Consider the following 134,146-nt stretch of genomic DNA (forward strand, 5'->3'; position numbering starts at 1 on the left):
GAGCCCTGGTCTGGGAAGATCCCACATGCCGCAGAGCAACTGGACCCGTGAGCCACAACTGCTGAGCCTGCGCGTCTGGAGCCTGTGCTCCGCAACAAGAGAGGCCGCGATGGTGAGAGGCCCGCGCACCGCGATGAAGAGTGGCCCCCGCTCGCCGCAACTAGAGAAAGCCCTCGCACAGAAACGAAGACCCAACACAGCCAAAAATAAATAAATAAATTAATTAATTAAAACAAACAAACAAACAAAAAAAACCGTACCAATGACTGAGCCGCACCCCACAGCAATTAAATCTGAATGTCTACAGATAGGACCCAGTCCAGACACTATATTTAAAAAAAAAAAAAAAAGAATCCCTTGCTCTTTGGTGAGGTCTAATTTTATGAAAGTGAAACTCAGAGAGATGAATTAGGTTGTTCCAGCTTTCAAAAAACCCGCATTCTAGGGTCAAGAATTCTTACTGAGTCTTGTTGAAACTGTTTGCTACACTACCTCCTAATTTTGGAACTGCTAAACAGAGAGTTGGGAACTCTTCCTAGATTAAAAGTACTGCCTTGGACTTGTGCAATTATACTGTTTAGGTTGCTGGACAAAACCAAGGATAAAACTGGTCTGGACCTAGTGATGGGCAATTCCAAAAGCAAGCTGAACGTGAGAAGTTCACTCACAGAGAACCCTAGTGTCAAAGAGGCTCTCTACTTGGGAATGGCTCAACACTGGGAAAATAAACCCTGGTTCAGCTGTAAAGAGACCACATCCTTGGCCTTTTTTCCCCCTTAAGTCCGGAAACTGATGATCTGGTCAGCTTAGGAGAGGGAGGGAGGGAAGGAGGGAGGGAGGAAGATGAGAGAGAGAAACCTGTTAATAGCTGGTGCCAATTTAAAGAGAGAAGGAAAGGGCTTATTATATACGTATATGCTAATATTATTCCTAAAGCCAATTCTGATAAATCCTTCGGGAAAGAAAGAGATGCAGCCATCTGTTAATGTGGCTTCAGCTTCTTTGTTTCCAAATGTTACAGCTGTCACCAGACCAGCCATTCCACTTGGGGCGGGGCCAGGGGTTTAGAGGGGGAACATCTGTCCACTAAGGACACCACTAAACAGCAACAAAATCTTGGGGCGACCCCTCTCTCTTTCCTCGAGTGCTTTCGCTAGCCGGTCCTACTTCTCCACTCCTTTGGGAGTTTCCTGTTCCATTACGTAGGCAAGAGGGCGAGAGGTCCCAGCTTTCATAATTGTGAGTGGTTTGGCTGGGTGTGTACGTGCGAGTAACTGTGTGTGCGTGTGTGTGTGTGTGTGCGCGCGCGCGTGTTGGGGGAAAGTGGAGCTTGCTACAAGGGGCTTAGAAAAACTAGTCGCCAATTTAAAATATTTTCGGAGTGTTTGAATGGTATCTTAAAAGCTAATCCCACTCTCAAATTCAGCGAAATGAACAATACAGATAAGGAAGATGAAGAGGGTGGAAAACCCACACAGCGGAATGGAGCTGTCCATGCCGCGGGAGTGACAGGGGAGCGCTCAGAGGAAAGGCGCTCTGCGGAGAAAGTCACTCTGGCTCTTCTCTCTCGGTCCACCAGCCGGCGACGCTTCTTCTGTAAAAGCATTCCTAGAAAATAACCCTAACACCGGGAAGGGTGGCGATCGTTGAGCGCAGTTTCCAGGAGCCGGCCCCCGCAGCCGGGAGAGGTCCCTCTCCCCCCGCGGCTGGCGCGGAATGTGGCGATCCGGCCCGGGGCGGGGGATGACTTCATGCGGCCGGAGCTCGGCGGCGGGAGCAGCTGCTGCAGCTGGCAGGTGGGGTGGGGGCCGGCCGAGCTGACCACGCACAGACCCGGCGCGGCGGCACTGCGGCCCCGGGGCAGCCGGCGCCGGGGACATGCGCTGATTCGATCCCTCCGGAGAAGGTAAGCAGCCCGGCTATTATTAGCCTCGGCCACACGGCGCTGTGCTTTCTGCTTGGTTAGTAATGGGGTTTGTAATACAGAGGGAAGAAGGGGAATATCCCTGCCGCCTTCCGCAATGGGAAAAGGAGCAACAACTGGAATTGAAATGCTAATCAGCCAAGTGCTTGAGATTATTGGAGGAGCGGTGTTACCGGGCAAACAAAGAAGGCGGTCAGCCTCTGTAATCTTAAAATAATCAACCATTGCTATGCCACACTCGCTTAGATATTGAAGAGGATTCAAAATGTAAAATAATTTGAGTTGCACTTTTACGTTGCTACCTTCAACCTTCGCTTGGTTAATTTCTGGTTTGCGAGCAGCAGGTTCTTGTCAGCAGCCTGGAGAAGTAATAGGAAATCTTCCCTCTCCTTTTGCCTTCCTCTGTCTTCTCCCTCTCCAGTTATCAGAATGGGTCTGCACATTTCAACGTCAAACACCCACTTCAATACTGAACCTTTAGAAAGAATCTCAAATTAGAGGAGAAACTTACCTCCTGGAGTTCAGCTTGGGTTGAGCAGCACTTGTCCCCACTGCTCCCTTCATTTACCATCTTCTCTTGTCAATCATTTCATTGATTCCCCCCCCCCCCCGGGGATGCTGTGCCCATTCACAAGCCAGCTCTTGTCAGCTCCTGTTCACCACCTCTGTTCCATGACTGATTTTTCAAGGACCCAGAAAGGGCATTGCCTTATATCACGTTTGGACTATTATCTGTGTCCTTCCCCAAAATGCATGGCATGAAAAATCCTTTAAGCCCAGTACCAACATGGTTTCCGATAACTCCCTTCATTGTAGTCACTGCAGCTACCAGATGGGTTTCGAGGACAGCAGAATCTGTTGGGGTGTGAGAAAGAGGGCTATACCTACATATTTTGCTCCATGTGCATAAGAATAGGTGGAAGTAGAAATGCAAATGTCAGTCTGTCCCGTTTTTCTTGAAGCTTTTTTAGTCCGGCTAGGTTGTGAGACACCCAGCTGGGTAGGGTATGGGGCAAGTCCTCCTGCAAAAGCAAGCAGTGTGTTTGTCCTAGGATTCCCCCAATAACCTCAAAAGAGTTTCCAGAGAGGCTTTTCCCACAGGCAGTCAGAAAGCCAGGGGAGGTGTCCAAGGTAAACCTCAGGTTATTTGGGCATCCTCAAGTTAGTCTCCCCTTTTAGGGGTTCTGACCTAGGATTTCCCCACAAACGCCTTGCTGCTGAGCTCAAGTGCCCATTCTTGTTGCCCACCTAGGGATGTACATTTGAATGATATTCTGTGAAATGGTGAAGATGGCTATGGTGGGGATTGCAAATGTGCCACTTCACCAACAGAGAACAGTTGCAATAAGCCAGACTGTGTGGTGTCTGTGTGCCAATATTCCATTTAAAAAGAGATTTGTTATCTTTAAATCTGAAATTAAAGAGACAGTTTGACTCAAAAGGCCATGGATTTTATTTTAACAAATTAAAATAGGAGATCAATGAAAAAGAGAGCCAGGATTTATAGCTAAAATAATTTAACTCCACTTACCTTCTTTTTTAAATATTGCTTTTAGACCAAGATACTGGTTCTGAAAAATCATGTTACTTCTATTATATATCATTATTGTTTTTCTGATTACAAATTCTCTATTTATAAATACACTTTGGAAAGATTTGAGTTGGTTTCTTTGTCTCTATCTTCAGTATATGAGGCAGAAGGAGTGGAGGGGGGTGGGCAAATCCCACTCCAAATGGCCCACTCCAAGAACTGTTCCCCGGACCATGCAAACCTTTGGACCGAAATTTTTTTGGCTTCTTGTTATTATTATCTTTAAATGTGGTTTGGGTTTGAAATATTAAATTTTCAAGACTCTAAAATTTTGACTCAGGCACACCAACTAGAAGAGAGAACAAAGAACAAGAATAGCAAAACTATTTTACCACCTTTCTTACCTAATTGTAAAATATTTAATTATATGAATAATGATTCTGAATAATAAGTGAAAAACATATGAAAATAATAATTCATTTTTAAGAAAGTAGCCCAAGGTTTATGAAATACAGCTTAGTGCAATTGATCTTAAGTACAGTAAAAATTTCTGTAATTTTAAAAGGTGTTTTTATGTTGAGTATTAGTACATGAAAATATGCTAATGATGGTTAGAAATTGAAATGTCTATTACTTGGTTTCTGAAGAAACTGAATTCTTTGGCAAGAAATGGGTCAGGATTAGGGGACTGGAGCTGCCAAAGCTGGCATCATACCTGCCAGTGATTTTATAGGTGAGATGAATGCATTAAGTTATGGATTAGGGCTGGAGAAACCTTTTGGGGAAGAAAGAAAACAAGATAGAAAATATAATTTGTTATTTTAGTGCAACTAAGATAATTAAATTTAAGGTATTTTAGAATTTGGACTTTGTTATATTTAAACAATTTCTGAGGAAAGTTTCTAAATTCAAAGCCCTAGGTAGAAATAGTTGTATGATTTCCTAACGAAACTGATTTATGACTCTATTTCCTTTCTTAAAAACGTTTCCCAGAGAAAGGAAAAATTAATTGCCCAGTGTTAAGGAGGAGGAATACCAAATAGAAGGATGTACACTATTAGATGCTAAATGAACTGTAGGAACTCTTTCGTAGACTTGAGAAGATAGAATTGAAATCAATCTGTTGCTTTCCAATCACGTAAAAAAAACATTTAGTCTGGTGGGTGGTCAGTGTTATCAGTAATTTAAGACTTGAGTACAGATTTAGGATTCAAAGTTGCCCTCTCCTTACAAAAGGCATTTTCTGGTGCTGCATTACTGCCATTAGCTACAATTGAAATAGACTTATCCTGAGATTTTGAAAAACGGAAAAAGAAATAGTAGGATTAATAAGGCTTTGCCTCCACTGAGAATGGGTAGAAAAAGTGCTATTTTGAAAGTTATCAATGGCCTCTTAATTGCCAGATTTCTGCGCTGTTTCAACCTGTTCTTTATGTCTTTGTTTTTAAGTTCTCTTCTAAGTTCTTTTTTTTAAATTTTACTGCTTAGTGTTTTATTCACTAAAATAGCATTTTTAATTGAAGTATAGTTGATATATAATATTATATGTTACAGGTGTAAAATATAGTGACTCACAATTTTTAAAGGTTATACTCCATTTATAGTTATTATAAAATATTGGCTATATTTTCTGTGCTCTGCAATATATCCTTATAGCTCATTTTATAATAATAGTTTGTACCTCCTAATCTCCTATCCCTATATAGTTCTTTTTTTAAATTAAATACTTGTGTTTAAAAGTATTATTGGGCTTCCCTGGTGGCGCAGTGGTTGAGAATCTGCCTGCCAATGCAGGGGACACGGGTTCGAGCCCTGGTCTGGGAAGATCCCACATGCCGCGGAGCAACTGGGCCCGTGAGCCACAATTACTGAGCCTTCGCATCTGGAGCCTGTGCTCCGCAACGGGAGAGGCCGCGGTAGTGAGAGGCCCGCGCACCGCGATGAAGAGTGGCCCCCGCTTGCCGCAACTAGAGAAAGCCCTCGCACAGAAACGAAGACCCAACACAGCCATAAATAAATAAATAAATAAATAAAATAAAATAAAAAAACTTGATTCCTTTATAAAAGTATTATTAATAAGTAATATATAAAGAGATATCTCTTTATCTAGTTTCTCACTAATCCCCTTAAATTACCTCATGACCCACCTAGAACAAGTGATATTTATTTCTAGTTTGTGCTGCGTGATATCACGACTGTATGTCTTCATTTGTTCCTTTCACTCACACTGCTACACGTTGAAACCTTGCTCACACCATACACTGCCTCTTCCATGAACCCTTCCCCATACCCACCTTCCTTCTCATTTCAGATGTGTTTCTCCCTTGTCTAAATTCCTATGGCACTTTCTATTTTGGTCTGTCCTTTAGTTTGAACATGATTTGCTGTTCTAAAGTAACCCTAGAGAGCAGAGTCTTTGACTAACAACTTTTTATTACCTGCAACTCATAATACAGTGCCTAGCTATGTATATGCAAAGTAGATGTTCAGCAATTTGATTTTAGTGAAGAAATTAGTTATTATTTTCCAGGGGTATATATCCACCTACTCTAATATCCAAGTTAGGCTCTAAATAATGTGTGCAAGTACATTTTAGTTTAAAATCCCTATATAATAATATAGTGAAAGTACATTCAAAGAGTTATATTCAACAAAAGTTATTGTGAGCTTATATGCCCTTAAATGGATATTGGCTCATCCGTATCAAAAAGCATAGTAAGCATTACAAAACAAAACTTTAAAGAAGACATTGTACCAGCTTTCAGTATGCTTTCATTCTATTGAAAACAAGTAAGCAGGGGAAGGTGTCTTGCATAAATAAGTACTAGTTTTAAAGCACTCTGCTAGGTACTTTCATCTGTGGTATATAATTTCATCCTTCTACTATATGCTAATTTTACACTGAGACTCAGAGATGTTACCTAAACGGCAGAGATTCTTTCCACATTAACATGCTATTCGTTGAAGTGTTAATGAGTGAAGGAAAACTATAAAAACAATCAGAGTAGTTTAAAATTGTTTTGTGATCAGGCTTTCCAGTGCTTTTTAAACTTTTGGGTCTTAACATCCCCTTTAATAATTCAATAAAGGCTATGCATCCACTCCCCAAGTACATACACAACACACACACATAGAATTTTGCCTATAATTGCAGGTGTTTACGGACCTAATAAAGCCCTCCTTTGCAAATGCTTTAAGGACATCTACTCTGGGCTCACTTTTTTTTTTTGCTTGTTCTATGCTTAATATTTATTTTTGTACCTGTTAAAATTAAACAAATTGTTATCTGTTATAGATTGAGATATAAACCTAAGCAGCTTCGTACTTTACAACTTTTCTTTTTGCATTTTTATATTCTGTCCTCTCTCACACAAACATACAAATTTATATAAATGAGATCAAATAATACGTTTTTGTGATGAGAATGCTTAGAATTTATTCTTAGCGATTTTCCTATATATCACACATCAGTGTTAGTTATAGTCATCATGTGGTACATTATGTCCATAGTATGTATTTATCTTACAATTGGAAGCTTGTACCTTTGACCATCTTCCTCCAATTTCCCCTCCCCTGACCCTCTGTCTCCTGTAACCACAGGCCTGATCTCTTTTTCTATGATTTTTTTTTTTTTTTTTTTTTTTAGGTTCCACGTATAAGTGAGATCATATAGTGTTTGTCTTTCTTTCTCTGACTTATTTAACTTAGCATAAAGCCTTCAAGGTCCATTTCTGTTGTCTCAAATGGTGGTAGGATTTCTTTGTTTTCTTACAGATGAATAATATTTCAGTGTGTGTGTGTGTGTATATATACATATGATATGTATATATCTATATATATATAAAACAACCTCTTTACCCATTTGTCCATCAATGGGCACTTAGGTTGTTTCCATGTCTTGGCTATTATAAATAATGCTGCTATGAACATGGGGGTGCAGATATGTTTTTGAGTTAGTGTTTTCATTTTCTTTGGATATATTCCCAGAAGTGGAGTTGCTAGATATATGTAGTTCTAGTCTTAATTTTTGAGGATCCTCCATACTGTTTTCCATACTGGCTTTACCAATTTACAATCCCACCAACAGCACAAGGGTTCCCTTTTCTCCACATCCTCACCAGCATGTGTTACCTCTTGACTTTTTGAGGATGACTGTTCTAACAGGTGTGAGGTAATATCTCACTGTGGTTTTAATGTGCATTTTCCTAATGACTAGTGGTATTGAGCATCTTTTCATGTACCTGTTGGCTTTTTGTGTGTCTTCTTTGGAGAAATGTCTATTCAGGTCCTTTGCTCATTTTTTAATTGGGTAATTTTTTTTTTTTTTTTGCTATTGATTTGTATGAATTTTTAATTTATTTTGGATATTAACCCTTATCAGATATATGGTTTACAAATATTTTTTTCCCATTCTATAGGTTGTCTTTTCAATCACTTTGTTGATTTGTTTTTGTTTTTGTTTTTATTTTTCTTTGCTGTGCAGAAGCTTTTTAGTTTGATGTAGTTCCATTTGTTTATTTTTTATTTTGTCGTTTGTGTTTTCAGTGTCATATCCAAAAAGTCATTACCAAACCCATGTAATGAGCTTTATTCCTATGTTTTCTTCTGGCAGTTGCATAGTTTCAGGTCTTACATTTGAGTCTTTAATCCAATTCAAGTTAATTTTGTGAGTGGTATAAGATATTGGTCCAATTTCATTCTTTTACATGTGAATATCCAATTATCCCAGGGTTCCCTTGTATGTAACTTCTCTCTTTTCTCTTGCTGGTGTTAAAATTCTTTCTTTGTTTTTGACTTCTGACGATTTAATTGCAATGGGTCTCAGTGTAGCCCTATTTGAGTTCAACATATTTGGGGTCGTTTGGGCTTCATGGATCTGGATGTTCATTTCTCATCCCAGGTTTGGGAAGGTTTCATCCATTATTGCTTTAAATATACTTTTTTTCCCTTTCTCTCTCTCTTTTCTTCTTCTGGAATTCCCATAACATGAACATTGTTTACTTTATTGTGTCCCATAATTTCCATAGGCTTTCTTCACTCTTTTTTATTCTTTTCCTTTTTGTTCCTTTCACTGGGTAATTTCTAATGTCCTATCCTCCAGTTTGCTGATTCTTTCTTCTGCATGGTCGAATCTACCTTTGAAACTTTCTATTGAATTCTTCAGTTCAGTTATTGTATTTTTAAAATCTAGCGTTCCTGTTTTCTTGATGTCGCTATTTCCTTGTCAAACTTCTTGTCTTGTTCATGCATTGTTTTCCTAATTTCACTTAGTTGTCTGTGCTTTCTTGTAGTTCACTAAACTTCCTTAGGAGGATTATTCTGAATTCTTTGACAGTTCATAGATCTTCATTTTTTTAAGGTCAGTTATTGGAGTTTTATTACTTTCCTTTGGTGGTGTCATATTTGCCTAATTTTTGTCATCCTTGATTCCTTACATTGGTATCTGCATATTTGAGTAATTGGGCTCTTCCTCCAGACTTTACTGGGTATTATATTCAGTAGTAGTAGTAGATGGGGCTATGAATTAGTTTCCTGGCGGAGAATCAGGACAGGACCCAGAGCCTGTATAGTTCATTGTTTGGGAACCCAAATCAGGCCAGAGTGTGCACTTAATTCCCTGGTCAGGTGAGGACACTAGTTTTGCCCTGCAGATGGGGGAGGCCACAGGCTGTGCTCTCTGTTCAAGTGCCACTGTATCTAGGGCTGTTTAATGGGCTGTACAGCTTCCCACATTCTCTGGTTAGGTTCCCCAGTTGGACATGCTGAAGGCTGTATTCAGTGATGAGTAGGGCTATAAATTAGATTTCCTGCCTGGGTGCAGCAGGAGAAGCAGCTCTAAAGCCAGTAAAGCTCTTTGTTGTCTTAACTCAAGCTGGTCCACACCCCAAGTTCTGTGGCTGAACAAGGCCACTGGCTTTGCTTTGCAGACTGTCAGCTCTGCCTACCCTTCTCTAGGCTTGAGCACTGCTGGGCCGCACAGTTTCTAGGAGTTGTCACCAATCCTTCTAGTCAGATGGGCCAGGAAGACACTGTCCACAGCAGATGGGATGGGGCTAGTCCCAGTTCCTTTGCCTTGGTGGGATGAGGAGGGGCCACTCCAGGCTACTCTTAATTTCTCAAACAGGCTCCCCAGTTGGGAGGAGCTGGGAGCTACTCTCAGCCTTGGATATGAATTAATCTCCCTGCCTGTGCATAGTACAGGATCCCTCCACACCTGGTACTGGCTCTGCTTTGGGGGTGATGAGCTCTGGCTGCTTGCCTCTTGGCTGGAGCACAACTGGGCCAAATAGCTTCCAGGATTTATTGCCAGCCCTCTTGGTCAGATGGCCAGAAGACACTCTCCACAGTGGGTGGGCTGTGACTCTGCTCTTTCCCTGGGTATGGGCAAACCAGGCTCAAGGGCCAGATGCGTATCAGGTGGATCTGTACCCTGCTGAGTTCCCTGGTTGTAGTGCCCCGCCAACCTGGCTCTGTAGATAAGCAAAGATGCCAGTTGTGATCACTACTTGGGCACTGCAGGTATGAATTCCATCTGTCACAATCCATGTGCTGGCTGTTGCATGCCCCTTCCCCCTTCATCACAGTCCAACTTTCAGTGGTCAAACCCTGCAGATTCCCCTGCAATCCCAGTGGAGCAGATTAGAGCAGTGGCTCCCACAAAGCAACCCCAATGCTAGTGGTGGTGCTTGCTGTCCCCCAGTTCTCTTCTACTGGAGGAACCAGAGGTTCAGGGGAGACCTCACCCATGGTGCTCCACTGGCCTGGGGGAGGGGCAATGAGGTCAACGTTTAGCTGCTTCTCTCACCCTTCTAATGCAGTCTGTCTTGGTCTCTGTGGTGCACGGGGGTGCTTCAGCCTCACCTCCATGTTCTAGGATTCTCTCAAATAGTGTCCTGTTTCCAAATAATTGTTAGTTGTTCCTCCTGTGGGGGGGGGCGGAGCCAGGAATGACCTTGGTGATGTCACCCCACTCTGGGCTTACTTTGACAATATGTATGTCCTTTATAGCCCAGACATTTCTGGTACTTGAAATGAGGTTCTCCTTTTATTGTTCTCCCTGCTTTAAGACCTAAAATGGGAGCTTTTCATTAGCACTGGCACAAAGGCAGCTGAGATGACTAGGAAGCAAGTGCCAAGGAGAATAGTGAGTCAAAGAACCTTGATTAATGGAAAAGGAATCCCAGAAGGAGCTCTAAACGTTAAACATTCCAAATGATTTATTCAGGGTTTTCCAATCAAAACCATTTTTACAAAAAAGAAACAGTTCTCAGACTTAGAGTACTATACTGCCAAGTATGTAGAAGAACATTGCCAGCAGTTGAGTGGTGTGGTCTACTTTGAAATATATTCAGTTTTCTTAGGATGGACATATGTCTACTTCAAAGCTACTATTTCTTTCTAATAATGCTGTCTAGAGTAATATATTTGCTTTTGCCAAGTTAAGAAAACAATGACATCCCTCCCAGTTCTAAAACAATTACCAGCATAAAAATACATTAAAATTTTTAGCTGATACTTAAGGAAACCAGTACTAGCTAGCATGCCTACTGATGCTAGTATTCAAAGAGAGGCGTGACAAAACCACTAATCTAGAAAAAATCGGGTTGGAAAGATGGAGAGAAAGAACTCAAGAGGACTACTTAAGCTGTTGCTTTCTTTACATGTCCCCAAATATGATAATAACCATATAAGCTCCTAAAATAAGTGCAATTTTATGCAAACTTCATAATACGCCTAGTATGAGGTAAATTTTTACTTTATTTTATAGTATATTTTTATTTTTTATTTTGGTAAAATGTCCCATAACGTAAAATTTACCATTTTAACCATTTTTAAGTGTATCATTTATTGGTATTAAGTGCATTCACAATGTTGAGTAACCATTACCATTATCCATTTTAAGATCTTTCTTATTATCCCAAACAGAAACTGTACTCACTAAACAATAACCCCTTATTTCTCCCCTCCCCTCAGCCTCTGGTTAACTCTATTCTATTTTCTGGGTTTATAATTTGCCTATTCTAACTACCTCATATAAGTGGAATCATACAATATTTGTCCTTTTGTGTCTGGCTTCTTTCACTTAACATAATGTTTTCAAAGTGCATCCATGTTATAGCATGTATCAGCATTTCATTCCTTTTTAAAGCCATACAATGTATAGTGATTTTTAGTTGCAAAACACTTTTAGTACATTGTGTTTCTATTATATTAATGATATCTAGCATATATCACTACCATATTACCTTTAGTAGATGCCCAGTAATGTGTACTATGAGTGAGCCATAATTTCATTCAGTCAAAACCTATTGATAAACATTTATTAAGTTCCAAACAGTTTTATGATTTCAAGAAATGTGGTAATGGACATAGAGGTTCATGTCTTTATGTGCTGGAGCTTTTACTTTTGATGGAAGAATTCTTGGAGTGGCATGGAATGGTATTGTTGGGTCAGAGATTATGCAGAAACATTTATAATTTGAATACATACATTGACTATTAAAAACCATAAACTTCTTCAACAGATAGTATTCCTGTATTTTATGTAACCATTTATGACTATCTTAAAAATGAATGCAAGTAATATAAGGGAATCCATTTAATGTGATTTGAGCAAGGAAACCTTCTCACTTTTTTCATTTCTAGTTCATGGAAGAAAATTCCTATACACAAGTATTGAAATATTTCAAGTCTCTGGATCACACATTTCATCATTTCAAAAATATTACAGAGTACATCATGGATGTCAGTCAAGTCTTGTAACAACAGTGTAGAAAACTAGTAACATTTATAGCTAGTTTTTTTTTAAGCTTCAGCAATGGATCATTTCTATCCAGCCTAATCTGAAATTTTAATTAGATTAATTTTTAAAATAAAAAAGATTAATTTTTAATCTAAAACTATTTTTAGTTCATATTTATGTACCTGCATTATGGTCAATCTTTTATTTTGTTGGGTTTTTTTTTCTTAGTTTCTCTTTAGAGTATCTTTTAAAATTTATTTTGAAACAGAATAATTAAAGCCCAAAGATGAGAGTGTCTCATTTAAGCTAAACTAAAGAATGCTGGAATAGCTGAAGTATGAACACAATTGGCAAAACTTTTCACTACCCTCCTTAGAATAAGACTGTTTTGATTTGCATTGTCCAAGAAAGGAGAAACAGATAACTTGCTGGGGATTGCATCCTGCTTTACTTAAATTAGACATTAACAGGCTAAAAGGGCAAGGATGAAGCAACATGTTTATAACATATTTTTGAAAAGCTACTTAAAGGTGAAGGGTTGCAAGAACACAGACAGACACACCCTAGACATTTCACAACAATATTTTAAGGTATGCCTTTTCTTTGGTTGATAGGGATGGAGGGACCTATTAATAAACATTTCTCCTGTTTACTTTTGTCTTTATTGCTGTCTGATCAAACCCTCATTAAAAAACAGGCACAAAACAAATAAGCAGGGGCTTCCCTGGTGGCGCAGTGGTTGAGAATCTGCCTGCCAATGCAGGGGACACAGGTTCGAGCCCTGGTCTGGGAAGATCCCACATGCCGCGGAGCAACTAGGCCCGTGAGCCACAACTACTGAGCCTGCGCGTCTGGAGCCTGTGCTCCGCAACAAGAGAGGTCGCGATAGTGAGAGGCCCGCGCACCGCGATGAAGAGTGGCCCCCACTTGCCGCAACTAGAGAAAGCCCTCGCACAGAAATGAAGACCCAACACAGCCATAAATTAATTAATTAATTAATTAATTAATTAATTAAAAAAAACAAAAAACAAATAAGCATTCTGACTTTTGCCTGAATAAGCAACAACAAGCTCACATCTTAAACAATGGACTGCAATGGCTATGAGACTGAGGATCCTTGGTCATTGCAATAGTAGCAGCAACACAACCTGCTTTGTTCCTTCTGTTGTATACTGCAGAATCTGAGTAAATAGAGAGAAGTCAGTGATACCTTTAGTGCCATTTCTTACACTCCTCTCCATGATCTTTCACACTCAGGTTCTCTGGTAATCGCAATGTAGTGAAAAACAACCAGGATGCTAATACCCTCTATCCATTCACAAAACTTAATGCTTCTGAGACTTGCAGAAATAATGTTGAATCTGAATTGGTGGTACCCAATAGAGTCACTAAGAATAATCCGTCAGACTCACCAAATCCAAATTCAGATTTAAAGGCCATCAAATTTTAAAGATTAAGAAGATTTTCAGATTTCAATATTTGTTATATATGGTCATATGTAAAAATTTAGAAAAGTAAAATTATATGTATAGGTTTCTAATTATAAGCTATATTCACTGGAGAATTAATGCATTTTTAAAAGGATTCATTCTGAAAAGATTACATTAGCACTTTTTTTAAACCACTACCCTCAAAAATAAATTGTGACAAATCATTGTTCATCCAAGTTTATCTCTCCTCTCAAGGAAGTGAGTTGTTCTTGGGGAAACTGCTTTCATCTAATTTGTGCTTTCCTGCAGTGGATCAAGCTGAAATGAAATGGGGCTGGCATTCTTAACTATTATTACGCGCCCACATTTACCAGAATTACCTAATGATCAGTACCGAAGAGTTTTATAATAAATAAATATGTATGTACTGAGAGTCTCCACTGATAAAAGTTAGTTGAGACATGGCTGGTGATCCCGTAGAAGAGATATCTAGATTATATTTCTTACATCATCTCCATATTAGAAAGCAATCCAGGATTGCAAAGCAAGGCATGAGACAGTAGCATTTGGTGTATTTTATAAATGTTTAGATTTCTAGGGAGCTTATTGGTATCATATATTATGGTAAGCACTCAAATGTAAACTGTTACTTTAAAATAGTAAAATATCAAGAACGTAAAAATTTCTGCAACTTAAATGGTCAGTTTGGTATTTGGCTTTATTATAGGCATTTGCAAGATATTTATTAAACAACCAAATGAACCAATACCATTTAATTTTGAAAACTGCCTTCCTAATACAAAAGAATTGGTATTCTACACAAGTTCCTTGTGATTATCTTGTAGGTGTGGTGGGAATGAATTATGGATGGCACTACCCTTTCTCCTGTTTCTTGTCTGAGGTTTTGGTAAGGTGGAAATTAGAGGTGATGGACCTTAAAGTTTGAGCAGTTCAAGACATTCAACCAAGCACAGTCCATTTACCCAGGACAAGAAAACATATGACATTACTCTTCTTTTTTCAACCACAATGGATTTGAACTTTTAGAAAATTCAAAATGCAAGATACAGATTTTATTTATTTACTTTTTAAGTAATTTATTTATTTATTTATTTATGGTGGCATTGGGTCTTCGTTGCTGTGCGTGGGCTTTGTCTAGTTGCGGGGAGCGGGGGCTACTCTTCGTTGTGGCGCACGGGCTTCTCATTGCGATGGCTTCTCTTGTTGCAGAGCACGGGCTCTAGGGCACGCCGGCTTCAGTAGTTGCGGCGCACGGGCTCAGTAGTTGTGGCTTGCAGGCTCTAGAGCGCAGGCTCAGTAGTTGTGGCGCATGGGCTTAGTTGCTTTGCGGCATGTGGGATCTTCCCAGACAGGGTTCGAACCCGTGTCCCCTGCATTGGCAGGCGGATTCTTAACCACTGCGCCACCAGGGAAGCCCAAGATACAGATTTTAATAAGAAAATATTAGTCAACAGTTCTCTTATCTCCATGTCTTTTTCTATCTCATTGATTGTGAAGAATGCAATCATAGAGAAAGCAAACTCTACATCAGTTGAAAATTTTTTCCACCTGCATGCATGTTATAGTGGATGTGTAACATCTTCACAGGGTTTGTGAAATCACTATTTCACCACAAAAATTAAATATGACACTAAAATGATCTGACACTAATTAGTCCATTGAATAAGGGGAGGAGGATTGGCATCTTGGTCATCGTTTAGAAGAAAAAAAAAAAAAATCATTAACCTGTTGGGCAAAATACTTGTCTTTAAATTATCCCTTAATAAATATAATAGAGGGCTTCCCTGGTGGCACAGTGGTTAAGAATCAGCCTGCCAATGCAGGGGACACGGGTTCAAGCCCTGGTCCAGGAAGATCCCACATGCTGCGGAGCAACTAAGCCCGTGCGCCACAACGACCAAGCCTGCGCCCTAGAGCCTACGAGCCACAACTACTGAACCCCGCACGCCTAGAGCCTGTGCTCTGCAACAAAAGAAGCCACCGCAATGAGAAGCCCACGCACTACAACAAAGAGTAGCCCCCCTCGCCGCAACTAGAAAAAGCCTGCGCACAGCAATGAAGACCCAACGTAGCCAAAAATAAATAAATAAATAAATATATTTAAAATAAATAAATATAATAGAAAATGAAATAAAATGGCAGTACAGAGTTATGAAAGGAAAGCAATTGGGTTGATCTCAAAGTGAGTGAGTATAAAAATCAATGTTTTTTGTTTAGTTTGTTAATAATTTTATTCTTAGAGCTCTCAGGCAGCTAGCTTTTGGTCATTTTTAAGATCAATCAAAAAGTTCTAAACATTTTTAAGGTATGCTGATCACTAGGCCCTCCTCCTCTCCCTTCTCTCTTTCTTTTAATTTTTAAGTTTATTTTAGAGAGTTTTGGCTACCATTTATGTTCTAATCATGTTTTTCAGGAAGTGAATTTGAACTTTGAACCTCACCTAGTTTGAATCCTACCTCTATTGTTTTCTATCTCTATGACTTAGGGTAAGTTAGTTAACCACTGTGAATTGTTTCTGGATATTTAAAACAGGAAAATCACAGGGTTGTTGCAAAGATTAAAGAACATAACATAAAAGGGAACTTATTGCAGTGTTTGAAACATAGTAAGGGTTAGTAAATATTTCCAATTTTTATCTTTCTAATTCTCGTGAGCAGTTTACAGTGAGATCTCATTACCACAGATTTTCCCTAAAATTATGAACCCTTTCCTACCCCTCTCCATTTTAAACCAAACCTTGAAATGACTGAACCTCATAGGAAGATGTCTCAATGCAGGTAATCCCAGTAGCAGGAGAGGTTGAAGCTACCACAATGCAAAGTTGTCAGGCTCTGATCTGGCAGTAGCTGTGGGAATTAGACTTAGCTTCTATTTTTAACTTTGCAAGGAGGTGATTGGATGACCTGGGAAAACTCAGTTGGCATCTTATTTTCTTTCTGAATTTCTTTCTGCATCTTGTTTTCTTTCTGAATTGTACCATTTGCCTAATCACTCTTTTCACTGACTCATTATCAGAAATGATATCAAGGTTGTTGAATAAGGGTGTTGATTTCAGAAGTAATGTTATAGAAAATGGGAATTGTTCCCTTTCTTAGAAGCAATAGTTGACAATTTTATTTTTTTCTGATACAGTGTTGAAGTTCCTGGGAGAGGGCAACTTTAATTTATAAAGAGTTGTTAACATTCCTCTAACAAAAGCCTTTAAAGGTAATACTACTAATTATCTGCCTTGTACCCCAATCTTTTTTTTTTAATATGTAACTGTTGAAGTTTTTTAATGTTAATCAATATCATTAAGTTGTCCAAAAAGGAAAATTAATCTGTTACTCCATTGTACATCATATACAAAGGAATCTTCTTGGTATATGATATCTTTCTATTTTACTGAATCTCAATGAATTTAGAGAGTACATGTAAGAATTTTAATATTCAGAGTCTTATTCATAAATGTGCGCTACTGAGTAGATTCAATCACTAGCAACACCTTTAAACTGAAATCAAAAATAGAGCCTCAATTAACGTGAAAACTTTAGTACCAGAAACACCTGCCTATAAAAACTGCACTGTTAGTACACAGACAAGCTTTAGTATGCTAACAGTTTTGTTGGGCTTAAAAAGCACATTACTTTACATTTTTTTCTTATTTGACTTTTTATCATTATGTGGACCATTTAGGTTTAAGGAAACAAGTACAAAAACTGCCTAAAGCCTTCCATTTAATATGTAAGCCATAGTTGTCCACAAGAGAGAATTTTGTGGTGATCAACAACTCTAGCCAAATCGGCAATAATTTATTTCAGTTGGTAGAGTCTAATCATGTGTACCTAACTATGTTCTTTTAAGTAAAAAGTGTAAAACATTTTTAGTAGTAAGTTTGTCCTGAATTTCCAAATCAATATTTTTAATCCCTGTTTGAATACTGAATTCATTAGCTATTCACCAAAGGCTTGAGGCATAGATTTTGGGCATAGTCTGCTTCTAAGATGAGATGTAGCAAACAGTGTAAATTCCTGTTTTAAATATACATGTGCATACACGTATACACATGTATTGTACAAAAATTTATTTACCGACATTCCCCGAATTACAATGGTTCGACTTAACGATTTTTCAACTTTACCATGGTGCGAAAGTGATACTCGTTTAGTAGAAACTATACTTTGAATTTTTTCAAAGTATACTTTGAATTTATAGTAGAAACTATACTTTTCCCAGACTACTGATATGCAGCATGATGCGTTCTTGTGATGCTGGGCAGCAGCAGCAAGCCACTCCTCCCAGTCAGCCACTCGATCACAACTGACACACTTAAAACCGTTCTGTTTTTCACTTTCAGTACAGTATTCCATAAAACAAATGAGATATTCAACAGATTATTATAAAATAGGCTTTGTGTTAGATGATTTTGCCCAACTTTAGGCTAATGTGAGTGTTCTGAGCACATTTAAGGTAGGCTAGGCTAAACTATGACGGTTGGTAGATTGGGTGTAGTATAAGCATTTACAATTTATGATATTTTCAGTTGATGATAGGTTTATCAGGATGCAATGCCATAGTAAGTTAAGGAAGATCTGTATTTTATGTGTATTATATATATTAATTATATTTAACCAATTATGTGTGTAAATATATATATGCATATATATGCATGTATATATATCTGTTTTCATGAACATTTGCCTTCTATTTCAAATATTTGATTATATTTCTTTATTTTTTATTTTTATTTTTTTATTTGATTATATTTAAAATAAACAGACAAGTTCTTGGAGAAGCATTTGAAGAATCTTTTTTTCCAGAGTCAAGTTTTGCAAAGAAAACTTATTTTTTCACTAGTTGTTTATTTTTCAAGAGTTAAAAAAATATTTTTAAAATTTCAAAGTGATTCTTTAATATATGAATATGAATATGTATTTACTTCAGGCGCTATATATGTTATTTATACATATGTGTATTTATATATATTTAAATGTTTTTAAACCTGATCTTACTGGGTTATAACTACTATCCAATTATGTGAGAATAGTGATATTGTTGCCTTTCATCTTGGAACATGCTTCTGTTTCATTTGATTATATTTCATCCATTAAGTGCTCTGGCCTTCCATTAGCTCTTTTGCTTTGAGGAATACATTTTATAGTGCATTAGAAATATTCTTCTATATTTCATGCCATAATTTTCCAGTGTCTCACAAAACCCTAATTTGGAATGTTCTGACTTGAATAGTGTTTCAGAATAGAGACTTGTCCCTTTTGGAATCATCAGATCTGTTGGTTAGGTACAGTATTTCTTATTTTTTCTGTTGGGGAAAGGGAGGAAGGAAACTGCACTATGGAACTTTCCAGTTTTTTTCTTCTTACGCTTATACCTAAAAAATGCACTCTTCTAGTAAAACTAGAAACATGAGAGTGGCAGTTACATAGTTCCAAATTAGGACAACCTAATATACTGTAATTTTTTCAAGTAAGAGAATAACCCAGGTAGTATACTATTAACTAGATTTTTTAAAATAGCCATCTATTGATTAATAATTCTATTTTTCTTCCATTCTTAGTTTCATAACATTTTTACACAAAGGTTTATATTAACAAATGCCATCAGTTGTATTGTTGGTTTCCTCCTGCTTTCTATCTGATTAGTTCTATAATTTTAAAATGCTTAAAGCCCAGACTTCTCAACTAGAAAACATAAGCACAGTAAAAGCAGTGTTTTTAAAATTAATTCTGGAATATATTTCTCTTGATGGTAAAGACATATAAGATTACAGATGTGTATATGTTTGGATGCTTTATAAATAAAAGTAATACGATTAATCATGTATTAATTTATACTACCAGAAATTCCCTCTAAATCCTTTCTAGGACACAAATATTTATGACATTTCTATATTGTTCTCATTTTATTATTTTAATGAAGTATTATACAGGTAGTATTTCATAAAAACACTGTATCAATCATAATACTAGTTTAGGAATTTTAATTTGGTATGTAAATATACTAACTTCTGTTGAAATTGCTATAACTTAGGGTCAAAATTAATTTGAAGGTTATTAGTGTTATTATTCTGGTTTTTATTAGCTGCTGTCTCAAATTAATTATAAAGACAAAAATATCCCTGGCTTAGAGTTTCTGCACTGTTAATGACATACCGAGATGTCTCTTGGGTATCAGTAAATGATATATTTTAGAGCATAACTTATGAAATGACTTGCCGGTTGGCAGACCACCTTTGACAATAAAATATATTTGATAGTCTACCTTTGCAAATTCATTGTACCACACAAATGTGATCTTGGTAATTGACATATGACTATTAAGGTTCAATCATTCTCCATAATATTCCTATTGCCAATTATTAACAAAATAAAGGGGAGATAACAATTCTATAGTATTTATTCAGATTTTTATTTAAACTCAAGTATAATCTATATTTCTATAGTGCTTTTTTTATCTAACACCTCACTTAAGTAGAAGGAAGTGTTCTAGAGGTTTGATGTCAGCTTTTAAATGAAGTAATCTTTAACTATCTTTTATTTAAAAATACTAAAAAAAGTTTCATGGTCTTTAATTAAATATAAATATTGGAATTGTCTATGAAACTTTTGAAATGGTCAATCACATAAAAACAAAGGGATATCCTTTAAAGCAGGGGTCCCCAACCCCCTGGCTGTGTTAGGAACCGGGCCGCACAGCAGGAGGTGGGCAGCTGGCGAGCGAGCGAAGTTTCACCCGCTGCTCCCCATGGCTCCCCATCGCTCGCATTACAGCCTGAACCAACTATCCTCCCCGCCCACCCTGTTGGTGGAAAAATTGTCTTCCACGAAACCGGTCCCTAGTTCCAAAACAGTTGGGGACGACTGCTTTAAAGCATATGAATTTCTAATATATTTATTTAGGTTATATATGCTGAACTTTTTTTTACATAATAGCTCATAGGTAACCTTCACTATTAAGTATTTTATGATGCTTAGAATCGGAAACAATATAGAAACTAACAAATTAAAATTGTTTTTTGTAAAATGTCAAGTGAGAAGAGAAGAATGTTAAATAATAAATACAGCATATTCACAACTTGGTTTTGAATATCACACACATAGTGAAAAAAGACCCAAAGAAAATTTAAAAATTATTTATCAATGGTTAACTCAAGAAATAAGAGAGTCAGGGTGACCTTTACTTCCTCCTGTTCTCATTCTGTATTTCCAAATTCATTGCAATATGTATGTATTACTTTTAGAACTGTTTAAGAAGAAATGTGCCAGTTTGGATAATTTTTTTTTAACATCTAAACATTGCCGAGTGTTGTTAAAATGTTGTTTTTATGTAGCTTTCTGGAAGATCTAGCTGGCCATAAAAAACTGAATATATTAGAGGAGGGGGAGTTTTCCCTCATCTTGAAATAATAATGATAAATAATATTTTTAAAGCATTAAATAATTTTCAAAGCATTTTTATATACATTTTCTCCGCAGACCATCCTAACTCTCTAGAGTTGGTAGAAAAAGGATTATACTCATTTTGCCCAGGGTGGGGGGTTGGAGGGTGGGAATTGAAATTCATGAAGTTTAGCAAATTGCCCATTTAAGCCGTGCACAGTTATTAAGTGGCAGGGCCAGAATTCTAACCTGTTTCATGCCATGGCCAATCTAGTGCTTTCCTCTATGCTGTAGGAACTGGACATATTTAAGAGGTAAGCACAAAAATGGAAATAGGTCTGAATCTTGCTCTAGTTACAAATCTGCCTATAGACCTCACTGGAGCCTGAACCAGGAAAATCTATATGAATTTCTTTCTTCAACCCGAAGAAATGGCCATGTTAAATAATTCTTAGGTTTAATTTAAAAAAATCTATACTGTCTGTTTTTTCACCATATTCCAGTTTGTGTATCTTGTGTCTATCAACTTCTCCAAAGAACCATGCTTCCTACCTAAAGGATTGCATTGCTTAATAAACAAACATTGACAATTCTGATGCTAACCTGAATTAAATAATATACCAATCATTTATGAGATCCGCCTTAGTATTTTTACGCTCCTGAAATATCATCTCTATAACCTGCTTTTTAAAATAGTCTGACACCTACCGAGTACTCTTTCACTTCCTACAAGAAATCAAGAAAAAGAAAGCATTTGTGTTTTTAATTTTAGTGAAGGGTTCTTGATTTAAGATTTAGTCATTTACTGTCATTTGAATTTCAAGTGTACCTCAAGTACTTGAGGTCCTTTCTGTATGACTTCTCCAGAGTTTTCACATATATATCATCATTAATTTCATCTTTCACTTGGGATTAGTAAAAGAAAAGGTTTATTTACTACTATTTCTTAGTTTTCTTCATTTCAAATATTCAGTGCCTTGTCAAAAATAATATTATAGTCTTATACTGTTCATTGATAACAGATAATGCTAAGAAATTGTGATTCTGGTTTTCAGTTAAAAAAACAAAATGAGAAACTAAAGAAATAATTACTATAACAATTTTTTTCTCCATTTAGCTAATCAGATATTCACATCAGTGAGTGTTAGATTTTGAGACTATGAATCCCAATACTAAATTTTTATATATTCAGAGAAGTGAAAAATAATAATTATTATGCTTCCTCTGTGCTAAATACTGTTTTAAAACCAATTGGAATGCCCCCTCACAACAATCCTAAGAGGTAGGTACTCTTATCACCTATTTTACAGATGGACAAACTGAGGCACAGAATGATTAAATTATTCATGGTCACACAGCTAGTAAGGCACAGATACAGTATTTAAAATCAAGTCTGTTTTGTGACAGTCCACATTCCCAAGCCCTGTAATGAAAGGGTGTGATCCCTACTATTTGCTATATACCCATTTACTTGCTTTGTGGAAAGAAAGGGAGTGAGGGAAGAGGAGGGAAAGGGACGGAGGGAAAGAGGAAAAGAAGGCGGAATGGAGGGAGGCAGGAGAATTGCCAAAATTCTGCCACCTTGTTGATACTGTGTGTTATTTCTTATAATAAGGTTGAAATTAAGGACTTGTAGAGATTTACATAGAAAAAATAATTTTAAGTTTCCTTAAGGGAAGTCTCTGGTAATATTATCAGACGGAGACAGCAAGTGAATTTCTGTTTAATTCTATTCATAATTAAAATGCTATAGCAGGCTCATATTTGGAACAAACACAGTTCTGGTAATTCTCATAGTAATAATTCTACATTTTCTTAAATTTGTTATCATTTTTTTCACCCTCAACACTCTCAGCTTATTTAATTTTAGTACCTACTCTTTTTCAAAAGTCCATAAATTTTAGTTAGGCTTAAGTCATAGGAAAATTGAAGAAAGTTTAGAGCCTGTAACAGAAGGAAACCACCCCCTTCCCACCCCGAGCCCAGCTCTGTCCATTTCTATCAGAGCTACTCCACCAAGAAAGGAAGAATTATTCTGATTGGTCAGATTTATGACACATTCTATTACATAGGGTGACTGTGTTTGTTTAGAGGTACACAGCAACAGTTCCCACATTTCTTCTTGTCCGTTGCCTGGTCCTGTGAAAGCAGGTAAGTGGAGTGAAGATCCTCAAAACCTAGACCTCAGTCTCTTGTTTCTGTTCCATTCCATTCACCAGGGTGAGCTTAATCCAGCAGAAGAGTGAGCCCTTCTGTGTTTCGCTGGATGTTGCCATGCAGATGAGTCAAGTTCCATTTTGAGCCTGGAAAATCTTGCATGCTCTCTCATCAACTTCTTCCTTTTCTGAGTATGTACTCAGAAAATGGTAACATGCCCCCAGTAAGCCTTTACCACAGCTCTGACTCAGGGTTATTAGGAAGTAATTCCAAATCTCAGACATGTTTTGTATTTTAATCAACAGATAATTTGTACTTATAGTTAACATTTACTCTGGATTATTCACATGTTCTTATGCAGTTGGAACCTATTTCTGTCTTCATGTGCTTAAAGCTAGGATGAGTATGGATTTTAATCAAGATAATTTGGAAATTTTATTAAGTGTTTCTTATGTGGCAGGCACTGTTCTAGGTACTGGTGATAGAGTGTTAAACAAAGTGGTTACAATCCACACTCTAAGAAAGGGTACTTAACATTAAAATTCAAAAGGAAAGATGTACAGAAATCATATGCAAAAAACAAGAGTCAGTTTAATATGCATGGTTGGCATTTTGGGGATAGAAGAAATCTAACACAAGGAGTTTTACAAGACTGATGATATATAGTCACTTCAGTTGAACTTTGTTTTATTTAAAACAAGCAACTATTTTTCAAACCAAGTAAAAAAATTATTGACAGTAATTGTACAACTTTATAGCTCCTTATTTAGTAAAGAGGGTGCTTTGACTTATGATATGAGGCAATTTCAGTATTTTGATAAACTAACCTTCAGCATTTTAGAAATTAAGCTTTTTCATTGATGGAAATTCTAATATTTGCCCATCAGTTTTATTTCATGCCTCCAAAATTAGATTAAATTTTCCAATTTTAAATGAAAAACTGGCATATTATCTGTTGACACTACAGTTCCAAGTTTTATCATAAGAAAAGGTGGGTGAGAGGAATCCCCAGCTCAAAATCCTTTCCAAATTTGAATTCTGAAAGTCTTTTTTTGATTGATTAGTAGATGTTGGTATCACATTATTTGCAATGACAGAGGACATTGTCAAGTTGTTATTAGCATTCATTGCAGCACCGGCTTCTGAGAATGTAGTAGTTTTTTTTAAACCACGTTTTCTCCTCTTGATCCATGACTCCAACTCTAAAAATATCTTGACTCATTCATACATCATACATTCAAGAAATAATTACTGATCACATATACTATTCCAGATGCCAAGCTGGTCACTAGGGAGTCAAAATGACTAAGGCACAGGCTTGGCTGTCAAGGAGACCCCAATGTAGTGAACCTTTGCTTCTTACTCTTCAAGTGGCGTTGATCCTGTGTAATCAGAAGTAATAGAGAATTAAGTAGCATTCATATTGTAATTAAATGTAGATTGAGCCAGATGATTTTCAAAAATCAGGTTTAATCAGAGATAGGGCAAGAATGTTCTTTGGGATTTTTCCTTGATGAGCATTGTTAACTATCCTTGAGATGCAATAATAGAAGTCAGTGAATAATTTATCAATTTGGTTTCCTATCGGAACCAAGATGAAGGACGTTTTCTCCTTTAGTCATTGACTTTCTACAGAGATAGCGAAGGCGCTTCAACTTTCCCAGACAAGAAATCACCAGTAAACAGCAGTGATGGTAGATGTGGGTTATTTACTACCAGGGGGTTGAGAATATTAGTGAGCTGCATTTTGACCACTTGTCAAACATTTTGACATCTTGGAACAGAAAGTGTTACTTAAATATAAAAAGCATTTTCTGTTGAATTGCTGTTCGTCATCCCTATGAGGAAATGACCTATTAAGTAATAGATCGGGAATAAGATTGATTTCTGCTAAAGAGTCCTTAAAGTAGCTACATGTTTCAATTTGTGGGGTTTTTTTCAACCATTTGTAAGTTACCACAGTAAAAACACCATATAAAAAGCTATCTGGGGCTTCCCTGGTGGCGCAGTGGTTGAGAATCTGCCTGCCAATGCAGGGGACACGGATTCGGGCCCTGGTCTGGGAAGATCCCGCATGCCGCGGAGCAACTAGGCCCGTGAGCCACAACTACTGAGCCTGCGCGTCTGGAGCCTGTGCTCCGCCAACAGGAGAGGCCGCGATAGTGAGAGGCCCGTGCACCGCGATGAAGAGTGGCCCCCACTTGCCACAACTAGAGAAAGGCCTCACACAGAAACGAAGACCCAACACAGCCACAAATAAATAAATAAATAAATAAATAAATAAATAAATAAATAAATAAATAAATAAATAAATAAATAAATAAATAAATAAATAAATAAATAAATAAATAAATAAATAAATAAATAAATAAATAAATAAATAAATAAATAAATAAATAAATAAAATATTAAAAAAAAAAAAAAAGCTATCTGAATTTACTTTCCAGCATTCTTTCTTGGGCTTTCTCTATCTTTCCCCCTCTCCCTCTCTCAGATCAGAAGGAGAGCAATGGGTCTCAAGCTTTAGCGAGAATCAGAAGGCTTGTCAAAACAATGATTTCCGCAGCCTCAGCTGGGAATTTGCATTTCTAACAAGTTTCTAGGAGAAACTTCTGCTGCTGTTACATATTTGATGAACCACTGCTCAAGTAAAAGGAATGGGAATTTAGGAAGTAGAAAGATCGAGAGCTATGAAAAGCTGAAGTCACCCTCTGATCTTCTTCACCGACCTGCCCAAGCTATTGGGAAGATAATCACTACTGCCCCAGGGAAGCGTATTGAAAGTCACACCGATTAGAATGGGCATCATCAGAAAATCTACAAGCAACAAATGCTGGAGAGGGTGTGGAGAAAAGGGAACCCTCTTGCACTGTTGGTGGGAATGTAAATTGATACAGCCACTATGGAGAACAGTATGGAGGTTCCTTAAAAAACTAAAAATAGAATTACCATATGACCCAGCAATCCCACTACTGGCACATACCCAGAGAAAACCATAATTCAAAAAGACACGGGCACCCCAGTGTTCATTGCAGCACTATTTACAATAGCCAGGTCATGGAAGCAACCTAAATGCCCATTGACAGACGAATGGATAAAGAAGATGTGGTACATATATACAATGGAATATTACTCAGCCATAAAATGGAATGAAATTGGGTCATTTGTAGAGACGTGGATGGACCTAGAGTCTGTCATACAGAGTGAAGTAAGTCAGAAAGAGAAAACAAATATCGTATATTAATGCATATATGTGGAATCTAGAAAAATGGTACAGATAAACCGGTTTGCAAGGCAGAAATAGAGACATAGATGTAGAGAACAAACGTATGGACACCAAGGGGGGAAAGTGGGGCAAGGGTGGTGGTGGTGGGATGAATTGGGAGATTGGGATTGACATGTATACACTAATATGTATAAAATAGATAACTAATAAGAACCTGCTGTATAAATAAATTAATTAATTTAATTAAATTAAATTTAGAAAAAAAGTAATTGGCCCTCCTCTGAGTAAGTGATTGGCCAAGGGCATCATGTAGAACACTCTTGACTGTCCTACTCTTAAGCCCAGGTTTGCAGTGAATGAACCATTTAACCTCTTTGCTCCAGTCTTTCTCAGATTCAAAACAGTAACGGTAATTTCCCTTCCCTCTTGTTAAAAAACAAGACAAAACAAAAAATACGCAAATCCTGATGGTGCTTTCCCTTTGTGGAAGATTCTTTGGATTTATCCATCTATTACTCTGATGTAGTAAAGAAGAAATTTAGCAAAATTTCTCTCTGTCCATAAAGATTTTAGGCTTTTAAGCTTAACTCTTTAGCAAAAACTACCAAATGCCTATTCTCCACTGCCTGGGGCTAGACATTTCCTTGACTCTGTCTAAGAGGTGGGGAGCCACAAGGGAACAAGTACTTAAAGAGACTCTAAAAAGCCCTATCTATTCTGCACCCCCTTCACCACCACCAGCTCTCCAGTTTACCCACTGCTCTTCTCGCTCTTTCCACACCAGGAACACCAGCCTCTTAGCTTGTATTTTCAACACTCAACGTTCTCCCATCCCAAGGCCCTTGCATTTACGATTTCATCTTCTGGAAATGTTCTAGAAAAGTAATCCATACACATATAAATAGAATATGATACTAGAGGTTATGATAATAGATAGGATATGACTACCTTCAAGTCTCTGGTCAAATGTCACCACATCAGTGAGACCTTGATCATCCTATAAAAAACAACTGCTGTGCATCCCCATGCAGCTGCACACATTAACCTACACGTGCTCTATTCCATCTCTGATATATTTTTCTCCATATGTTTGTCCCCATCTGCCAAACAATATATCAATATTTTGGTATTGGTTTATTTTCTGTCTCTTCCCTAGGTAGAATGCAAATTCCGTGCAGGTAGAGTCATGGGTTTTTCACTGCACAACCTACAACAATCATTGGCACATAAGAGTCACTCAGTAAATATTTCTAGAGTGAAAAAAAGAAAGGTGATATATCCTTACCTTAGATTATCCACTGCAAATTTTGGTATCTTTTGCATTACTTGCTCAAATGATCTTATACTCCAGTCATACTTACCTACTGGCAGTTCTTCAGAACCACCATTGCTCTCTATGCCCTCTTGCCTTTTTTAAAATTTTATTTTATTTTTTTAACATCTTTATTGGAGTATAATTGCTTTACAATGGTGTGTTAGTTTCTGCTTTATAACAAAGTGAATCAGCTATACATATACATGTATCCCCATATCTCCTCCCTCTTGCGTCTCCCTCCCACCCTCCTATCCCACCCCCTAGGTGGTCACAGGACATATATACACTCACTACCAAATGTGAAATAGATAGCTAGTGGGAAGCAGCCACATAGCACATGGAGATCAGCTTGGTGCTTTGTGCCCTCTTGCTTTTTAAATCTTGCTGTAGCCTCTGCCTAGAATGTTCATTTCTGAAACTTTTTTGTTGTCTTTCACACTTCTACATTTCCTTCAAAACACAAATCAGGTGTCCTGTTCTTCAAAAGTATTTCATGATAATCTCGTTCTTTCTCTGTGTCCTCCTTCCCACCCTGGCACCCTGTCCTGGCACTTATCTACTCATTATGTTATACTATTCTGTCCAGTTGAAACTCCTCCCAGCTTTACCAGAGACCGCTTGAAAGCAGGGACTGCTTCTGACATCAAAAGCACAATGCCCCAATGCCTGGCATATGACAGCTACTCATAAATGATCAATAAATGAACAACAATCCACCTTATTCTTTTTTCTTATCATAAGAAGCTACTCTTCATTGCTTTAAACTTCTAAAATTGCCCTGAGGGATATAATAGTAATGAGTGTTCCTGAAAATCAAGAGAATGGGCACTTATGATAAGTAGCTTGAAGATCAGCCAAGTAAAAACTGGAATAGCTCTCAAACAAGGAAAGGGAGTGAGGCATTCAAGCTCCTTTAGGAGTAGCAAGTAGCAGTGATGCTGGTTTTCACACTGCCATGAAGAAAACCACTGCCATGTGAAGCTCCTAATATGAGTAAATATGTAGTATCTCTGAGGTATGTGATAGTATGTGATAGTAGATCATGATAAAACTCTTCAGCAACCTTGTTTCTGGATTTTACCTCATCCAGCATCACTTGGTGTATGTTGAGGTAATGCACAAATTTGACTAGGTAATTAGTCTAGGAATTATTCCTCTAGAGTAGAAAGATGCTATCTTACTCCAATCGTGTTGCTATAACAAAATACCACCAACTGGGTAGATTATAATAACAGCAATTATTGTTCACAGTTCTGGAGGCTGGGAAGTCCAAGACTGAGGTGCTAGCATGTTTGCCTTCTGGTGAGGACCTTCTTCCTGGTTCATAAGCTGGCACCAACTCCCTGTGTCCTCACATAGTAGAAAGGGCAGGGGATCTCTGTGGAGCCTCTTTTATAAGGCACTAATTTCATTCATGATGGTTCCACTGTTACGACTCAAGCACTTCCCAAAGGTCCACCTACTAATACTATCACATTGGGCATTAGGGTTTCACCATAGGAATTTCAACATAGGAATTCAACATATAAAACATTCAGACCATAGCAGATACTTGGGAGTTGAAGCTTGTTCTAAACTTTATAGCTGAGAAGACTGTGTGAAGGTAGTATGTGTGGCTGAGTCATGCATGTTTGAAGATGATAAAAGACCCATCCCAGCAGAAAAATCCTACACACAACTGAGAAACCACTGGGCATTGTGAATGAGTGTATGCCTTGGCAGAAAGATGTTACAGCTGTTCCTCCTCACATCTGTGAGTGAATTATGCATGATATTGCAAGAGGACTTTTTAAATATGAGCAATTTGGAGTAAAAATGACAGAAAAGAGAAGTGCAAAGAAACAAGGTGAGTGAGTATTGAAAGGCAGAAGTGGTATATTGGTAGGCCTGGAAATCAACTGTGAGTAATTTAAATTCATTAAATGTAGCATAGAAAATGTACAAGAAAAGGTTGACGGGATCAAATGAACAGGCAAAAGAAACAATTTTCTCAACAGTAACATTTTTGCTGTATCAAAGTAGAAAGCAGTCCATAAGAGATTGAGAAAATGAGTATATTTCCTCATTCCTTTGTCATGTGACAAAGGAATAAAAGAATTCCTTTGTCACATGACTAGATCTAAGGTGAAAATTAGAACTTTATCTCAATATAAGGAGGCAGTCATTCTTAGGAAGTAACATTTAAATTGAACAAGAAAAAGGAGATCAGAGGCATGAACCAAGAGATAAGAACTTGCCTCACTTATTAGTAAACTATGGGGCCCAACTGTCGAACAATAATCAGTATTGAGGTTGCAGAGAACAAAGTTTTATTTGGGGTCTTAATAATTGCAATCCTGGAGACACAGATTCAGGTAAAACCCAAAGATGTTCTGTGGAAGAGAAAGAGTCAGGGACTTATAAAGATAAAAGGTACAAGGTTGTTAAAGCTGTCTGGCAGGAATTATGATTGACTCTGACGCAGGAAAGGAAATATTTGTCCTTAAGGGATTCTCTGTCACAAGTTATTTTAGGGTAAGGGTCCGATAAGTATCTTGAGTTTCTGGAACGTGGGCAGATGCTCTGGATGCCTGTGTCAAAGCAATAGGTAGTCAAAGTTCAGATTCCATCTCAGCTGAGATGTGCCTAAGTCACACTTCCTCAGTGGCTTCCTCAGAGGCTCCATTTGAGAGAGCTCTCCCTACCAATACTGACTCCATTTCTATTTTCCTTTCACACAACTTACCTTCACTCCTCAGATTTGTTGGGAACTGATAAGCATATTCTCACCATAGTACTTGTTGTCGCTCACTTGCATTAAAGTGTACCATATCCAACATCAATAACTGATTATTGAGTTTTGTTGTTATTTTTCTCAAATTCAGAGTTATTTATTTTAAAGCATCAGTAAGCAAACTATGGCCTACAGGTCAAATCTATTCTTGGGCTAAGAATGGTTATTACATTTTGAAAAGGTTGTAAGAAAAGAAAAAGAAAAAAGGAAAAAAAGAAAGAATATGTGTTAGAGACCTATGTAGCTCATAAAGACAAAAATATTTATTACCTGGAGGGCTTAAATTTAAGGGGATAAAGTTGATATTCACATTCATTATATATATATGAATATAATAAATATATAATTAATAACAACTGAATATAATAAATATATATAATGAATGCGAAGGTTTATATATACACAGTTAATTATAAGAGAACAATTTTGTCTTACACATTGTAGGATTTCACACTCTAAAGGGTGGGTTTCTAGATAAGAGAAAGAGAAGATATATATTTACCAGTTCATAGTTCATTGAGGACAGGAAGGAAGAGGATTGAGGCAAGTTCACTTCATTTTTGCAATTACAACATTACAGAGGAAAATGAAGGAAAAAATGTGAAACAGAAGCCTGATTGTGGAAGATGCATGAAGGGAATGAATAAGGCAATGAAAGGGTATAAACTACTTTGAGAGCTCTGATACCAGGAGGAAAGTGGAAAGTAGTAATGTATGTCCCTGCAGGTATTTGTAGATTGTCTTATACTCTGAGATTTCTCTGCTGCTGCCCCTCCCCTAAACAAGTGTCAGAGAGGATTGGAGCTCTATCTTCACAGCTCTTGCTGACTTTTCAAGAGAAACATTGTACAGATAGACCCACAAACATACTTAAATATATATCCACAGCTCTGTTGGATGTGTAGTATTTAGCTTCTTCGGTCTGTGTGTGAAACACTTCTAACATGCTTCCCCTACTCCAATGCCCACAGGGCCACCAGTTTTCAACCTGTTTTCTCTGTCCTGTTAAACACACCTCTTTTTCTAGAAGCTGAATGGGAAGGAGGACCCCCCTTTCAGTCGTTATCTTCCTCGAAACTGTTCATTCTAAACGAATTCTCATATTTCCCTTCTGAATCTATCTACCATCTCCCTGTATGTCCAAACTCCTCCTGATTGACAAATTTATTGAGCGCTTAAATGTATACCAATTACTGTTTGTCAGTGGCATTTAACCCTCACAAATATTATCCACATTACACAGTTAAATATTGAGACTTAGAGAAAGTAAGAAACTTGCCAAAAGTTGCACACTTAACAAGTGACATATGTAGGATTCAGGCACAAAAGATTTGAGCCCAGAGGCCATGCTCTTAACCATGAAGTTAAACCCTCTAGGAAGAAGTTAACACCTGTTCAAGGGAAATGGAGGGTCCGATACCAGCTCCCTTATTTATACCAGCCACTAGAGGGGAAAGTTTAACAGAAAAGTGTTCCCATTTAATTTTTCTGTTTCTTTAACCATTGAATTAAACAATAACACATCCTTCTTAAATGTAAGCTCTCTTTGATTCAAGCTTTCTGATTATTTCAGAAACTTCAGTGAATAGTTTATATCTTCATAATTTTTTTCTTTAATTTCAGAACTTTGTGAGAAGGATAATGCTATTTTCTTTTAAGTGATTTGATAATTTTGTAATTTTCTATGCTAAAAAGTATACTTATAGATATCTATATCTATCTTTATACTATACTATATATAAAATTCTATGTATTTAATGTGTACTTTTGTTAAAGCATTGTAAAATAACAACTGAATTGTACTCAAATAAATACATCATTTTTCTCAACATTGACTTAATGTGCACTATAGTTCATATTTTTTTCTGATAAGTTCAGAATTATCAAATTAGAGAATTATCATTTTGAGACTGGTTTTTACTAACTCTCACTTCCATGTTCCTAATGAATAAACTAAGCTTTATTTATCCTTAATATTTTCTGACCTCTTCACTTCAATTGAAATCTGGATTGTTTCAAATGATTCCCCTACCATCTCCACCACAAATTTAGCCTTCTCTTTCTCTAGTATAAGAAGAGCCAGCCTGCTTCTTACATTTATGCCACTTTCTGATTATTATTCTATAATCTCTGTATTCCCCTAATTTTAACTTACTGTTAGGAAGTAAAGTTGGCCCTCTCTCTATTCAAACCACTCCTGTATCCTCCAGAACCAGTGCCCACTTATACTTTCCTGAATGAGGTCAACTACAGTTCACCAAGCTTACCATTTTTTAATTTTAATTAATTAATTAAAAAAACTAATTTTATTGAAGTATAGTTGATATACAGTGTGTTAGTTTTAGGTGTACAGCAAAGTGGTTCAGTTATACATATACATATATCTATTCTTTTTCAGATTCTTTGCTCATATAGGTTCTCATAGACCAAGCTTACCATTTTTATAGTTTCATTGCCTGTCTTCATCTATGCCATGACCTCATTTCTCATTCACATCTCAAAATTAAACTTTCAGAACTCTATTGCAACAACGATCAGTGGTCTAATGAACGTGTATAAGATGACCAGAAGTTGAAGTATTGTAAGCATTAGTAATATAAAAGTCCAACTACTGTCTGTTCTGCAAATAAATATATGTTTAATACTAAAATTTGTAGTTTCACCATGGTAGTGTGAGTCTTTCCAAAATGTATTACATTCTTATTATATGCCAAGCACTGACTTACTCTTTGATTTCATTTTTCCCCCAATTTTGTTTTCCAAACATAGAATGACAACTTGGTGAAAAAAATCCTGCGGTATATACCAAATACCAAGATGTGCATCCTCTGCCCATCCTCATTTCTGTATTCCCACTCATCCCATCGTAATTAGATTCTGCCACTTTTCTCCTCAGCCCTTATAATAGTCTCATGTCTACTCACTTCCCATCTCTTCCCCATCTTTTAATCTCAAATACAGTTCATACATACAGAACATCACCTGAATGATGTTCATAACTGATGGCTGCTTGCTTTCTTAAGAACGCTTAAAAGATGCAGTATTGGAAGAGAAAGCTGTCACCACCTGCTGACTTGTGCCCAAAGTCTCAGAGGCTGAAACTTCTGCTTTCATAAATGGGGAGGCCCAGCACAGAAGTGAAATGAAGAAGTGCCATGAAAGAGCTTATGAGCCTTTTAAAGACTTCCCAGGAAATATACACACACACATACATGTACACAAGATGTTCAGTGTGATTTCAGAGAAATTCTCAGAGACCTCATATGTCTTGAACACTGAGTAAGACCTCTGCTTCCAGACATTCTAAAATTTACTCTTGAATAATGCAACCCAGAGAGCTGTGTACTTGGACCAAATTACTTATATCTCTTATAGTATTATTTCTGGCAAATTACCCCATCCACTTTTGGCTTGCATAACAGACAATTACAAGAATTTTTTTTCTATCTATTGGTAGAGGTCCTCTTTCATCACATCCTTTATACAAAGTCTATATAAATGCACATAATGTCTTACATATTATTTCATAGGGTTAACAGACACTTGGTGTCCAATGTAGAATAACATGGACTATGGGCTAACAATGTTCTATAAAGAATAAAGTAGTTCTTTGTAAACTAGACTGTTTATATATTTCATACACACTCTGTTTCCCAGTTATTCTCTCTTATCATTTAATAAATTCTTTTGATGTCTTTTCTGTATCATTTGTACTAAAGTGAAACAAAGCAAGATGTTTTTGATTGCTCCATACCTGGACAAAAGTGTTAGAGTGGAAGCCTAGAGGCTGCTATGGTGGTAGCAGTCATAATGAAAATGAGAGAACCCCTAAATGGATGTGGTTTTCCTGCTTCAATTACCTAGAGATTGTTTTCCAGTGCTGACACCAGGATGTTCTGAATTTTGCTTTAGTGAAAGGAATTAGTGTTTCCTCTACAATTTTAATTATAATTTTGTTTCCTCTAAAATTGCTATGTAATTTCATTGACCATTGAATTAATACAAAGTTAACTCCTTGGCCTGGCCCTCCAGGCACTTCAACTGTTCTAACCTATCACTGCTGCTGCATCACCTCCCCTTCTCCTACACATGGGCCTGTGCTGCCATCAAACTGCACAAACCTCTCTTCTCTCAAGTGCTGGGGAGTTTTCTAATCTCTGTGTCACTTTTCATTCTGCTGATTATGTCAGGAATTGGATTTTCTTAGATGCGATGCATATTAAATCTACTTTACACGTATAACATGTTTATGTAGTTAATAAATTTGACAAAAAATTATTAAATGATACCTAATGATGACTACGTTATAAAATCCTATATATATATATGCTTTTTCATATATATTCATGTCTTTCAACACTATTGCAACAACAATCAGTGGTCTAATGAACTTGTATAAGATGACCAGAATATATGATATTTAATGGATACAATCTGTATTTAATTTAATCAGATCCTTATTACTAGCTATTTGTCTCCAACAAGCCACAGTCACACACCAGCTCTCCCAGCTCTCGTACTACTCCCTTTGATCTACTGGTTGGAATGAAGGCTAATTACAGTCACCAGATTAGGACCCATTCTACATCCTCATAATACTTAAAATATGCTTGCTTTATGTTTTCCAGGCCATTGCATATGGTACTCTCTTTGCCTGGAGTTCTCTCTTTCCTCCGTACTTCTACTTGCCACCACTTCCCCATGTAATGACCCGATTTGGAGAAGACTTGTTTCTGCCCCTCTTATGGGTTCCCTTAGTACCCTATTCTAAGTTCTATTAATTCACACTGCATTGTAACTCCCTGTTCATTGTCTTACTTCATCATTGTGTCCCCAATGCCTATACAGCACCTAATGTTTGGAAAGTACTCGAATGAATGAAAGTTGGTGACATTCAAATATATGTATAACTGGTTTAGAAGAGTTAAATGATAATTGTTATTGAAAGTCATAAAGATACTTACGCCTTTGACCCAGTAATCCAGGAGTCAAAAATTCAAATGCTTTCAGGGTCAAGCAAGTAATCTAAATGTGCAATGTTGGCCTGTGGGAAGACAATGGGGAATACAGGTTACTGTACTTGCCTCACCTAAACACATTCAGATTTACACTTTTATAAATACTGTCGATACAAGCCAAACAAACCATAACCCCTGTCTCATTCTAAAGAAACAATTCTGTAGAGGAAAAAAAAAATTCATAATAATGTTATTTGTTAATCTATCTGTAATAAGGAAAAAAATGAAGACAAATAGCTAGTAATAGGGATCTGATTAAATTAAATATAGGTTGTATCCATTAAATATCATGTATTCTTTAACATTAAAATAATCCCCCAATTGTAATATATGAAAAATGCTTTCGTTATTGGAAATAGTGAAGGAATAACACAAAACCCTGTGTTTGCTGTAATTGCAACCATGTAAAAATGTACATCCTTGTTTAAAAAAAAAAGATTATGCAAAATGAAGATAACTATGTTAGGGTGCTCAAAATAGAAATGATTTTTTTAAAGTTCAGCATTTAATAATGCCATCATTTTTCCAATCCCAGTCTCTGGAGAAAACTTTGGCAATATCTCTTGGAGTCTTAGAAGATGATACCTAGCAAGCAGAACCAGGTTACTTTGGGTAAAAGCTGAAGAATATGAATTGTGGGCTGAGCTACAAATAACATTGTCATAGCAACCTCCAAAGATTTCATAGAAAAGGCATGGCTTGGATTTCTCTTTTTTTTTTTTTTTTAAGGAAAATGACTAACAAGATCCTTTTTGAAACAGTTCCGATATAGTGAGGGATAAGATACAATAAGTTTGATAAAGAGTTTTGTTGAGAAATTGGGATAAACTGGCATAACCTTGAGATCAGAAGTGAGACTTCCTAGTGTAGCCTTAGCACATTTTTTTGTGTGTGTGTATTGATTAGTTTTCAGTGACGTAACACTTATGTGATGCCAATCTGCCTTCCCTGCAGATAATAATTATTTATTTAATAATAAAATATTAAGAATAATATAATAATTCTATAATGATAATAATGGTTATTGTAAGTAAAAAAGTTCAATTCTCCTTGTTAAGAGACATTTAATATATTTCTCTGATTCTTTATAAAGGCTTGATTATCTGTTCTCAGGGTTCTTCTGTGATACTATATATAACCTCCTGGAAACAGAGGACTGTGGAAATACTGATAGTATCAATGGAAATCATTGTAACTTCTTCCTTGGAAAGGGCATATTCCATCAGTCTCATTGCCTCATTTGTTAAGCTGAATCGCCATCCTAAGTGACAGATCTTTTCAGTGTCCAAACTTCCTGCAAGGATTTATGTATTAACCCCATTCTGTTTGAGTTTAGATCAGGAGTGTCCCTTAGGTTATTTTATGAACCCAGGTTTCCTGTAGTTTGCAAAAGCTGGCCCAGCCCACTGGCAGAAAATCTGCTTCTGATAGCATAGTCCTGTGGTAACAACTTTGGTATCTTGCACAAATAAGCAGCCTTGATATAGGTCCATGTGGTTACGGAGGAAGACATTGTCAGTAATTACTTTTATGGGGGAAATTCTACTTAGCAATTTTTTTCCAGTTCGAGGTAAACATGTAAATCTGGGCTTATCATAAATAGCAATATATCCAAAGTATCATTCTCATACTACACACAAATTTTTGACTCTAGCTTTCTGTGTAACATTAAAAAAACAAACAAACAAAAAAGCATAGTCAAATCACCTATTACCTCAAAATAAGGAGCTGTGTGGCAGCATCAGGAAGCATAATGAGTTAAGCCAGAATTAGCAAGTAGCAGGGCTGAGTGTGAAACCCCTGCAGTTCAGGCCTTATCATTGAAAGTGGCACCTGATTGCCCTTACAAGTAATACCTGTTCACTCAGTTCTTGAAACAATCAAATATATACCATAAATATCATGGTTCTGCTAACCTCTTTTGTATGTTTTCTGAAGCCACTGGTAGAACTAACCTTTTTAACCATCTGCTGAGGACAGAAGTCACGTTATAAGTCAAATGGAACTTTGACTTCTATTTCCATTTCTAAACCTTTGACCACAAAATTAAACCTCAGATTCTTAAAGAAGAATTCAGTCTTCTGTGTAAGTGGGATCTGTCCACTCGTTCATTCAACATTTACTGAGCTGCTGCTTCATGTAGACTGTACAAGTGGTTTAAAAAATGTTTGAGGAGATTACTGTCTCATTAGCCATCCAACTAATCATCACTCATGCTGAAGTTTTGAATCAGAAAAAAAAAAAAACAGTTGAACCAATATTTGTTAAATTTTGCACGCAAATAGCCCTAGGGAGCACAGAAGGGAAGACTTTTTCCATTGAAAAAATGTATGACTTTTCTGAATAAATTAATATATATCTTAATCATCTATGCTTCAAATGAGGAAAAAATTAATTTAACAGAATCATTCTGTAAAACCCCTACTGCTTTGAATCATATGAAAAGTTGCTAATTTAAGGCTTTCAAATTTAAAGTCATAAGATAAGTTGAGCAATTAATAACCTTGAAATTTAGGAAAGTGACTGACATGGACTAGCCAGAACGTTTTTTACAGTAATTTGATTTACAACTCTGCCCTAATCACTCTTAAAAATCAGCTAGACAGTAAAAAGTTCTCTACCTTCAAACCTCTTGATGAAGTTTTGCAGATTAATCTGAATGGGTTTAAAATGTGATGAAAGGATGGAGAGCATCTAAATTTAGTTTCTCTGTATAGCCACATGCAAAAGAATGAGACTAGACCACTATCTTATACCATACATAGATATCAACTCAAAATGTATTAGAGACTCCAATGTAAGACCTGAAACAATAAAACTCCTAGAAGAAAACATAGGCAGTATTCGCTTTGACTTTGGTTTTAGCAATATCTTTCTGCATATGTCTCCTCAGGCAAGGAGACAAAAGCGTAACTAAACAAATGGGACTATTATCAAACTAAAAAGCTTCTGTACAACAAAGAAAACATCAACAAAATGAAAACCTACCAAATGGGAGAAGATATTTGCAAATCATGTGTTTAACATCCAAAATATATAAAGAATTCATACAACTCAACAACAAAAAAGCTAACAATCCAATTAAAAAATGAGCAGAGAAACAACAGATATTTTTCCAAAGAAGGTATATAGATGGCCAACAAGCAGGTGAAAAATGTTCAACATCACTAATTATCAGGGAAATGTAAATCAAAACCACAGAGAGATATCACTTCACACCCATTAGAATGGCTATTATCAAAAAGACAAGAAATAACAAGTGTTGGAGAGGAAGTGAAGAAAAGGGAACTCTTGTGCACTTTTGGTGGGAACGTAAATTAGTGCAGCCACTATGGTAAATGACATGGAGATTCCTCAAAAAATTAAGAATAGAACTATCATATGATCTAGCTATTCCACTTGTGGGTATTTATCCAAAGAATACAAAAACACTAATCTGAAAAGATATATGCACCCCTGTGTTCATCACAGCGTTATTTAGAATAGACAAGATATGGAGACAACCTAAGTGTCCACTGATGGATGAATGGATATAGAAGATACACACACACTTACAATGGAATAATAGCCATAAAAAGATGAAATCTTGGCATTTGGGACAACATGGATGGACCTTGTGGGTATTATGTTAAGTGAAATAAATCAGATGGAGAAAGACCAATACCATATGATTTAACTCATATGTGGCATATAAAAACAAGCAAAACAAAACGAATGAACAAACCAAACTGAAAAAAACAAATAGATACAGAGAACAGAGTAGTGGTTACCAGAGGAGAAGGGGGTGGAGGGAGGGCAAGATGGGTAAAGGGGGTCAACAATATGATGACAAATGACAACTAACCTTTTGGTGGTGAGCACACTGTAGTGTATATAAATGTCAAAATATAATATTGTACACATGAAACTTATGTGTTATAAACCTATGAAAATATAAATAAATAAAAATTTAATAAATAAATTTACTTTCATTAACTTATGAAACAGCAACATACTTTGCCCAATTTACTTAGCTTCAGAATTTTCATTCGTACAATTTGAACCAGAAGAAGTATCTTTATTGGTCCATTTTTTTTTTCTAAAATTCTAAGACTAAATTGTTATTACAATGTCTTCATAAAATTATTAATAGAATGCTTTCATAATTATCTCACATAAATATTTAGATAAATAGCTATGTAATAGCTGAATTTTCTCAAACTGTTAAAGTATTATTTCTAAAGGTATATTTCAAGTTAAGAAGGATTAAGCTGCACAGATATAATGTTTAATGATATTTCTCAAGTGATAAGAACTTACTATCAGAAGCATGTAATATATTAGTACCCTCATTATGGAGTTCAGATTCTCTTTTCAGCAGAAAATGCTCAGGGCATATGTGAGTGATGATTTATTTTTTTTTCTTTGCCTATATTCCTATAGCATTTCTTATCATGATCTCATTGTGTAACTGCATTTAAAGTGTGCTCTTAAGCATTTGCCAATTAAAGAAACTCAACATAAAGACCCAAAGACCCCATCTGAGTTTGCTAAGTGGTGCAGTGTTAATAAAACTGTGGCTCATTGGAATCTAGTGTGTTACAGGATTTTTTGCACACTTAGCTCTTCAACTGATTTGGTTTGGATTCTAGTCAAATTACTTGGTACCTTGGTTAAGTGGGCTTGTGAAAAATACCTGATGTATACAACCACTTCATATGGAGCTAATAGCTATGTGTTTGCTAAGTATTTTGTGAGAAGAAAAGATCAGAGAGCAAAGAAAGCTGGATTTCCTTAAAAGCACTGAACTGTAACATGTATGTAAAGACTGGTAATTACTGGGCAGAAACAGGCCTGCCAGTAAAAGCCAAATATATGCAACTCCCTTATTTTGCTGAAAATCTGTCCTAGTTTCATGTTAAATTATATATTAAAAGAATACTGCATTTTTCTATAATGATGTTTTTATAATATAGAGGGTATGTTTCTGACCAAAGACTCTACATCCACAATATATGATAAAAGCAAAGGTATAATTATAAAATATCATACTCAGCTCATTTAAGTAGTAAAGTATATTCTAAACCTCATAATGGACAAATATAGGCACTGTGAGGTGGCTATATAAGTCTCTAATATATTTTAAAAAGGTATATATCATGTTCAAACCATATTTCTACTATATCTTAAATTATAACTATATAAAATGAACACATTAACTTTAATTACCACTTATTTACACTAATATAAGTCTGTTCCCCAACAAGAAAGATGTACATATGTATATGGGTGTTTGTATGAGTTAGATAACTGGCATCTTTTTAAAAACTGTCCAAGAAAGTTTGAAGTAATGAATTTTCTTGTAGCATGAGGAGGTAATCAAAATCATTCTCCCATATTTCCTTAATTCTAAGGTGCCATATGTTGTATATGTCCTTAAGTTAGTGAACTTTTTTTGGAAAGAGAAAGCAAGTACAGCAAATGTGCACATTAGAAGGAAAATTCTGGTTTTATAAATTTTATAATGAAAAAAATGAAAATGGAATACATATTTTTATTTACCTTAGAATTAACTTTGAATTTAAGCTTAATTTCTACAGTAACCTTTAGAAATTTTTATTATGCAGTCTTTCTTGATGATAATTTGTAATTTGCTATGATTGATTTAGAATTTCCAAATTTCCATCCATTTTTAGAATTCAAAATTTTGGCTAAAACCATCAATTATTTGAAATCCTCTCTCAGTCTAGACTGAGCATGAGGCCAGTACCTGAGCTGATCCTCTAGAGAGCTTCATGGAGAGTATAATAAGGGGAGCCCTTGTTGAGTAATTTATAGTTGATTAACATCATCATGAATTGCTCCCAACTTTATTCATGATTCTGAACCCTTGAGATCATTGAAATACCAAAAGAATGAGTATAAAGCTATTAGGACGAGTGGATACTTGAGCCTACTCACAGTCTCTTTGAGGCAGAGGCTCATTTTGTGCATAAGTGTAAAGAAATATATTTTTGGAAAAATAATTCTAGTTCCAGTTAGAAGATGGTGAACTCAGAGATTTCATTTATCACTGCTCAAAGTGTTTAGAGCCACTGAAAACATTTCCCCCTAGACATTGACATGATGGACTTATTTTTGTCAGCAATTACGAAAGTTGACCAAGTGCCAGGCATCAGTGAGTAGATTATTGGGCAAAAATCAGTTTTTTCCCCTTGTACAAAACCTGGATGCATCCTGTCAAAGGACAGACTTAAACAGGCAAGGGAAAGTTTATTCAAAACTATTGCAATTGGAGAGAGAGACTGGACTATACTCTGCTGAAACAAAAGGTGGGAGAGTTTATCAATTCTGGAATGAGCTAGTGGACTGGTACTGGAGGACATTAGGAGGAGACTGGTTAATGTGATTAGGCCATCTGTGTTTGCTAATCAGCACTTATTGAAGTTAGACTCTTGCCCTCCCACAGAGAATGCGGTGCTATCTTTCTTGATGATTACATTTCGAAAAATGGCTCCCATGTCCTTGAGAAAGACATTCCTGGGTTGTAAATCTGGCAAGATTACTAGAAGAAGATTTACGTGTCAAAGGGGTGAAAAAAGAATTTGCATGTTTTTTAGAGTAAATGTTCTAAATAAGGGGAGGTCAAGGGCCTATAATTCAGGAAGAAACCTGTCTAAAGTTTTATTAAGCTGAGAGGAATGTTAAGGCTGTCTTGGTCAATCTAAACCTTGAACACAGGTACAGATGTTTGCCAACTCTAGAGAAAAGCCTACAAGTACAGCAAGCTCCTTTACCTTTAATCTCCCATCCTCCCTAATCTGATTTAGATATTTCACTTGTGTTGTCACAGGCTTACCAGTATCACAGAATTTATCAGGTCAAATTGCAATTTTTTGTCTGTTTACTACTCTTGACACTAGACTATAAGGTAGCTGAGAACAGGGATCCTGTTTACATTTGTAACCACAGGACCTACTGTAATTCCCCTTACCTCAATTAATGCCTGCTAAAATAAACTGAATTCTAAAAAATTAACAGAAAAGTAGCTGAGATGGGAAATAAGAATGTGGGAATTACAAAAAAATAAGAGCCTTTAGTTTAGTAAAATGAAGATGGTAAGGGAATATGATCAGAAGCCATATATTCCTAGAAGGTATGAAATTTTCTAGTAAATCCTAGAAAACTAGAAGTCGGCCACACCCAGTGAAGATAGGAAAGAGGGCTCACATTTAATGTACACTATATGGTAGACACTATGTTAGCATATCAAATTTAATCCTTTATCTGTGAAGAAAGCACTGCAAACCCTATTTTATAAGTAAGAAAACTGATACCTGGAGGGGCCATATACCACCTACAAAACAGTGAACCAAGATTTAAACACTCACCTTTATGGCCCCAAGTCATAAAGCTATTAAACTTGGCTGCCTTAAACATAAATTATAAATTATAATAGTTTAAGTTTTAGAAGAGAAAAATGATCAATACTTTTAACTTTGCATATGAGATGATATCCCTAAGAAGGGATCACCCTCAAAATATAAATAGAATCAATAAGTATCAGATGTATCTTTAAATACTAGAGACAAGCAAGATTGTAAAGAAAACTGGTGATGTTTGGGGGTACCTTCCAAAACCTTTGAAGGTGGTGTCACCACAAGGAGACTCTGTCTCTTGGTAGCACCATCAGCTCTGCTTCTGGATTGGATGGATATTGAGATGACATTAGAAGTGCTCTTCTCTTAGAGTTAGGACATTCTCTGATTCTTTAGTAATGATATACCTTTGATTCTTTGCTTTATCACCAAAAAAGATTGTTTAAAGGAACAACATTTTTGTTTTTTCAGATACACACTGGGAATGCTATCTACTAACTCTCACTACATGCTAGAGATATGATGGTAGTCCCCTTATATATCCCAGTATACCGTACAGAAAATATTAAGGCTACTGGCATCAGTCCCATATGGTTAAATAAACTATTTAAAGGAGGATATTCCTGAACTGGAGAGGGATGTCTGGGACAAGAGCAAGCAGGATGGAGAGGATTTAATCAACAATCTAGTTTTATCTGGAAGCCTGATAAAATTCAAATACCCATGTCTCGCTTACATGGGACTTATTTTTCAACATAATGGCTTGACAATTTTTCTTAAGAATTTGGGATGAGAAGGAAAAAATAATAATTTAATCTAGTCAATAAAAGGAATACTGATGTTCCTCATATTTCTTTGAAATCCTTTGGTAAATTTCTTGACTTGTCATCTGACTGATTTTTACCCTTTCCTAGAAAACAAAGCATACTGGGCGGAAGTAAGACCTAGTGCTTTTCTAGTGTACTCTTGGCATTCTTCCAACTCTTCTGGAAAACATCATTCTATCACTTATATTCCTGTAGAACTGTAAGTTGAAATGAAGAACCCTCTTACACAGCCTCTTAGACAAAAGTATCACGATATTCTTAAAGAGACCCTATCCAAACAGACATATTTAAAATAATTATTAGTTCATCATCATGCCCCAACAAGACTGCAAGGTTGCTTAGCAACAGAATCAGGCACCCTTAACAGGAACATGCATGGGAACAATGGTGAAAAGACGTCATGGGGAAAGTGAGTTTTTTAACCTAAGAATTGCTTCCTGAGATTGATACATTATTTCATAGCTAAACATCAACCACTTTCCATAGAATAGATAGAACAATGGAACTTTTAGTCTTTACATAATTTAGGGCACTTACAAAACATTATTTATCAGTGTTAGCTTGAAAATGAATATTTCTTTGTCGTCCCATTATCTTTAAAACTGTATAGATATATAAAGAAAGGAAGTTACTTACAAAAATAAATACTACAAATATATTTGATTAACCACATGTTTTATTTTTATGTCATACATAATTAGACTATAAAAAACAAAATTGTATTCTTTTAAATTTGAACAAGATATAAGTATATATATATATGTATACATACATACACACAAACATGCATTATCTATCTAATTCCCATTTCCAGTGGGAAAAAAAAGAAAAGAAAAGAAAAAGCCTACAAAGCATTGTCTCTTTGGGACTCCTAGACTGACTAATTTTTGACTAGTTTGACTGAATGGGCTGATTTTATACTACAATACCTGTAAAAGCACTAACTTGCTTCTATTAGTAAGTGGAAGAAAATCCAGTACATATGGGCTCTCTTGATGCAATATGTAAACATCCAGCAAGTTCAAAGAGTAAGCTCAACATTCTGGCAGAAAACCTCAACTTTGACCCTAGTCCCATCTCTGGCTTGGACAATTCACTTAACCACCATAGACCTCATATTCCTCATCTATAAAAGGAGGCCTCCAAGATTATTTTCAGCTCTAAAATTCCTAAAGTTCATGTCCATCAACTCTAAGTAGCATCCTTCTTTTTTCTCATAGAAGAATTGTTTGTTTTACTGAATTGGTTATTTGACTACTGTCTTTATGTAAATATTAGAAGTAGCTGGCTTGTTCGCCAATACATTCACGTATCAGGCAGAAAATTTTCAATACTGGCTTTTTGTTTGTTTGTTTTTTTCTTCATGTCTGATTGCATGTTGCAGAGCTGATTTTTAGTTTCTGGAAGTTAAAAACATGCAGGTGCAGATATAATATGCTGCAGCCATTTATATCACCAGCCATAATGTTTTAAAACAACTGGCTTTTTTGCATAGTCTTTAGAAGAGGGTTAGATGAGCACTTCTGTTTTCCTTTTCTTGAGAAGTTTTATAACAACACCAAAAGGTCATCTTTAAAATGTCAGACAACATTAACAACAAAATCTTGGAAGACAGCCAGTCCACCAAGGAAACAAACCCAAAGGACTATTTACAGATGCAAACCTTAAATAAGCAACAGAAGGGTGAGAGTTGGGTGAGGGCAGGGGAGAGAAATTCTTTGTAGCAAAGAAATACTTTCAAGAGATGCCTCATGGCATTGAACTGTTGGAAACCAGTAGCAGTAAACAAACCTGGCCCCCATCAATTGCTAAAGGACACATTCATCAGGAAGTTGGAAGCAAGAAGTCTAAGATCATGAGTCAGAGAAGCAGAATCACGAGCCACACCCACACTGGGTTCTATATGCTATTGTTAAAACAAAGAGAAGTTGATGTAAATATTTGAATTGCAAGGAACTGAAAAAGTGGTTTTTAATCCCACTAGTTGATGCCAGGCCAGGTTTTTGATTATACAACTGAGGATGTAGCTCTATAGTCCTGACAGCTGAGTAGTACAGAAGATGCTGTTTTCTTCCCACGAAAATACCACTTCTCCTACTAACAATTCTAAAGGGAGAGAAAGCCTTTAACAGAGAACACATTAAAGGAGAGTCACAGTTATTTAAAACCAGAAACTTAATATTGATGTAAGAAGCAAGTAGGTTTAGGAAGAGAGCAAGCTACAGAAATTGATAAAAGCTTTGCACTTTTAGTTGAAATTTTTAAAATTAAGAACAGAAATGGAGGATTCTCTGCAATTTGTATTTTATCCAGTATTCAACTAAGTGGCCTATTAGTTTAGTAGGATGAAAAGTATCTTGCTGGCAAATGTGGAAACTAATACTGAAACAAAATTATAAGGCAGAGACATATTTTTGTAGCAAAGGATTTCACCAGCTTTGTCAAGGTTGACACCAGAATCATATTATAGTTATACTTAATATAAATGTTAGATTATGAAATACATAAATGTATATTCAGGAGAAATAGTCAATAAATTGTACATAATGTACTACAGTAGTAAATGTTAGGTTCTTTTCAATGAATATCTTGTAGTGTTTTTGCGATCTTTTTAAAGAGCCTAGTTTTTAAATAAATACTATTTCAAATTTGGGGAACGAGAAGTTTAAAATAAGATGAACCAGGTTTCTACAATCCATTTTCTGATGCTCAAAGTGGGCAGACTACAAAATGGAGCATGGCTGAGGCCATGTGGTAATCTGTGTGTTCCTTGCACTGTTTGAATTATATTATACATCCATAATATGCAGGGGCACAAATCACTCATAGGTTATGCTTTTTAGGCAAACTTTTACACATGAACAACAACTAATTAGAATAGACCTTAAGCTAAACCGTGATGTTTGCTTGTTTCATCAAGCTCCACTTTCTGAGTTTCCCCTGTGAGTCTATTTATTGCTCTGTCTTCTCTATTCCCTAATACCCTCTGCAGAACCCTCATGCCCTCAAGTTCTCTTCCCTCTTACACATCATCAAAACTTGCTTTTGGATCATTCAAGCTGAGGTAAAAATGACTAAGATCTTAAAGCACAACCAGTATTTGAATTTTAATGGGAAAAAAAGATTTAAAGTAAAGGGATGAGATTCAGAGATAAAGGGAAGAGAGTTGAGTGCCAACCATCAGTTAGTAGATGAGAAGACATTTTTAGGCATCAAAACTTTTCTGCATCTCTAATCATAATACTAATTCTGCAAGCTATATGGTTGGAGAGATGCAATCATATGAAAGGCTCAAGATACCAGAAAATAGAAACAAAAACTATTTCTTCTTAGTTCATAAATAGGGTGTAGGTTTATTAAAGAGGGCATTAAAATTGCTCCCTGTTTCCTGAACCCAATCCAGCCAGCAAGGGAAAGGAGTTGAATAATGTGGCATTTGAGTTGGTTAATGGCAGGGAGAATTCAGAGTGGAATTACAGATGTAAAATGGATATCAGGATGTTATTTGTGTGTATGTGTCCATTGTGTATGTGTATAGAAGCCACCTCTGTCATCTAGGAAAAGACATTTAAATCTTCCAGAGTTATTAATTCACTGAGAAGAAACGATAAACTTCAGCATCATTTTGTTGCTAAATTGGGTCATATTTGAGGGATGAATCAATAACAATGATTTCCTTGAAAGGTCTCTCAAGGCTATTGATTTTTTTATGGCACTGATATGCAAGGGCGTTGTTCTGAAAGGACACAAACAGGTAATACTATCTTTCAAGAATTTTGGTAGTAGTAGTTGAGCAAAAACTACAATATGATAGAAAGCACTTAGTTTTCTTTGTCTCATATACAGAGTTAAAATTAAAAAGTGAAAAGACCCTACATTTTATCATTTTATATTTAACACTTATCTACGTAAGTGTTAAAACAAATTGATCTTACTACCCATTATGATTATTAAGGTACCAAAAAAAATTCACTTTGAAAACGATTCCTGAATATGGATACATTTTGTATTCAGAATCACATGGAAAAAGAAGCCTCTTAACTTACATGGGCCAGTGTCCCATAGTTATTGATAATTATTCATGGAAAATAAATTAATTTTCTAACATTCCATCATTTGCTATTTTTTTAACAAAAGAGGGATTTTATTGTTCAGCACAGGGAAATATAGCCATCTTTTTATAATAATTAAATGTAGTATAATCTATAAAAATATTGAATCACTATGTTGTACACCTGAAACTAATATAATATTGTAAATCATCTATACATCAACAAAAAAGAGGGATTTTAGTTTTCTTATCAGCTGTTCTGTTCTTTGTTAAGAAGTGAGGAAAAAACCACTTACTGATTCTAAGGAAGTCAGATTCTTGATTTGCCTGATGATTATGAATATGAAAAAAGTGTTCTCTACAGAACAGTTGCTCTTAATCAAAAAAAGGCCGGCTCTAACATATTCTACAAAGAAGAGTGTGCCAAGATATAGCAATCCTTTTTGATTTTTTTGAAGTTTAAACAAATAGTGTACTCTGCATGAATTTTATCTTTCAACTAAACCATTCTACTGTGGAATTTATGATGCTATAGTACTAGTTTACGAAGAAAGTGTAGTAGGCTTCACATATCTCCATATCTTATATTGATGGCATTTAAATTCTAATACCAAACTGTTATTGTTTCATAAACTAGGAGAAAATTGCACTGCTAACAAGCAGGAGAAGCTGGCAGAAACAATAGATTTTCCACTCTTTGCTTTCTATTGTTTGTAAGCCTAATTACCCTAGTTGACCAATTAATGACAACACATGACAAAATTTTCCTGACTGCTAATTAATTAGCTCTAATTTCACTAGTTTTGTTACTGCTAAGGCTTCCACTAATTCTATGTGTGAATGTCTTCCTACCCTACTCATCCTATTTTCCTCTTTGAACTTCCCCATATGTAGAGAACCCATTTGATTGACTTAAGAGTCAGAAGATACTTATAATCAGAGAAAAAGCAAAAAAGAATGACTATAATGCCAATTAGTATAACTATTAATTAGAAATTATGTTTTGAGGATTTTCAGACAGAAGAGTGGTAGAAATGATAATAGTTTAGTTTTAGGAAAGCTGTAGTACAAAAATAGAACCCCAAATCACACCACAGATAATTTTCCAGGAATTTAATATATCTGATATACACTCAATTTGTGCCCATGAATGGTGAGCAACTAGAAGTAAAGGAGAATCACATAGTTACATTTCCGGACAAATCAGGTTATCAGAATGATGTAATAATGGCAGTTTACCTCAGTCACTTCTTAGGCTTTCTTATTTACTATGCTAAATGTTAAATGAGATTTCTGAGTAAAAGCATTACAATGACTTCAGCATTGTGGGACATGAAACACAGTGAGAACTCAGCGCAGGGAAGGAAATAAGTATGGTAAGAAGGAAAAAGAAATGAAAGAGCTGAAAGATGTATTACTTGGCTGTCAGGTGTTAGGAGAGTTTATTTGTGCTTTTTCTTAATCTTCATAATGCTCTTGTCAGAATGGTAGTAACATACCCATTTTTTTAGATGAGCGACCTTTAACTATAGGTTGCACTTGATTGTCTGCCAGGTTTTCAAGTCTGTGATGGGGACAGTAATGTCAGAAATTTCAATCCCAGTCAAATCAAGACCTGGTAGAAACACCATTATGGAAGTGCATAGTTTTGACCCAAATTTGACCACATTAAAATGTTGTTCTTTTTTCTCCAGGATGATAGTCTATATTTCAAGAAGAATTATAATTCTTGCCCCATAACAATTTCTCTGAGTTCTTTGTGCCAACTAAAGCCTTTGATTGATTTTCATATTAGCAAAGCCCTGGAATTATATGCAAAATGCTATGAATAGTTATCTACCTATCTAATTATTTTTAGCAAAAGCATGCAGAGCCGTTATCAGATTCTCAAAACTCAATCAGATTATCTAACAGTTTACATTAAATGAGGTAATGAATGCCCTTTCTGGATCCAAACATTATAATATTTTTAATCCTTACCGTGGTCCCTGAAATGTCTATTATCTCTAATTATCAGTAAGGGAACTGAGGCATAGTAAAGTCTAAGTAAGTGAGAGGTCTGGAATTCAAATCCAGGTCAGTTTCAGTCTTGAACACCACTAATTCTATAGCACACTGCATTCTATACTCTCACTGTAGATAATCAATAAATGTTCATTTATTTCCTTTACCCCAGTTGGGGACAAAGAACATGGGTGTGTGAAAGAAAGTACAGATTAGTTTTAATGTAAATGATATAATAATAATGCTAGTCAGCAGTTACGGAATATTCATATTGTGCTAGGAGTTGAGCATTAAGTACTTTACAGGCATTCTTTTATTTAAAATCTCATATATATAATACCTACCTTAGGAAGTAGGTAATATAAATGTGCCAAGGTGATTGAAATAACGTGGTCATGTACAGGCAATGAAACTGGGAAAGAGTTTTCTGGGCTGATGGTTGAATTTTGGCCAAGACATTAAGGAGAGAAGGGATGAGCACTGGTGGGGAGACTGAAAACTTATTCATCGTAGGGAGAAGGCACTGGTGTAAGCATTGTACTGCTTGCTTAAGAACTGTTACCCTCATAACCCGAAAACTGAGGTTTTGCTGAAAACTGAAGGCAGATTTCTTGCAGTGTGAAAAAAAATTTACTGATATCTATTCATCTCTTCATGTTTGAACATGACTGTTTTGCAGATTTGTTGAAATGACTCAAGTTCTCTTTCAGATCTGGACTAAATGTCTGTATCACAGCATTAGGGCCCATGGAGCAGCATTTGCAAGCCCACACTCACCTCCCCCCTTTTTAGTGTTTTGCACTCTGGAAAAGCAAACAACAGCAACAACAAAATCTTATTTCCTTTTATCTATAGTTATTATTAATCTTGTCAAGAAACCCAATTTGATATATTTATGCTAAAATATAAATGAAACTTTTCCAGTTTTATTGAGATTTAATTGATATATAATATTGTATTTGTCCAAGGTGTACAATGTGATGATTGATATATATTTATAGTGTGAAATGATTACCACAATAAGTTCAGTTAACCTTAATTCACATAATTACAAATTTTATTTTTGTGATGAGAACTTTTAAGATCTATTCTCTTAGCAACTTTCAGACATAAAATACGGTATTGTTAACTGTAGTGACCAAGCTGTATATTACATCACCATTACTCACTTATCTTATAACTGGAAGTTTTTATCTTTTGATCATCTTCACTCATTTTTCTCACCACCAACCCCCAGCTCTGGCAACCATCATTCCATTCTTTCTATCATGAGTTCAGTATTTTAGATTTCACATATGAGATCATAAAGTATTTATCTTCCTCTGTCTGACATTTCATTGAGCATAATGCGCCCCAAATCCACCCATGTGGTCACAAATAGCCAGATTTCCTTCTTTATCATGGCTGAATAATAGTAGGTTGTATGCACCCCATTTTCTTCATTCATCCACAAAAAAAACACTGAGGTTGTTTCCATGTCTTGGCTACTGTATTGGGTTGGCCAGAAAGTTCATACAGTTAATGAATACACTGTTCAATAAAACTTGGTGAAAATGAAAAATGTGTCTTTTATTTTTACTTAAAATAAATCTTTGACAAAGCCAGCTAGGCATCCCTTTGAGTAATGACTTATATCACATTGAAATATTTTAAACATATGAACAGTAATAGCTTAAATGACAAATGTTACTAATATTGACACAATTTATCAAGGAGAATATGTTAGAATATGTTAAAATGCAGATGGACAGTGAAAGAACAAATATAACTTTTAACTAAATATTGTCTTGATATTTAGACCATTGGTTAAGAACATGATAACAGGTTTCATCCATTTCAAGAAAGCAGAATATTTGCAGATCACTTAACATTTACTAGGTATGTTCTCAGTCTGGAAGGATATATTTCATTTACATGTGTCATTTAATTTAACCACATCCCTCTGTAATAGATAGTGTTATCCCTATTTGCAGATAGGAAACAGGCTCAGAAAGATTAATAATGTTACCTAATTCTAGTAAGTAGCCAAACCTAAACTGATCTAATTCAAGGGCAAAGCTCTTTCTGACACATCAGTGTGGGTCTTTATCTCTTTGAGAATTGTTGAACATTAAAAGCCTCTTCCAGGTAAATGCATAAAGAAACAACATGAGCAATGATATAACAATACAAGTCTCACTAAATAATTGGTGTGTTTGGCCTTGCTTTTGCTGATAGATCTTTTTGCAAAATTGCTTTTCTCTGAGATAGTGGACTTTAAATATTTTCTTTGAAGACTTTCCTAAATTATACCTATCAGAAAATTACTTTGCTTTAAGGCTAAAGAAAAATGAAAGCTTACTTAACTACACTTAGGTGCCAGGGTCATACTATGAACTCTACACCTGCCAGGATTCACGCTAAGATAGGGTGGCTCCGCAAACTGTCCATAGTACTGTGATTTCTTTCTGATATTTTGAAGTAGAAATAATTTAGTAACTATTCACAAAAGAGAGAAACACTGTTTCTTGGTCCTCAATATCATACTGCTGTAGGCTAATTCTTTCTCTCTTTTGTTGCCCCTTAGTACAGAGAGTGTGTTTTGGGGACCCTCCTTCACAATCTTCTCCATTCCAAGAGCATCTTACATAAATCCAGGACTTCTCAACAGCCAGTTTTGCCAGATGGTCTTAGGGTTGGTTGTACCCATATATGTATAATCCTGAACTTCTCAAGTAAGGTCCTTATAGAGCATAATGGCTAAGAGAATTGGTGCTGATACCAGACCTGAGTCCAAATACTGCCTATGCCCCTAACTAGCCGTGTAACCTTGGAGAAGTAACTTAAGCCCCTTAAAGGGATCAGATTTCTCATCTGGAAAATGGTATAATAAATGCATCTACCCCATATGGTTAGTGTGTAAATTAATGTAACTTGAGATGGTGCATGTTAAGCATTAGCACAGTGCCTGTCTCTTGTTAGTAATACCTGCTTTTATTATTAATTATTCTCTTTATATTCCCAGTTTCAGCTAGGTGCCTAACATATAATAGTTGTTCAGCAAATATTTACTGGATTGAACTAGTTCTGAAATTTAAGCATTGGGTCAACAGCAAAGTAGTCACCCCACCATCATTTCTCTCACAGAAAGGGAGAATAGATGGAAGCCAGCCATCATACTTTCTTTTCTTATTCTAAACTTCCCATCCAGCCCCAGCAATAAAATAATCTTCCTGAACCCCAACAATTTCCAGAATTTTTCAAATCACACTATTTGAAAATAGTTGGGTTTCCCTAATCTAATATGTCCCGGGACCCCAAGGTCACCAAGCTTATATTAATGAAGTCTAGTTAAGATAAATGATTACAGTTATTAAACCAACTGCTTATGAGCTCATTGGGCTTTTTAAAATTTACTATCTGCACTTCATAGAGACACAAGTATTTTGCTTTTGTAGGACACTCAACAGTCAAAGTAGTCTTTTAAAAAGCACAAATCAGATGCTATTATTGCACTGCTTCTAACCTCTGAAGGCTATCTATTGTAAAGAGATTAAATTTTCAACTACTTAGCCAGGCTCACAGAGACCATGTGCTCTGGTCACTTACTAAATCTTTCCCTGACCTTCATGGGGTTCGAGGCACAGTTGTCTTTTTCAGTCCCTCAGATGCAACAAGCTCTACTTCTTGCTCTCCCAGCTTTAGATTGGCTAATCCTTCTACCCAGACCAATTTCCCTCTGATCATTAAGGTCTCGGTTCAAACGCCACCACTACTATCTTGACCAAAGAGACCTGCCTCCTCAGTGCATCTCCATCCCATTGTCCAGTCGTATTTCTGTCACTGTACAAAATTTATTTACATGTTTACTCTGCCTTCCTCCACCACTGGACATTTGCTTAAGAGCAAGGACTTTGTGATTTGTTGCTCACCACTGAATCTTCCAAGGCTTGCATAGAAGGTGTGTAGGAAATGTGTGTTTAATAAATGAATAAATATGTGAATGAAAAAAAACTGTGAAACACTAACACAAGAATATTTTTCTTTCAAAAGAATAATGAAAAATAGTTTCATTCAATAAGAGTCATTCTTAGTTACTGATACATGACTTAGTAGTTCCCATTCAATTTAAAATGTTCCATTTTTTTCTGATACTTCACAAGTCATTAATTAAATGTTGCTCACTTTTAAGGCCAATCTGTGAGACATTATTTAACTTGTCTACTCTAAAGTTCCAGCATTAACTCAGGCGGGGTTTCACCAAGTACTGATCATGTGACCTTGGCCTCTCATTGCCTCAGTTTTCTCATTTGTAACATGGGTATAATCATAGGCTTATTTCATAGGCCTATGAGGAGGAAAACCTCACATATATGTGTGTGTCTATATATATGTATTTAAACAGTGTCAGAATAGTGTCTGGCACATGATAAGCATTATAGGAGTATTGACTGCTGCTACTAGTACTGTTATTATGAGAACTAACTGTTGAGAATAATCCTTCATATAGTGGTTTATTCCACTGAAGATAAAGGAAACTAATAGAATATTCAGAAATCAGATTAAACACAGAAAGCCAGTACAATATACCAAGACAGAAGATGATGAGAGTGTAAAAGCATAGAAGAAAAAAAAACGGTTTTTGTTTCTGTTTTTCTTTTTCTTTTTTAAAGAAGGAAAGAGCCTAGAAATAGGACAAAAACTATTCATTGGCTATACTGACATGGAGATCGCTGGTGACCTTCATAAGTAAAATTTCAGGACAGTGGGCAAAGAGATTACAGTGAGAGAAGTCAGATGGATGTAAATTATAGAGTAAATGGGACGTGAGGAAATGGAAACAATATATGAAGATAACAATTTTGAAAAGTTCAGACATGAATTGGCTAAAGAAGATATGCAGGGATTAGGGGAGGAGGGAGGCTTTCATGTTACACGTATAGTTTTTAACATTTTAAGTAGGAGTTACTAGTCTAGAATGAGGTTGAATTTTGGCAAGAATCATTCATAAGGAGTAGATGGGTTGTAGAAAACGCAGTGCTGTGAAGTACTTGAGAAGATGAGAGAAAATGAAATGCTATCTGTAGTGCAGATGGCCTTTTAACTTTAACTCCTGTAGTAAAAGGGAATACAAAGATCAATGCAAATGCTAATGAATTAATGGATTTGGCAGTGGACTATTTACTGACTTCTATGTTCTTAATGAGTTATGAAGCACCTCACCAGCTCAGAGTGAAGGAAGTAGAGAGGATGGAGGAAAATTTGAGGAGGGTAGGTAAAGCTTCTAAGAAAATAGTCCTTAAGGAGAATTAGAAAGAACTTGCTGTAAGTCAGAGCACTATTTCCAGTCTTGAAAATCCATTTGAAGTTGGTGATTATTAATTTATTGGAATACCAATTTGCCCTGCCACATGATTTTTCGCCAGCTACCTGGATATAAGTTACACAGAGGCAGAGAAGAGTGAGAGAGAACAACTGAGGGAAAATACAATTGGTATTTTTTTTACCTTTTTCCACTTCCCCGGTCCAACTCTGGGCAGCCTTCATGGACATGGCTTCCCTCCCAGCCTCCAGGAGCACTCTGTTATCAAGAATTCAAAGAAATGGAACATAGGTTTCCAACTTATTAATTTAGCAAGATCGAAAATTATATATAATGTCTTCTGTTGGCAAAGAGTTTTGCAATATAATTTGGTTCCATCTTTTGACAAGTAATTTGGCAATGTCTAGCAAGATTAAAATGTTAATAGCTTTTTACACATTAATTCTAATTCTGGAAGTTTATGCCAATAAATAATTTATAATCCAGAAAATTATTACATAAAGATGCTCATTGTCATGTCATTTGTAATAACAAAAAATTGGAAACACCTTTAATTGTTAACAATAGGAAAACAGTTTAGGAAATTATATCCACTTAGTAGAAAATTACACAGTTACTATATTATAATTACAAGATGATGGAGCAAAATAGAATAATGCTTAATAAAGAAAGAATGAAGAAAGCTGACCTAAAATTGTGTCTTCCTTATGACAGTAATTATGTAAACATATGAATATTTATTAAAACTTAAAACCAAAATAAAGTTTTAAAAGCTCTGTACCAGTAATGGGGATTTTATGTTTGTTTCAAAATATTTTTTAACATGACTCTTATAATTTTGTTTTTTCTACTCCTTTTCTTAAGAATTTCTGATTATTACCTCATTTTTCATTTCATAGTTTCAAATAAAGTCAGCAATTTTATCATCAGAGAAGATTAGACTTATTTGACAGTTCATAATTCCAAGTTATTTGGTATAAAAAGACCATATGCACTTGTAGGTGCTTTCAAAATAAAATTTCGAGAATTTTTTTTGCTTAGTCTTTCCTAGTATGGAGATTAAGCAAACTACCTAAAATTGCTAGCCATTCTTTTTTTATTTTTCTCATTTTATTCATTTATCTTGCCCTTCACAGAAATGATAACATATGAGTCTGCAGTTGCATCTGCCAATTTCTTAAATCCTCTATTATCCACATTATGAAATCATACTAATATGAATGCTTCCAGTATTTTCAGAGCTCTTTAGTTATTATACTTTAGCATTCTGTATGAAGTATCTTATGTAAGTGTAAAATTTAGACTCAACTTCTGGAAGCTTTTGATTTCTTAGTTCAAAAGTGAGAGATCCTTAGTTCAGCCATATGATTAACAATTACTTGTATAGTAAGAAGCTCCTAAATTATTGTTTTATGGATACCTGGCAGTTTTCTTGCTATTTCTCAGAAGTTCTCTATTAAACACATTCTCTCTCTTCCCCCACCCCCCCTCTCTCTCTCTCCCTCTCTCTCGCTGTCTCACACACACACACACACACACACACACACACACACACACACATTGTGATTACAAGCACAGACTTTGGCATTATGAAGTCTAAGGTTCTATTTCCAGTTCTGTAGTTTCTGGGCCACTTCACTTTAGGCAAGTAACCTAATGTCTCTGAACCTTGTTATTTTCATCTGTAAAATGGAGATTACAATTATATCAGACAATCCTCAAAACATCCGTAATGATTTTAGAGTTTCAGAGTCAGGTACAAGCAGGCACTCAGTAAATGGCTAGTGCTTTTATTACTTTATTATTATTTAGGTCTTGGTTTTCCTTGAGTCTGTGAGTCCCCATAATGAAATGTAATTTCCAGTAGATTGAGTAACACCTGTTTTCACCAAAAATTTTAACTGAGTTCATTGCTTTCTGTGCAACCCAGATTAGTTTTCTGCCTTTTTTTCTGTGCCGTATGTAGGTGTTCAATAGATTTATTTAATAAATGTATGAATGCATGAATGTGTAGATGAATTCTTAAATGCTTCTTTTTGAGAAGGTAGAACAAATGTGACACAGTAGAACAGATAAGAAAATAGTCCATGGAAAATATGGCAAAGTCACGTATGTGCCCAGGGCCAGCCTAAGAAGAATTGCTTTTTTTTTAAGGAAAAATGTGTTGAATAGCTTATTTGAATTATTTTTAAAAGTTAAGTACAGGGATTTCCCTGGCGGTCCAGTGGTTAAGACTTCGCCTTCCAATGCAGGGGTTGTGGGTTCAATCCCTAATTGGGGAGCTATGGTCCCACATGCCTCGCAGCCAAAAAACCAAAACATAAAACAGAAGCAATATTGTAACAAATTCAATAAAGACTTTAAAAAGTGGTCCACATCAAAAAAAAAAAGTTAAGTACAAAAATTCGCTGATGATTTCCATATTTAGCGCCAATAAAAATAATGTGAGATTAGCTGTACTAAAACAGAATGTTGAGCTACATTCACATTAAGTGACATTATATAGTCTAAATTTATGGAAAACTTCTGAGATGGCTGATAAAAAGATGGTGAGTGAGCTTTGAGCAGAAAAAGACAGAAAGAGAAATGGCCTTTTCTACATTCTATTGTGCCTCTAAGTAAAATGCTTGGTAATCTAGCTACAAAGCTATATGTCATTTGGCTTTAGGCACCTACTGTGATTTACCTTGTGAAGATCAGATTTTGCCATGGAGAGGATTTGTAAAAGTATCACATATTCCAGTACCATTGGCAACCACAGCTACCAAAAACTCCAATTTAAATTGATGAACCTAATATCAGATGATAGTATCATTTCCTTGTGGGTGTTTTGGGAAAAGGTGGGTAGGAAATGTATAAAAGTGAATCCTTTATTGACTGAAATAACAATTCATCATTTTGAAAACATAAAATACATTAAAGTTGTTATAGCATCATGCATTAATATTTCACTGTACTTTAGACATTGCCTGCAATCAATGTTTTCTGCCCTTTGAAACAGAATCATGCTTGTGGTATGCATTAATCATATAAAAGATTAAACACTGAAAAGAAATTCAGCCTTTAAAGACAATTTGCTTTGATTTATTCAGTGGGTTCTTCCAAAAAGTTAATACCAAGAATTATTGCTTGTTGAATTGGAGTTACAAATTCTTTCAGAGTTACTTAGTATTTTCTTTAATATCAGTATCAAGGAAGGTAAAGCAAATTTACATATTTATTAGGAAATACAGGCACATAATCATAAAACAAGAAAACACAACTTTTTTATAGACTTTATTTTTTAGAACTGTTTTAATTTAACAGAAAAATTGAGAAGATAGTATAAAGTGTTTCCATATACACTATACCCATTTCCCTCTATGATGATCAACTTATATTAGTATGTTACATTGTTACAATCAATTAACAAATATTGATACATTATCTTTTACTATAGTCTATACATTAGTCCAATTCCTTAGTTTTTACCTAATGTCCTTTTTCTATTCCAGGATTTCATCCAGAATATCACATTACATTTAGTTGCCATGTTTCCTTAGGCTCCTCTTGGGTTTGATAGCTTCTCAGATTTTCCTTGGATGACCTTGACAATTTTGAGTAGTTAGGTTTTTGTAGGATGCCCACTACTGGAATTTCTTTGATGCATTTTTCATGATAATATTGGGATTATGTGTTTTGGGGAGGAAGACCACAGAGTAGAAGGGTTATTTTGTCAGATCACATCAAGTGTACAAAGTATCAATATGCATTATGAATGCTGAGGTCGACCTTGATCACCAGGCTGAGGTAGTGTTTTTCAGGTTTCTCCATTGTAAAATTACTGTTTTCCATTTTTCATACTGTACTTTTTGGAAGGAAGTCAATATGCTCAGCCCACAGCTAAGGAATAGGGAGTTATGCTTAAGATGGAGTACTACATAAACTATTTGGAATTCTTTTGCACTGGAGATTTATCAATTCTCCCTCATTTATTTACATATCCAATTATTTATTTATATCAGAAGAACTCACGGATTTTTATTTTATACTTTGGGTTATAATCTAATTCTACTTTATGTACTTTTTTCCTCAAGTTGCTCTAGTCCTGACCCTTGTGAACTCTTTTCAGTTGGCTCTTGTGCCACTCTGATGTATCCCCATCCATATATATTTTTTTGGAACTTCCTTACTTTCTGACACTATAAGATGGTCTAGGCTCATCTTGTATATTTACTGCCCCAGTCCTAGAATCAGCTATTTCTTCAAGGATAACTAGGTCTTTTTAGTGGAGAACGGTATCAGACAGCAGGATCTGGGTGTGGGGTGTGCTAATTGCTGCTCGGATGTCATTGCTTCTAGATCTCAGCTGACAGAGCAAAGAGATAATATGTGTGTACGTTACCCATGTATATGCACATATCTATAAGTATCTCTCTACATAACCATGTGTATTAAGGTAATATGAAGCAATATTAAGCTAAACATGAATGTATATTGATGTTTCCAACTTTAATCTGTTACCACATAGATCATTTTAGCCTCATCTCTTGCTTATCTTTAAATTTCAACTCCAGCAAAACACTTGACTTTTAGAAGTATGAAAATCAAATTGTAGCAACTTTGGGAAGCCACATCATCTAGCAGAATAATTCTTAAAGGGCAAGGTGTATATCATCAAATTTTAATTTACAGTCAGCAGTACTTTTTAACATCAATAGGCCTCCAGACCTCTGCTTCCAAGAAGATGAAGTAGCCCACTTCTCCCAGGTTCTCCCACTTAAAACTAAAACCCTGAACATAACAACAAACAAACATAGGAAGACACTGAAAGGTGGAAATGAGAAGGCAGACTTAACTAGGGACTTTGGGACTTGAGGAATAACATGGTGATGAGCCCCCTGTGTTTCCTGTTGCTTCCCATACATCCTGGAGAGGGTATTACAGGAACCCCCAATCAATAACCACCAACAGAACAACAGACAAAAAACCTTAAAAAAAAAAAAAAAACCCTGTTCCCCCTAGCCAAAGTATGAGGAAAGGGGTTGCTAAAGACAGAAAACCATTTGGGCAATAATATACACACTACTCGAGCCAAGTGCCAGTGGAATATTGCACCCATCCCCTATGTCCTGTGGTTTCAGTTGGGCCAAGCTAGGATTTGATCTTCCACACCACCCCACTCCTGCCCTCCAGAAGAGGCAGCACTCTGATTCCCCACCAGGGTTGTTTCAGTGTGGTCCAGTGGTGAGCTGAGCCTCCACCCCTTTCCATTAGCAAAGAGACTTTAAAAGGTGGTGCCTGACAGGCTAGTTAACACTGGGCTGCCCTCACACAGTCGTGGGGTCCAATGGTGGGACTTAGCCTCCGAATCTCCCTGACATCAATAAGAATAGGATGTTACAGGTTGGAGGGAGTAGGCACCCCACTAACCCCCAACACATGCTGTCAGTGAGACCCAATGGGGTGCTGAGTCCCCATAACCATCCTGAGGCAGTAAGACAGAATGAGATGGCACAAGCAGGGCTAGTTGGCAGTTCTCTTCCTCTTACCCTGGTGTCAATGGGGCCAGCAGGTAGCTGACCCTCTACCCACACCTGGCATCAACAAGATGGAATGAAGTGGGAGGAAGGACAGCGAACACTTCACTTCTCCCCTCCCCTGGTGTCAAGAAATCTACTGGGGAGATGAACTTCCACTCCTACTAAAAGGCAACACAATGATATTAATGTTCCTACTTTTGGGGGGAAGGTGTCAGAAGGGCCAGTAGGATAGCTGAACTTCTACTTGATCTGTCTGCAGTGAGACAATGTAAGTGCCCACTTTTGCTGGGGTATTGTCAGTAGGGCCCAAAGGAAAGCTGTACGTAACCCCCCAGTCCTCATACTACACCTCAAATAGGATGACTTCCTGCTAAAAAGTAATAATAAAATTAAATGGGATACAGAGTCATATAATAACTCACAATGTTTAGAATACAATTGAAAAATACTCATGACACCAAGAACCAGGAAATCACAGAATAAATGAGAAAAGACAATGAACATACACCAACACTGAGATAAAACATCTATTGAAATTATCAGACAAGGATTTTAAATAAGCTGTCACATAAATGCTTCAATTAGCAATTATGTGTTCCTTGACAGAAATGGGAAAAGTAGAAAATGTAAACAAAGAACTGAAAAATACAACAATCAAAAAATTTTGCTCAAGAGTAGAGTGGAGATTACAAAGCATAGAATCATGAACTTAGAAGAGATCAATACAATGTACCAAATGTACAGAGAAAAATAGACTGAGGGGTAGAGATGGGAGAAAGAACAGGATCTCAAGAACCTGTAAACAGTAACAAAAGTGCTAACATTCATATCATCGAAGTTCCAGAATGAAAAAAGAGAGCAAGTAGGACTGACAAAGTATTCAAAGAAGTAATGACTAAAAAGTTTCCAATTTTTTAGAAGACATAAACACAAATTCAAGAATCTGAGCAAACCCAAAGAGGAAAAACACAAAGATATCCTTGCCAAGACGCGTCATAATTAAACTTCTGAAAAGTAGAGGCAAAACACAATCTCGAAAGTGGATAGGCAGAGACAATGCATCACTTATTGAGAAACACCAATTCCAATGACAGCATATATCTTGTCTAAAGCTATGGAGTCAGAAGCACTGACATAACATTTTTCAAGTACTAAAAGAAAAGAACTCTCAGCCACAAATTCACACATTTTATATCCACTTTCTTGTTTGACTTATATTAATGGACTACTAACTCATCTTTCTATATCCAGGACTGCCATCACCCTTCTCCAAAAATGTAGTCACAGTATTTCCAGAGTGATCTTTCTGAAAATAAAACAAATTTTTCTTATAAAAATACCTGATTGTGTTATGAAACTTTTCTCTCTTCTAAGTTACCAGTTAAAATCCTTCAATGGATTCCCATCTTTCTTGGAGTAAAATCTCACATCCAAATTCTCTTTGTCCTTTTAGGCTGCTGTAAGATTATACTGCAGGTTGGGTGGCTCATAAACAACAGGAATTTTTTTCTCACAGTTCTGGAGGCTGCAAGTTCAAGAACAGGGTGCCAGTATGGTCAGATGAGGGCCCTCTTCTGAGTCACAGACTTCTCATTGTATCCTCACATGGCAGAAGAGCTTAGGGAGCTCTGTGGGGTCTCTTTTATAAGAGCACTAATACCATAATCATTTCCCAAAGGCCCCACCTACTAATACTATCACCTACGGAAATTAAGATTTCAACGTGTGAATTTGGAGGGGAACACAAAGACTAGACCATAGCACTTACTATACATACATGGACCATTCATGATCTGGCTTCTACCACCCTCTCCATTGTCTTCTTTTCTTACACTCCAGTGAGCATTTCTTATACTGATTATGAATGGAACTCCTTTCTGGACTGATCCTTAACCATTCATTTTCTGGCAACCATGAATTTATCTTCTCTTTTCCTCAAAAATTCACCCTTCCTTCATGTTACATATCCATTTCAATTGCCTTCTACAGGAAGTCCTACTGATATCCCCCATATACTACTGTCCACAGCATGAATTAAGGTCTTATCATGTCTTCCTATAGCACTCTGTAATAATTTTTATGGTAACTATGGATTTTCTTATTTGAGTGTCACAATACATTGAATTCTAGGTGGCACGATAATGATTTTAGTAACAGTAACACTGGTGCCTAGTTTAACCCATGGCATACTTTAGGTGTTCAATAAATGTTTGTTGAATGAGTGAATGAATGAATGAATGAATGGTCAATTTGAAATCTTAATCATGTTACTTTTCAAAAATCTGTTAAAAGATACCCACAGTTTTCCAGAAGATTAGGGACTTAGGATCTTAAACTTGATTTAATAGAGGAAATTTTTACTCATACATCATGCTTAAATACCTCAAAGTAAAACCATTAACCCAGGAATTTAAGGTTATCCATTTGGACTTGCAAGCCAGTAATTAATATCTCCTGCCCCGACTGTATTAGATGGTTTCAATGCTCCACTCATATCTCCCCAGCACTCATCATTCCAGTATATGCTGATAGAATCATGCTATCACCTGCAATTATCCACCTTAGGGCAGGCCAGAAGTATACAGGAGTTAATGTATCTGGGTGTAGCTTTCAACCAAAGACAGAGGGGACTGGAAGATAAGTACTTCAAGTTTCTCACCGATTCTTGGGATAACTCTGAGACATGTTCTATAGAGTTTCACAGAACTCCCCTGAAGTACTGACAGCAGTTCCCTGCAGGAGTAATTTATTCAGTAATGCACCTCTGTTGGCTTCCTTCCATGTCTCCAATTCTCAATTCCCACTCCACTTCTGAGTTTTCTGGAAGCACCTCCCAGATGAACAGTTTGCATTCAAATTATTGCCTCAGGTTCTGCTTCTAGGGGAATTCAATTTATAGCCTCCTAACAATCCAGTGCTCCTTACAGAGCCATCACTGGTACAAGTACCAAGGCATGGCACATTATGTATCACTCCTCCTAAATCCTAATATTTTTAAACAGATAGGAAAGAGCATGACCTTGAAGAGAAAAATAGTTTATATGAGAATGGCCAATGGATAAAGGGAAGGAGAGACAGTGCCATTTGTTTTCCATTAATGATAGTGTGAAATTTATGGGCAGATGGTCTAACAGGTGTGACTATAATTTGAGAAGCCTGCTCCCTTGGTTACTCAGAAGACTGCTATTGTTATTATTATGGAACCACAACCTCATGACTTTATTGCTTCACTTGATGTAGCTTTTTCCTTTACCCTTAAATCTTTCTAAATCACTGAATCGCAGCCAATAGATTTATTTTCTCCCTATGGCTCCATCACAAAAAAAGACACACATGTGCACACACACACACACACACACACACACAGTTTTGTGTATGCCAGTGCTAGAAAAGACAAGCTCATGGTGCATATATGCAATGGATATTGTACATTACAGGTCTCTGTGAAATAGTCTTCTGCAGGTTCCTATGTTTATTTTATGAATAATTAACTTTAGTAAAGTTAATTTCCTGAAGATCTTGATGAAGACTGAAGAAAGGAAGTAAATTTTAAAGAAAAAGACTTAGAAACTTGCCCTTTTTGCCCTCTCTTTATGTCTTAATGAACAAAGGATAACTGGGCCTTTTTTGAAGTCTTTGCTTGAGTTGAAGACAAAAAATGCAACCTGTACTCTTATCATAATATATTCAGTTTATGAGTACACAAACTTATAAACCGTGAATTTCCCTAAAGTTATTATACCATTTAGAAGACGTTTGCTTGGACGTTTACTTAAAACCAAACAATTGAGGTCTATATGTCCAAATAATTTCCTTCTCTCTTGCTGTCTCCATTTCAGTTTCCTGAGTTTCTGGGAAGGCCTGGTTTCCCCAAAGGAACGATTTCTGGTAGAAGTCTGAAGGTCTGACCCAAGAAAAAAAATCCAGTATAGCCAATGAATTGAGAACAAGAAGGTTTCCAATCAGGTAGGAACATTTAACCTCATACATTACAATCACCTTAAGTAAGGTGTGCTGATAGCTGGATATGATTTAACTGCTTGGAAAAAGATGCATATATAACCTACCCCACAAGGAAGCTGTTCTCAATTCCCTTAGAGGTTGTGGTGTCTATCAGAGAGTGCCTTGGGGGAAAATGAATACAATAACAGTATGATGTGTTTTTTTTCATTTTTAGCTCATTGTTGCCAAGTACACTTGGTGATCTTGGTGCCTGTGGTTTAATCCCAGGAGGTTAGGCATGTGGAACAGCACATTAACCCTTTTTAGTATTTTCTCCCAAGACAAATCATTTTTATAGGTTGTCTCCATGATCTTCTAGTTGCTTATCAAAATTAAGCATCAAGTCTTCTAAGTGAGCAATAGCCCCAGTCAGTGTGAGGAAATCAGCTTGGTTCTTATTGGGGCACATCTTCTTGGTCTTGGCACAAAGTGAGTTCACATAGGGAGTTAGAAGGAGGAGAATGGGGCATGCGAAAGAGGAGTTCTGTGCTCTCATTTACCTATGCATGTTGAAACTCCACTAACAGTTTTATTTTCATTAGCAATTTGTGATAAAAACTTAGGGTAAAGGGAATAATGAAGCTGTCCCATTATATGGCAGGACAAAAGATAGTAGTGACATCAAAATCAGGGCCTGTCCCTCTCATTTGCAGTTATATACTCAGTGTTTAGCATAGCATTTGACCCCTCATCAGTATTCAATAAGAAGACGTGTGTTGAATGACTTAGGGATGAATGAATGAATGAAAAAAGTTAATATGGTAGAAAATGTGTTTTATCCTTGTATTTTCTTGTGTGTTGACTTCTGTATTTCAAGACCCAGCACTGTAACTGACACATAGAATATAAGCAATAAAATTTGTTGAAAGAATGAATGAGTCCCCACAATTCTAAGAATAATTTTAAGACCAACACAGACCCCATATCTGCCAAGGTCTATGACAGAAGTATCCAGAGATGAAAGCCTGGATCTCAGCTAGTGGTAGAGCTGACAGAATTTATCTAGTTTTAATAATTTACAGCTCATCCCATTACATTTAGGCATAGTACCTACATGAGCCATACAATTAAATGTTGACTGAAAAAAAATGCACAACCTAAAAGTTGAGAATTATGTTTTATTTGGAGGACATACTGAGGACTTAAGTCAGGAGACAGCCTCTCAGATAGCTCTGAGGGACTGTTCTGAAGAGGTAAGGGAGGGCACAGGATATTTAGGGGTTCTTGCAAAAAAAAAACCAGGTAGTTGGAACATCAAAAGATTACTGTTAATTAAAGAAACTAGACATCTTAAGTAAATAAATTTAGCACTTTTCTATATATGGTGATGCAAGAATCTGGTCTCATGGAAATCATTCCCTTGATATGCACTTTAATTATCTAGGGCCAGTCTCCTGTTTTCTCCATCCTGAATCCCCTCAGGGTGCAGCTTTGGGGGTGGCTTCAGTGGCTGATGGCTTGATGGCTGTAAGGTCCTTTGTTACTGATACGGCAGGCTACATTCTTTGTCCACATAAATGACTTGAATATGGATAGTAAATCTGTGGATTTGCAAAACGTAATTCTTGGAGCATTTTTATAAGGACAAAGTTAAGGGCAATTTCAGAATCACTAGCAGCTAAAATTGCTATTTATACTTTTCCACAGGTAGGTAGTAATCTGCTGTTGCTATATTCAGTATTCCCAAGGGATAACACAATCCATTTAATTCAAGAAAGAAATGTAAAATTTAGCACAATGCAGCTTCCACAAAACCAAACACACAAACACACACCCAACTCTCGCAGATATGAAGTAATAATCTAAAATAGAATCCTGGAACTAATTGCAAAAAAAGAGCAAATGTACTCATATTGGATAATTTTATTCTTTTATTAATGTTCGACATATATATGTATTTATTAATAAAATTCAGAGTTGCTATATGGAGAAATAGCTTTGTACCAATATTGTCTTTGTATGTGTTTATCAATAATGTATGAGATTGCCTTCTCTGCTCCTTTTCCTTTATTCTCTTGCAGGCAGTAGATGTAGTTATCAGTTGTTTTTAAAATTTCTAGGCAGCCAAAGGTCTAGTATCACTTAAATAAAGAAGGCAAATTGTCCCAAAGTAGGAACCATTTTCCTTCATTACGGAACATAAAGTCCTCATATGAAGGGAGAAGAATTTCATAGCTAAACGGTTTCAACTACAGAAGATTTATTAGTAACTGTGTATGTTGTTTCAAAGTGGACTCTCTATAATTAATGTCTAGGGGTTATCTTTGGTATATAATGGATTTTGATTTTTTAAATATTATTAGATAATATACAAAAGAATATATTTAATTGTATGTAAGTTATGAGAAATAATAAACTCCTGCAAACACACCACCAAAACTAAGAACTAGAATCAAAACTGCTGAGTCTTCTCTCTGTTCTCTACCCTGATCCCACCTTCATGCTTTCACCAAAGAAATCACTCTGATCTTGGCTTTATGTTCAACATCCATATAATTTTTATCTCATTTTGCTTATTATTGAGATTTATAAAATTGATATCATACTTTATTCTTCTGTGCTTGCTTTTTTTACTCAACATTACGTTTCTAAGGTTCATCCACTTTGCTTTAACTAGTGTTCATTCATTTGTACTACTGTATAATATTTTATTGTATAAATACAAGAAAATGTGTTTATTATTCTATTAATTATATTTGGGTTGTTTTGGACCTATTACGGACAGTACTTCCATGAACATTTATTTTAATGTTTCCTGGTACACATGTGCAAGATTTAACATAAGTAAAAGAGCAGTCATACTAAGAGTAGAATTGCTGAGTTGTAGGGAATTCAAATATTCAACTTTAAAAAATAATGTCAAAATGTTTTCCAAAGTTATGGAATCAATTTTCAGTCCTTTTGCTCTATAGCTTCACCAGTTAGAATGGCCAGTCTAGTCTTTTGTTCCTTGTATTAGTCTGCTCAGGTTGCCCTAGAAAAATACCTCAGATTCAGTGGCTTAAAAAACAAGAGATTTATCTTCTCACAGTTCTGGAGGCTGGAAGTCCAGGATCAAGATGTTGGCAGTTTTCAGTCCTCCTGAGGCCTCTTTCCTTGACTTGCAGATGACCACTGCTTTCTTGCTATGTCCTCACATGGCCTTTTCTCTGTGTGTATGCATCCCTCGTATCTCTTTCTCTTCTAACAAGGACACCAGTCATATCAGTTAGGGCCCCACCATTATGACCTCATTTAACCATAATTATGTTTTTAAAGGCCCTGTCTCCAAACAGCCACATTGGGAGATGGGGCATCAACATATGAATTTTAGGGAACACAATTCGGTCCATAACAATTTTAATTTGTATTTCCCTAATTACCGATAGGTTGAGAATCCTTTCATTTGTTTAATAGTTGCCTATGTTTCCTATTCTGTGAAAGTCCAGAGAATATCTTTTGTCCATTTTTCTACTGTTTATCTTTTTCTTACTTATTTCTATTGTTCTTTAAATACAAGCAAATAATCCTTGGTCAGCTATATATGACACAAATAAGTTATATCATGCCTTCTCACTTTTTTAATGTTGTCTTGTGATAAATAGCAGCTCTCAATTTTAATGAAATCAAATTTATCTTTTAGCTTAGTGCCTTTTTGTTCTACTTAAAATGTCCTTCCCTAGTTTAATGCTACCCAGATATAGTAGATTTTCTTCTGAAAGTTCTAGTGTATCTTTGTTTTATATTCAAGCCATTAATGCACTTACAATCAACTTGTCTGTATTATCCAATTTCTTTGTTTTCTTATGAATAATTAAGTTTTCCAGGACCATTTTGGAATGAATGGATTTTTTAGCTGTGTCTGAGCTGTTCTTGACCATTCACATAAATTTCAGAATTGGCAATCCTGTAAAACCTCTATTAAGTATTTTTATTGTAATTGTATTGAATGTATAAATTAAGTTGGGGAAAATTTACATCATTATGAATCTTTTCTATCCATAAACAAGATGTATCTCTCCATTTGTTTAAGACTTCTTTAATATCTTTCAATAAGGTTTTATTTTCTCCATAAATGTCTTGCACATCTTTATTTAGATTTATTCCTAGGTAGTTTTTTTTTTTCCATTTTAAATAATTTTTAATCTCTCTCTTTGTTCCTGGATTATAGAAATCCAATAGATTTTTGCATCTTGAGCTTATATCTAGCCATCTTGCTAATATTGTTTATTAGTAAGAGAGAGGATTTTCTTAGCAAAGAGGAATAAATGTAAAATTAAATAAAAATGTTATGGGTCAACTCTGGTCAATAGAACTTTCCATGATAATGGAAATGTTCTTAGTGCTGTCAAAAACTATAGCCATTAGTCACATGTGTTTTTAAATTTTTAAATGTAAATTCAATAAAATTCAATAAAATTAAAATTTCAGTTCCCAAGTCAAACTTGCCCACATCTCAAGTATGTAATAGCCACTTGTGACTAATGGACACTATACTGGACATTGTAGCTCTAGACTATTAGACTGTGAAGCCATGCCATCCCGGGATTTTATCTTTGTCAGTGGCATAGTGAGATCTTTCATGTGACAGTTATTCTGTTATTAAAAAGAGAAGTTACTTAACCTAGTCATCCCTAACTTTTCGAAATAATCCAACATAGCTTTCACCATCCATGAATTTCTTGAATCATATTTATGTTTCTAAACTATTTCTTGCGTCAAGTGTTCACTTTGTAGCAAGTTCATTGTCCTAAAATGGCACATACCAAAGTATCAAGAGGTTCCCTTATTCCTGATAAGCTGTGATTGGATGAAGAAGACCTTGTTACCCTGCCTATCTGATTTTTATTATAATCAGATGTTAATCTGTATCAGTCTCCATATTCAAAATTCACCTTCAAAATTATGTTATTTACATGATGGTTGTCTTTATTTAATTTAGCTAGTATCATGACTAATAAATGCAGTTTTGGTCATTTTCTCCTAAAATCTCATATTTACTCGTGTGGAAATACATCTCCTACTTCTTTGCCCTTTTATAAACTCTTCCTGTAATTTCATCCTCATGAGCTTTATTTCCCCTAATTTTAATTACTTAGTATTTTGTAAAACATTTAAGAGATCACTGGTACGCTCTTTTTTTCAATCATCTATACATTTAAACAGTGTGTTGCAATAAGAAATAGTACTGGTAATCAGAAGACCAGAGTCCTAGTTCTACCCATAAAAATGAACTATATGTGCATTTAAATAAGGTTTATATAAGGTTATATAAGGTTTATTCTGATTCTAAAATTGTTATGATTATTTAGAAAATTGTTTGAAATATGACATTATTCAAAACCAATAAAGGTTTGAAATCTATTAAAAATCTACAAAGAATTCAAGTATTTCACCTTTTTCCCTTATTTGATATTAAACTGTAATCCTTCATCTTTCACTTACAGCATGCTGTAGCTGCTGTTGACACAAAGAGAAAATATAATGTCTAAATATTGTGTACTTGTTTTTTAAATGAATACTTTTGTTTAAAATTGTCTTTTACATAAATTCTTGATTCCCTTTTCACAACTTTTCCATTCCCCATGCTACTGCAGTCAATCACTCATGATAGAAAATTATTCTCTTTTCTGTTTGCTAAAGCTCTTTTTAAAATACCAAGTTTCAAATTATCATCAATTCAAGAAACTTTGGAAAATGAACTTCATAATGTCCAGAATGAATATTTTGTTTCACTGGCTACCAGGACACCATCCTCTCCTAGATTTCTCCCCTCCTCACTCACCATTCCTTGGCAGTCTCCCTTGGTGATGCCTCCCATCCCTCAACATCTGTTAGAATGCCCTAATGCTCATTCCTGGCCCCCTTCACTCTCCATCTACCCTCACTACTCATGAGTTTTAATCTAGTCCCATTACTTTAATGGGAAGATGACTTATGACTCCCCAATTCATACTTCTAGCCCTAACCACTCACCTAACCTCCAGACTCCTAATTCCAATTTCCCACTAAATATCTCCAATCTATGCATAATAGACATTTCAAACTTAGCAAATAAAACTAAATATTTTGCTTTGATCCATCCATTGCACTCCAGTTTTTCCTGGCTCCATAACTCATCCAGTTGCTCAGGACAAAAATGTTAGATTCATCCTTAAACTCTCACTTCCCCACAATTCCTATGTCCAATCCATCAGAAATTCTTGCCCGCTCTAACTTGAAAATACATTCTGAATCCACCTACCTCTCACCTTACTCTTGCCATCTTTACTTACTCCAAGACATCATTGCTTGCCTCATCTAATGCAATAGGCAGCCTCTTCCACAACCTCCTTGCTTCTTCCCCTCTTGCCCCAATCCTTATAGTCTCTAACCAATACAATAGCCAGAATAATCTTAAAAAAAACCCATAAATCATATCACATTATTCCACAAAACCCATTCCCATCACTCTTAGAATGAAAATTAAACTTTTTACCTGTCCTACATGCTTTATTCAATATTTCTTCTGCCCTACTCTCCAGACTCGTTTACTACTACTATTCTCTCACACACACATCCAGATTTTCTTTCTGCAGGGGCTTTCCCAACATCAGGGCCTTCGCACTTGCTACTCCCTAAAACCTGGAAGATTTTAAAAATCTGTAAGATTCCTCCAAGCAAGATCTTAGAAGGTATTTACATTTCATTTTGTAGAGACATTTGGTAGAAGACATTTTTGCAAAAGATAGATACATTTTACTTTGGCGGCTATTCACACATCTAGCAATTTCCAAGTTGGTTAAATAACAAATGTGAATTAATGAAGCTAAAATAAAAGAACTGTAGTTGGTGAGACCTATGTGTTTTAAACCGTGAACTTTGAGGAATTGTAGACATGAAAACTACACCATGGTTTCAGTGTTAATGTGTGAGAATTAGCTAAGGTATTTTCCAAATACTTATTACTCTCTAAAGAGCTTCTGAGCAGGAAATCAGAACAGGGCCTGTGGACCTGAACTTTATCAAGTACCTCAGTTGATTCTGTTGCAAATGGTTTTCAGTCAGCCCTTTGAGAGACACCAAGCTGGGGTATTTGCCCAGATATGATTACCAATGGTCATTCAAGTCACCAATGAGATACAATCGAGAATCAACAAATGACTGAAAAGAGTGACAAAAGAAGAAAAGGATCCAGTAAGGACCAGTAGAGACGCTATCCCAAGTACTCTTGGCTAGGAGTTTTACAAATCCATTCATATAAATGGACTGATAGTTAACAGCCAAATGGCACTGCATATTTTTTTAAGTTGCTGAGTATTAAAGTGTATGGCTAAGCATCATAAGTTTTGTTAAATTATAGTTTGGTTGCTATAAAAGTAGGTGTACATTGTGTGTCATAGGTGTAGGGATATAGATGTGTAAATATATGTTGTCATTTCAGTTCTTCAGCTGCTACTTCATAATGTCTTTGTAACTTCTAAATGAAGGACCTCTTCAAATATTGTTTAGAAAAAAAAGATACCTGTTCATCCCTGTCCACCTCCCTTTCTTCATCCCCTTCCTTGTCCCTTCCCTTCTTTTTTTTTTTTTTTTATATCTTTATTGGAGTATAATTGCTTTACAGTGTTGTGAACCCTTCCCTTCTTGAACAAATTAGTCCATTAAGTGAGGTAAAATAACCCTTTGTCAGCATGGGGGAGGTGGGCATTCAAGGAACCACATGACTTGGCATTGGGTCTCAGAGTCTGAGAAAGGGGAGAGGATGTCTGCATAAGGGAGCCTGGAGTTGACTGCTGAAGTCTGATTCGTGTGAAAGGGCATCCACATGAGGAAGTGGCCTTGGCAACCACTCTGTACAGATAGTCATAACCCGTGCCAGGTGGAGAAAATGTGTGGGATGGGAAAGCGGCAGCTACAAGAATTTACTTAAATACAGGAAGATTGATCAAATAAGTAAGGATATTAAGGATATGGTAATCAGTGTTTTTTTAATATCTGTGGAGGGAGTTAAAATATGAAAAGGGCAATGAAATGAATGAAAGGGTGTTGAAAGGGAATGGAGGATGTTAATGTGAACACATGATTTTCAATATAGAGACATTATAGAACTAAACATAGACAATATGTATGCATATGTTTATGAATATGTGTTTATGAATATGTGTAAATGGTTATGAATATGTGCTTTCATATGTATGTATGTATATATGTACATAAATCCCCTAGCTCTGCTTATTGAGAGTACCTGGGACCACTACTTCCCAAGAGCAATGAATACATCTAGTGTCCAGATCTTGGTTTCTAAATACAGCTCTCCAACTGAAGGAACTAAAGCTCTTTGGAGAAATGGCTGATTCTAGAGCTACTACAGGGAAAATATAAGATGATCCTAGAACATATTATTGTTTCAAGAAGCAAGGGATCAGCCATAAAAAGAAACGAAATTGAGTTATTTGTAGTGAGGTGGATGGACCTAGAGTCTGTCATACAGAGTGAAGTAAGTCAGAAAGAGAAAAACAAATACCGTATGCTAACACATACATATGGAATCTAAAGAAAAAAAAAATGGTTCTGAAGAACCTAGGGGCAAGACAGGAATAAAGACGCAGATGTAGAGAATGGACTTGAGGACACGGGGAGGGGGAAGGGTAAGATGGGACGGTGTGAGAGAGTGGCATGGACATATATACACTACCAAATATAAAACCGATAGCTAGTGGGAAGCAGCCGCATAGCACAGGGAGATCAGCTCGGTGCTTTGTGACCACCTAGAGGGGTGGGGCAGGGAGGGTGGGAGGGAGGGAGATGCAAGAGGGAGGAGATATGGGGGTGTATGTATATGTATAACTGATTCACTTTGTTATAAAGCAGAAACTAACACACCACTGTAAAGCAATTATACTCCAATAAAGATGTTAAAAAAAAAAAAAAGAAGGGAGATATCAAAGAATAATTGGGAAACATCAAAGGATATAGAAGCCAAACTGAAGGGGTTTCCACTGGACAAATCTTGAACAATCTAAGCCTCAAAATAAATAATGGTAGAAACATATTATAGTCAATTGAATAAAATAGGAGTCTATGAGTTCATACTGATTTAAATAATTAAATTGAATAAATTATGTTTGATGAGGAACAGGATATTTACATAATTACAAAGTGCCTTACCACAGAAATTATTAATAATGAAGGAGAAAAACATAACTTTACAATGGAGAAGACTGGGTGATAAACCTTAATCAAATGAGTAAAATAATATTCCAGTAAGGTTACAAGTTAAAAGTTTGCCGAAATTGTTTGATAGGAAGCAGTGAGAAGAACAGAGCTTCACCACTGTGTTAATCCTGCCAACTACACATATCCTGAATAATCATGAGACAAATACAAACAGCTAAATCCTACAAAATAACTGATCCATATTCTTTAAAATTTTCTAGTTCATGAAATTCAAGGGAAGCCTGAGAAAATTTTCCAGATTAAAAAACTAAAGAGACAGGACAACTAAATGCAACATGTGACGCTGGGCTGATCCTTTTATTATGAAGGACATGATTGGGATAATTGACAAAACTTGAAAAGGGTCTGAGGATTAGTAGCACTGTAGTAATGTGTCAGTGTTAATTTCCTGATTTTCATGATTATATTTGGATATATGTTTGTAGGAAATACTAGAGGATTTGGGGGAGACATTGCATTGTGTTGGCAACTACTCTCAAATGGTTTGGGAAATAAATTATTTTTATTGTCATTTCAACCTTTCTTTAATTTTTGAGATCGTTCAAAAAAGGCAAAGAAAGAGGAGAAGACCCATGAGTCAGGTAATCCTCCTTTTCCTGGCGACTCACATAGTTAAAAGCTCAGTTTACAATGGTGGTCAGCTTTTCAGTCTATTTGTGCTAATTTCTGTTACTAACAACAAAGCATCTTATTTTCTATTTGAGGTTTTTGGATTTTTCCTAATTATGCTTTTGCTTTTTACTCTATCAAATGTCTATGAATTTGATAAAGTCCTCAGTATTAAAACAAAATCAGTAAGATTCATAAAAATAAAAATAAGTTCTTGGAGAAATTTATAAATTTCTACCTGCATTCAAATTGGAGTAAGTTGGCAAGAAATTTATAAGGGGAAAATACTATAAGGAGCACTCCTATTCAGAAACTCAAAATGGTTGCACGTGTTTATCCTGTAAGAGGTCTGTGATGAAACAGCAGGATGAAGGCTATATGTCCAAACTCAAATGCAATCTTTTAAATCACCTTTCATGTCAGGCCATGTAAGAACTGGGCAATTCAATAAGTAAATTAGAACAATTCTTATTTTCAATAATTTCTTAGGTCAACACTTAGAATAATGAAAAACTTAGCTTTAACTCCAAGAAATCTGGACAGTTATTAGTTAAAGCAAATGTGTTGTCCTACTGGCCTACACCTGGTTATAAACAGCAGTACGACTTCAGAAAACCCTGGACACTGAGTGGACTTTCTAAATGTAGCTTTTTCTTTCTATAAAGATGTTTTACAAGAATGCTATCTTTTGTGAAAATGTGGCCTTTATAAAGGGTACACAGACACTAAGGTCTGTGACTTTTAGACCTAGAAAAGATTTGAAATATTTTCTTAGCCTGGGAATCCACATTTTAGAGGCATAGAAAGAGAAACCCAATGAAATTAAATATTTTGCCCACCATCAAACGGCAAACAAGTAATAACGACAGCACTCAAGACTCTGTCTTCTAAATCCATTGAATGCAGCATAAATAGATTGCAATAACTGCTTATTTTCATTGTCCTCAACACCACATTCCTTCTGTGCCTTATCCCTCTTCTTTTAAGAGGGATGACAACATTATCTGCAAACTTTATCTATAACTAATCTTTTTTTAATTTTGCTGTTTTGTAACTCATTTTTGAAAAATTCTGTTTCTGTGTTGAAAATGTGTAAGGACATTTACCTTCTTTCTTGAAACACCTCTGCCTGCATTTATCACATTTTATTGTTGAACTATTGTGTAGCAATAAGTACAAAAGCACATCTAGTAGAGGAGATAATGTCAGAGGCAACAAGGTGTGTGTATGGGGGGGGCGGGGTTAGAGTTGACATACCTTAAAGGGAGATGAGGAGAGAGGGAAGAGAATAGAAATTTTATTTATTTGAAAAAATATGATGGCAAGTTAGACAATGTTTGGCTAAATTTAATACAATATAGCTTTCCTTAACTTAAATTCCGGGTTAACTTCCACTCTTTACATTGCCACAGACTAGGGAATAAACAAAGCAAAAAGATTTTTGTGTACCACCATTTTGTGTTAATTTCATAAAGATTTCTACAAGACTTTTTAAAAATAAATTGAAAAACGAAAGTCTTGTCCTTAGCTTATTTTCCCTGCATGCTTGCACTTTAATAAGTTGATAAATGACATTTAAACTCAATAGTTATGATTAATTCTGTCCCACAATTTTTAAAAGCACTGGGGATTGTGTGCGCGTGCATGCGCGCACCTTTACAACCAGTAAAATAAAGTTCTTGATCAAAAAATTATTATCATTTAGACTATTGAATAAAATCAGATATGATAGAGGGGCCAGCTGTTGGTAGGTTTAAAAGTCACCCTAGGTGATTAATTCATGCAGCAGTGTTGCAGGTCTCTCTTTAGATGAAGCACTTAGAAGTATAACCAAGCATGGCTCTAATTTCATATCTGAGACCTGTTTTATTTAGAGTTCTTTGGCAAGTGCTTGCTCTTTATGTTTTTATAGTCTTTGGCTGTGCTATAAAAATATCAAAATTATGAATTAACAGATATGCAAAAGTGAAATCCTAGAAGATAGGATAAACATGCAGTCCTCTAATTATCACTCAAATAAGTTTCGCTGACACAGAACTGGGAATCAGATAAAGACATTAATAATTCATAGTGCTGAAATTAAAATCTTCTAGTTACAGTACAAAAGAAATCCTAATTTGTACCACAAGGTAATGAATTCAGTGCTTTTCATTTGCTAAATATTTGCTTATTACCCTGCACCGTGCATATAACACTGTTCCAAAATTTGGAGGACAAACAGGAAAAACAGAAACTCTCTACCCTCAAGTTGTTTATACTGCAGTCAGTGAAATTTCTCTACTTTGAGATCTTTTAATTCCTCAGTTCATTGTAACATCTTCTTCAGATGAATTATTTTTTATTTGTTAAAACCAATGTTTAGTACTTTAAATAGTTTCTTCAATGTTCCTGATAGTGAAATAGAGTCATAATGCTAATTTCCAATACTAATTATAGAGTTGATAGGAGAAATGCTCAAGATTGATAGTAAAGTGATTTCGATAATCTACAAAATGTCGTGAGGTTTCCCAGATAACAACTTGTCTCCCAGACAAAAATGCACTTATTATTTATATTCCAAGCTTATAAAAATTTTTGTATTTTAATCATATAGAGATTTTACAACATCTTTTAATTCACATTTTAAGATATTTTGTTCAGTAGATTATCTCATTTTGAAACTATTGATTTATATATACATACTACGTAAATATTAGTATATATTTCTCAATGGCTAGATTAGTGCTTTCTTAACTACTTAAATTTGTTTAATTCATATTGTTGTTCTTCAGCATTTCTTTTACTCACTGGAGCCTATCCTACTGACTTCAAAAAGCCTGAAAAATCTGAAAATCCCATTTAAAGTAACTATGGAAAATCTTTAAAATAACATATAATAATGGTAGAGAAGAAGAGTATTTCACATTGTGCTGAAGATCATTCCATTAATAAAGAGATTAATCAATAATTCTAACATTCAGACATATAATAAAAATGAAAAACATTAATCATAATACTGAGCAATGACATTTTCAATAAAGGGAGATATTAAATATTGTATAGGAAACTAGTATCTGCAAAGCAGATAAGTTGGCAATGATTATACATATATTTAAAATATGTTGAAACAGTCATAGACACAGTTTTTCTTTTTGGCTGAAAAGAGGCATATTGAAGTGTTTAAGCACTACTTCAACTGGAATAGATATTTAGACACTCTACAGAAAACACGTGATTGCAGAAGAGCAGATATTAGCAGGTGTGTGAATGTGTATGTCTTTAATTAAGGCATTTTCATTCATTCAAAAAGGAGAAGAATGCCAAATTTACTTTAAAGGTGGCATTGTGTTATGTTAAAGTTCCATTCTTAGACTTTTGCTGCTGTTGCTGTTCCTTTAGTATTCACCAAAGAGTACCGTCCTGTCACTTATCCAAGTTAGAAATCTAGAAGCAATCCTAGGATTCTCATTATAGGGTCCCCTACCTTCATGCTCCCCACTCAATAAGTAACGAATTCTTGGCTCTCCTATATAGGAAAGCTCTCTCCAATGTACGCCTGCTCTGTCACTCTCCAGGTCCAGCATCTCTGCCTCAGCCTCCCATTGAAGTCACTTCTAGTTCATTCTGTGCAGGGCCATTTTTAAACCTTCCTCAGTCCTAGGCAATTGCCCTTTTAGAAGCTTTACCCTAAATGTTATCAAATGCATTAAAATGTGCCCAAGTCACATATCCAATATAATTTATAGATAACTATATGAAAGCTGAGTAACATTGCTGTTGTAGTAATATTAGTTGAAAATATTAATTACACACGTTTTTATCTCAATTTTGCAGATTTTTTTTCATATTCTGGAGCCATTTTTTTCAGGTGTCAAACAATTTTCTAAGTCCTTCTCAAACTCCTATTCCCTAGTGAGTGTGCTTTTACTGTCACAGGGTTGAACAGCCCAGAGAGCAAGATGTCTGAAGATGAAGACCATCACATGGATGAGTAAATCAGATACGTGGAAGTTGGAATGCAAAGTGTTTGTAGAAAAAAATATACAAATCAAGGAAGAAATTGCAGTGTCAATTAATATGATGTATATCAGATGATAGTATTAAAAAGCCAGGTTCTGTAGGGATGTCAATAAAATATCACCCTACACAGTAATGTCTCAACACAACAGTATGTGAACTGCTTACATATTAAAGAAAAAAAAAAATAGGGATGGCAAACCATCAACAAAAAATTAAGTACAGTATGTTCCAAAATGAATGTTGGAAAATGGCAACTGGTTTTGTAAGTGGTTAAATCACCTATCACTTTCATAACAATATTTCTAAACCTTTAATATTCCATCTTTAAAACTGAGATAATGAACATTCCTCTTCGATAAATTTGTTGATGAATTTAAACTATATCATTCACATAAACCTCTTAGTGTTGTATCTGGCAAATACTTGATATTTTTGTTATTATTGATAAATAATTAGTAAACAATAGCTGTTTTGTTATTATGGTCATTATTACAACTTAGAACAGACCAGAAAATATTACTGAGATTGATTTGATATTTCATTGTGCTTTTAAAAATGGAAAAGTTAATAATGAGTTATTTTGAGAAGAAATGTGTCGATGTTCTAACATCCTTGCAAAAACTAAATATTTATTGGATGTAGAAAAAATAGTCTTAGTTTAATGAGAAGGTATAGATTTTAAAAGTATCTTTCCTCCTTGGACTCATAGAGAGCCAGAAAAGGAGATTAAACAAAGGATTTAGAAAGTATAATATAATAAAGAACAGCACCAGCTCTGGACTCTTAATGCTTTTGTGGTTTTGATGTGAATAACCCCGGGTCCCCATTCTGACATCAGTACTACCACTCACTGTGTAAGACATGGTCAAGTCGATTAACCTCTCTGCTTTAGTTTCTTCATCTGTAATGTGCAAGTAATATTACTCGTCAGTTGCCAACCAGCAGTACTTCTTCAGCTAACTGACTGTCTCAGCAGGGATGCTGCAAAGATTAGCTAATAAATGATTTATAAACCTTTTGAAATATTAAATAAATGATGTAAAAAGCCTTAACAAAAGAAGGACAGAACAAATCATTTCATGCATTAATTCGCTACTTTAGTCATATATATTTTATAAAAAACTTAAAAAGAGGTAACCTTCCGTAAAGTGAAAATAGGATAGATTACTTGGAATTCTAGAGTGCTTTTTGTTGCTGTTATTTTTAAAAAATCTTCTGTCATAATTAAGAATACACAGAAGAAAAAGTGTATTAGAGGAAATGATTACAGTTCATCTCTTTATATTGATGATAAGTATTATGAGACAGGAAAATGAAATGAATAAGAATAAAGAAACATGCTTTCTGAGCTATCAATACTTTTACTACTGACAATGGGATAACCTTGACAAATTTACTTTACCAATAAGGATCTTGAGTATGATGATTAAAAATAAATCTACAATATACTTTTTGCAGATATAAGAACAACATACAAAATCCTGTGCCAAGCATTCTGAGGGGACTCAAAAATCAAAGACCCAGATCTCAAGGAACATATAATATAGGAAGAAGAGCAACATGAAAATAATTAATTCTTGCATAGTGCCAAATTAAATAAATATTATAATAAAGTTATTCATTTTACCTGGAGATGGGGAGGTGTTGTAGCTTATAAACTGGGCTTGAAAGATGAGGAGGATTTTGTTGTCATTGGGAGAGAAGGTCACTCCAGGTTGAGAAAAACAGCATGAGAAGACCAATAAGAGAACACCAGAGATATAGCAAGTGTTTGCTATGATCTAACTTAGTATACATGGGAGAGATAGTATAGGGAAAAAAGCTAGTAAATTAGGTTGGGTTCACATTCTTGAGGGCCATGCAAATAAAGTTACAACTATGTTTTGAGGGTTCCCAGGAGCCACTGAAGATTTTTGAGTATTTTATGTTTAATAAAGTTAATTCTGGTGAAAGTGTAAAGGGTAACTTGGAAAAGAATAAGTTTAGATAAGTAAGTAGTTAGCCTATAATTGCAATAGTCAAGAAAGAGATGATGGAGTGACCAGACAAAGAACGGAAATGAAGAATATTTAAGAAGCATTGAATGGATAGAATTAAAACGATGAGGTTTGAGAATTGATTAGATGGGAAGAATTAGTGAGATGGAAGTAACTGAACACAATTGTAAGATTTCTATTAATATCATGGATACCTAAGAAAATAGTAGTAATATACACTAAAATGATAAGGATAATAAATAGTTTGGGGGGTGGAGGTAGAGATGCAGCAAAGAGACTCCATTTGAACTTACTGAATTTGAGTTTTTAAGGACAAACATGGGGGAATATCCCATAGGCAGTAAAAATTCCCAAGCTACGCTTCAGAAAAATATCAGGCCCCCAAATTATAGATTTGATAGCCATCTATACACAGTTGGAAATTAAGACAATTGGGGTAAATGGGATTACCAAACAGAACATAAAGAACAAAAGAGAGAAAAAATATTATTTAATAGTTAAGTGAGGGAAAGAGCAAGAAGAAATATAAGAAGATTATGAGGGAATCAAGAGTACAGTAACTATCAGAGCCAAGGGAGAAAGATGTTTCAAGAAGAGAGGAATAACAATGTAAAATGTTGTATACTATTTGATATAGATGATTACTGTGAAAAGCCTATTGAATTTTGTGATTAATCTGTAATGGTTTTTCTCTGAGAAAACAATTCTGGTAAATTGATAGATATGTAAGTTAAATTGCAAAGGAATTAAAAATAAAGCGTTGTAAAGGATGCAGGAAAATTAGTATCTACCTCTTTTTCTGTAAGTTTGAGAGTAAATGAAAGTAAAAGGTGAGTGACAAAAAGAACAGAGCTAAAAGATGAAATATATTTTATAACAGGGAAAATGTAAATAATTTTATAGGCATTGGAGAAGCAGGGAAAAGAAAGACTCCAGAAGCACAAGGCAGGATTGAAGGAAAAATAATAGGAGAGAAGATAGAATCAAGAGCACCAGTCAGGTATTAATGTTGGCAAAAGGACTCAAATAAAAAGATGGCAATTTTGATGTGATGATAAAGAAACAGCAATTGAAGGAATTTATGTAGGATGACCTTGACATTCTCCATAAAGTCATTAGGCAAGATTTTCTATAGAGCGTAAGCAGATGAAATACAAGTGAGACTTAAGAAACACAAAACAATGAAGAAATTGCTGTTTTTAAGGATGGTGAATGGGTCAGCCAGAAATCAAGAAAGGAATTTATGAATAGCTTTGAGGTCACTTGTTGCCTAATTAGACAGTGAAAATATTTTCTTAAGATGGCCTGTGCTTCTGGCTTTATAACATTTTTAGGCTTAGATTTCTCATTACAAAGTTTTGATTTGTTAAGCACTGTGGAAAGAAAAAAAAAAAAGGATTTGAATCTGGGCTAAAGGAAGTTTCAGAGAAGAAGTTAAGTAATAACACAATTGACTAGGTCATGAATTTACAAAAACAATATGAAAATGTGCCCATGTCAAAACAAGGAAAAAAATATATATAATCTTGAATGAAGGCATAAGGATCGCAATTATCACATAACTGGGGATCAGAGATGAATTGATGAATAGAGAGAAGATTGAGAAGAATAACCATTAGTATCAAATGTTGGAAATTTTTGAACTTGAGAATTTTTATTATACACTGAAAATCAGGGAAGAAGTGAAGAACTCCCCCCAACAAATGTAGATGGGTTGTTATTTCTAGTAGTATTAGTCAAAAACTTACTGTGAAAACCATCAAAGACTGCCTATTTTTTCTCATATTAGGCAAAATTTATTCTAGCAATATTTTGTGATTAAAAAAGTCAGTGCCTTGGATTTAGAACAAAAGAGGGTTTGACTTCGCAGAGTTAATATGTGTTGGCATCATTCTGTGATACAACTCAGTATATGAGATTACTTTTTTTTAAGTGTGCTTTTGATAGGACACTATTCAAACTCTTCTAAAGGACAATATGTGTCCCATTATACCAAATGGTATTCTAGAGCATGCAATGTCATGATCTGGCGCAGGATTTATAATTATGCCTTAACAGAGGAGACTTCTGTGGAAATTTTCAAATTGTTGCTATTAACAGGGTATGGTTCTTGATTTCTTCTTTGTTGTCACTTACTCCAAAATGTGACTAGAATATAGCCCAATTCAAGGAAAAGGGGAACTAAGGTAGCATCAAGTTCTGGCACCCTGTCCTGAGCTCATGAGACTTAATTTGAAGCCCTCTGATTTGTGAGACTGTGGGGGTTGTTCTTAGAAATAAGCTATTAGATTGTTTGTAAGCCTGAATTAGATAAATAAGTAATATTCTTATATAGGAAAAGAAAAGAGAAAAAGATAGATAGTATTGTACTTAGCATGGAAATAGCTGATTATTTCCAGAATATTTTAGGAATCAAAAACTTGCTTAGTTAAGTTCTTTACAAAAGGGTTCCCTTCTGTAATCTGTAGTGTTTGTCGGATAGCTTCCTGTTACTGTGTAGATCAACAGTTCTCAAAATTTGGTCCCCCCAACTCCTGCATGTCCCCAAAACCCTTTCAGTCATTCCCTGAGATACTTTCAGTGGATTCAGAAGTTTAAAATAATTTTCATAATAATACTGATGCTATTTACCTTTTTCACTTGGCTGCCATTTGCACTAATGGTGCAAAATCATGGTGGGGAAAACTGCTGACACCTTAGCACGAATCAAGTCAGTAGCAGCAAACTCTACTAGTAAGCCTGGTATTCTTCACTGCCACACACTCAGAGTTAATATTTTTAAAATGCAAGATGTACCTAAGAATGTACTTGATTAAGGAGTAAAAATATACTAATTTCGTCAAATCTTGACCCTTGAGTAGAGGTCTTTTTAATATTCTGTGTGATGAAATGGTAAGTCAGTGAAGATGTACCAAATTGCATGGTTGTCTCAAGTAAGTACTTGTGTGACTGCTTGGGTTGAGAGCTAAATTAGCCACTTTTCTCATGAATCACCATTTTTACTTGAAAGAACAACTGACAAGCAAACTGTGGTTTTTTCAAACTTGGATATTTGGCAGAGATTTTCTTGAAAATGAACAAAGTGAGCTTGTCACTTCAAGAGAAGCAAAATCCAACTGTATCTGTTGCCAATGATAAAATCTGAGTTTTCAAATAAAAATTACAATTTTGGAAAACTTATTATCGGCCCCTGTGAACTTGTCAGTTTCTCAATTCTTAAAGAATTTTCTGTTGAGATAGGTGGCATTACGAACAAATGTGATATTGTATAATGAAATAAGCTACCATTTGGAAATTTTGCATAACCTAGTGAACCAATATTTTTCCAAGTGACCAATACCTGATATTTTTAAAAATACACATGGGCAAAAGATCCATTTAAGGTGCAAAGTAGACAATAGATTTTAATTAAACAGTAAGGGAAGCATATTGATATGGTTTTAGATTACACATTGCAAAATTTAAAAATCCATAATTATCTGAAAAAGCTATTAAAATTCTCCTCACTTTTCCGACTAAGAAATCTGTGTGAGGCCAGATTTTCTTCATATACTTCAACTAAAACAACATATTGAGACATTGAATGCAGAAGCAGTTATGAGAAACCAGATGTCTTTTATTAAGCCAGACATTTGCAAAACTAAGCCAGAGAATTTCAAAATGTAAAACAATGCTATTCTTGTCACTATTTTATTTTGGCTTTGGAATATATATTTCATTTCACTAAAAATATATTATTTATTGAAACGTAATGGGCTTGTTATTTATATTTTAAGTGAATTAATAAATATTTAAAATTTGCAGTCTTAATTTCACATATGGTAAATATTGGCAGATATAACTATATAAACAAAATCTCATTCGGGTTCTCAGTAATTTTTGATAATGTAATGGATATCTGAGACCAAAACGTTTCAGAAACACTAATGTAGACCAAGTCTTAAGCACATAGGAAACTACTCAAGGACGTTTAGCAAACTTCATATGATTTCATAAAGTAACAATGGAGAAGTCATGTAACTGCATTTGTAATAATGGTAGAGGAAGAATTTTCCTTCTCTTTTAAAAAAAAATCATACCATTTATATTAGAGAGAAGACTTCAGTGCCTGCTGATGACATTCTCTCCATTCTTTCTTCCAAGTCTGTGAGTCTCATTTCATGTGTCCCCATTTACAGGAGTAAAATTAGCATGTTATCCAGTCACCATTTGGCTCATGACTCAATGTCACTATAAAAATCATTTAAGCAGCTTCCTAGACCCAACTTCTTTTAGAATACATCTATGCGGATGCTTCAATTTGTTTAATACAGGAGACGTAAGTACATACTTTTTCTAGCCTCTTGCAGTCTATCTAAGTCTATAAATTATGCTAGGGTGAAATCTGGTTTATTCTCTCAATTTGTGTAAATGATATTTAAAAAGATAAAGGGCATAAATAAGGGAAAGACCAACACAAATTATGAATCTCAGTTTAGAAATCCATTACACAAATGAAACAATTTTAGAATACCAATATACTGTTTCCTTTGTTAAAGAGGGAGAAAGTGAGACTTTTTTAAGAAAGGGGAAAAGAAAGCAAGGTTATTTCTTAGTCATGAATTTTGATTGGATTTTTAGATATCAATATTTAGAAAATTATGCTTTAAAATTTAATCTAATTTTAAATAGTACAGTACTTAAATAATAAAATGTCTTTTCCTCCCTCTAATCAGACTTTGAATATTAGTATAATTAGCTCTTGTATATAACTAGATACAAAAAATAGCACCATATTATCTTGTTTATATCCAATACTACCATTTTGTCATGTCTAGAAAATTCTAATTATAGCAACATAAATAGGAAGCTTTAGTGAAGAGTCAAAGCCCACTTTTGGTAAACTTTTCCAAGTTTTATTCTGATTAGTATATTTTGCATAAGGCCAGAATGTGTGCTAAGTGCTACTCTATTAAATCTCTACCAGCTGCTGACACTTATTAGACTTTTTTTTTGACATTTGTCATTTTGGGGTGAACATCTGTCAGCCATAGTCATTTGGCAACAGTTTCCCCAGAATTTCTAAGCTAACTACAAGTCATTATACAGTGATTATATTGGTGTAAAAGTTATTTCCAATCTCTGGTAGTCATATCAATAAATTGAAAAGCTGTGTCAAGATGTTTAGCTGAAAGGAAAAAAACATAGCTGCCATGCATGTAAAAATTACTGTTTTTGAGCACCTAATGGGAATTCATTAAGGAAGTATAATCATGGAGAGAGAGAAAAAGATACAGAGTTTATAACATGTATATGTTTTGTTTCAAAATGTAATTATATTCTTCATGCATGTATTTAAATATGTGCATTTGTCAGCTATCTTTCTTTTTACTGAAAATTAAGTTTATTGTCTGGAGAAAACAAATCTAATAAAAGTGAAATACTACTTTATAATAATAACTATTATAATAATAATTATAATGGCTACCATAATTGAGTGCCCAGTACTTTCTATGTTACTTTAGAGGTTTACAATAAGATGCACATCAATCTAGCAAGTATATTTCATAAATGCTTAAGAAGAAAAGGAGTTTACAGAATAACCTATTCTCACAATTCTCATTATTGTCTTTCACTCAATCCAACTGAAATCTAGATACACACATTTCAAAGGTGAACACAGTATACACATACATCTCTCATAACCCTGTTTCTTCTTCCATGTGCTCATTACTTAGGGGTACCCTAAATGAAAATTCAAATTACGTTTTTGGCTCCCCTCTTATAAATAGAATTACCACCATCACAGAAATTAACATTCCCAGATATACAAATCATAACACAGTACTCCTTTTAATTCATATCTTCTCACGGAAAATGTCACCACTTTTTTCTCTCTCACTCTGATATTTCAAATCTTCTTAAAACTATTATCAGCAAAGTGAATTAGATGTAAACTCCCACATACACGAGTATTATTATGACAGTCTACATTTTAAAAAATGATAATGGCAAAAAACAAGGAACTTTATTGCAAAATACAGTGTTCTTTATGCAAAACCCACAGACCTGGGTTCAAGTCATAGTTCCGTGTGTTATTTAGCAGTCACTTAACATCTCTGACTTATTTTCTTCAAATGAAAATGAGGATATTTTTGCCTACTTCATAACATTGTTATCAGATGAGAAATAATAGCAGTTGTGCTATTTTTAAAGCCTATGTTTTAAAAAGCCATAAAGAGACTAAGAATGAAAGACAATAACAATGACTTTGAGATGAGCTTATTCCTGTAACCTACTTCGCCTTTTTATCAGATATATTTGATAGATATAAGAAGGTCAATGACTGATTCTAAATTTCCACAAAATGTGCCCTTATTTCAAAATGTGACCATAGAAAGAAATCGGTAAAGATATCCAATTCTAAATCTTTAAAGTAACATAGAAACTAAGTACTGCGTTGGTTAATGGTAGTGGAGTAGGTAATGAAAATATCATTATAATAGCACCGAATTACTTCAAGGTCAAAAACTTTATGCAAATTCATAGCTTACTCACAGACAGGCAACCTGGTAAACCAGAAAGAGTGGACTGGGATTTGAAGACCTTCATTCCAACCACTTAATTAATTAACTATGTGAAGATGGGCAGATCACTTGAACTATCTGGTCCTCAGATTTTTCACCTATAAAACCTTCCAGAGTTTTAGGATTTGGTGATTTAGTATAACCCAGGGATAGGGAAATTCTCTGTGGCTACTGATGAAAGGTGATTAATGTATTTCTTCCTCATTGTTCAGTTCTATTCAACATACTTTTATTCAGCACTGATTATGTGCAAAAGGCTCTACTAGGAATTCTATGTAGTTAAAATATTAAAGAAATGCATTTCCTGTCTTGTCAGAACTTGTGATCTGTCTAGAAGGAGAGGCAACCATGATGCCAGTTAGAATTTTAACGCCCTGTACCGGCACAAATCAAGGCCTGTGGGAGTGCTAGGTGAAGAGATAGGGGAAAGAAGACAAAGAGAAGATGGCATTGGCTGAATTTTGAGGGCTAAATCCATTTCAACAAGCAAGTTTGTCAGGAGTAGGCATTCCAGGTTGAATAACAGACTTGAGCAAATGCACCATCAGAGAAGCTCTGGGAAAACACTGTGCATTTTCCTGTAGCATACCAAGTATGAGAGTGAGTGGTTAAAGTTAAAACAGCAAAAGTGGGTTCTTTTCAGATTGTGGGAAAACTCAGCAATAATCCTGGTAAGAGTTTTTTCTATGTTTTACAGAGAATAAATATGAGTGACATCAAATAGAAACCAACATGACCTGGCAGATGATTAGACATGGATATCAAGTGAGAGAAATAAGTCAAAATATGCCCCAACACAGCGTATTAATGAAGCCAGTTTTCTCTATTTGTGTTTTGTTGTTGTCTTACTTTGTTTTATTGAATTTGAAATGTTTTTATGCAAAACCAAGTGGAAGCCCCTATTCAGCAGGCAGTTGCTCTTGTGTGTGAGGAGCTTGGGAGAACATTCTAAATAGCAGATGCAGACTTTTGTATTATCCATAGTGAGGAATTAGAAGCATTGGGATTAGATGAGTTATTCAAGTAAGTAAGTAAAGAAGGTCAATGACTGATTCTAAATTCCTACAAAATGTGCTCTTATTTCTAAAGGTGACCCTAGAAAGGGAAGTCTGTAAAAAATACAAAGGTCAAATGGGATGGAACCAGGATAGTAAGGTATCATGAAAGCTAAGAAAGTGACAGTTGTTTTTTTTTTTTTAATCAGTACTTACCCACCATGTGCCAAACACTGTGTTAGTCTCTTGAGATACATAATCCAAGTAAATTCTCATAATCTTGAGAACTAAGTATATTTATCACAATTTATAGATGAAGAACTGAGTACAGAGGGATTAGACATAGCATAACAAGTAAATGGAAAGTCTAGATTCAAATACAGATAAGTCTGATTCCTATAATTATTTTGCCTCTATAACTTTTAATATATGCTAGGGGAGAGTTTCAAGGAGAACGTAACTGGCAGTGTCATGTGAGCTCAAACAGGATAGACACTCACGAGAACATTTCACACTAAGCGGTTACTTAATGTTAATACAGATCATTTCAGTGATCTATATGAAAGTAGTCTCTGTAAAACATACTATATAAAGGCCAATAGAATAGAAAAATTCTAAAGGTTGGTTCAAGGAAAGTGAGAAAAAAAAAGTAGTTGAACCCTTCTGAGAAGTTTAATGAAGGAAAGAGAAGGTAGTGCAAAGATTTATGAAGGTTGAGGAATGGGTATTTGGTTGAATGGTTGGTTCATTTTTTTTTTTTAGTAAGGAAAGACTTGAACATGCTTATAAACTTAAGGGAGAAATCCAGAGGAGAAAGAAGACTCAAATTATTGAGAAAAAAATGGATGGAGAAAGGTCCTACAGGAGGTAATAGGAAACAGAATCAATAGCATGCCTTAAAAAGAAAGCAGCTAGTTTATCTAGAAAAGAAACAATAGTGATTTACAGAGAAATGTATTTGAGAAAGGAAGAAATGTAAGAGAACTTGCAGCAGATGTCCTATATCTTCTCCAAGAAGGAAGATGCAAAGTCACCTCTTGAGGCAGGTAGTGTCTGGTTGTGTGGACCACAAAGGGTTTGGAATCCTTCCCACAGAGAGAAGCCATACGGAAGATTCAACTAGAGGTGAACAAAAGAATTTCCATTCAACTCAGAGTGTATACTAATAATAGAGTAAAAATGTTTAGTTGAGCCAATTGGCACAATTTTGTGACTTTTTCGGTAACACTTATCCACCCAGTAATGAGATCAGAGAAAGTGTACCGTGCTGTTTTCCAGGTGAGGCTTAGGAAAGTCAAGGTGACGGTAGAAAAAAGGGACTTCTTGATGCTAATGAGAAGCTACACGAAACGGTGGGCAACTGATCCAGACTGGGCCTAGAGGAAACTAAAACAAAAAGGGTTAAAGGAATTGAAGATATGACCAGTGTGAAGAACAGATTCATTGTGAGTAAGAGGAAAAGAAAAAAAATTGGTGGTTATGGTCACAGAAGGGAATTTCCAAATTCAAGATTCTAGAAATGATATAGTTTTGAGTGATCATTGTTTTTACACTTTCACTTAAAGTGCCATTAATGATTATGTCATCCAGCTGTCCTGCTTTACTTATTAGAAAATGGAAGGCCAGGAGGTCAAGTGATTTTCTGTCACTCCATGACCCAATGTCAGGGGCAGGATTAAATCCAGGATCTTCTGAGGAGCATTTGGAAATTTTAAGTAACATGGTAACAACCATTAAATCATATTCCCATAAAAAAGAATGGTGGATATAGTCAAGTGATTGGAACCATAATACAGTCACAGTAAAGCGTGAAGTATTCATATATTTCCTATTTCAAAACTTGTATTGTGCTATTCCTCCCTCTTTCCTCTTTTAGCTTCCGAAGAGAGAGTATAAAAGTTTTCCCCAGATTAAATTAATAGCTCCCTCATTATGCACTGGGAGAAGAACTAAGCTTTAAGGAAAGTGCTACTGACTGCCATCCTGGATTTCACTGTAAATGGCATCAATTTATTTCAGAGTGACAGTGTGCATGTCCATGATAGTGTATGGGTTCTACCATTTTAGCTTCTTCCACATTTCGTATATTTTGAAAAGACTCCTTTCTCTTGATTATTGGCATGAGTTTTTAAACTTAACCTATAGTAAAATTTAATTGGAATGTTTAGCAATAGGAGGGAAATTGTGCTACTTTAAAGTTCTGTTTAAACAAAATTAATCCAACAGAAATTCATTATTCGTATCTTAGCATTCATCCCTCTTTTGACCTTCAGGAAAGAATATTAGTTTTTAACATAGAAAAAGAAATTAAAGATTTACATTTGATGATCTTTTGTTATTACATGTATCTCATATTCTACCTTGAAAATATTTTCTTCATTAAGTCTTTAATTAAGTATGTGCATTACCAGGTTTGTTTGGGGAAACTCACTTTCATTGAGTCCTTTGTAATTTTGAAGATTTTATTTCAAAGTTTCAGTCAAGAAAGATTATTATTCCTCTCAAGGAATGACTCACCAAGGAGGCAACAAGGGAGCTGTCCTCCTGGAATGGGAGCAGTATTTGATCACTGGCATTGTTTAGAATCGCTGGTGCATGATGATAATAAAAAGCAAACTGGATTTTGGTCAATTTCATTATGGTTCTTAGGTTCTCTGCAAACAATGCCCTTGCTTACTGCTTATCTCTAGGATGGAGCACTTCCACTCCACCTCCCACCACTTTGGTATGCTGCTGAGCTCAAGTTCTTCTTTCTGGAGTTGAAGACTGACTAAAATGGTATTAGAGAAGGAGAATTTTATGATCTAAACCAGGTGTCCACAAACTATGGCATGCAGGCCAAATCTGGCCTTATGCCTATTTTTATAAGTATAGTTTATTACTTTTATTTAATGTATTCTCTTTGAGTACTTTTGTCCTACAACCATAGAGTTGAGTAGTTGGATAAAGACTATATACCCTCAAAGCCTAAAATATTTACTATCAGGCCCTTTACAAAAAATGTTCCCTGACCCTTGATCAAGAATCAAAGCATTACTTGCTTTGTGGACATGTAAGCAAGACAGTTATTTCACATCCATATTATAGGCCAGTAATTTAACAAGTGTCTTTGTTAAATGTTTACCATTGACCAACATTATATTTACCTATTAATTTTTCTCTGTTTTGTAGCTCCTGCTATGTGGATATTTGTTAGCAATGACTGATGTGGAAACTACATATGCAGATTTTATTGCTTCAGGAAGAACGGGTAGAAGAAATGCAATACATGATATCCTGGTTTCCTCTGCAAGTGGTAACAGCAATGAATTAGCCTTGAAATTAGCAGGTCTTGATATCAACAAGACAGGTGAGTCGTTTGACATCCATCTCTATGAACATGGAATGATTTGCAGCACTTCGCTAAGTAGGATTAAGTCATGAAAAAACACCTTTGAAAGTAACCTAATAGAAAGAGTTACAAACAGTCTAAGGCAAGATAAAAGGCAGGTACTAATCTCTTAATCACTCCCACTCTGTTTTCAATGACTGCACCTTACAGGGTTTCCCACTCAAATGCAGAATCCTTAATCTGATTTTACTAATGCAATCAATAAAACACATGAGGTTTTTTTTTTTTAATCCTAATCTCTATAAAAGCTCTGAAATATTTTATGTAGAACATTTAACAAAGTTGGAGCTCCTACCTTTGACAGTTTGGCCACCTGTAACATTTAATAGCATTAGATATTTAACAAGATTCACAGATGAGTCTGACGGATCTCGATTCCAAGAACCATTTCAAAATAAAAGGGTCTCCAGGACCATTTTTATTGAGAATGGAAGTAAAATAGTCTATTACATAAATAAGTCTTAGGTAAGAAGTTCTTTTAGTTTTCCTTTCATGATAGACTGAGTTTGAAAAATTTGTCTTACTATTGGGCCTCGAACTCCTACCCACCAAATCTAACTTTACCAGTGAAAAAGTAAAATAAGTTTGACATGTCAAAGTACTTCTGAATCCCCTGATGGTTCTTCCATCCATAGCTTTTGCAAACATCAAAGCTGAATGTATTTCCCTGAAAAACACTTGTGCTAAAAATAATCTTTAAAAGTAAAAAGGAGTTCACAATTAAGGAGCCACAATGTTATATATGTGAAAAACACTGATCAGTTTCTGACTCATGGTAACAGCTTGATAATTCTTTGCTATTAGAATTTTCATGGCAAAGCCTTCCAGTTATTGGAAAACTGAGTCAGAGTATATATATATATATATATCAATGAAATAGCTCAGCAACATTACCTTAAAATACCTACTGACAGAACTTTATTCAATGACTACAGATCAGCAGGTCATAGATTGGTCTTTTAAAACTCAGGTCGAAAATAAAACTTTAATAATCACTTCCATGGAGTATATAGACTGATGTATATTTTAGGTTTCATTGTTTCTCTGTTACTACCAGGAGTTAATTTTCAAAATAGCTCTGAGAAAAGCTATAGGGAATTATTCCAATTTGGTGGCATGAAGTAAGTAAATATATTTTTTCTGCAATCTTTGAGAATTTACTAATCTTTTTCATAAAATTTGTATTTTATATGAATACTCTATTTTAAATAATCTGCATTAGTTTTAGCCACCCTTACTATGAGGACATTTTTATTCATAGTGTAGTTTAATTTTTTCTTTTTTTGTTTTCACTGAAATTAAGACCCATTAACCTCAAGACCTTTCTTATACAAGAGACTATAGTCTCTTAACATAGTCTATTAGACTATGTTAAAATTTAAATAGGTTGACATTTTATATTAATAAATAATTTTATATTTGATATTAATATGTTATAATTAAATAATTTAAAATAATTCAAATATCTTTATGCTTCCAGATGTATTCTTTTTCAAATATTTCTACATGTTAATTGCAATTCTGTAGGCCCTGAAAGAATTTTGTTTCTCCTCAAATCACAAAATCCAGAATAAGGCAAAGTATAAACAGCACTGACTTTATTTGTTATTCTAAGTACAAAGAACTAAAAGTAATAACTGTACAATCAAAAGTCTAAAACATTAAAAAAAAGACAACTGTACAATGGCAAATTAAATATCACTAGCTGAGAATAGTGCGGGACTTCCTTTGTAATTCCTGAGTATTTCAGCTTCTATTTAAGTTTATGCTCAACAATATTGTTGTCCCATGTTTATCTTGACTTGTTAACAAGCATCTATTTAGCCACAGCTCTGTGTTTGCAGCATTATTCTGAGCCCTGAGAAGTATCCCTGGATACCTAGAAAGTCCCAAGCCCCATGGGAGTCAAGATACTCATCTTGTATTTATGCAGTCACTTTCATCCTTAATATTCTTCTGTCTTGCATCTGCCCTAATACGACTTCATTCCTTTGGTTGACAAGAGCTTCTCCTATTTATCAAGTTCTCATTTCATGCTAATCTATACATCTCAGATTCAGGCCATCTGCATACCTTGGGGGCTTGTTCATTTCTCTAATAGTGAAGATAGTACATGAAAATTCTATATAATGCATCATGATATTCTTGGAACCCCTTTAGAACAGAATATGATTTTTATGTGGAAAAACTGCTTTTAATTTCCCTAAAGTATGGTGCATGGCGAGGTGTCTTGTGTGTACTTGTTAAGCGTAAAGGAGAAATTACCTTCAACATTTCCATCTAAATAATGGACAGCCTACTTATCTCAATTAATTTGAATTATGGTAATAAACTCTTAGCAAAATTTAATATAACACACATTATTGCAACACCCCCAAATATTTTGTCCACTAAGCCATATTGGTCGCTTAGTAACAAGCTAACACATGCAAATATTTGAATCTTTGAATCAAGAATTGCCTGCAGCTTGCACCCAGGTAAAGTGACCTAACATGGAGAGAAAGCATTGTTTAATTTTAGTGTTGCTATGGCTGAGATTGTTGCTAAGGGTGCAGTTATGAAAGTGGTTTTATTGGATTTGTACATATGTTCTGTAAGGGCAGGTCAGAGGCCATCATGACTATTTGACAAGGGACTAACCAGCTGACATAATGTCCTTCCACTGTTGCTTTTAATTTAAATTAATTAAACCTATGAGAAGTCAGCTAGGTTATCATCAAGTGTTCAGAATAATGTAAAATGTAATTTTAAAATATTTCTTAATATAAGATAGTCAGGCATCAAAAGGGAAACTTGTTCCCTACTTCTGATTTCTTCCTAAAGACACATATGATTTCTGCAACCTATGAAAGTACAAGTGCCATGCCATGACCTGGCCATGAGATTTCCTAGCTATTTATCAGAAGCATAGAGCATCACTAACCATTCTAAAAATTCAGTTATTATTTTGTTTTTGAGCCATGCTGTTCCAGAACCAGAATTAGTCAGCCCTTGAAACACTTAAGCTGTTTTCTTGATGGGGAATTGATTACCAAGAAAATATACTTGTCTCGATGAGAATTTCAGACTTGAGTATTTCTGAAATTCCCAATATGATATATATACTGAGAGTCAGTAAATATAAGCAGTCATTTTTATTTTGCCTTTATCCTTTTTTATGTCCCTAACAGAAGGTGAAGAAGATGCGCAGCGAAATTCGACAGAACAAAGTGGGGAAGCCCAGGGAGAAGCAGCAAAATCTGAAAGTTAACACTCCACTTTGATCGATCTTCATCAACACCTGACAATGTCTCAAATCTCCAGGCCTGGCTGGAATGCATTTATTTCCAAGAGTGAAAAGGGGGAAAAGAAAATGGCTGTGCTGCATTGCAGGAACCTGCTTGTTATGTTAAAAATGGGGGCAGAGGCTGTGGCTGCAGACAGACTTTTCTCTACCTCTGGCATCAGCAATGGTTGAAATCATGTGGCTTGTGTTTGGATGTCATTTTTGTACGGATCCTTTCACTTGACCATATGATTAAATGCTTGTAGAGAGTAGCACCGACCTAGATGATGATTCTTCCTGTAGCATCTGGCCCCTCACAATGTCAGAGGATTTAATTATGTCTAATCGCAAAGGGTTGGTTGAACCCCAGAGTTTAAATAACTCTGGCCCAAGTATTCACCCAGTAAAAGAACCATCCAGAAAGCACTGTTTTTAGCATTATGTATCTGTGTGTTCCTGCTGTGTTATTTACACTGTTTTGTATTATACAATATAGATGCTCAGCACTGCCCCCTTCTTTGATTGCTTATGAAAAACAAAAATGATGTACGTTACTGTGAATTTTTATACTACTCATTTTTAAAAGGGCTGCCTAAAAATTCTGCTCCAGAGTGTGGTGGTGTGCACAGGACAGAACACACATTTTTTAAAACTTAATCTTTCCCCTTAATTCACAGCTGATGAATTAAGTCTAACAGATTCATCAAGACTCCTTTGCTTATTATACAGGCATTTGAAAATATCCATTAATGTGAATATTACCTGAATTCAGTCTGCTTGGTGTCTACACAGACCAGAATTCAAACTGCAAATTTTGTCTTATTCCCAAGTGGAGAACTTTTTCCAACGAATATTTTTATTTCCAATTATGAGGATTTTTGAGAATTGGGGAGGTGGGAAAGAGAATACAAGATAATACTAAGCATGGGAAATATTTTCTTCTATGGAATCAAATTTATCACAGTGCTGTATGATACTATTAAAATTTGGAGGACAACTTATCTCCAGGGAGCAGCAAAAGATGTAGAAAATGATCTTGCAATCATGTGGACACCAATCACAAAAGTAAAGCCCTTGTGTTGTGTTTTTCATGTCTTTTTTCAGCCCTATCAGATCCAAATGTTATTATGCACTTTCTAATGTTTGTAAACTTTTACTAATAATTAGTGTGAATTACATTCTGATACAATAATAATCATCATTAGAAGCTGACAAAATCCTCATTAATACTGTTAGTGGCCTCTGCTGTGTTTTGACATCATGGTTCTTATATGGAAAGTTTCTATGAGCTGTGTAATCCCACTGGTCAGTATTATGAAATCATTTCTCAGTGGTAATATATAAGGCACCAGTAATATGCCAATGGCTCATGAATTACTGGACAAATGGCAGGCAACAGGAAGACCCTTTGCAATAAAGACCCCACTTAACTGTCTTTGAGGTCTTAGATACAATCCCATGTGAAGTAGGTTAAGCAGCGTTTCAACAGATAATCTATATGGACTTACCAGGAACTCAACCCTCCTTTGTAGTTACATAAAGGATGAAAGGTAAGTCTGCCCTCATCTCCCTTTACAGTACTTTTTGAATGAGTGGAATAAGGGCATGGGTATCACATGGTCCTCAATCACATATTACTAGAAAAAATGTTAACAGTGTGAGTCTTTGAGACAATAGGAAAGATTAAATTTTAGAGTACTTCCTTCTGCTTAACCCAGTAGGATCCAAAATGTCCAGTTAACATTCAAACAAATCCACCTATTAATAGACTCGCAAGTGGGAAAAGAGGTTCCTGGGGCTATTTTAGACAATTTCTGCTAGACTATTTAGCACATCCAACCCATACAATCACTTTTTAATATCCTTATTTATTATCCTCATAGCTTTCTTGTGATTCTAGGTAAAGTTCTCTTCATCCTTAAAATTGTGGAATTCCAAACTGATTTCATGTGATTCTGTAAAGTTTAGGACTAGTGCTGAGTATATGTGGAGGATTTATATTCCTGTGTGATATACTATTATTAATGCATGTGGTATCATGCCTGTCTTTGAATATATAATAGTTGCTAAATTGTGAAGTCATATGGAGCTTTTGAATTATTTTTGACCTCTTACTGCTACTTTGTCTGCTATATTCAAATCCAGAGGTATTCCCAAGCCAGAAAATAAAAATCAGCTTTCCAAAACATTCACATCCTACAAATGTTGCTCAGCAAAAGTTCATAGTATCTTCCAAATTTTATCATAATATCTTTTACTTGCAAGTCAGTAACATACAAGGAATTGAATTTTTAAGGAGAGAAAGAAAGAGTAGAAAACTAAGACACTGATTTGATAATACACATTGAATTCCTGTTAACCAACTGACTTTATGCCATTCACTTCACAGCACATATTATCCCATTTAATTCTCAAACAATTCAATTAAAGAGGTAGCGTTATTCCATTTCACAAATAAGGAAATTAAGGCTCAATAAGGTATAACTTTTACAAGCTTGAAAAGCTAATAAATGATGAATAAAATTTGAAACTGTGTTTATCTGTCTCCGGGGAGGTTTCTACTGCAGACGCCCTAAAGTTGAAGCCAGTTACAGAGCATGTTTATCTGGAAGGGAACTTTTAGAGATGGACTGGATCAGCCTCCATATTTTAGGAGGAAACTGAGTCCCAGAAAGGGCAATTGTTTTTCTCAAGGTTACCTAGATGAGCAATGACACAGATGCGAGTAGCACTTTTATCTAAAAAATAATAATAATAAATTTAATTTCAACTTATTTTTTTGTGGTATACTTCCCAGAAGACATTTTTCTGACATGGAGCCTGTAAACTTAGCATGGTTCAAACTTTTTATGTTCCATGCTACTCATTTTGTTTAATTAACTAGAAATTGAAATTTTCCGTTTTTCAACTTACTTGCAACAAGTGTAAACTTTTCAAATTTACCTTTTATCAATTGTAAGTATCCTATGCTGACATATTGATATCATAAATTCATAGAAATGTTTTTCCAACAGATAATAGACAGGAAGCCTCCAATTTTTAGGCAATATCCCCAAAGCTGTGTACTGTAAATGCCCAACACTTGAGTCTTACTCAGGCACAGTGGAAATACACCGTTTTAGAAGATGACTGATAATGGCTATTTCTCTTCAGAGAAGCATTAAGGGGTAAAGAAATGTAACTGCGGGCAATAGAGTTTCTGAGCGAAGCCAGTAGTAATAGGGTGAAAATGTATAGCCATAGGTGAAAACAGGAACGGATCTATGTTTATGATGTCTTAATAGGGCCTAAATTGTTCTTTAATTACAAGTGGCAGTCTCTGAAGTCATTTGTGAGCTTGTATGACTTTTGTATTTAGCAATGTTGCATGCTCACATAATTGATATTAAAAGTAATACATTTTTCTGAAATGTACACAGTCTATTAAGAGTATTTATTGAACACACACTATGTACTTGATGCTCGGGAAAGTGTTGCAGGTAATAAAGGAGAAAGCCAAAGCTCAGCCACCCTGTGGTGGACATACCCAGCATTCCAGCCTCATTTTTCCCGGCCTCTACTCCAAAACTTTTCACTTCCGTTCCACCCTGGTAGCCCACTTCCTGGACTCTATCACCTACCAGAGCCATCCCACCTCTCAAATATTAAACTCCAATGTCACTCCTGTCTTCTTACCTGCTCACCTGTAGGACAGTGATTTTCAGTCAGAAGAAAGACAGGTGTTTATCAGTACCCCCTGAAAGTTTTTACAATGCTCCCTCCTCCTCCTGCACACACAGAGATATGAGCACTCTCTTCCCCTTGGAAACATTCCCTGGGATACATTCATATCTTTTTTTTTCCCTCCTACTCTCACCTCCACAACTTGAGAACCACTTATCTAGAAGAAGTACAAGGCTTCCTGATGCACCCAACCTGTTCACTGAAAAACTTTAAAATGAATCAACAAAAAGGAGTGCTCACAGACACACAGGGTTTTACTATATTAAGGATAACATCTTGGAATAGAGGAGCAAAGAGTTTAACTTTTTTTTATCTTAGTGTTGCTCTCTTTTCAAAATATTACTGTTACCACATACAGGCAGTAAAGACCAAGCAGAGACCAAGGCAGGGCTCAGGAGAAAACAAGCATCAAATAGCACTCAGCCTGGATCCAGGGAAGGACTTAAGCCAAAGAGGCAAAAAAGGATGTAGATCTTTAAGTTCTTCTTACTCAGGTCATGAGGATAAAACACTACATAGGGATTTGGGACAAAATACTAGCAAACAGTGCCACCAGTTTGCATTAGCCTCTCGTGTCTCTTCTTGTAAATGTTTTGCACCTGTCTAGTCCAGGATATAGGAATTTGGGGTCCCGGCCATCTCTCATTGTGAAGTCAAAATTAAAAAAACACCTGACTATCACCCATTACCTTTCTAATTTGCACCACATTTACTTCCTGACCATAACAAGATGGATATTTTCTCAGCAGCTCTCTTCTCAGTCTGGAATCCCTGTTAATCTTTCTCTTCAGTGCTTTCAATTTCCTTGCTTTCTCGTCTTTCTCACACTCTTGTCCGATCAAAATCAACCAAACCGTCTCTCTTTGCTTGTCCTCTGGATGACTGTAAAAAGTTTATAACAATGTTTATTCATTGTTTACAACCTCAGTTTAGACATAAGTGCTGCACAGCTACTTTTTTCATGTCCCTGGGGACAGAGGAAGTTTTCCTCTTCCTGTCTAAGATTATTCCTTCATCTGAGGTTTTTAAACCATTTTCTTTCTGACCTTAACAGGAGATCTGTTAATTATCCTTTCCTCTTCACTGACCTTACCCTTTTCCGCAAATGTGCTCAAGTTCTCAAGTTCCCCTCTTTCCTTCACTACTTGTTTCCCAAAATAACAATCTACGCTCCCTGTTTTCATGCTTCTCCTTATTTCTCATCCTTTTGCAATTTGACTTCCAGCTAAATTTTTTTCATTACCAATGACATCTTTAGTAGCTCCTGGATTCTCAGTAATTGTCACTGAAGCCCTGGCCAATGTGGAAATTAAAAAGTGATGATGTTACAGAGATCTCAAGCTTCACCTAAAATCAAAGTGAATGATTTTATAATTTTGATTGATATTAGTATGGAACAGTATAGTTGCATAATAAAAGCCTTCTTAAGGATGGAATCTACATATCCCAAGAAAAAGTCTGTTTTCTCCTCCAGGTTCATATCTTCCATTACGTATGTATGTGTCCTTTCTCTCTGACCACATTCTCCCCATAATGTTTCTTTGCTACATTCCCAGATCCTACAGTGTCCACGTCTTCATAGGAGTGGTTGTTACATGTATAGGCACTAACCTAGGGCCCATACATCCAGAGATGGGCAAGATTATCTTGTGATGTTTTAGAGTTCTCTGTTTCATTATACCCTGGGATGACTGTCAGTGGTATTACCAGTTCCTCTAAACAGCAGCCACATACAAGCAAAAACACTTAACATCTTTGTACCCAGTCCCACTCTAATTCTCTGAATTAGACCTAGATAAATATATCAATCCAAGTGATGAAATATAATGGATAGTTTATATATATTTTATTAGCCTACCCTATGTATGGCATTTAATCTTACCGTGGAATTTTTTTTTTTTTGAGATGTTTCATTTGCCTTCATTATTTTTTCCAGCTGTTTTAAATTTAGTTATCTTTTGTCCTTTTCTCTCTGGCAACTCCTCACTCTCCTTGACTAGTTCTTCCTTCTCTACGTCCCCACTACCTCCCTGGAATTCCATCCTTTTTCCTCTTCTCCAATCCCACTCTTCACTCCTCTTCCACTCCAACACCATCAATCACCATATTTACCATGATGAATCCCATATCCCAGGCCCAGGGATTTTCCTAATCACCTGACCTATTGGATAACTCAACATGGATTTCCCAAAAGAGTCTTAAAATTCAACATTCAGACGCTAAATCCAGTATATGAGACCATTCCCACACCTGCTTTCCTTCATATGCTACAGATCTCATATAATGGTAATACTGGTTCCTCAGCAACCTTAAATCAAAATTCTCAGACTTCTCTTAACTCTTCTTCCTCCAATTTTTTTCAGTCCATCAATTCTAATTTTAACTACTTCTTGAAACTTCCCACTTCTTTTTGTCTACACTTCAACCCTTTAAATCATCTCTTATCTAATATAATGTCTGAGCAATGGCCTACCTTGTCTGACACCCTTTCTATCCATCTTGCAACCAGAAGTATCTTTCTAACACATAAGTCTGATGGTTTCACTCCTCTAATTTAAAAAATCCTTAAATTTAGCCAGACAACACTTTTTGGTATAAGTGCCATATTTTATTTTTATATAACTCCTTGCTCTGTGTAGCTGTTTTCCTTTTCCTAAGATGTCCTTCTTCATGCTTGTTGGCAAATTGTCATTGATCCTTTCACACTATGCCTCACTTCACCCTTTTTTATAGAGCCTTTTGGACTTGCATCCCCATTCCCAAACCCCATCCTGGGAAATTAACTGTTCTATATACTTTGCTCCCCTAACACTTGGTCTGCAAACATATCTCACTAGACCATAGCAATTTGTTTTCATGTGTATTTCTCCAACTAGAATATGAGTTCCTTGAGGGCAGCAGCCCTCCTTTATTTATCTTTGTATCCTTGTTGTCTATTAGATACTCAACAAATATTAATAAATAAATGTCTGCCCCCCCGAAGCTCACAATATAGTTGAGAGGTTTACACACAGGTCTATTAGGGGGAAATGCAATTCAGAGATAAAGTTAATGTTTGAAAATAGTAAAAGCTACATAATATTGCATTACAGAAGATAAACACTTGATTTCTATCACTTGTTTTCCTAGTGTGTGCAATAAACTATTTTTAAATTTGATTCTCAAACTCTATGCTGCACATTTACACACATACACACGAAGATTTGATACGACTTAATGGAGATGAGCTGTTTAATGGTACAATATAGAAATAAATGAGCAAGTCAGAGTATGTCATTTAGTTAAGTAGTGACCTTGGTATTTATTGGCATTCTGTAGTATGAATTCCCTTCAGTTTGCTGGAATTTTTATTAGCCAAAAAAGGAGGTTGCATCTTAATCTCCTGGCCTAAGTAAAACATTAGCCAGAGAGGAAGATCTCTGGGGAGATGTTTGTGGGCCTTAAACAAGTGTACACTGGAGTTTCTAAGAGTATGCTTTACAGAAATGTACTCTAATATACAGTAATAGCCTAAAGAAATGGGAGTTCTGATAAGAATATGATGAACTTCAACAGCAGGACTTCATAGAAAAAAAAGGGGAAATAATAAAAGAAACATGCTTTTATATACTCAAAGAAAGCACATTGATATTGATATATGCTTTCTTTGAGTATATAAAAACATGTTTCTTGCTGATATATGTGTGTGTATATATATATATATATATATATATATTTATATATATATATATATATATGACCTTAAATTCTTTTTCCTGAATATTGTCTCAGTTGAAAGAAACAGAAAAATAGTAGTAATCAAATTAACACTGGAAACCTAACAGGACTAAAGAAGTATTATGTACTTTTTTGACTCTGAAACCAAGAAATAAGAAGGTGGCCAAGGTAATGGTGTAGGTAATTTTTAACAGAACACATGTTTGCACTTTGGCTGCCATGATTCATTTTACACATTTCACTTGAGTAGGATGGTGTGACTATTATGACTGTCCCGTTAAATTTCTAAGTTTTCTTTTATCCCACATGCTTTTTGAAATCCATAAAACAATACATAACTGTGAATTTTAAGAGCAAAAAGTTATGTAAAAATAGCTATAGCTAGGGAGTGACAACTTAAACAGAACCTGCTTTCCCAGATGGTCCTAAATAAAAATCGGTAAGTCATCACATTTATTTAGGAAGTATTTAATGAGCTTTTAGTAAGTTTAAGTCTCTGTGTTAGGTGCAGTAAGGAGTAAAATTTTTTAAAAAGACCACAAAATCTTTGACCAATAGAAACTGAAATATATGATGGTGCCCATAGTTTTTCTATCAGTATTCCCAGCCTTCCCCATCACCACTCCATTCCTTGTTATAAGGAACTTTTCTTCTATTCCACTGTCTAATGAGAATTTATATTTTGCTCAGCTGACTCCCAGGCCTTTGTAACACAAAAGTGGGAGAATAGATCTAGACACAGAGTGATCTATTAGAGTGATCTATCACTTATTAGAGTGATAAGAGGAAAAAAGGAGAATTTTTTCATGAAGAAACAGGACCACAGTTGTTCTTTATTGGGGGGTAAAACAGTTAATGATTGAAGCAGACAAAAAAATTATCAAGCTAGCATTTTTAAGTCAATTTGTATAATGAAGAGCTAAGAATTAGAGGATTAGAAAAAGCTATGAAACTGAGTTTCCAAAAGCAAGTTTTTGGGGTTTGACAAGTAAGAGGCTTCAATGAAGAAACAGAGAACTGTATCAATGTAGTGTGGACAGAAGGACAGAAAAGAGCATTTTTATAGGTTGTTAATTAGATATTATTTAATATTCTCAAAGAGATACATGTAAATATTGGGAATACTTTTCAGTTATTTCTGGTTTTTTGATTAGACTTCTTTTGAATGTGGCTCCATACAAAGACAGGGCCACATGGGACCCTAAGGTTTATTAAAGTGTACTCATTTATAATAGTAATGGTAAGCCAAGTACATACATATCTATAAATATCTAAGTATAATGAGCAATAATAGATGAACATGGAATATCCCATATAGATTCTTGGGGAGAAATGTCACTCAATAGGAAAGATCATGGGGAACACTGGAATGATTTTTTTTGTAATAGATCTTTATTGGAGTATAATTGCTTCACAATGCTGTGTTAGTTTCTGTTGTACACCAAAGTGAATCAGCCATATGCATATCTATGTCCCCATATCCCCTCCTTCTTGAGCCTCCCTCCCATCCTCCCTATCCCACCCCTCTAGGTCATCACAAAGCACCGAGTTGATTTCCCTGTGCTATGCTGCTGCTTCCCACTAGCTAACTATTTTACATTCAGTAGTATATATATGTCGATGCTACTCTCACTTTGCTCCAGCTTCTCCCTCCCACCCCGTGTCCTCAAGTCCATTCTCCATGTCTACATCTTTATTCCTGCCCTGCAACTAGGTTCATCGGTACCTTTTTTTTTTTTTTTAGATTCCATATATATGTGTTAGCATACAGTATTGTTTTTCTCTTTCTGACTTGCTTCACTCTGTATGACAGACTCTAACTCCATCCACCTCACTAGAAAAAACTCAATTTTGTTTCTTTTTATGGCTGAGTAATATTCCATTGTATATATGTGCCATATCTTCTTTATCCATTCATCCCTCATTGGACATTTAGGTTGGTTCCATGTACTGGCTATTGTAAATAGTGCTGCAATGAACACTGTGGTACATGTCTCTTTTTGAATTATGGTTTTCTCAGGGTATATGCCCAGTAGTGGGATTGCTGGGTCATATGGTAGTTCTATTTTTAGTTTTTTAAGGAACCTCCATACTGTTCTCCATAGTGGTTGTATCAAATTAAATTCCCACCAACAGTGCAGGAGGGTTCCCTTTTCACCACACCCTTTCCAGCATTTATTGTTTCTAGATTTTTTGATAATGGCCATTCTGACCAGCGTGAGGTGATACCTCATTGTAGTTTTGATTAGCATTTCTCTAATAATTAGTGATGTTGAGCATCTTTTCATGTGCCTCTTGGCCATCTGTATGTCTTCCCTGATGAAATGTCTGTTTAGGTCTTCTGCCCATTTTTTAATTGGATTGCTTGTTTTTTTGATACTGAGCTCCATGAGCTGTTTATATATTTTGGAGATTAATCCTTTGTCTGTTGTTTCATTTGCAAATATTTTCTCACATTCTGAGGGTTGTCTTTTTGTCTTGTTTATGCTTTCCTTTGCTGTGCAAAAGCTTTTAGGTTTAATTAAGTCCTATTTGTTTATTTTTGTTTTCATTTCCATTACTCTAGGAGGTGGGTCAAAGAAGATCTTGCTGTGATTTATGTCAAAGTGTGTTTTTCCCATGTTTTCCTCTAGGAGTTTTATAGTGTCTGGTCTTACATTTAGGTCTTTAATCCATTTGGAGTTTATTTTTGTGTATGATGTTAGGTAGTGTTCTAATTTCATTCTTTTACATGTAGCTGTCCAGTTTTCCCAGCACCACTAATTGAAGAGGCTGTCTTTTCTCCATTGTATGTTCTTGCCTCCTTTGTCAAAGATTAGGTGACCATATGTGCGTGGGTTTATCTCTGGGCTTTCTATCCTGTTCCATTGATCTATATTTCTGTTTTTGTGCCAGTATCATACTGTCTTGATTACCGTAGCTTTGTGGTATAGTTTGAAGTTGGGGAGCCTGATTCCTCCAACTCTGTTTTTCTTTCTCAAGATTGCTTTGGCTATTTGGGGTCTTTTGTGTTTCCATACAAAGTGTAAAATTTTTTGTTTTAATTTTGTGAAGAATGCCATTGGTAGTTTGATAGGTATTGCATTGAATCTGTAGATTGCTTTGGGTAGTATAGTCATTTTCACAATATTGATTCTTCCAACCCAAGGACATGGTATATTTCTCCATCTGTTTATGTCATCTCTGATTTCTTTCATCAGTGTTTTATAATTTTCTGAGTACAAGTCTTTTGACTCCTTAGGCGGGTTTATTCCTAGGTATTTTATTCTTTTTGTTGCGATGGTAAATGGGATTGTTTCCTTAATTTCTCTTTCTGATTTTTCGTTGTTGGTGCATAGGAATGCCAGAGATTTCTGTGCATTAATTTTGTATCCCCCCACCTTACCAAGTTCATTGTTTAGTTTAGTAGTTTTCTGGTGGCATCTTTAGGATTTTCTATGTATAGTATCATGTCATCTGCAAACAGTGACAATTTTACTTCTTCTTTTCCAATTTGGGTTCCTTTTATTTCCTTTTCTTCCTTGATTGCCGTGGCTAGGACTTCCAAAACTATATTGAACAAGAGTGACGAGAGTGGACACCCTTGTCTTGTTCCTGGTCTTAGTGGAAATGCTTTCAGTTTTTCACCATTGAGTATGTTGCTTGCTGTGGGTTTGTCATATATGGCCTTTATTATGTTGAGGCTGGTTCCCTCTATGCCCATTTTCTGGAGAGTTTTTATCATAAATGGGTATTAAATTTTGTCAAAAGCTTTTTTTGTATCTATTGAGATGATCATATGGTTTTTATTCCTTAATTTGTTAATGTGGTGTATCACATTGATTGATTTGCTTGTTTTGAAGAATCCTTACATCCCTGGGATAAATCCCACTTGATCATGGTGTATGATTCTTTTAATGTGTTATTGGATTCTGTTTGCTAGTATTTTGTTCAGGATTTTTGCATCTATGTTCATCAGTGATATTGGTCTATAATTTTCTTTTTTTGTGATATCTTTTTCTGGTTTTGGTATCAGGGTGATGGTGGCTTCATAGAATGAATTTGGGAGTGTTTCTCCCTCTGCACTTTTTTGGAAGAGTTTGAGAAGGATCGGTGTTAGCTCTTCTCTAAATGTTTGCTAGAATTCGCCTATTGATATATTTATTCATTGAAGAAAGAGATATTAGACATTCTACATAGAAAACAAAATGACATAAACTGAGGTACAGAGGTAGGAAAACATGGGGTCATATATTTTAAAAGTTATCCAAATTAGCTAGAGCACATTCTGAGGAGAGACACCAAGCCAGGTGGAGGAGTAGAAATCTGAGACCCTAAGGAAGGGAACCTGGGAGACCCAGATTATGAAAGTCACTGAGAACTCATGGGTGTGTCTGACAGCTCCTCAGCAGCTGGCAGACCAAGCTCCAAGGAATCACTCATAGGGAAGAGTGTGGGCATTGGGGCATGTCTCAGGCACAAAGACCCTGAGAAACAGTTGGGGTCCATGCCAAAGGGCCTAACATAGAAACAGAAGAATTTTGAAAGTGAGAGTTAAGTTTTTAAAGGCAGGCTAAGGGCTTCAAGATGAAAGCAGACACAAGGACTTATACCAAGGTTAAGAATCCAGCAGCTGAAAAAAACAGACGTCAGAGGAAAAATGAGAAGCAGGAAAGATGCGTGCATCCTGGCAAAGAATCCTGCCTGGCAAAGCAGCTGCTGCTGTCCTTTATCCATGATTTCTACTCATGCCCTGATGTACCCCTCAGTTTCTATAGACACTATATCTCTCAGCTGACAACATGTGGTGCAAGTGTGAGGAAAAAAATGTCTTTTAGCACCATAGGAAGGGGGGAGAAGACTCGATCTTCTCTCAGGGTAATAATAGCTATCATGTTCCAAACATGTGTTGGATGCTTGATTATATTAACCCCATTTCTCACAATTACTCTGAAATATGAGTATACTATTTCCTTATAAATTAGCAACATAAGGCTCAGAGAGGTCAAGTGTCTTGTCCAAGACCATGCAGCTTTTGTGTTGTAAAGCCAAGACTGAAACCTATGTCTATCTTCTCTGACATTTCCCATGTTTTTCAAACTATACCAGAGCTGTCTAATAGAACAATAATACAAGCCAAACATGCAATTTAACATTTTCTAGTAGCCACATTAAAATAAAAAGAAAGCAGTAAAATAAACCAGTATATCTAAAAATATGTCCATTAATATGTAATCAATATAAAAATCAATGATACATTCTTTTTTCATTTTGTTTTGGTGCCAATTCTTCAAAATCCAGTGTCTGTTTTATACACGTATCTCAAGTCAGTCTAGCTACATTTCAAGTGGTCTGACTCCCATATTGCACATCACAAATTATATACCCTATTCTGCTTTCCAAGGATTAAGCAGAGAAAGGATTCACTTTGGGGACATAGGGGTATAGAGTGTGCCTACGTGTGTATAGTTCTTTCTCAGTGATTCTCAAATCTGGCTTCTTGTCAGAATCACCTGGAAAACTTTTAAAACATATTAAGAATGTGGCCCTATCTCCTTCGATTTTGATTTTATTGCAAGGTAATGCCCAGGCATCAATATTCTTTTAACTTTGTTGAAGTAAAATTAAGTAGTAAAAAAAAAAGTGCACATAAGTGTGCAGTTTTATGGATTTTTATTAAATGATCACACTCAGGTAACCAGCATCCAGATCAAGGATCAGAACATTCCAACACCTGAGAAACCCCAGTCAGGTTCCCTTCTAGTCACCATGCCCTGCAAAGTGCTACATCTCATGAGACTGATAAAATGGTGAATCCACATCCGCTCTTATAGAACCATCACCTAATACAGGTTGCTCTTCTGCAGGGTTCTAGCCTAGGGTTTGTCAGGTCAACTTGTAGCCCAGAAATAATAAACCTTGTGCTAACCCATCTGTCTTCTAGAGCAGCAGTCCCCAACCCTTCTGGCACCAGGGACCATTTTGGTGGAAGACAATTTTTCCATGGATAGCGGCACCGAGGGTTGGGGGGTGGGGATAAGGGAAGGGGATAGTTCAGGTGGTAATGCAAGCGATGGGGAGCTATGGAGAGCGGCAAATGAAGCTTCGTTTTCTTGCCCACTGTTCATCTCCTGCTGTGCGGCCCTGGCCACAGACCGGTACCGGTCCTCGGCCCGGTGGTTGGGGACCCCTGTCCTAGAGGATCTCTACCCGAGAAAACACAGGTCCTTCAAACCACTGTATTCCCTGGTCCATGCAGGCCCAGTTTCCGTTCAGTCCTAAACCACCGGCTCCGTGTCTGCTCAGCTCTTCTAAGTTGCATGATACTGGGTATTTGCTCTTCTCCCCTCCTTTCCTGGATGATCCACCTATTTTCTCACCTGAGTTTCACCCCCTTGATCATCAACAGATCAAATGGACAGCAGCTTTGTGAAGCCTGTAACAGTGATTTCAATTTCCTACTGAACAGGCTTAAGTCCCAGCAGGCTTACAACCTTTTCCTTGGTACTTAATTGCCCAAACTTTTGCTCCAGCCCTTCTCATTACTACACACACCCTCTGGTCCTATAAATTCAATTCTTCGGAAACAGCATTTGTTTTCCTAGTCATTTATCTTCTGCAGATTCAAGAGATTTAAAATACATTTCTAAGAAAATTCAAATTTTGTGTGTTCCACAGGTGTTCCCTCATTGGCTTAATCAAGGGGAAAAAAAAAAAAAAAAAACTCAATGAAGACATTTCCTAACTCCAGCCAACTTGAGCAAACATGAAAATGGACTGCATCCTTGAGTCCCATGCTACAGTGAATCCTGAGTAAACAACTTCTTGATGTGTTAAACACCCAGCAGTATTCAGCCTGCCACTTGTTGGAATCACAATTGCTTCACAGTGTTGGTTTTTTTCTCTGCTCTCAGAACAGTGCCTTGTTGTGCTTCCAGCCCATACAAGAATATTTTGAATGAGTCGGACTTTGCAAAGACAGCATTTGCAGCTGAAAATAGGAAAACATGACCATCTGTTCCTCCCTTCATGGTTCAATCTGACAATATCCTAACACAGCTGTCTTCCTCTTTGACTCCATCCTACTCGGCCCACCTGCCTCATTCCACCACTTTCTCACTTAAGCTTCTTCACTTACATTTTGTCTCTCCACATTCCTCTCCTCCTACTCACTTATCACTACTTTCCTCTGTTTTATCGTTTCACGATTCTTATAATCTCAGGAGTACCTAATTAATTGCTTGCCATTTTCCATCCTCCCAACCCTAGCTTTTTCCCTCAATCCCTCTGCCTAGCTCTTTCTGCACTCCTCAGCCACTACCTAACTTCATGTGGGAGAAAGAAGAAAGGAAAGGAGCTCCATACCTAAGCTTCTAGGATCAACGTAAAGTTAGCTGGAAGTATGGAGATAAGCCCTAGGTCCTGGGGAGGGAGAGGGGCATAAGGAAAAGTGATGGGGAGGAATGCATAACTGACACTGGTGGCAAGAGTAATTTTCACCTCTATCACTACAAATTTCCAATGAGTCATTTACCAACTATGGGAGAGGTGGTAGAGGATACCAACTGCCACCACCACCAGAAGTCAGAAATTTCACAAGTTTCCCAAATATCAGAGAGACACCTTGAGCTTTCATTTGTCCATTCAGTGGAACTCCCAGTGACTGACAATTTTAGGAAACACTTGGAAAATATACGAAGGAGAGACTGATTTTAATAGCATGGACCCAGAACCTAGACTTCTTACTAAGTAAATGCATGATTTTGCCCAATTTCCTTAACCACTCTGGGTATCAGTTTCTTGTCTGCAAAAGGAAGTAATAATAGCATCTCTTAGAGGTGTTAAATAATAGTAGATAAGAAGAATGTTAAAAGGTTGAAATTAGTTAATACATATAAGGCACCGAAAACAGTGCCTGGAATTCAGTATAAACATTAGTTACTAATATTGTTGCTGTGTTGTTTTATGAAATATGTATTTATAGTCTTAGATAACTCAGAGAGAATAGTTAAATAGTTTTTGCTTCTTTATGGGTAGTGCTATCCAATAGCACAGAGGTTTTACTTATTCACTTATTGAACAAAGATGAATAAGTCCCTTCTACATGAGAGGTACTTTCAGGATGCTTTCTATACAATGGTTTAATCATAGGGATGATCTCCAACCATGTGAAGCTTACAGACGAATAAAACCCAGTTCAGTTGGATGCTAGCAAGTGAAATACTTAGAACATTTACCCTAGTCTACTATAGGAAAGTCAAACTTTGAGGGGCAAAATTTGAATGGGGAGGAAAAGAGAAAGAGAGAGGAAAATTACTTCAGGACTGTCTTAGGGTCAGTTCAAGTTCAGCTCTAACTTTTTCTTACAACTGTTACCTTTGCAGTTTCACAATGTCAATAGATAGTAGAAGGGAACATAAGTACTCAAAATGAAATAAAACACGAAGCCATCAGGGATTGACACTAGGAGGACAGGGGGAATCATTGGAGAGGCTCAATCATTTGATGACGTTGATTTCTTACTGGCACCTCTGAGAGCTGTTTTCTTTTTAGCCTTCTGATTTAAGTGCAGACAAAATTCCTTTCTCTTGGTGCCCCTTGGTAAAACTGAGACCAGGCAAAGAGTCTGATAAACACCAAGGAAATCAAAAAGAGGAAAAACAGAGAGAGTATAAATTAATTGGCTTATTAAAGGAAGGTTTCTTATTTTCAATCTAGTTAACTTCAGTCCAAGATCTCCAGGCCCTCCCATTACTCATGAGGTCCTCTAAAGAGAGATGAGACACTACCCCAAAAATTCTCCCTTTTCATCTACAGACTTTTCCTCCTACCCCAGTTTCTAGACTAAGAGACTCCTCTTCCTCTAGTTAGATATATCATGAAAGCTATCTTTAATAAATACCTATTTCCAGCATACAGTATTGATTGTATGATTGATATAACACTCACACATCATTCATACATACTAAAGAAGTATTTTTTGTTGATTTAAAAACAAATTGGACCTGAAGCCCTCAAAATCTCAGCCAGCATATATAGGGGGTATGAAGCTATTTACTAAACCAGCAGAGTTGACTTTTAAATCTTTATTGTTGTAAATAATTTTTAAATAAAAAGAATTCTCGGGGCTTCCCTGGTGGCGCAGTGGTTGAGAATCTGCCTGCCAATGCAGGGGACACGGGTTCGAGCCCTGGTCTGGGACGATCCCACATGCCGCGGAGCAACTAGGCCCGTTAGCCACAATTACTGAGCCTGCGCGTCTGGAGCCTGTGCTCCGCAACAAGAGAGGCCGCGATGATGAGAGGCCCGCGCACCGCGATGAAGAGTGGCCCCCGCTTGCCGCAACTAGAGAAAGCCCTCGCACAGAAACGAAGACCCAACACAGCCATAAATAAATAAATAAATAAATAAAAATTGTATAACTTAAAAAAAAAAAAAATTCTCCTCTTAATCCTAAGCAAGTTCTATATAATAGACATTCTGATTAATCAAATTTTTTCTATAATTGTCCTTGAATAAATATTTGTGTTAAATAAGACACGTTTCTCAGATAGGAAAATCAAGTTATTTAATAATAATTAAATCATCATTCATCTACCTCAAGGGTAAAATAAAAAATACCTTTATATTTTTCTATATTTCTATTTTCTAATCATATTACTGTAAATATTGATAAATAATAAGCAATAGATTTCTGCCTCCTGGTGGCCATATGCGGTTCTAAAAGAAAAAATAGTCTGTGTCTCTTAAAATACAGCAAAGAGATTTTGTTTTAGAATTTTGTTTAAAAAGCTACTCACTCTGGAAAGCAACGGTGGATCAGCGTGGTACCAAGAAGGGAAAAAGTCAGCAGTGGCAGCCAAGGACATGAGTGCCTTTCAAGGACATTGTGGAGCACAATTCCCCCTTTTCACTCAACTGGCTTGTAAGCCATAAATATATGCACATAAATTTGAGTCCTCAGGAAACTAGTTTTGATCAAACTAAAATGTTTGCCTGGTAATTCTAATACATTTGTCACAAATATCTTCCCCTAAGCCTCACAGTCCTAAGGTTACAGTATGATTTGCCTTTGTTACCTTTAGCCAAGTGGAATATTCTTTGTATACATTCTCCTGAGGTAAGGTCTCTTGTGTCAGAGATGGCCAGAGAAATGTATGCTTCTTTGTTTGGTTAAGTTCCTTCACTTGGCAATAGAATAAAACCCTTTGGGAAGTATCAAACCTGCCTTGACAGGAACATAGCATTGCTTACTAAAACTATACGTTAGAAATGCAGGAGATTTTGTCAAAATAAAAATATACTGAGGTTATTTTTAAAACTATGATTTAACAAAATCTGAGTCAATTTTTGAAATGTTGCCTCAGTAGAAATAATAGTAAAATATGTTGTATGTCATGTCATTAATAAATATTTAACTTAAATACTTATAAGCTCATGATACAGAATAATTTTTGAATAGAAGGAGCATGTTTCAAAAGACAATCTTAGCTGCTAAGATTAATTTGTAAATATCTGTAATTCTGAAATTGTTAGATAAATTAACACAAGACTAATTAAGCACCTAAATCACTTTTTTTTTTCCAATATGAGGGTTTAGTTGGGAAAGAAAATATTTATGATTTATTCTACATATCTCACAATGTTCCTTTGATTAGTGCTGGTCTGCAAAAGGGAAAGAATAGAATGCCTATCATTTAAACATAAGTAATAAACATAATAACTTAACTGAACCCAAATCACTGAACTGACTTGTACGTAAAATATTTTGTTAAACACTATCGGAATTTTTCGTCTTTTTTTTAGCTATTGTTTTGAAATATAAAAGGATTGCATTATCATAGAAGAATGCCCTCTTATACAATTGAAGAACAATGAATTCATGAGAAGAAATTATATATTTGACATATAAGGGCAAATATTCATCTACTCATGAAGCTCTTTAATATAAATTTTAATTTTAAAAAATGTTAATAGAAATATTTAAATATATATTAAGTAAAAAGTAGTATGATGAACTCCTATCTAGTCATTACCCAGGTTCAACATTATCAATTCTTGGGGAATCTGGTCTCATCTACACTCCCACACTCTACAACCCAACTGGATTATTTTGAGGAAGGTCCAGACATCATATAGTTTTAATTTTAAATACTTCAGTTTGCATGTCTAAAAAATAAAGACTGTCCTATATATTATTACAGTAGCATTATCGCAACTAAAGAAAAACAATAACGTCTTCTTATCAAATATTTAGTCATTGTTCCAGTTTACAATTATCTCACAAAATGACTCTATTGTTAGTTTGAATCTGAATTCATAATAGGTCTATATATTGTAATTATTGAGAAGTCTCTTGAAGTTCCTTTTTTAATTAATAGCCTTTATTATTTAGAACAGTTTTAAATTTGCAGATTGAGCAGATAGTACAGAGAGTCCCCGTACAAAACTGGAACAGTTTCCCTTATTATTAACATCTTACACTATTATGGTACATTTGTTAGAATTGAGAAACAAATATTGATATATTATTAACTAAAGTCCATATATTATTCATATTTCGTAGTTTTTACCTAAAGTCCTTTCTCTGTTCCGGGATTTTATTCAGGATACCACATTATGTATATATATTGTCAGGTCTCCTTAGGCTCTTCTAGCTTGTGGCAGTTTTTCAGACTTATCCTTGTTTTTAATGACTTAATTTTGATGAGTACCGGTCAGGTAGTTTGTAAAATATCCCTCAATTGAAATTTGTCTGACGTTTTTCTCAGGATTAGACTCAGGTTCTGGGTTTTGAGGAAGAAGATCACAAAGGGAAAGTGCCATTTTCATTACATCACATCAAAGATACATATTAGCAACATGCTATACATTTGATGTCATGTTGATGTTGACTTTGATTTCCTGGCAGAAGTTCTTTTTGCCAGGTTTCTCCTTTGAAAAGTTATTTTTATTCTTTTCCCTTTCCATACTGTACCCTTTAGAAAGAAGATGTATGATCTTTAGAAAGATGATGTGTGATCATCATGCACAGCCCACGCTAAAGAGTGGAGAGTGATGTATCCTCTCCTTTAGGGCTAGAGTGTCTGTATAATTTATTTGGAATTCTGCATGGAGTTTTGTCTCTTTTCCCCCATTTATTTATTTATTCAGCATTCATGGACCATATATATTTATTTTATATTTTGGGTTATATTCTAAATAATACAATATATAAGACATAATGCAAAACAATACTATTTTGTTTATTACTCAAATAGTTCCAGCTTTGGTCACCGGGGATTCTCTCTGTTGGCTCCTGTGCCCCTTTGCCCTATTCCCACCAATGTGGATTTTTTTTTGAGCGCTTACTTACTTTCTGGGACTATAAGATGATCCTGGGATATTTTGTATATTTCCTGCCCAGTCTCAGAATCGGCCATTTCTCCAAGAAGCCCTGGCTCTTTTTTTGGAGAAGGGGATTAGAAACTAAGATCTGGTTGCTAAATGTGCACATTGCGACTATAGTCTCCTAAATTTGCAATAATATTTTTAAAATTTGCATACATTAAAGCTCAAACTTCGTGCTGTAAAGTTCTATGGGTTTTTACAAATGCATAGTGTTATATATGCATTACTGCAATATCATATAGAATAGTTTTGCCACTCTAAAAATCACCTGTGCTTCACCTATTCATCAAGTCCCAGCCCTGAATCCCAAGCAACCACTGAAGTTTTTACTGTATCTATAGTTTTGCCTTTTCCAGAATGACACATAACTGGAATTGTATAGTATAGTATTGATACATAGCATTTTCATACTGTCTTCTTTCATTTAGCAATATGCATTTAAGCACTATGCAGTTATCCATGTCTTTTCATGACTTGATAGCTCATTTCTTTTTATAGCTGAGTAATATGCCATTGTATCCAGAGTTTGTTTATCCATTCGCTTATTGAAAGTCGTCTTGGTGACTTCCAGCTTAGGCAATCATGAATGAAACTCTTGTAAATATTTCTGTGCAGGTTTTTGTGTGGACAAAAATTTTCACCTCAAGTTGGTAGACACCTAAAAGCATAATCACTAGATTATATGGCTAAACATACAAGACTATGTTTAGGTTTGTAAGAAATTGCCAAACTGTCTTCCAAAGTGTTTGTAACGTTTTGCCTTCCCACCAGCAATGAATGAGAGTTCCTGGTGTTCTGTGTCCTCATCAGCATTTGGTATTATAAGTTTTATGAAATGTTGTCATTCTAATAGGTGTGTAGTACTATCTCAACTTCCTTATAAGTTGCAATTCCCTAATAACAAAGAATTTTGAGCATCTTTTTATATGCTTATTTACCATCTGTATATCTTCCTTGGTGAGCTATCTATTCAGATTTATTGCCCATTTTCTAGTTGGATTGGTTGTTTTCTAATTTTTGTTTTAAGAGTTTTTTCTATATTTGGGACAGAAGTCCTTTATTGGACAGGTGTTTTGCAAATATTTTCCCCAATATGTGGCTTCTTTCCCTTCTCTTAACTGTGCCTTTCACAGAACAGAAATCTTTATTTTTAGTAAAGTCCAAATTATGCATAATTATTTATAATTCTTCTCTCCCCCCTTATAACATTGTTGTCATTCATTTCATTTATTCATATGCTATAATCACCCAAAAATTGTTGCTATTACTTGAAGCAGTTACCTATTAAAAATAAGAAAAGTAAAATAATTCTTAACAATAAGAATATAAGTAAAAGATAATATAAATACATGTATTTATTAAATAAATAAAAATAAGTAAAGGAAAATAACTCATTGAGAATAAGAAAAGCAAAAGATTTTCTTTTACCATCATTTATTCCTTCTCTTCCTCATGTTCTTCCTTTCTTTATGTAGATCCAAGTTTTTGACTTTTATCATTTTCCTTCTCTCTGAACTCCTTCAGCTACAGTTTTTCTGAGAAAGTCTTTATTTGTCATTGATTTTTGAAGGATAATTTCACTTGATATAGAATTCTAGGTTAGTATTTGTTCTTCCAACACTTTAAATATCTCATACCACTCTTTTCTTTCTTGCACTCTCACTTTCCCATTAAGTAAGATACAGGTTTTTGAATATATACATGTGTATATTTTTTGAATATATACATATGTGTGTGTGTGTGTATACATATATATATATATATACACATACACACATTTATCTTATCATGTTAAGGAGGTAGCCATCAATTCTTATTTATTTCAGGTTTTGTTTTTTTTTAACACAAATTGGCATTTCATGCCTTTCTCAGTCTAAGAAGATGACAGTATTGATATTATTTTTCTCCTCTGGGCTTTTAAATTGATAGGTTTCAATTTATGGTTTTCTAATATTGCCTCCCCCTTACTTCCCTGTAACAAATCCCACTTGGTCATGGTTTATTATTTTTTAATGTGGATAGATTCTGTTTGCTAATACTTTTAAAAAGAAATTTTGGATCAATATTTTTAAGTGAGAATGGTTTGTCGTGAAATCTTAATTTTCTGCTAAGTCTGGCAAGGATTTTATTGAATTTTAGAAAATCCACAGTTATCCATGAGTTAGCCTAAGCAATTATCTGAGAGACATGTTGGGCCTTCTTGAGTCAGACCTGAAGCATATCTCGATGAAGTAAAGAAGCTCCACCCACCCTCAATTCTGAGGAAGATTCCAATGTCCAGACATCACTTCCAGGGGTCCTCGTTTTGAAAAACTAAAAATCCCATTTCAAACTCTACAAAATACTGGTGTTTCAATTTCACAAGATATAAATAATAAGAAATTATGATGTAAGGTTTGATAAAACCCTCCTTGAAAATAAGGCATAGAGGAGAGGCAGCTTCATGGCCTCACTGAAATAGTCACTCCTTATGACCTAAAAGCTTTGGCTGTGTGTGAAATTAAATATTCAATATGCAATACACTTGAACCACATTACTCAATTTCCCATTTAACAAACAATACCCTCTCAGAGTTAGTATTTGTCTTTAAACTCTCAGCACTGAGAGAACAGTATAAGAAATCACCCACAATAAAAATATTTCTCTATTTTTGTCCAAAATCACAGTTGAAAACGCTGAGCTATGTTCCTTATACATAGGCCCTCAGAACAAATTCCTCCTAAAGTTAATATGAGGTCAGAAAGAATGCATTTTCTCAAGACATTAAATATAGTATCTGGTCTGTGGGAAATCTAGCTTGAGACATAGTGAAACATATAAGATTTGAATAAAACAAAACAAAATAAAACAAGAGCAACAACAACGAACCAGCGATTCATGTAAAACCAAATAGAAATGGTGAAACTGAAGGGACCACTCTCACCACAAACACGTCTGACCCCAACATTCAAACAACTTATTTCCCTAATAGGATTCTAGAGTACACAATTCTACTTAGCATCTTTGATCTTAACCCTAACCTGATTGAATATAAATTGTTTGACCCTTCTTGGGTGCTGTGGACAAAGAATGTCACCTGCCATTTCAGTAAACAAAGGATGTTGAGGCCATCAAGGCATCAACCACTTCAGCTGCCCCTTGTGGTTCACCCTGAGGGAAAAAACAGGTTTCCTGCCACCAAGACATCAGCCTCTGCAGTCACCCGCAAAAGTGCACCCTGAGGGAATTCAGGATGGAGGAAAACCGGATACTGGCCCTAGATAATTAAGGTGCATATCAAAAGGTTAATTTCAATAAGCTCAGACTCTTGCATCTTCCCAAACATAGAAAAGCACTAAATTCATTAGCTTGAGATGTCTAGTTTCCTTTAGCTAGCAGTAATCTTTTGATGCTCCAACTACCTGGGTGTTTTTTTTTTTTTTTTGCAAAAACTCCTGTATATCCTGGCTCCTCCCTTAAGTCTTCAGAACAGTCTCTCAGGTATCTGAGAGGCTGTATCCCAGGCTTAAGTCCTCGGTAAGTCCACCGAATAAAACATTAATTCTCAACTTTTAGGTTGTGCATTTGTCAGTCAGCAGTGCTCAATAAAGGTTTATTCATGTCTTAACTGCCAATTAATCCTCCATTTTCCACTTGATTTTTCACTGCACAGCATTTGTGCCCATGGCAGCCAACATAAATAGAACCAAAAGTAGTTGAAAGACACACATCCACAGTCATGGACTTTGAAAGGTTCAAATTTATGGAGTACTAGTGAAATGCATTAAGAATTTTAACCTGAGATTCATAAGTTCTCTACATTCTAGAATTTTAATACAGGGATAATATTTCTTAATTGTTCTTATCTACCACTTCTGCCAGGTTTAAGAAATGTAACGGCTAACCGTGCTTTCTTTCTCTTCTCCTACCACACTGTACTTCTGTTACCATAAAAGCAACATAGCCAACAAATCTCACATCTGAATATTATTATATGCCTTCTGCTAACATGAAAATGGATGCTACTGTACTATTGAAATAGTTTCTTCTTTTCAAGTGCCAGGGTAAACTCTGGCTGATTCCAATAAAATGATCTGAATTTTCAAGCACTGCAAATGTCAGCACTCCAGTGAAGAACTAGGACAGAAGGGAGTTGTTTCCATTCACACACAAAATCCACAGAGTTGAGCTGACTTGTCTTTTGTACTTAACAAAACCACAAGTGGTGCTATCCTGCTGAGAACCAAAATACTTCCTGCTATTCTTAACAGAATTTAAATTTGTCTCCTGGCTGTCCTGCAGTTATCTTTGTCTGTGAGGCAATATACCAAATGGCCCCTGAAGTCCCAGTTTGCCTATTAGGATAGCCTATTTGCTTTGCAGATAGAAAACTGCTTACTTTAAAGAATAACATTATTATTCTTTCCAAATTTTGGTTGAGAATGACCACATTTATTTCATAAAAAAATAACAAAAAAGCATATGATTGAGAATAATATAGGGTTTAGTGATAAAGTTTCAGTTACAAATCCATGGAGAATATGTCCCTTGGAAGTAAACTCTTATCTACAGTTGCCTCCAAATATTTACTATCCTGATGATACGGGATAAAATAATATTACAGGTTTGAGGCAATTATTTTGATTTCAATTGTGGTTGAACGTACCCTGTCACATTGCTCTGAAATAGTCGCAGATTATTTTGGTAGACTAGTAGACTATAAAAAGAGCCATACAGTGAGTATTGCTAGACAAATTATGGGGTATGTTCTCCTTCTTAGCCCCTAAAATTATGCAGATAAAAATTAGGCTAAAATGAAATATCAAGGACAACTTTAAGAAAATAAGTGTGCTACAAATGGATAATTTTAAAAGTAAGGAAGCAGGAGAGACCAGTATACGCTAAAGGTCTCTGTACCTGGTCCTCATAGCAGCCTTGAGTATTGAATCTAGGAGGAGACTAAGATGTATAGAGATTAGTTCTTCCTTCCAAAGCTATCAACTAGAAATGGCCTACTGCACATTCAAATTCAGTTCATTTTGTTAGAAATATTCTTGTACATGCTCCACAGAAAGGAATTAAACAGATAATTCTACCCTTGGTATAATGGTTGCATAAGCATCAGGTTTATATTTAGCAGCATCTGTTGCTATCATTTCTTCAACTCAATGTCCCCAGTGTCTCCACAACAAACTCAGGCCCTATTACAAGGAATCCAGGGAGGACAATTAAACATACCATAATAGTGCAATAATTTTGGCAATAGGAAACCAACATGATATCCAGTTGATGATCTATTCCTGATTTGTGAAGAATTCATATTTTTGTAGTAGATATATCTCGCTTTGATGGTCTAAAGCATATTAGGAAAAAACTACCCTAACCAAAACCCCCTCCTCTCTTCCCTCAACTTCCTACTGTTAGCATGTGTTTGTTTATTACTTTGTGCATTTGTGTATACATCCATCTTCCAAGTTGTAATTTCCTTTGAGGGCAGCAGCTGTAAAATCTAATTTTGTATTCTTTCTGCTGGAAAGAAAAATCTCTTAGCATACTGCTTGGTGTGTATATATATATATATATATATATATATATATACACATATATATGACATTTTTAACATTTACTGATCTAATAGAGTTTAGTTGTTTCAATTTCTATTGCTTCAAAATTTTTGACTCATCTTTATACATACTTTTTTGACTACAACATATAGACTGAAGTAAGAAAACTTTCTACTAATTTTGATGTCTTCTCTTGTTTCTGACCAATGTGTGACATCATGCTTGCTCTTAAATCCTGACAGAGGAAGGATGGGACTTTTTGTGTGTGTGCAAATGAGAATGCTCTTCTCAATCTGAACATATTCACCACTGGTGGTGGTGTGCAGAACGCAGAGGTATGGTCAATATTAAAAGAGATCGGATTATAGAAATGCAATGATTTCGGTCTAAAAAGTTCAAGGGAAGACCTGGTTGGAAGAAATGGTGCTTTGTATATATTATGAAATTTAAAACAGTAAATTTAACATGAACAGAAAATGAATTGGTTCATATTTTCCTGTATACTCCGATTTTGTAAGTTATATTGTAGCATAATCAATGAAGCACATTAACATCCTTTGGGAGAGATACTGGAAGTCAATATTCAATCACAGGCAGCATGATGGATGGTGCAGCAACATAAGTGATGATACAACAAACTTTTAAAATCATATTTCAAAGCATAGTGGCAAAAAGATATTTTCCCCAATACAAACAGCTTACAAAAGCCATGGCATTGTAAAACTACCTTTTTACTGTGCTGGGGGTTATGACTTTAACCAAGAATGACACACTTGATAATAAGATACATGGTGAGACGGTTCTGTAACATGAATGGGAATAGATGAGTTCTGGACACTGCAAGGAATATTCATGTGCATTGACTATACATTAAACAAATAAGAAGGGCCTCTTCACTACCTATTATTCTAAATCTAGATCAATAAATCTCTATTTATCACATTGGTCCATAAATTTTATTACATATTCTCTAAATCAAATTGTTAGTACAGACCTCACTTTTGACCAAGATGGAGCAACAGGGACCAGATTACCTTCACATCTTGTACATAATGACAAAAACATTATAACTATTTTTATCCAAATATATTATGGACAAAGCAAAACATTTAAATAATAATCAATGAAATATAATTTGACATTATTATTCTTATCATAGTCTCCTATAAGGTATGATGTGTGTCCTTTTACCTATGTCAGCTTTTAGCAACGTAGCTCTTGCATTTTGTTTCTTTCTCTTGCTTAGGCTTTTCAGTATTGAATCCTCCCAGAACCACTCAATTTTTCTGGTATGTTTTTAAAACTATCCTCAGAGCCACACTTATGGCATGTATCATTAAGAGAGAGAAGAAAACTTTAGTAGGGAGGAAAAGCTTTAAATTTGTCATATTATTCTAAAAGATACTGCCTCCTGGTTTTCCTCCACGTGTTGAGATAAAGGGATTGTGGAAACATAATTAGGATTTTTATTTTTAAAATTTTAACTCAGTAACTTTGACTTTCCAGGTAGAAAAAGCAACTTTCATTTCCCAGTATGAATTTTACTGCTAGTTACTGTGTTTCCTAGTAGTAATTCGAACTGATTTACTTAGAAATTTGAATTATCATTAATAACCATCTCACATATAGAATCAGTTACACATATTTTCTGAATCAAATGGTCTTCTTGTTATAAATGCAAGTTTATGTCAAGTGTGACTTTAAAAATACATAATCAAAACCTTTCACAGATTTGAAATTTTATTTTCAAAATAGTTTTATCACAAGGAATAAAAGAACAGATTGAAGTTGATTGTGGCCTCTAGCCTTGAAGAATGGTACTAATAACTGACAGAAATTGGGGAAGCTCTGAAAAGTGAAAGACTTTTGGGAGATTTTGATGCATTTAGTTTTAAGTATATTTTGTTTAAGATCATGATAGGATACTCCAGAGTAAACGCCCTACAGACCATCAGAAATGGGAATGCCTAGAGCTCTGTTAACAACTATGTTGACCTTATGACTACTCTTCACATAACCCTGAGAACTAGGCACATGTAAAGTTTTAAAGAACACTTCTTAAATACCTTCTGTACTGCCATTGGATTTCTATACTAAAAGTAAAGTATGAAATATATTTCTAAGATCTATCTATAGTCTTGTTAATACCAGGCTCCAATTTTTTTTGTTCTAAAGTAAAAAATAATGAATAGAATAATGCTCTAACTATAGCATCTAAATAACTTTCTCACTTTCCTTCTTCTATTACAAATATTGCCAAAGGTTGCATACTATTTCTACCACACTTTCCTAACATCTATAATCCTTCACTCTTCCTTCAAGTACTCTTTTTTTTTAAAATCAAATCTCCGTTTCACAGAAAGTTCTCAGATTCTGAAACAACAGAGTACTTTTACAGACCTTAGAAACTAAATCATAGCAGAACACAAGTTATTCACTTTATAAGTATCTTTCATTGTTCTTTCTGGGCACAGGCTAAACAATGCTAATTAAAAATGAAAATCAAAAAATTAAAGAATTCTAAGGAATGAAACAAAACTCTTTGCTTAAAAAAAAAGAAAAACTAAGCTCATGCTAATAGGGATAGAAATACATTCAGGAAAAAAAATCTTAATATTACCATTTGAGCACTTGGCAACTACAAAATACTTGATCTTTATTATATTGGGTTGGCCAAAATGTTCATTTGGGTTTTTCCCTAACATCTATACCTATTTCTCAATAGAGAAATGTATTTCTGTTTCACAAATGAGAACACAGACAGAGAGAGATATAGTAGTTATTTGTGCAAATCATATTGCTAAGTAGCAAAAACAGGATTCAAAAATCAAACCTTTCTCTTAACTGCCAGTCATAAATGCCTACCAGAAACTATAAAGTGACAGATAAATGTAGGCACTGCATCCTAGAAACAATAGTAATAATAATGAAAATAAGTAGACACATGGTCCAACCTACAGTTTTTACTTCATTTTCAAAGCCTAAAAATTTACTTTAGCCATGTTTTATATCTTCATCAGAAATAAGATATGTGAAATTCAAATTTTACACATGTATAAAATGATACTGAAAATTTATTTATTCATAAAAAAAGCATGAAAAATCAGCAGATCCAGTAAATAATGGCACTATCAACTCTGGTTACATTATTAAAATATAACAGATAATTCCTGAATATATTAATTTGTTAATAGAGAAAGTAAAATAAACACCCTATAATAATTGTAACTTTAGACTAATATTATGTCATTGCCACTAATAGCTATTTAAATATGTTTTATTTTCCAAAAGAAAAATTTTAATTATTTTTTGAGAAACTCTTTTTAAATTATCTATTTCTACAGTCATTTACTTACATCTCAGAATATGATGCAGACAGTATAATAAAATGGCCCCAACAGTTGTAACTATTTTACATATATACATAAATTTACATACATATTTATATATACATGTGAATACACATATAATTTCTTTTTGTGTAGTTCCCGTACTAGTGCAGTTTCTCCTAGCTAAACCCTAATGAAAAACCACTAGGGGGTGACCAAGCATCATTTCCTTCTCTTCTCTTGCTCTGGTTAATAACATTATTTACATAATATTAACATTGTATAAGTGTTTCACTATAAATTAATTTATTGGTATTTCTGAAGATTTTCCAAGTTACTAGAAACGTTTGAACAAAACTGAATCCAATACAAGTTAGTCACAAGAGGTTTAAGTACTTCCAAATCCCCCATTTTGTTTAGTCTTAAAGTATTTGATTAAACGTTTGCAATCATCTTAAAATCTGAATAAACGTCAAATGTGAACTACGAATTGTTTACTCCACTAGAAGTGGATTTTTTATTCCCTCTAGGTTTATGTATTACTTAAATTAACTACAAGTTTGAAAATAAAATATGTAACATGAAAACAATGAGGCTTAGGAACGTTTCCTAGCATTTGAAAAATTATGTGCTAACATAAAGATAATAAACAATAATAAACAATCTGTTTTGAGAAAATCAATTGGTTGGCATACAGATGAATTTTTGTTTTATTCTAATTTTGACTGAAGTTTATCTTGAGAAACTTTAATAAAAAGTATATTAATAATCACAAATAGAAAAATTATGTCTTTAAAAAGAAATAGTGTTAATAGTTTCAAGTCTCAAAGGTCTGAAGCTTAATAAGAAATTTGGGAAAATATAAATTAAATTATCTATTGACATTTCTGAAACAATGAGCAACTATACAATAAAGAAATCTTTTATTTACAAAAATGGAACGAATATTTATTATTTAAATCAGTGATGACAGAAAGAGGAGTGCTTAAAAAAAAAGTACGTACTTGTCAATTCTCCCAGTTTTTGAACCATGAAACAGGCTATTATAAATAAGCAAGCCAATGCCATCCTCTTATTTTCCAGATAGAATGTGCTTCTAGAGTCAAACTACTGAGCTTTGAAATCAAGCTTGGTCATTTGCTAATTGTGTGACCTTCAGAAAACTAGTTAACCTCTCTAAGCCACAGTTGGGAGAATAAAGTTCCTCACTCATGGGATTGCTCAGTGGGTTAGCTGAGATACTGTGTATGATGCATTAAGCAGTATGCCTGGCACCAAGCTCTGGCTCAATAAATGTAGAATTACTATTACATGAGAAACTCTGCATCTTGATGAGTGGGTTGGACAAAATGCATCATCTTCACAGTACTCCTACCATTGTCTCACAGACGGATTAGTTACTGTTATATACCATCCCTCCTCTCATATATATCATTTCCTCCTCCCTTAGCTTTCAAATTTTCCCTCACAGGTTCCTCAAAATATACCACTTCAAGGACTTTGGATGCAATTTAATGTGACAAAATTTTTTGAAATCATAGAATAGAATTGTAATGATTAGAAACCCACACTTAAGGCTTGGCACTATGCTGAATTCAATGAGGGATGAAGTAGAATATAAAAACATGGTCTCTATCCTTGAAAATGAAAATGAGCTAGACTAGTTGATGGGAGGAGATGGGAGGAAATTAAATTTCTGTTGTTTTAAGTCACCTAGTTTGTAATAATATTTTTGCAGCAGCCCTAGGAAATGGATACAGGACTTCCTTTCAAATCTTCACAGTTAACCAAGACAGAATACATAAATGATCATAGCTGGAAAACTAAAAGATTTAGGTAAGAAATGTGTGTACTGAGTGTCACAGAGAAGAACAAACTTGACTCCATATTGGATCTAATCCTTTAGCTCTAACCTTTGTGCTTGCTCTATTGCCTGTGCTTAGTCATGCTGGCTCTGCACTGTTGTAAAAGAATGTTGCCTATAGTCTGAAATATACAGCCCTATCTCAAGGCTCTGCCTCTCAGGCTTGATCTTTAAAGGTATAACACTTTTCATTCATATAGAGATAAAAAGCTGCAGAACAGAGAATAACATTTGTCTTGTTGGAGGTTTACAGGAACATCATAATGACCAGACCTGCAAGAACAAAGTATTATCACATCCCCTCCAGGGTCTGGCCGGCACCAAAAAAGTTTGCAATAACTAGCCAACCAGTATAAAAGAAGCCTGAATTTTAACACGAGTAAGGTGGTTCTTTGGGACACTAGTCCACCATCTTCTCTGTCTGTTGGATTTCGGAATAAAGTCACTAATCCTTGCTCCATCACCTTGTCTCTTGATTTATTGGCCTGTTGTGTGGCGAGCAGTATAAGCTTGGACTCAGTAACATGAGTAATGAAAAATTTTGCAGTCGGATAGAGATAGCCTAATTGAACTGTCAGCGACAGTTGAGTTTTCCAAAGTGCTCCTAGATTTTCTTTGGTTATATTTTTATGTTCACTGTTGGTGACATACAACAGGTAAAATTATGATTTAACTCACAATTTAAGGTGTTGACTTCTTCACCTGATTTTTCTCTCAATTCCATCACATTTCTAACAGATATATTTGTTCTGGCCCCCTCCTCCCACAAGTGTAGAGGTGGTGGTACATGTGTTACCTGATGAGCCTTTGATGCTATGCTTTTCAGTCCTGTGTGCTGGAAATACAGAGTACTGTTTAATTTCAAGAAAAAACAGAAATTGGAGTTTACATGAGTCTAGTTAATTATGAATTATTATGTGCCAGCCATTCTGTTAGGTCTGTTCATGTACTGTTTGATTTACTCTTCACCACAACCTTTTGAAGTGCTATTACCACCTCTACTTACAGGTGGAGAAACAGAAACCGATGAAGTTGTCAAAAGTCATTTGATGATAGGAGATAAGATTATGATGCTAATATGGATCTGTCCTTCTCCAGAGACTTAGCAATTAATCAAAATAGCCTTTTATAGATAATATGCCCAACCTTAACAATTTGGCTCAGAGTCAAGGTGTTACTAATAATACTTGAGAATGGCTTTATCCTGCCTGATGTAGCAATAAATCAGGCAATAGCTCGGTAAGTCTTCAACAAGATGTTTTTGGTTGGACCAAAGCCTACCAGAGCTATTCCTTCCATAAATGGCTACAGAATACTGCTAGAATCACAAAATGTGATGTTTTCCGATGACATGGATCCTATAGTTAACATTTTTGTTTTATGAAGGAAGAAACTGAAGGCAGAGATTGTTCAATGATTTGTTCAAGGATTACATGGCTAGTTAGTAATAAAACTTGGACTAGACTTACTGGAATTCAAAAGGAACAAGATCGTTAATGTTGAACCTCTTGGCAAACATTTTTAAAAAGTCAAGTCCAAACTACTACAGGAGGAACCTTGCATTTATGAGAAATTTTTACTAAAATTTTTATAAAATATTTGAGTTGTAGTAGAAAAGAATATATACCAAGACACCCCTAAATGTAACCACTAGAGAGAAAAATTTTATCGAGTAGAAGTTATTCACATGGTTTGTTTCTTCAACCATTTTAAAAATTCATTCTTTTTTTTTTAATTGGAGTATAGTTGCTTTACAATGTTGTGTTAGTTTCTGCTGTCCAGCAAAGTGAATCAGCCACACGTATACATACACCCTGTCTTCTTTGGATTTCCATTCCCATTTAGGTCACCACAGAGCACTGAGTAGAGTTCCCTGTGCTGTACAGTCTGTTCTCATTAGTTATCTATTTCATACATAGTAGCGCATATATGTCAATCCCAATCTCCCAATCTATTACACCCACCCCCACATACCCCCTTGGTATCCATACATTTGTTCTCTACATCTGTGTCTCTATTTCTGCTTTGCAAGTAAGTTCATCTATACCATTTTTCTACATTCCACATATATGTGCTAATATACTACATTTGTTTTTCTCTTTCTGACTTACTTCACTCTGTATGACAGTCTCTAGGTCCATCCATGTCTCTGCAAATGGCACTATTTCATTCCTTTTTATGGCCAAGTAATATTCCATTGTATATATGTATCACATCTTCTTTATCCATTTCTCTGTTGATGGACATTTAGGTTGCTTCCAGGTCCTAGCTATTGTAAATAGTGCTGCAATGAACATTGGGGTGCATACATCTTTTTGAATTATGGTTTTCTCCAGGTATATGCCCAGGAGTGGGATTGTTGAGTCATATGGTAGTTCTACTTTTAGTTTTTTAAGGAATCTCCATACTGTTCTCCATAGTGGTGGTATCAATTTACATTCCCACCAACAGTGTCAGAGGGTTCCCTTTTCTCCACACCCTCTCCAGCATTTATTGTTTGTAGATTTTTTGATGATGGCCATTCTGACCAGTGTGAGGTGATACCTCAGTGTAGTTTTGATTTGCATTTCTCTATTAATTAGAGATGTTGAGCATCTTTTCATGTGTTTGTTGGCCACCTATATGTCTTCTTTGGAGAAATGACTATTTAGGTCTTCTGACCATTTTTTAATTGGGTTGTTTGTTTTTTTTTGTTATTGAGCTTCATGAGCTGTTTGTATATTTTGGAGATTAATCCCTTTTCAGTTGCTTCATTTGCAAATATTTTCTCCCATTCTGAGGGTCACCTTTTCGTCTTGTTTATGGTTTCCTTTGCTGTACAAAAGCTTTTAAGTTTAACTAGGTCCCATTTGTTTATTTTTGTTTTTATTTGTATTACTCAAGGAGGTGGGTCAAAAAAGATCTTGCTGCAATTTATGTCAAAGAGTGTTCTGCCTATGTTTTCCTCTAAGAGCTTTAGAATGTCTGGTCTTACATTTAGGTCTTTAATCCATTTTGAGTTTATTTTTGTGTATGGTGTTAGGGAGTGTTCTAATTTCATTCTTTTACATGTAGCTGTCCAGTTTTCCCAACACCACTTATTGAAGAGACTGGTCTTTTCTCCATTGTATATCCTTGCCTCCTTTGTCAAAGATTAGGTGACCATAGGTGCATGGGTTTATCTCTGGGCTTTCTATCCTGTTCCACTGATCTATATAAAAATGCATTCTTAATTCCAACATTTTGTCAAATGGTCAACCAACTTGGTCTGTTATGCTGCTTGAAGAAGCCACAAGTTCATCTTTGACCTAATCTTTGCCTGCTTCCTAGTTTTTGCTATTCTAATTAATGAAGTAAATAAAGAAATTACAAACTGGCATTTCGGTTTGCTGTCATAATTTTTTAAAATTTACATGCAGTCAAACTTTTTTTTGTTTGGTATACAGTTCATTGTGGTTTAACACATGTATAGAGTCATGTAACCACCATAACTATCAGGATACAGAATATTTCCATCACCACAAAGTACTCCCTTTTGCCACCCCTTTATAGTTACACACTCTCACCCCCAACTGTTACTGGCGAGCAACCACTAATGCATTTTCTGTTTCTGTAGACTTAACTTTTCTATATAAAATGAAATAAATAGAATGCAACATTTTAAGACTGGCTTCTCTCACTCAGCCTAATGCCTTTGAGATACAGTCACATTGTTGAGTGTATCAATAGTTGTTCTTTTATATTGCTGAGTAGTATTCCATTTTATTGGGATATCAACAGTTTATCTATTTTAACTGTCGAAACTTTTGAGTTGTTTCCAGCTTTTGGAAATTATGAATAAAACTGCTACAAAATTCATGTGCAGGATTTTGTATGAACAAAGTTTTTCATTTATTTAGGATAAATACTTTGGAGTGGGATTGCTAGTGTCAAATGGTTAAATTTATATTTAACATTGTAAGTTAACTGCCTAACTTTTTCAGAGTGGCTGTAGCACTTTGCATTCATATCAACAAAATAGGAGACTTTCCAGTTGCTTTCTTTCCATTCCAGTCCTTAGTATTGTCAGTTAGTTATTCTTTTAGCCATTCTAAGAAATGTGTAATCTTGTGTAGTGGTATCTCACTGTGGTTTGATTTTGCATTTGCCCCCTGGGTATTCAGAAATGTATTGTTTAATTTCCAACTACGGGGAAGTGTTTCCATATATCTTTTTTAAAAAATTAATTTCTAATTTAATCTCATTATGGCAGAGATATACTTCGATGATTTCAATTCTTTCAAGTTTCTAAATGTTTTCATATATTGTGGAAAATGCCCCATTTGCCTTGAAAAGAATTTTTATTTCTGTTGTTCTTGAGTGGAGTATCTACAAATGTCAATTAGTTCCAGCTGATTGGCTCAACTGATTGCTCAGCTTTTTAACATTCTTGATGATTGTTTTTTCTACCTGTCCTATTAATTAACAGGAGAAGACAGCTGAAATCTCCAACTCTAATTTTGAATATCTCTATTTCTCCTTTCAGTTTTATCAGTATTTGCTTCATGCATTTTGAAGGTCTTCTGTTAGTGACATACTCTAATTATTGTGTGTTCCTGATGAACTGACCCTTTAATTAATTATGTAATGTCACTCAATTTTTTGTAATTTTCCTTGCTGTGAAGTCTACTTTGCCTGTTGTCAGTATAATACTCAAGCTTTCATGTGATTAGTGTTTGCATGGTTTATCTTTTCCCATCCTTTTAAACTACCATCATTCTATTTAAAGTGGATTTCTTATAAGCAGCATATAGTTGGTTCTCTTTTTTACTGATTATAAGTCTATATTTTAAGTGTTTGTTGAAACCATTTACATTTAATGTAATTATGATATGTTTGTATTTATGTCCACTATTTTATTATTTGTTCTATGTTTGTCTCCTCTGTTGTTTGTTTGTCTTTTTCATTTCTTGTTCTCTTTTGGATTATTTGAATATTATTTAGTAGTCCATTTTAATTTATTTATTGAGTTTTGACTATAATCATTTGTTCAGTTATTTCAGTTGTTGTTCTAGGCATAATAATGTACATACTTAGCTTTTTACATTCTACTTAAATTTAATATTTTACCACTTTCAAGTGGAATGTAGAAACCTTACCACTGTAGAGATACCTTTATCCTCTCCCCTTTATGTTGTGATTGTCATTTATATCATATCTACAAACACTGAAAACCCCGTCACAATTTTTGTTCTTAATCATCATATATATTTTAAAGAAATTAAGAGGAGAAAATTATTATATTCACCCAGACCTTTACCACATCTGTTACTTTTCCTGCATTCCTGACCTTCCAGCTTTCCCTCTGATATTATTTCCTTTAGCATCTCTTTTAGAGCAGGTCTGTTGTCCATAAATTCTCCTAGTTTTCCTTCATTTATGAATGTTATTTTTCCTTTGTTCTTGAATAAGAATATTTCTGCTGGATGTGGAATTTTAAGTTGACACATCATTTCTTTAGCACTTTATAATTGTTTTTCTACTGCCTTATGACGTCCACGGTTTCTGATGAAAAATCCATAGTCATTTAAATCAGTAGTTCATCTTTTTCTCTGGCTGTTTTCAAGATTCTTTCTTTGCCTGGTTTTCAGTGGTTTGATTATGATTTATTTTCTTTGTCTCTTCTACAATGTCCATTTAATTCTTTTCTATAGCTTCTATTTCTTTCCTGTGATATTCTATTCTTTCTTTTCAACAGTGCTTTTCCTTATTTCTTGGGACATAGTTTAACAGCTGCTTTAAAGTCTTCAATTATTTTCAGCATCTAGTTCCTCTCAGAGTTATTGTCTGTTGAGTGAGTTTTCCCTTGTAATTTCTCAAAATGTCCCCATGTTTTGTTTTGTTTGTTTGTTTTTAATAAATTTATTTTATTATTTTATTTTATTTATTTATGTTTTATGGCTGTGTTGGGACTTTGTTGCTGCGCACGGGCTTTTCTCTGGTTGTGGTGAGTGGGAGCTACTCTTCGTTGCGGTGCGTGGGCTTCTCATAGTGGTGGCTCCTCTTGTTGCAGAGCACGGGCTCTAGGTGCGTGGGCTTCAGTAGTTGTGGCACATGGGCTCAGTAGTTGTGGCTCATGGGCTCTAGCGTGCAGGCTCAGTAGTTGTGGCGCATGGGCTTAGTTGCTCCGTGGAACGTGGGATCTTCCCAGACCAGGGCTTGAACCCATGTCCCCTGCATTGGCAGGCGGATTCTTAACCACTGCACCACCAGGGAAGCCCTTCCCATGTTTTTTATGTTGAGTAATTTTGACTTTAGTCTCCCCACTCTATCATCCGCTTCCAGTGGCTAAGTTGGCCTCCAGAACCAAGTGGCAAGTGGACAGAGAGAAAAAAAACAAAAGCAATGGGGATTTTCTCCATACTCTTTCAACCACAGTCCCTCTAGTCAGAGAGAAGGAGTCTCTCCTTGAGAGGTATAAGTGCTTTCCTGGCCCCTGCTACTGCCCTGCCACCATGGAACTGTAGTTTCAGGACTGGAGCTTACCTGAGGGCAGGGCTAAGACAGAAAAAATACCAGTAAAAATAAGACAGTAAAGTGCCCCCACTCTCTCTATTCCATGACGGTTCCCCTTCTCACTTCTCAAACCAGAAAGACAGTGCTTCTCTTTGTTCTTTTTTTGGTCCATGCTGGTATGCACTTCTGACATTTGGGCTGCCTTCAAGCTCAGGTCAGGAGGTTAAAAAACTAAAACAAACAAGGAAACCCACTGCCAAATTGCTCGTATACCAAGTAGTACCTTTCTTCTCTAATCTCCCCGTTGCCATATATTTCAGATAGCAGTTCCATACTTTCAGTCCAGGGATTTTAGTTGCATTCAGTGGGAGAGACAGGGTGGAACATACTTACTCTATCTTAACCAGTACTGCAGGCTCTTCAAAGTGTTTTAAATCAGAATAAAGCTACTTGGTAAGAAAGATGATTATGTATGTTATATTAAATTTTATGAATGAATATAACTTTTTTTGTTTTAAAACGTTCCACACAGGTTAACAACTTACTACTTATAACATTAGTGAAGATTATGAATTGTGTTGGCTAATGATTGAAGTATCTATAGACAAATCTATGAGATAATACAGAACAAAGTGTGGCTTGATTCAAGTTCATAATTCCAGCTAACATTTATTAATACCTACTATGTACTAAGTGCTTCACCTGAACTTCCACATTTAATCTACATAATAATTCATGAATTAGCTACTATTATCCATATCTTATAAGTGTGAAATGGGTGCCTCAGAGGAGCTCAATCTATTTTTCAAGGAAACGAAGGGTGCAAATACAGGTTTGTGGTGCAGGGGTAGATTGGCAAACTTTTTCTTAAAGAGCCAGGTAGTAAATATTTTAGGCTTTGCGGGCCATGCAATCTCTGTTGTAAATACTCAACTCTGACACTGTTGAGTGTCAGCCAGAAAATATTATGCAGGAATGGTCACTGATTTTATTACCTTCTGAAATTTCAAGTAATGCTCTTTAATATAAGTACAAAGTTACGTTGAAAGCTGATATCTAGCGAGCAGCCAAATAAAATTTCTGCCTTGAGAAATTGAGAAACAGTAAAGACAATTTAGAGAAGAGAAAAAAAGTGAATTCAACCTGTCTTTCCCTAGAGAAAACATTTGACTCAATCTGTTTATAAGTTTTTCTAAATCCTATTATTTTCAATGGTATTCATATCTAATTCTATCAATTAAAGATTTTTAGTGTCCTACAATTCATAAAATTTATTAAACTTTGCCATATTACTGTGTTTATCCTTTTACTTGGAAACATGGTATTATATTTCATTCAATTTTATACCCCGTATTCCTACAAGTTAATGTAAAATTAATTAGATGACACTGCTGTTTAAGAGTGAACCATTACACTGAGATGTGAAAAGTCCTGTAAATCATTTGGATATTTTGAAAGTGCTATCCAGATATACATCTAAAACAATAAAGAGTAGACACTTATCTTTTCATTTTTAAAATTTGAAGAAGTGTTTGATTTAAAATAGAAATTTCTAATGATAAAAAATGCTATTAATTTATGATCTGGCTCAGATATCTGTTTTAATTTCACCTGTTAAATAAGTTTGTTAAAAATTGTTATTTAAAACCAAAATTTAATAGCTACTTTGTATCTAAATTGGAGAGACTTGTAGAAGAGTCTTCAACTATATCTTTCATATTTTAGTTTCTAAGTTTAGTGACAAAAACTTGTGATTTCAGTGTATTATTCTTTCTTTTTTTTAGGGTTTTCTGGAAATTAAAAAAAAAAGTTTTATTGAAGTTGATTTACGATGTTGCGTTAGTTTCAGGAATATAGTAAAGTCATTCAATTATACATATATATAAATATATGTATATTCTTTTTTTACATTCTCTTCCACTATAGGTTATTACAAGATACTGAGTATAGTTTCCTGTACTATACAATAGGTATTTGTTGGTTATCTGTTTTACATATAGTAGTGTGTATATTTTAATCCCGCACTCAGATTATCATACTAAGCGACGTAAGCCAGAAAAAGACAAATATATATTGCTTATATTAGGAATCTAAAAAAAAAAAAAAGGGTACAAATAAACTTATTTACAAAATAGAAATAGGACCACAGACATAGAAAACAAATTTATGGTTACCGAAGGGGAGGCGGGGAGAGGGATAAATTAGGGATTAATTCAGTGTATTATTCTTTAGACTGGGTTATCATAAATCCACTATATTGTACATGCAGATATTTATGCGAATGGCATACAGGGATTCAAGGAAAAGAGTCTGACTTCCACAAAGTGATCACCATGGAGCATGGGGAAGAGACCCAGCACCAGGGATAAAGTTAATAATTCAGCAGAACTATGTCGTTGGAGTCAGATATGACCAGGAAAATATAAAATCTATAAATTGGCAAAAATCTTGGCCTTCCCACAGAAAAGAGTGTTCAATTTAAATAAATTTCCAAAGGACAGATTGACTTCAAATAGGTCAATTCTG

General features: G+C 35.3%; 1 protein-coding gene across 2 annotated transcripts; it reads left to right on the plus strand.

Moving 5' to 3' along the window:
* The first annotated feature begins 1,780 nt into the window (after nt 1-1,780).
* On the plus strand, nt 1,781-97,517 carry PKIA (cAMP-dependent protein kinase inhibitor alpha). Of its 2 annotated transcripts, XM_061171597.1 has the most exons (4): nt 1,781-1,906; nt 64,418-64,544; nt 91,116-91,293; nt 94,506-97,517. In XM_061171597.1, the coding sequence occupies exons 3-4, from the start codon at nt 91,143-91,145 to the stop codon at nt 94,583-94,585; spliced, it is 231 nt and encodes a 76-aa protein (XP_061027580.1). In that variant the 5' UTR covers nt 1,781-1,906; nt 64,418-64,544; nt 91,116-91,142; the 3' UTR covers nt 94,586-97,517. The 2 variants fall into 2 exon arrangements, with proteins under 2 accessions (XP_061027580.1, XP_061027581.1); XM_061171598.1 differs by lacking the exon at nt 64,418-64,544 and having other exon boundaries at nt 94,506-97,516.
* Nucleotides 97,518-134,146: the final 36,629 nt, after the last annotated feature.

This window comes from Eubalaena glacialis, chromosome 17 (assembly GCF_028564815.1).
Source record: "Eubalaena glacialis isolate mEubGla1 chromosome 17, mEubGla1.1.hap2.+ XY, whole genome shotgun sequence".
In the NCBI taxonomy this organism is placed as follows: domain Eukaryota; kingdom Metazoa; phylum Chordata; class Mammalia; order Artiodactyla; family Balaenidae; genus Eubalaena; species Eubalaena glacialis.

What these genes read in the sequence shown, in the direction of transcription:
- PKIA (XM_061171597.1), top strand. Translation starts at nt 91,143, where the DNA reads ATGACTGATGTGGAAACTACATATGCAGATTTTATTGCTTCAGGAAGA. An exon ending in TCTTGATATCAACAAGACAG is followed by an intron (nt 91,294 to 94,505) that starts GTGAGTCGTTTG and finishes TGTCCCTAACAG; the next exon opens with AAGGTGAAGAAGATGCGCAG.